The sequence below is a fragment of the Rhinatrema bivittatum genome, chromosome 1 (assembly GCF_901001135.1).
Source record: "Rhinatrema bivittatum chromosome 1, aRhiBiv1.1, whole genome shotgun sequence".
Taxonomy (NCBI): Eukaryota; Metazoa; Chordata; class Amphibia; order Gymnophiona; family Rhinatrematidae; genus Rhinatrema; species Rhinatrema bivittatum.
In genome coordinates, this window is record NC_042615.1 from 597288543 (window position 1) to 597432721 (window position 144179).

The window sequence follows — 144179 nt, forward strand, 5'->3', positions numbered from 1 at the left end:
GGTTTATCACCATGAATTCTTTTTGTTTACTGTTTAATTTGTTTCTTTGATTAAAAAAAAAAAAAAAAATCAAACATAAACAAACCCAAAATAACAAAAACAAAGAAATGGGTTCTCTTGTCCCCACTATCTATCCCTCGAACCTGGAAAAATGCTGGGGCCAGGATTTACCCAGTCCCCACTTATCCGATCCAGTGGGGATCCACTGGCAAAGCCTAGGTCCAGACTGAAGCCTTGGACTTGCATAGGTTGAGGCTGCAGTAGATCGCCAAGAACTTGGCCTATGCACTAGCAAGACTGAGGCTTGGAGTCCTGGTCCTGATGCCTAGGCTTAGGCCTGAGACCAGTGACTAAGCTGGGTACTGGGGCCTCAGCCACTGCAGATAGCAACTCCTGAGCCTCAGCCTAAGCCAAAGCCCAGGCCTTGGCCCGGGACCTGGTCAAGAAACCGGATCCCAACTCCTGGGCCTTGGCCTAGGTCCAGACCTGACACCAGGGCTTGACCCGGAGGCCAGGCCCCAATGCCTCAACCTCAGCCTATACCAGAACCCAGGCCCAGTCCCAACACTGGAGCCCAATATGGAGGCTGAGTCCTGCCACCTGGGCCTAGGCTTGACACCAAGGCTTGGACTGGAGGCTGTGTTCCAATGCCTGGACGGAGCCCTAAGCCGGCTGAGTCCTGATGCCAGGCCTGGTCCAGATACCCGGTCCAATCATAGGCCTTTGCCTAGGCACAGGCCTGACACCAGGGCCTGGCAGGTAGGCCAAGATCCCAATGCTTTGGCTTTGACCTAGACCAGAGCCTGGGCGCAAGCCCGATGCCAGGTCCCAGTAGAGAAGCCAGGTCCTGATGCCTGGGCTTCAATCTAGGCCAGAGCCCAGGCCCAGGCCTAACACTGGGTCCTGATGTTTGGGCCTCAGCCTAGGCTGGAGCCCAGGATCAGGCCTGATGCCGAGGTCCAGTCTGGGGGTTGGGTCCCAATGCCCAGACCTTGGCCCCGGCATGACGCTGCAGCCTAGTCTGGAGGCTGGGACCCAATGCTGGGGCTTCAGCCCAGGCCACAAGGCTGGAGCACTGACAATATAGGTCCTCTTCATGTCTTCTTTCTTCTGCAAATGATGGCATCAGCATCTGGGGCACACCAGAAAATTAGCTTTGGCACATACCTATCAACAGAGGTCACTATTTTACTTTACGGCACTATATGGAATTGCCATACAGCAAAATGGCACCCTCCAGAGTTAATTTACTCCAGTATGTCACCAGAAGATGCTGTCATTTGCAGAAGAAAAATGACAAGAAGAGGACCCATGTGGCCAGGACTCCAGCCTCAGGGCCTGTGCTTGACCCAGAGCCAAGGCCCTGATGTTATGATTCAGCCTCTGGGAAAAGCCCCAGTCCTTGGGATCCATCCTGCCTGTGGTGTAAGATACCTGATGCATCAGATAAGTGGGGGTTGGGAAATTTCCCAACCTTAGCAAACTTCTGGAGGAGAGGCCTTGGCATTTGCTCGCGTCTCTACCGAGGCCCCAGCATGGCCTGAGCCTAGGCCAAGACTTCGGCGTCGCACTCAATCCTAAGCCATGACCCCTGGTTTGGGCCTCAGTCTATGCTCTAGGCGAGGCTCCAACCTGAGGCCTAAGCCTAGACTCCATCAGAAGTTTTAACCAAATTAAAAAACAAGATTAGTTTAATTTGGGGGGGCCTCTAAATTAAACAAATTGGTTCTTATTCATTGTGTTTTGCAAATTTGATTAAAATGAATGCATATCCCTATCTCATAGAAACAGAAAATAGTGCACATGACATTTGATGGAGCAATAAATGTGCAGATGTGTACTGGGCATGTTCTCTGAAACCACTCTCCCATTAAATGGAATTCAGAAATCTAATAATAACAGAAGCACCACGGTAATTCTGAGGCAGCTAAAACTGAAAATGGAGAAAACAATTAATGAAATGTTGCAGAAAAAATGAAGCACCAGCTTCTCCTCCAGCAGCTAGGCACATCTAGGAAAGCAACATAGACACATCTAAATATAATGCAGAGCTGAATGCAGTTCTCCAACTGAAAGAAATCAGAGCAACCTCAACAGTACTAGTGGAAAAGTTGGAAAAACTTGAAGCAAAGTTAAAAAGCTACTAAAGATCTCAGAAGCAGAGGGCAGAACTGGAGAGGGAAAAGATGAATGTGAGATATACCAGAAAGAAATAAAAAAAAAAACAAGAAAAACTGTTGAATTCCTCATAGAAAAGTCAGAGGACAGGGACACAGAGACAGGTCAAACTCGAGAATAGTTGGCACATCAGAAGGACCTGAATTGCTGGATACAATAAACTTGGTTACTGACCTGTTTTTCCCTTGAATCTGACCTCTCAATATATGAGGCTGAAAGAGTTCACAGAGTGACAAGAACAAGATCATCTGAAAATGAAAAACCAAGAGCCATAATAGCAAACATGCTCTGATTTTAAGACAGAGAAAGAATAATCCAACTTGCAAGAAAATCCATCCATGTTTGGTACCAGAATTGGAAAGTTTTATTTTTTCCTGTCCTGAGTTCAGAAAATATTAGAAAAAGAAATGAATTACTAACATATTAAAGTGAGTTCAACCAAAAAGCCTGCACATCCAGTATCTGATACCTGGCAAAACTATCTTTTCTGGAAAAATGGAAAAAAGAAATTATTTGAAAACCCTACAGAAACAGTCTGAAAACTCTTCAAAACAATCACTCATGTATGATGCAAGGCCAGCCAAGAAAAAGCCCTTCAGAAAATCTTCCTTACAACCAAAGGTTCTCCGAGCATGGGAAACAACAAATAAAAAACACACATCAAAATATCCACAATGAAGAGAAGAAAATCGGAGCGAGAACACAACAGCATTTAGAAAAGGTGGTAAGGCAATTCTGTTCAAGGAAACATTTGGATAAAGTGAGGAGCCAGTTTCTAACTTTCTAATATTAGAATTGTGTTAAATATGTTTGAAATATATGTGATTTGTTATATGTGATTTTATTGTAGTAATGTTTTATGGTTTTATTAAGTGATCCGCTCTGAATGCCAAGTGCAAGGAACATGTGGAATATAAGATTTTAATAAATAAATAAGTAGAAGAGCCCACAGGAGACAAATCTACAGAGCCAAAATGAAATACAACAGACTGACATCCCCCAACAGACAAAAGAAAATAAAGACAACCCCAGACAATCCCGAAACTGATAGCAAACAGCAAAAGATGCAGAGGAAACAAAGATGAAGATTCTAGAATGAGCAGAGGGTGCAGACAATGAAGGGTACTGAGGTGCCAAGGGGAGGGATGAATTCATAAACCAGATACCCAGAAGAGGAAAGAAAGTAAGACATGCACTCCTGGTTTTATCTTTTATTATTTAGGTAGGGGGAGGCTTTTTTCTTTCCTCTCTATCTTTCCTTTCTCCATTCTCTCCCTTTCTTTTACCTCTCTTGTGTGCACTAACCCCAGCTACTGGACAAGATACTGTCGCCAAAGGAGAGGTAGTTAAGGAAGGAGAGATGTGGGAGTTGGATCCCTGAGTGATCAGAAGCCCTGGTGGTGTTACATGACTCGGATTTTAGTTCATTTATGTAATAAAATCCATGCAATAAGCAAACAAATAGGCGAAAGCCCAACCATCAAAGATGGATAGTCAGTATGAGGAGGAGAAACAGAAAGGTTCAAACGTGTCCTTGAAGTTCAAATACAAAACCCTTTTATTGTGTACAGGCAAGCATAGAGTTTAGTTATCAGCATCAAACCACATAAATTGTGTCATTAGACCATTAATTTAATGGCACTTCAAGGACGTTTGAACCTTTATGTTCCTCCTCCTTATATTGATTATGAAATCCATGCAAACATGGGAGTAACAATTGTATTTATCATGCATGTTAAAAACATGTGGCCCCCTATGACACAGTAAACTAATGATATGCAAATGGAGTAGGAGTAAAAAATCTGCGGTAAGTCCAAAAATAAACTAAAACCTGAGTTAAAACTGAAATGCAGTAAAAAAACAGCACAGAGTTTGAAAATGCTTAAGTGTTGCCTATTGGTTGATGAAAGTGACCCAAGCAGACCTGTAGTGTGATTGGTGGTAAATAAATGTCTGTCAGGTTTTTAGATACTCATCTTTTCAGAGAAATAAAAGGCAGCTTCTTCCAGGCTGTTTTGTCAGTGCTGGATAATGTTAGATAATCTTTGGACTAGGTGTTGGAGTTTTTCTTGGTTTTGGTGTGGTAGTGGTTGTTGATTGTTTTTTTGCAATTGATGATTAGTGTCTTTTTGTGCTACTTGTTTTTACCTTGCTGTTTCCCATCATTTTTGTTTTTTGTTTGTGTTCTTATGTGAATCTTTAGAGTGAATCTACTGAGTGACAGTGATTGTTGGTCTGTGATAGCCTGTCTTTGCTATTGTCTACTTTGTGTTTATGGTTTCCAGAAAGAGCAGAGTGGGTATTTGTAGCTGTGAAGGGAATAGATTGATAGAGGGAGCATGAGTGAAGGTGTGGATGAGAGTGTCAGGCAGGTGAATAGTGACAGAGGTCAGAAAGAATGTGATATGAGTGGTGTGTAGCCAGGGAGGGGAGATGAGATGGAAGGAAAGTGGCATGTATGAAGAGGAGAGTGGAGCAGAAAGGGAGCATGAGCTGGCCAGAAAGAGCAGGAGCTGGTGGGTGGACAGAGAGAGAAGTAGGCAGATCGTAGAGTTAGAGAGGAAAGAAAGAAGAAAAATGGAAGTGTCAGAGCAGGGGAAGGGGAGGGAACTAGGGAGTAGGAGTAATTTTATGGGAGGCAGGGACACATACAGTCATCTGGGAGTGATGAGTAGGCAGGATTCAGCAGACAATAGCTGGAGGAAAAGCAGTATCAACATGATGTGTATTTTCCCTTGGTTCCTGCTTCTGGGACAGCAAAGGAAGAATTTGTACCAGCTGATTCAGAATAAGAATCTTGTCTGCAATTATCTGAATCAGAAGATATTGAAGAACTAGTAACCAAAGAGAATTTGAGAAATGTAATCAGTAGTACATAAGAACATGCCATACTGGGTCAGACCAAGGGTCCATCAAGCCCAGAATCCTGTTTCCAACAGTGGCCAATCCAGGCCATAAGAACCTGGCAAGTACCCAAAACCTAAGTCCATCCCATGCTACTGATGCTAGTAATAGCAGAGGCTATTTTCTGAGTCAACTTAATTAATAGCAGGTAATGGACTTCTCCAAGAAAGTATCCAATCCTTTTTTAAACACAGCTATACTAACTGAACTAACCACATCCTCTGGCAAGAAATTCCAGAGTTTAATTGTGCATTGAGTGAAGAAGAACTTTCTCCAATTAGTTTTAAATGTGCCACATGCTAACTTCATGGAGTGCGCCCTAGTCTTTCTATTACCTGAAAAACTAAATAACCAATTCACATCTACCCATTCTAGACCTCTCATGATTTTAAACACCTCTATCATATCCCCACCTCAGCCGGCTCTTCTCCAAGCTGAAAAGTCCTAACCTCTTTAGTCTTTCCTCATAAGGGAGCTGATCCATTCCCCTTATCATTTTGGTCACCCTTCTCTGTACCTTCTCCATCGCAATTATATATTTTTTGAGATGCGGCGACCAGAATTATACACAGTATTCAAGGTGCTGTCTCACCATGGAGCGATACAGAGGCATTATGACATTTTCTGTTTTATTCACCATTCCCTTCCTAATAATTCCCAACATTCTCTTTGCTTTTTTGACTGCTGCAGCACACTGAACCGACGATTTCAATGTATTATCCACTATGATGCCTTGATCTCTTTCTTGGGTTGTAGCACCTAATATGGAACCTAACATTGTGTAACTATAGCATGGGTTATTTTTCCCTATATGCATCACCTTGCACTTATCCACATTAAATTTCATCTGCCATTTTGATGCCCAATTTTCCAGTCTCAGAAGGTCTTCCTGCAATTTATCACAATCTGCTTGTGATTTAACTACTCTGAACAATTTTGTATCATCTGCAAATTTGATTACCTCACTCGTCGTATTTCTTTCCAGATCATTTATAAATATATTGAAAAGTAAGGGTCCCAATACAGATCCCTGAGGCACTCCACAGCCCACTGCCTTCCACTGAGAAAATTGTCCATTTAATCCTACTCTTTGTTTCCTGTCTTTTAGCCAGTTTGTATTCCACGAAAGGACATCGCCACCTATACCATGACTTTTTACTTTTCCTAGAAGCCTCTCATGAGGAACTTTAGCAAACACCTTCTGAAAATCCTAGTACACTACATGTACCGGTTCACCTTTATCCACATGTTTATTAACTCCTTCAAAAAAGTGAAGCAGATTTGTGAGGCAAGACTTGCCTTGGGTAAAGCCATGCTGACTTTGTTCCATTAAACTACGTCTTTCTATATGTTCTGTGATTTTAATGCTTAGAACACTTTCCACTATTTTTCCTGGCACTGAAGTCAGGCTAACGGGTCTGTAGTTTCCCGGATCGCCCCTGGAGCCCTTTTTAAATATTGGGGTTACATTAGCTATCCTCCAGTCTTCAAGTACAATGGATGATTTTAATGATAGGTTACAAATGTTTACTAATAGGTCTGAAATTTCATTTTTTTAGTTCCTTTAGAACCCTGGGGTGTATACCATCCGGTCCAGGTGATTTACTACTCTTTAATTTATCAATCAGGCCTACCACATCTTCTAGGTTCACCGTGATTTGGTTCAGTCCTTCTGAATTATTACCCATGAAAATCATCTCCGGAACGGGTATCTCCCCAACATGTTCTTTAGTAAACACCAAAGAAAAGAAATCATTTAATCTTTTCCCCGATGGCTTTATCTTCTCTAAGTGCCCCTTTAACCCCTCGATCATCTAATGGTCCAACTGACTCCCTCAGAGGCTTTCTGCTTCGGATATATTTAAAAAACCCAATATATAATATAGTCATATATGGTTCTGGAGCCAATTGAAAGAAATATGTTTTTAATAGCTTTCTAAAGCTCTTGGAACAAGATACTAGCCAGAGATGGTCTGGTAAAGTGTTTCAGAATGTTGGACCTGCAACAATGTGCAATGGAGAATGCACATTCTTTTGTCTCTACTAGACACCCTTTTGTAACTGAAGGTACAGTTAGTAATCTGGTCTGAAAGGATCTTAATGCATATAATTGAAACATAGAACTTTACTAAAGCACTGATCCATGGTGGCTCTGGACTTTCAAGTAACTTGTGATTAATCAGGGTGACTTTGTATTTAATTCACCATGAGATATAAAGCCAGGGTATCGGTGAGGATGCCGGGTCCTGATGCCTGGGCCTTGACCAAGAGTTAGGCCCAGGCCTCGGTGTCCAGGCCTGGGAGCTCTGCAGTCTAGTGTCTTCCTTCTTCGGCTCTTCAATGCCAAATGACGGATATCTGCTTGGATCGTGCCAGAGTTAATTAACATCAGTGTATTCACCCAGCGAAGGTGCCATTTTGATGTACGGCAATGCTGTACTATGTGTACCTTAAAATGGCACAACTCCAGCGGATGCCCATCATTTGGCATTCTAGAGCCAAAGAAGGAAGACCATTATGACTGGTCACAGAATGACGGTATAGAAATACAATAAATAAAATAAATAAGATGACGGACCGTGCAGCTCCCAGGCCTAGACACCAAGACTTGGGCATGAACCTCGGATGAGTCCCAGGCATCAGGATCCGACCTCCTGGCTGAGGTCCCAGCATCAGGCCTGGGTCTGGGCCTAGGCCTCGGCTATAGGACCTGACCTCAGGGTCGAATTGCAGCATTGGGCATCAGTCCAGGCTGAGGCCCTGGCATCGGGACCTGGCCTCTGGGAAGATCATGGTGTCAGGCCTGGGCTCAGGCCCTGGCCTGGGCCAAGGCCCTGACATCAGGACCTGGCCTCCGGGTTGGTTCATGGGGTTTGGTCTGGTTGCAGGTCAAGGCCCTGGCATCAGGCCTGGGCTCCAGCCCTGGCCTGAGCCTAGGACTCAGCATCGGGACTCAGCCTTCAACAGATGCTAGATGGACCACTTAAATTTTGGGGTTTTTTGTTTTCAGGGTTCTTGGTCGAGGCTTCGGCATTGGTTTGTGCCTCCGCCAAGACCCCTGCATTGTACCTGAGCCACGGCCTATATCTGAACACGATTCTGGTGCCTTGGCCTAGGCTCCAAGTCGGATTTATCCTAGGGCATAAGCCGCTTTCACTCTTTTGGCCCCCGACCTATGCCCTTGGCAATGCCCCAACTTCAAGCCTAGACCTAGGCCCAATGCATTTGTTTAAAACAAAATGAATGAAAAATGTTTGTTTAATTCAGGGAGGCCCCGATTTGGTTTGTGGCCCCTTGAATAAAACAAATTAGCCTTATTCATCTCTACTGTACATTCCCTAATAGTCTTCCAGTGACCAACATGGAATAAAACCATATCTTCAATTTATTGTTCCTTCCCATGTTTATAGGCCTAAGATTAAAGACAAATTTCTTTCTTTCTTTCTTTCTTTCTTTTGCTAAATAATGTGTTTTTTGGGAGCTACTAGTTCTTTAGAAGAAGTTTAGGGGAATCCTCATTAACAAAGACATAGGAAAGAGGGAGTCAACCCAAACCAGATCCCATGGCCCATTCCCCATTTGATGATATAGGAAAACTATGTCAGGATGGTTACAGACACCCTGCAGAGATTTCTTTCGACTATGCCCTACCCACATTTCAGCAACTAGATGATTTGATTAGACTGTCACCTTTATACCTAAGCCCAAGAACTGATTTTTATATCAGGAGCACTATGGGTCTTCTCCAGAGATTTTTCTGGCTTCACCATGCTCAATGATAGTAAGTTTACTATCTTTCAGCTACTGGAAGATTTTATTAGTCTTTTACCTCTAAGCACAGACATGACAAATGATTTGCATGTCAGGACTGTTACAGACATTCTCTAGATTTTCCTGTGGCTTCAGTTCACTGTTTTTTGATGTTTTGTCCTCTCTCGGTCCTTTCGGGTGTTCATGCAGCTGCTGACGCTATGCTGTCCCTCTCAAACAGGCCGATCCAATACAGTGCGCTCAGCTAAGCACACTGTTTAACCTGTGGTTGGACACGGGTTTTGGATGAGCGTCCGCAACCCCCTTATTCTATAAGGGGATTAGCATGTTCAAAACCCACATCCAACCCTCTGCAAAAGTAACAGGGCTCATCACATGCAAATGCATGTTGATGAGGCTCTTAGCTATTCTTCCACAATCCAAAAAAAAAAAAAAAATGTGCGCCCAACCTGTACATTTTTATGCTCAGAAATTAACAACTGCCCAGAACAGGCGTTAATTTCTGAGCAGCCCAAAAAAAGCATACAGAAAAGCAGAAAATAATACTGCTTTTCTGCACTTCTTCTGACTTAATATTGTGCTCGTAAAACTGAGCATCCGGCCTTCTAACCTGCTGATAGCCGACCTCTCCTGGACAGCCGCTGCCGGGGAGGCACTAGGGGCACTCGTTTGTCCCTAGCAACCCCTCATTTAAATATTCGATTGTGCACCCGGTAGAGGTGACTGGGCATGCGTTGGGATAGTGGGTGCTCAACACACTGAGCGCACGTTTTCTGCGTTGTTTTATTGGATCGGTCTGAGAGTGCCTTGACATTTTCATTCCTCAGTTTACACTGCTTTGCCCCTCCCACAGTGCCTTTGGGTGTTCATGCTACTACTGATGCTGCTTTGTCCTGCTCGTAGTGCTTTAGTGTGTTTTTGCCACTATTGGTACTGTTTTGCCCCTCTCCTGGTGCCATTTGGCTGTTCATTATACTCTTTGTTCGCTTTCTCCTTTTACCAATGCCTTGGAGTGTTACTTCCATTCTTTTGTCCCTCTCATGGTGCCTTGGTGTTTTCCTGCCTCTGTTATTGCTGCTTTGACCCTCTTACATTACCTTGAAGTATTCATGCTTTGGTTTAGGCTGTTTTGTGCACTCACATTGACTTGAGGTGTTCATGGCTCTGTCTGGGATGATTTCCATCTCCCATGGTGCCTTGGGGTGTTCCTGCCACTGTTGTAGCTGCTCTTTGCCCCCTTTTTTTATTTTTTACCTGAGGCAGTTCATTCTGATTTGCCCCTTTCTTTGTGCCTTGGGGTGTTCCTGCTACTGTTGGTGCTGCTTTACCCCTTTCATGTTGCCTTGAAATGCATTTTCATTGCTAATTATTATTTTAATATCAGTTTCAATTACAGAAAATATATAACAGGTATTTTACTTTCCTTCTCCTTAAACTACATTCCTAGTAAGTGGAAGAATTGTTTTTACCTATACATTCATACTTAGTGGAATATAGTATGCTTGTCGTACATATCTGAAGTTGCTAAAGCAGAAAAATATATTAAGACATTTCAGAAGATATGGAACTGGAGGTCATTTTATATCCAAGGTACAGTAATTGCAGCCTTTTCATTAGATAATCTATTTTGTGCAATATGGAAGTTGTATCATCAACATCAACATCCTTGCTTTCTTTAGCTGCAGCCACCTCAGAGGATGCAGGTCAATAGTCCACACTGCAGTGCAACTAGGCTGGTCGCACTCAAACTAAAACAGGCTTAATTAAACAGATTTGAAATTATAGAAAACAATTTTGTGCGTGACCAATTAAAAAATATTAGTTTTAATAAAGAGGGTAATTTGCAAAGCCATTTATGCTTTAACAGTATGGCTTCTAAAATTACCCACCCACTATGCATGCAAATTTATTCATATACATGGCTTATGAGCTTAAATTTACACACACATCAGGAGGGCTGTTCTGGGAGTGGTGACCATGGCCTTGCTAGGTACTTAAAAAATCCAGGGCACTGGATCATAGGAGGGGTGGCCAGCCTTTCCATGGAGAGAAACCAGATACCCCACCAAACCCTGAGGACCAGGGGTGGAGAGGAAAGGTATCCTGTTACATCTGTTAAATTAACATTTCTTTTCTTCTTTTCCTTTCTATAAAAGCATTCCTAGGTACTTAAGATCCCCCTGCAATGAGATTTTGATAATTAAAAGGCATACTTTAAAATGTGCATGCATGTATCCATGTGTGCGTTGTTCCCGGCGCTCACATGGATGTGGCTTTTTATAACATGTGTGTGCCAACGACCATATGTTATAAAATAGGATTCCCATGCACACATGCATGTCAGATTTTAATATCTGTCTGCGCATGTGTGGGTGGGTGGTCTCCTCCATGCATAGTGGGTGGTGATTTTTAAAATTAGGTGTGGAGACGCGAGTAGGAGACGCGAGTAGGAGAAGGAACTTCCCTACTCCTAACCCTATCCTTCCTCCCTCATCCCCTCTCCTCCCCAACCCCTAAACTAACCCTACCTATCCACAATATTTTTACTTTTTACCTCATTGCTCCTTTGGAGCAGAAGCAACTTCCCTGTGCTGACTGGCTGCCCGGCACACACTTTCCCAGGACAGCGTCTAATGGTGCTGTCCCGGCCCACCCCCCACCATGCCCCTCCCTACCAAGACCCCAGCCCCCGGCCTGCCCCTTTTGTGAGGCCTGGCACTTTGGCGCATATCAGGAGTTACACGCATGGCTGAGCTGTTTGAAAAATGAGTGCGGCCCGTGCAGGGCCCAGCCACACACGTAATAATCGGAGGCAGTTAAACCTGTGAGACATATTGGGGGATACAGAAAAAAAAATTAGCAGTGGCCACCAATGAGATTCGGGGCACTGATCTTTGGACTCTGGGCTCTGGCTTCATGTACCTACTGCTAACAACACTGGCAGTGACTAAACAGAGTCAAAACTTATGTGCATATTTTCCTGCAAGTAGTAGGTGTAACACTGTGGGGTAGATTTTCAGAGCCCTGCTCGCCTAAATCCGCCCAAAACCGGGCGGATTTACGCGAGCAGGGCCCTGCGCGCCGGTGAGCCTATTTTACATAGGCTCACCGGCGCGCGCACAACCCCGGGACTCGCGTAAGTCCCGGGGTTTTCGGAGTGGGCGTGTCGGGAGGCGTGTCGGGGGCGGGGCCGGATTGCGCGGCGTTTCGGGGGCGTGCCGGCAGCGTTTTGGGGGCGGGTACGGGGGCGTGGCTACGCCCCGGGGCGGTCCGGGGGCGTGGCCTCGCCCTCCGTACCCGCCCCCAGGTCGCGGCCCGGCGCGCAGGGGTCCCGCTCGCGCGCGGGGATTTACGCCTCCCTCTGGGAGGCGTAAATCCCCCGACAAAGGTAGGATCGGGGTTTAGACAGGGCCGGGCGGGTGGGTTAGGTAGGGGAAGGGAGGGGAAGGTGAGGGGAGGGCAAAGGAAAGTTCCCTTCTAGGCCGCTCCGATTTCGGAGCGGCCTAGGAGGGAACGGGGGTAGGCTGCGCGGCTCGGCGCGCGCAGGCTATACGAAATCGATAGCCTTGCGCGCGCCGATCCAGGATTTTAGCCGATACGCGCGACTATGCGCGTATCTACTAAAATCCAGCGTACTTTTGTTTGCGCCTGGAGCACAAACAAAAGTAGGCTGTTCGCGCTCGTTTGAAAATCTACCCCTGTATGCATACGTTTCCCAGGATAATTTTCAAAGTAAAATTATGCACATAATGTTGCTTTCAAAATCTGGTATAAAAATTAAGCTTAGACTTTATCCTGATGTACATAGTTATAAAATTACTGCCAAAATATCATAATACATACTGAACACTTAATTATGATAACTGGCCATGTACATATAGTGATTGTTATTATTACCATACAAACAGAGGGGTAGACACAGGAATATTCTAGAAAGGGATAATTTTAGTTTTAGCAATTGTTTGATACAATTTGTTCACATCTTACTGAACTATAATTTATGTTAAACCATCTGAGTCTAGAAATGGTACTCTCTGGCTAGTTGCTGTACTTTTCTGGCTATTAATGTCCTAAAATTGCTACTGTAGAAATAATGACTTTAACAATAATGTATTACTCTCATTGTATGTGAACAGTGCTGAGGTAGAAAAAATAATTTTGGTAGCTGTCCAGCTGGAATCAGCAGTGAAATCATTTCTATTTCTATTTATTATTTCTTAAACATATAGGGGTAGATTTTCAGACGAGCGCGAACAGCCTACTTTTGTTTGCGCTCCAGGCGCAAACAAAAGTACGCTGGATTTTAGTAGATACGCGCGGAGCCGCGCGTATCCACTAAAATCCTGGATCGGCGCGCGCAAGGCTATCGATTTTGTATAGCCTGCGCGCGCCGAGCCGCGCTACCTCCCCCCGTTCCCTCCAAGGCCGCTCCGAAATCGGAGCGGCCTTGGAGGGAACTTTCCTTTGCCCTCCCCTCACCTTCCCCTCCCTTCCCCTACCTAACCCACCCGCCCGGCCCTGTCTACAAGCCCCCCTTACCTTTGTCGGGGGATTTACGCCTCCCGGAGGGAGACGTAAATCCCCGCGCGCCAGCGGGCCTGCTGCGCGCCGGGCCGCGACCTGGGGGCGGGTACGGAGGGTGCGGCCACGCCCCCGGGCCGTAGCCACGCCCCGTACCCGCCCCCAAAACGCTGCCGACACGCCCCCGGAACGCCGCGACGACCGGGCCCGCCCCCCGACACGCCCCCCCTCCGAGAACCCCGGGACTTACGCGAGTCCCGGGGCTCTGCGCGCGCCGGGAGGCCTATGTAAAATAGGCTTCCCGGCGCGCAGGGCCCTGCTCGCCTAAATCCGCCCGGTTTTGGGCGGATTTAGGCGAGCAGGGCTCTGAAAATCTACCCCATAACATCTTCATCCAAGGGACAGGGACAAAAACAAATAGCCACAAGATACTGTTTTTCCAAACTACAAATGAACACCCTGCCCTGGAAAAGATACAACTTGGGTGGGAAAAGTAATCCATACTTTGATTTGTATGATGTAAGAAGACCTGGGGCCTCATTTTCCAATATCGCATTAAGGGGCGTTTCCCATGCAAATGAGGCTTTTTTCATGCAGCGGGGAAACTTCGCGTGCCGCGATGTTTTCGCAAAGCACGATAAAACAACCAAAGAATCATTGCATGAAACAGCCTGTTGTGTGAGAGTGTGTGTGAGAGAGAGAGAGAGAGAGAGAGAGAGAGAGAGAGAGAGAGAGACTTGCTATAGTGCCTCCTCCCTAGACAGGTATTTGTATCCTTATGGGAGGCCCACCTAGTAACGCGAAGTGGGGATTAGGTATGAGTGTAGGGGGTTGGGGCCACTTTCACATTCAACATGAGACGTACGAACAGAACAGTGCTCTCTTGTGAAGATTTCATGACCTTCGGAGTGAGGAAACTCACCCAAAGATGAGATTTGTGCAATGTTCTCTCAACCTAGGTTGATGTTAAGCTAGGTTGAGAGAACATTGCACAAATCTCATCTTTGGGTGAGTTTCCTCACTCCGAAGGTCATCAAATCTTCACAAGAGAGCACTGTTCTATTCGTACGTCTCACTTTGAATGTCAAAGAGGCCCCTAACACCTACACTACTACCTAAACCTCACCTTGAGTGACTAAGTGGGCATCCCATAGAGATATAAATACCTATCTAGTAGGAGGGCATTATGGCTATGTTCTCTCTCTCTTTCTCTCCATAGGAGGGCCCTGATAGCTAGGCTTGCTCTCCAGGAGCTTAAAACTACTAAACATGGTCCCCCCCAGTGGTTGCATGTAGAAAATAGAAAAATTCTGGCACTTATCACAAAGTGCAAAAAAGTTATCACAATGTGCACTAAGATAGCACTTCACATAGCACAAATTGCAATAAACTGTAGAGATGTGCATCATTTTTTTGATGGCTGAAAATATCATACAATATTTTCTAATCCGTCAAGTATTGGGGGTCCCCAAAAATGATAGGAAACCCCACGAAATTTTCATGTGATTTTCTTATCATTTTTTTTTTGGGGTGGGAAGAAAGGCCACACAGAAAAAAAAAAACCCAAACTCACCCGACCCTTTAAATCTAATTATTTAGAATCCCCCTCCCTCCCAACCCTCCCAAAACTTTCCTAAAGTACCTGGTTGTCCAGCGGGGGTCCCGGGAGTGATCTCCCACTCTCGGGCCGTCGGCTGCCACTAATCAAAATGGCGCCAATGGCCCTTTGCCCTTACCATGTGAAAGGGGCTATCGGTGCCATTGGCAGGCCCCTATCACATGGTAGGAGCAATGGTTGGCCCACGCCATTTTAAGATGGCACCGGCCGTCCATTGCTCCTACCATGTGATGGGGCCTCTGTTATGCTCTCCTCCTCAAGAGGGGAGGAGTTACCAATCTGTTGTCGCTCACCCCACCAGGAAGGCGGAGTTAGCAAACTATTCTGCTTTTCTCCTGAAAGGGGGAGGAGTAGCAATCTGTCATGATATGCTCCTCCAGAGGGGAGGCGTTAGTTATCTGTAGTGCTGACCCCGCCAGGAGAGCAGAGTTAGAAATCTGTTAGTGAACTGCTGTTAGATGCTCCTGTAAGGAAAGGAGATAGCAATCTGTATGGATCAACTCCCAAGGGAAGAGGAGTTGGCAATCTGTTCTAAGACACTCTTCTGAGGAGAGGAGCTAACAATAGGTATATTGTACTTTGCTACTGAGATAGCAATCTATCATGCCTCCGCTACGGAGTAGCAATCTGTTATATATAGGCTGCTGGCAAGTCCCATAGAAAGAGAAGGTAGCTATCTATATAATATTTCCATAAGCGGTGGTAGTGCTCGGTAGTGGTTGGCTCCCACAGAGTGATAGTAGTGTAAGGAATGACCACGTGGAGGAAATGGTGAATCCCTGGGCCGATGGCAGATGACAGCGCCCTCAGGAGGAGATCCTGAGAGGAACCACCGGCTAGGCTAGAATATGAAGTAAACACAAATAGTTCTTTATTAAGCTGGAGCTGGATCACCAGTGGTGGCAGTAGTGAGTCGAGGTGTCCGGTAGAGCTGAAGTCCTTCTAATACTGGAATATAATCTCTGGGTCACTGAGCTGTAGAGGGAGACTAGAAGTAGTGAGTAGACAGGGTATATTGGATACAAGATGGTACACTCACAATAGTAGATGTCTGCAATGGTCTCTATGCCACAGAGAGTTTTCAGTATATTCAGGAACAGGAGCCGTAGGCGAGCACTGATTCCTCTAAACAGTCTGTAATAAGAACTCACAGTAGCTGTATATGAATTGGCTTCTAGAGTAGAAGTGAGTCTGTAAAGGATTCTAGGAACATGGGCCCTCGTGGAGCGAGTACCGGTTCCTATCTTCAATCTTGCCAATGTAACTCTCGATCTCCGTACCTGCGATAGCGTCTTGGACAGAAGAGAGTCTTCAGAGCTATAGGAATGTAGGCCCTCGTGGAGCGAGTACAGATTCCTATCTACAATAGAACTCACTGTGTTCACGTCTGCAATAGCTTCCAGGCAATGAGGAATCTTCTGAGTATTCCGGTAATCTGAAATCAAGAAGAGAGTGCGGAGCCCCCGTGGAGCGGGTACTCCTGGTAAGTTTGAAAAGGCCGAGCAGTGGAGAAAGATTCCCCTCGCTGACTCGGATCATTGTTGCAAGTATCGTGGACTGCCGAAGCAAGTCCTGTTGGAGTTCCTTACTAACTCGTTAGAGGTTAGCAAACAAAGACCTTTTAAAGTGCAAATGGATGATGTCACTACGGAGGGATGCCCCCGAGGTTCGCGCCCTTGCTGGTACAAAGTCTGGAGCACGTGTGCGCGCACCCTTACATCATCAGGAACATAGAGGATCCGTAGCGTCAAGCCAGCCCGGGGACACCGGGACCAAGAGGCAGGGAGAAGCCATGGCTGCATCTGTCCGTCAAAGCCAAAAGGAGTCGCTCCCAAGGTAGAGAGGGTAGAGCGAGGGGTGAGAAGAGGCACGGACGCAACAGCCTGCCAATGGCACTGATAGCCCCTTTCACATGGGAAGGGCAAAGGGCCATTGGCGCCATTTTGATTAGCAGCTGACAACCCGAGAGTGGGAGATCGCTCCCGGGACCCCCGCTGGACCACCATTTACTTTAGGAAAGTTTTGGGAAGGTTGGGAGGGTGGGGGATTCTAAATAATTAGATTTAAAGGGTGGGGGTGTTTTGGGTTTTTCTTCAGCTCGGGACAGCCGAAAACAAAAAATGTCCAGATCCACAGGAAATGGAATTTCCCGCGGGTCCATGATCCCGAAACCGGAACCAATTCTGGCACCCGATTCACATCTCTAATAAACTGCCTATTACCATAAAACACACCCCTTTTCCTATCACATGTGATATGTAGTGCATTTTGATAAATCCAGGCCTTTGATTGAACATGAAATACAATCAAAATAATTTTCTTTCACAGAACAAGTAAAGACAGCAATTTTCTAAATGATTCACCTGAGTAAGGTTGTTTTTATGCATGTAAAATAGGCTTCTCAACATTGCCAGGTCTCTGTGCAAGTTAAAGTGTAAGTACACATACTTCTGCCTGCTGAGAAAAGTGTGTGCTGTGTAGTAGTAAAAACATTTTCCACCACTAAGAAAAGAGATGTCCCTAGGAGCTAGGGATGGTTGGGGGAGGAACTGTATGCACACATAAATGGCGTTTTATATACCAGTCCTTTTTAGGCCGTTATGCAACCTGGCTGTGTACTCATGTATTGGATGGGTCTTCTGTTTCTCTGTCACCAAAAACAAAAAATCTTATTATGCTGCTTTTATGCATACACGGTTTAAATCACTATAGTTTCTTATCTGTCTAAGAATGGAATATTTTATTGCTGGCTGAAACTAATTAAGATTGGTTGAACTAGAATTCTGTGAGCATTGCCAATATATTATCATGGGAGTGTTTTCTGTAACAGGAAGCAATGGTGGTGGTGATTCTTCTAATGCTATCATATTGACATCTTCCGTCATCTCTTCCACTTCTTAAAAGAGCAAACCCACATTACACTATATCATTTCAATTTAGTTTAATTTAATTTCAAAGTTTTATATTCCCCCCTTAATAACTCAGGGTTAAACAAGGTGGATTACATCATTCCCACAAAATGTTAAAAGGGAGGCACAGGAAGCAGGGAAGAATCTGAATGTATCACCACACATCATATACTACCTATTGTTCAGTATATTAGACACCAGGGAGACAATGAGCAGTACTGGCACTGCCTAAGGAAGCACAGAGTGTTAAAGTAGTCACACAGGGGAAATAAACAGTCATCCTGACGCAGCAAGAGGAAACATCGGGCCAGATTTGTCAAATGCTTTATTTTTTCAAAGCCACAAAATGGAAAAAAATGCTCCATAAGCCAGACTCATAGAAACGAAGTGAGCGAATACTGGAGAAACACAGAATCAGAAAATGACAGCGATGAAACAAAACAGAAGGAGTAAGGCAAAGCACAGCAGAAAAGGTCTAAGAACAGAGGTGTCACAAACTCTCTCTCCCTTTGCATCCTTCTTCCTTCACACACACACACGCACATAACACACTCGCACATGCACGTGCGCATTCCACGAAATCTGGAGCATTATGAAGTATTATGAAGCACTGGGAAGTAGAAAACAAGATCTGAGAATATGTAGGGATGCATGAAGTAGAATTTAGGAGTCAATATGATAAATTGATTGAGCAGCTGGATTCCTTTCATGAATAAGACTTTGTCTTATGGAGCACTAAGGCCTTAAAACACTCATGGAGTGTTAACGTCAATGAAGAATCTGTACTTCAGCAAATACCCTGGATAGTGGTAAGTCAGGATTTCTATGAATGTCAGGAATAATCAGGAATCAGTTTCTCAAGGAATGGTAGATTAAGTCAGAAGTCAATGACTCAGGGAGCAACTATGCCAGTAGTATCTCAGGCAGTATGACAGTTCAACTTGATACAACATATCAAAAATATAAACAGACTAGATAAAAGCATCAGTGTTTGTCCATCTCTTGCCTTCCATTGACACAATTAAGTGCCTTTACCTTCCTGTTAAGATATGAAAAATGACAAATAATGTATACTAAATTAAAATAATAGTTAACTTAGAGGAGAGAAATTTTGTGTTGAATATGGATGGTGACACTGACAGTGGAATGTCACTTCATAAGACTTTTCTATATGTTAGAAATGCTTAACTAGTCTACCCTTATATAAGCTATTCTATCCTTGCAGATGATCTACATGTAACCATAAAACAATAGAAGTATTTGGCCACAGTATGAGTACTTTAATGCCTAGAAGACTTGATCAAAACTTTGCAAATAGTCAAATCCAAATAAATCCAACAGAGATATATGTTAATACAACGGAATGAGACATCTACAGCTCTGAAAACATCTACTGTAACAGATTTTTTAATTCATATTTTAATAATTTTCATAAGTCTTTGGCCAGGGCTGGTTTTAGGCAAAAGCACAATAGGCACATGCTTTGGATGCCAAGATCCAAGGGCACCCAAAAACTGGCACTTCCTCTGCTGCTGTCTGATTCCTGGGGAAAAAATCTCTGCCTATGGACATTATAATTTTAAATTCAGTGCTGCTATGGACACAGCTGAAATGTAATTGAGAAAACAGAAATTATCAACATTTGATAGAGATGAAGTGGATCACAAAAAGGGATTGATTTATCTATCCATGGTCTAATTCTGCTGAAATACATTGTAATCATCCTTTTTTAAAAAATAGTTACTTTTGACCAATCCTCAGGAGCTGAGTAAATTGTGAATGAATGAATTTTCTTCTAGCACCTCATGTTTTTTAGATCCCAGTACATGCCCCAAGAGATGGAGGATTCAATCTTACAACAAAAGCAATTATCTACCACTACAAGTTTGGATACATCTACAGAAAGGTCCAAACTAGTAGTTATCAGTCTTCCTGATGTTGCTCATGGGATAGGAGATGATGTTCTAATGTGGATTGAAACCTGGTTAAAAGATAGAAAACAGACAACAAGACTGCTTCCCAAATCTTGAAACATAATCTGCCACAAACTCTTCTGGACCCCACAACAAATCCACTCCCTCCCCTCAAAATTTGCTTGAATCCCCCTCCCCAATCATGCTCTCAGTTCCCTCCTTCTCCTGAATCCTGATTAAACTTCTAATTTTATTTCCCCAGATCAAGCTCCTGATCTCAATTTCTTTCAATCAAGCTCTCTGTCCCACTACCCTTTATTCTTCCCTTCTCCTCTAGAGTACCCATACCTCCCAAAACCACAAGTTGGCAACAAGAGGCAGTAATAATATGAAGAATATATTGCATTTTACCTTTATATTATATTAAAGCTATTGTGGTAGAATAAGAATTTAGGTGTTCCTATAGACAGAGAAACCCATAAAATCTGATGCTTCTACTTACTACTTCTAATGAAGCATTAATACATGGAACAATATGATATGATTGTTCCCTGTTAACATAAGTCAATGCACTTGAAATCAATCATTCTAATTATTGAATCCATGAACTTTCAGAAAGGAATTCCACTTATTGGATCTAGTGAATGGGAAAAGATTAAGGTAAATGTATTAGCTGAAAATGATCTATGGAAATACTAACATAGAAACATAATAATGATAGCAGAAAAGGACCAAATGGCCCATCCAGTATGCCCATTAAACTTATGGTAATATCTGCTGCACCTTGTAGGTTACCCCATGCTTATCAGTTTCCCACACTGTAAAAGTCAGGGCCCTTGTTGGTTGAGGTTGGAATCTAATTCTTCATTATGCCTAGCCAATGAAGCAGAAAGCAATATTTGAGTTGCATCAACAGTATCAAGACTTACTGGTTAAAGGGTAGTAACCATCACATCATCAAGCTACCCCCATACTTGTTTCCCCAGACTAAAAAAGGTGGGGCCCTCCTGGGTTGCACTATGAATCCAATTCCCCTTTCCCCCCTGCCACTGAAGCAGAGAGCAATGATGGAGTTGCATCAACAGTATCAAGTTTTATTGGTTAAAGGGTAGTAACCACCACACCAGCAAGTTACTCCATGCACTATTTCCTTCATTGCCATTCTTTAGCATAACATATCATAAGAGGGCCTGGGCCATCCTTCTTGCTAAATAACTGTCCAGCCAGGTTTTTTATTGTTTACTTTTAATTTTATGAATTTATTTACAACCTCTTGAATTCATTTAACAGTAACTTCTATGAAAACCAGATCATTCAGGCATGTTATAACCTTAACATCAATGAGCTTGCCCAGGACAGATATAAAGGGGAATGGTAAGAATAGGATTGAGAGATTGGTTAAAAGGAATAGGGATAGATAATTTTTGTTCAAGTATGGAAAATTATATACTCATCTACCTGAAGCAGGAGAAAACTGGAGATGTAAACAGCTGGACAGACTGGATGATCCAAATGGTCTTTATCTGCTTTCATTTACTATGCTACTATGTTACTATATGGACAATTTTTAAAATTAAATCATCTTAAGATAGACTTCAGATTAGTTTAAAATGATCTATCAAAATATTACATCACACTTTCACTATAACCCAACAAAAAAAAATTTAAATCACTAAATAAAAAAAAAATATTACAAAAATTTTAATTACAAAAGATATTAATTTAATCATGTAACTATATTAAGCAATATTTTTATACATCGTATAACCAATCCTTTATTGATTTAATAAAATACAATTTTCCAAAAAAATGCATACCTTCAAGTATATATCACAGCAAAAACTCATTCATACTAGATGTTACCCAAATACTCATAAATAACACTCATTCATATCCTACACCATACCTTTCATACAACAAGTTAACCCAACTTGTACACTGAGCAAACTAACCCAACTTATACTTTGAAACAGTGGTATGTATTAACAATTTATAAACTATATCATAATAGTGATGTTCATCATGTCTGTTGTTATATCACAATTTATAAACTATATCATAATAATGGTGTTCCTCATGACTGTTATGGTAATATCCCAACAAGGCCCTTGTTTCATCAAACTGGCTTCCTCAGGGGAAAAAAATGGACTGGATACCCCAAACCTTGCTGATTAATGCTATAAAGATAATTACAAAAGGAAAGAAAACATTAGACTAAGAAACTACCATAAAATTGCATACACAAAAAAACCAAAAAAATAATCACAAAAAAAGAACTATAAAAAAGAACTTAATTTCAGAAAATTTTTTAAATCTATTTCAAAAACTAAAATAAATGTAAAGAACTCCTTTATTACTCATGTCCATGAAAAACTGCAACATAACATGTTTGGAAATTGTTTAAAAATTGTATAATTACCTTAACACCCCCCCCCCCCCCCTCAATTACTATTGCAGGGAGAGTTTGAACTTCTAGCTAAGGTTTACAGGCATGTAAGAATCTTAATCGACTTGAAGCTGTGAATATAACAAGGAATAAAAAAACGTTATAAATATTATTCAAAAACCATCCTATAAAAGTTATTTTGAAAAATCTTTATATCTAAATTCACAAATAGGGAGAACCACCATGTTCTCCCGTGGACCTACTGCTTACAGTCAGCATGACCCGGCAACTACAAACAAATCCTTACAAGAAGAGTGAGAAAGACTAATTGAATTACTACTCTGTTCTATCTCCATATCCCTAACCACCTAAAAAACACTATATAAACATACCTTATGGAAAATTGATGCATACACTACTCAGGTTACCTGCTACTCGTTTATGCAATTACTCAGCATATCTTTCCCAAATTCCTGTCCTGATGCGAAAAACTGAGTGCTTTCTCTCCCGATGTATGCAGTATACTAAATATACAAGAAAAAAATCATCATATCAATGGGTTCCTGCAAATCTACTCTTAATTAACATTACAACAAACCCCCAAACTTTACCACCTTCGGTCACGAAATAATTCCTACCTCAACGGCACTACCATGCTCACCTTTAAACACCTTCTTCCCATGGATATTGATGTCATCTGAATCAAGATCAAGGCAAAATGCGTAAAGCTAGCCAATCTTAAACACAACCACTCGACTGAGTAAACTATTCAATGACAGGACTGTTTTAACAAATCAAAACCTCTCATTGGCTAAACAAAAGGGGCCAATATCATAAGCTGTTGGCCGTAAACTGCTCCTGGGCTATACTCCCTTCTCTCCCATCACAAAACCAATAACAATAACCAGACAATTCTACAACGTGAGGGCTTTACCTGCTATTCTGATACAAAACAGATATCAGAGTAAGTAACATTCCTTAGATATTAGGTAACATATTAAGAGCTACCACCCAGGAAAAAGATGTAGGCATCATAGTGGATAATACTTTAAAATTGTCGGCTCAGTGTGCTGCAGCAGTCAAAAAAGCAAACAGAATGTTATGAATTATTAGGAAGGGAATGGTTAAGGGCTGTTCAGCTTGGAGAAGAGACGGCTGAGGGGGATATGATCGAGGTCTTTAAGATCATGAGAGGTCTTGAACAAGTCGATGTGAATCGGTTATTTACACTTTCGAATAATAGAATGACTAGGGGGCATTCCATGAAGTTAGCAAGTAGCACATTTAAGGCTAATCGAAGAAAACATTTTTCACTCAATGCACAATAAAGCTCTGGAATTTGTTGCCAGAGGATGTGGTTAGTGCAGTTAGTGTAGCTGGGTTCAAAAAAGGTTTGGATAAGTTCTTGGAGGAGAAGTCTATTAACTACTATTAATCAAGTTTACTTAGGGAATAACCACTGCTATTAATTGCATCAGGAGCATGGGATCTTCTTGGTGTTTGGATAATTGCCAGGTTCTTGTGGCCTAGTTTGGCCTTTTTTGGAAACAGGATTTTGGGCTTGTTGGACCCTTGGTCTTACCAAGCATGGCAATTTCTTATGTTCTTATGTTTTGTATGTTCTTAATATCTAGGGAAGGAGAAAGTATAAGAAAAGGGATGAGAAATATGGTTGTGAAAACTAGAAAATCTAATATATTATTTGTGAATTCTAAAGAGAAAAGAAAAAGTAATAGTGTAATTAAAGATCTGAGAATATGAAGAAAAGAGGAGTAATTGAGTAGGTTGAAAAATCTAAAAATATAAGAAAATGAAAAAGCACTAAGAGATCAAGTGGTGGTTTTGAAAGATTAAAGAAAGGTAAGCATGAGAGGGGGGTATCAGAATCCATAAGACTGGAAACTTTGGTAGAAAAGGGGGGATGAAGGTCAGAAAAGAACATATCAAGAATTAGAAAAGTTGGAGAAGGGCTAATCAAATGACTCAGTGGTAGTCTGTAGGGATGTGAATCGGGCTTCGGACGATTGAAAATATCGTCGATATTTTCAAAATCGTCAGCAATCGGGGGCTCCCCCAAAACGATAGGAAAACCCTGCTGTGCCGGAGGATTTGGGACTGCCCCCGGACCACCCCCGGACCACCCCCACGCCCCCAGCCCCGCCCCCGTCCTGCCCATTTTTTAAAGCCCCGGGACATACGCTCGTCCCGGGGCATGCGTGCGCCGCCGAGCCTATGCAAAATAGGCTCGGTGCGCGCAGGGGCAGATTTTATTGGGTTACGCGCGTATCTTATGAGCATAGCCTTTGAAAATCTGTCCCATTTGTTTCTAATCTTAACTCTGTTGGTAGGTTATTCCAAATTGTTGGTCCAACCAGTGACAGAGCTCTTTCCCCTACAGATGTTAGCTTTGCTGATACCTATGATTGGATAGCTAGAAGCCCTTTATTGGCAGATCTTAAATTTCACTGCTGTGTGTGCAATCTTATTACAGCATTTAACCAGTCAACGTTTTCACTATGGATTGCTGTATGTAAAATGCATAGCGCTTTGTATTGGACTCTCTGCTCTATATTACTGTTTGGATGGCTAGAAATATGGAAGAGTATAGGGATGTGCATTTGTTTTAAACAAACGAGCTAATATTTGTTTCATCTGTGGAAACCTCCTCTCTCCACAAGAAAATAGGAGGGCTTCACAAATAAAACAAAATATAGTTGACTCAGTCATTTATGTTCCAATTCAAGTCTATGGCCCATTGAAGTCTATGGCTGTATACTGCTTAGAAAAGAAACAACTGATAACTATAACAACTAACTCTTGCCTGTGTGACTTTACAACCTTATCAGAGTTGAGGCAGGACAGAGTGGCAAAGAAACCATCTAGAGGACAAATCATGATGCAGTAATATTTTAAATAAACTATGGTTTATATCTGGATCAACTGATGCTGATACATTCCTACTGTAAAGTCTGAGCATGTGCAAGAAGCAGTCTGCATTTAACTGATGGAAAACAACATGTTTTTAGAAGCTCCCACAAAGATTAAAAAAAAAAAAAAAAAAAAGCTTAGAAACTTTTGGATTTGAAACTGATAATCTGATCATCTTTCTGCTCCAGAGGTCTTACTCACACTACCAGAAAAACAGGCATCCCACTGCTGCTGATTTTGAATTGTATCTTAACTGGGGGAGAATCAGGATAGGAGTCAGTGTAGAATTTGTTGAACTGATTTGATTTTTATGTCTCTGTAAAGTAAGGTGAGCACAGTACACTATGGGGAGTCAATCAATAGTTTACACAGCATAACACACATGCACTGTATGTGTGTGTGTGGGGGGGGGGAGGGGTACATGACAGACAGTTTTCCATACAGTGACTGATACTGTAAATAGGAGTACAGTTCATTTATAATATCCAAACCCAGTAAGCATGCAGTTCAACAAATTCCATTATGCCAGGAAATTGGAGAGGAGGAAATGGCAGGCTTGTTAGCTTTGGCAGGGGCAGAGGAGATGGTGCATATCCAGCCAAGTATATCTAGTAGCAGTGAAAAAGGCACTAGTGTTGCCCCAAAATTGAGTGGAGATTGTTTTAGCCATAGAATAGCAGAAGTGGCAAGCACTAATAGCTGAAGGCCGAAGCAATTGAAATTTGGAGAGCATGAGCAACTTCTGCCTATTCATATTCCTCTTGTTTTGGAATAGAGAGAAAAGGCAGGACAGCCATGCAAGGAAGACAGAAGCAGGACATTAGTATGGACTGGAGCAGCAGAAGTGCAACAAAGCTAACTGCATGCTTCTCTACACTGGTTACAGCTTCCGAGGCAATGGAGGCAGTATTTTCAACAACTGATTCTCAGGACGAATCTTGTCTGGGATTCCCTGAATCAGAACTTGAATAGCTATTAGATGAAGAACATTTGTGAGGATTAGTCAGTAGCATCTTAGCATTCAGATCAGAGATAGGAGAGATAAATGATGATGAAGAGAACAAACCCCAGCAAGAGCAGGCAGAGTAATAACAGAGCATAAGTGATGCCCTTGGCATTTTTCTCATATTCCACCTTCAACCTCAAGTCCAGTACCAGCATCAGCCCCTATAGATATAGAGAAGAGAAAGCAGAAGACATCCCTGATCGGGAGGCATTTTAAAGTGAGTGAAGATCCATATTTTGCTTAGTCTATTTACTGCTATAGAGATATCAGTTGAGGGAAGAAAGTGGGGAATCTGGTAAATGCTCATAGTCAGCATCACTTTGAGAAGCAGCACCTGCTAGCAATGACATAAGGAGAGGGTGGCAGTACTCACCTGGGGACCTCTTCTGCCAGTCAAAAGGTAAAAAAGGAAAAGGGTTGAAAAGGAGAACTATTTTCCAAGATAATCATACAGCCTCTTCCAGCAGTCATGTGAAAGGTCAGCAGCCCCATGTCATGCTTTTGAAGCACCACCCCACCGTGGAGGAAATGAGGCAGTGTTCCTTAACACAATGCTGAGCAAAAGGCAGGCAGAATCTAAAGTATTTATTTATTTATTTATTTATTTAAATTCTTTTAATATACCGATGCTCAAGACCAGGTCTTATCGTACCGGTTTACAATGAACTAGGGGGAAAAAACCAGTTAACAATGGAAGCAAGAAATTACATTATAACAGGGAATGTGGAACTTGGTTGTTAGAGAAAAGGATAGGTTAAACAATTTCTAACTGGAGAACAAAGCAAATAAGCAGAAACGTGAGTGTTTACATGGTAAGCATTATATACAAAATTACGTGGTAGTAACAAGTAGTAACAAGTAGTAACAAGGAGCATTGAGGAAATGATTGACCTGGATAACAAGCCTCTGTAGGTAGTGGATAACATAGGTTTTAAGCATCTGCTGCAGTATTAGCACACAATTACAAAGTCCCTGCATGACTACATTTAGTAGGGTGGTCGGGGTTGAATTGGTTAATAAAGGGGAAGAGTTATGGTGGGTTCTGGAAGCTTTTGTTTTTCAGGAAAAAAAAAAAAAGATATGGAGGTGGACCCAAAGTGGCCCACCACCAGAATGATATATAAAATACAACTGAAATTGTTTGGGGTGCCACCCCTAGTGTGCATTTCATCAGTGATATCAGGATCACCATGAATGCTACACATGCTTAACTCTTCCTGACAGCATACTGGTGGGACCTGGCTGAGGCAGAGGGCAGGCAGAAGTTCTAGTAGGGACATAGCATCAGGGTGTAGGTGAACTTTGTTGCATACCCAGTTGATGCATAGCCTCCATACCTCCTGAAATATAATATCAGCCATAAGAAAGATGCTGGAGGTTTGTCTGATTGACTGGAGAGGCAGAAGTCTTCAGGCAAGTTTCTTTGTAACCAAAAGAGGTTCAAAGATGATAAAGGCAACAGAAGGTGAGGGATCTCATGATATCCATTGCTTTGCACACTTTCTGCATCTGGCAGTGAGAGATGCACTGGGAATAGGACCCAAGGTCCATGGGAATATATTCCTGTAGGACTTGCTAGAGAGATGCAGCAAAACAGCATGGCATTTCCATTGAAACATGAAGACAGGACATCTTCTCTGTGGTTCAAGATGTTGGCACTCTCTGGAATGTCACCTATATGACATTGCAGAAGTTAATGGAGCAGCAGACACCCCTTCATGATCTGTCTCTGGAAACAGAGACAGGTGTGGATCACCCCTTGGGGCATCATGATTAGGCAGCAAGGAGTTAGCTAATAGAAATCCTGAAGACCTTCAAGGTTGCTATGAATGATCTGGGTTCCAGAAGTGCCACCCTGGCCAGATCATTCCTATAGTAAATATAAGATATAGGGCTTCCATGAGCAAAAGGGAATAGAAGCAGAGGTGTTGCACACTCTGGATTCATTGCAGCAGGTGCAAGAAAATCTGAAACCTCTAACTGAAAACAATACATACATGCTTGCTACACTTTGTGATCCATGGATGAAAGGGAATCTTGCCTTCAAGTCCCATGAGTTCACATTCATGAAGAAGATGCTGGAAGCTAGAGTGTGTAAACAAGAGCATCAAAATATGAGGCACAGTGGAAATGTTGCACATGAATTACCACTTCAAATAGTAGTACAAGATGGAGCAGTACCCTGTCAGCTACCACTTCCTCACCAACTTACTATACCAAAGTCATGTTGGCCACAAAGAACCATCTTTACTAACACAGGCAATAGTTAAAGCAGCTAGCAAGAGAAATGCTCAGCCCACACCAGCTAAGGTGACCCCAGCACTACATTTCTATGACTAGTTATTTCACAAAGCACATCAAGGACATGGACACAGAAGTGCTGACATATTGGGCAAACAGTTCTGCAATCTAACAAGACCTAGCCAAGGTGGATCATTGATATTAATCCTGTCCACTAACCAGCATGAACATTTTTTCTTACTGGCAGAGGACTTTGTGAGCCTTATCATACAAAGCTGGAGCCACAGTTGATGGAAAAGCTGGTCTTTTTGAAAATCCATCTGCCTTTTATTCGAGTCAACATTACTGAAAGCACCTTGAAGTCTTGTTGCCGCTATGCCTATTTGCCATACCCCTGATGTAACACGTTTTGCCACATGCTTTCCTGCCATGTTCCAGATATACCACCTTATGTGTCTTATTGCAGTTCTGCCTACCTGCCATTTCCATGATATACCACTTAAGGAGTCTCACTGCTTCTCTGACTACTTGAAATTCCTTATATAGCCCCTTAGGGGTGTACTGCTGCCCTGACTTCTTGTCATGCTCCAATGTAATACCTTAGTGATTTTTATGCCACACTGCCTAGTGCCGTGCTCCAGATATACCACTTTAGGGGTCTTACTTCTATTCTGCCTATCTGCCCTGCCCCTGATTTATATCAAATTGTAGGTCATGATGTTAATATGCCTACCTGCATGCCTATGATGTACCAGCATGGGTGTTTTTGTACCTTCATGTTATTTGCAGTTTGGATCTCAGCTTAGTTATCCCAGTCTGTGCATTTTCTGGTTATACTGGGGTGTTTTGTCCCAAGAATAAAATGTGAAAAAAGAAAAACATGCTTCTTCTCCCATGCTACCTCTTTTATGATCCTTCATTTTGTTCTATGCATGTACAATCCCAGCCTATTTTTTTCACCCTGTTTGTTTGTTGGTTATACTATCCCCAGAAAAATATGTGAAAAATGAAAAAAAAAATCCATCCTTTTATTCCACCTCTTTTATGATTTTCTATCTTGCTTTGAAGGCCTGTCTAGGACTTTGTGCTGATTTGCAATTCACCACACTCCACACTTATCTGGTTTGGGGACCTTTGTGCTAATTTGTGATTCACCACAATCTACAGCTTGGGGATTTCGACACCTTTGTGCTCTTTGTGATTCACCACATTCTACAGCTTTGAGATTTAGACACCTTTATGCTCTTTGTGATTCACCGCATGCCATACCTTGGTGTTTAGACATCTTTGTGCTATTTGTGATGGACTGTATTATACTCTTTGATGGTTTAAAACACCTTTGTGGTGTTTGCGATGGATTGCCCTCTGTGCCTTGGGCGTTTAGTACTTTTTGTGATTCCCCACATTATGTTTTGTGGATCAGCATTCCTCGGAATTTATTAGCTATAGAATCAATCAACACATTTATACAAGTAACATATGGAACCATAACTGATTTAAGTTTCACTGAACCAGCTATGTGCAAATAATATGTGAAAGACCTGATATTTATGGTTTAATAGAAGCATATTGTACACTAGACTATTGGTAGGATTAACCATATCTCTCCTATTGAGTCAGGATTCCCCCAATTGGCAGTCTTTAAGATTCTGTCTAAATCTTCTTCCTTTACAGTACTTGCCAAGTCTTGGTCTTGCCCTGGCCATCCACTGCTTTGCATGCCTGGTGCAACACTTTTAGGGACTTTCAAGTCAAACCAGGTACCACTCAAATTTAAAATTTTACAGAAGTATGCTAATAGTATCAACCACATCCCTCCTACTGAGACAGGCTTTCCCCACTCTGGCTGTCTTCGTTTTTGTCCATAACCCATTCCCTTACAGCAGTTGTTGACTCCTTTTCTTGCCCTGGTCATCCATTGCTTTGCATGCCTGTTGCACTACTTCTCAGGTTTTTACTACCATTATTCATCTACCTCAGCCCTGAAGGGACACTTTGAGGGTTTTATGGCTACTCTTCTTGCTATGTTGCTCTGCTCCTACCATTTCAGTTTTTAATAATCTCCAAAACTATTGCTGCTGTTGCTTCAAACCAGTCAATGTACCTTAGGTTTTTCCTCCATCATTCAGGCTAAGAGTTCCTTTCAGCTCTCATTCCCCTATAGTACTGGCTGATTATTGCTGTTGCCTTTGTGATCTGGTGCTTTGCATGCCAGTTGTATCACTCCTTGGACTTTTGCTACCATTCTTCCTTTACCTCAACCTTCAAGGTACATCATGAGGGTTTTTGGCTGCTCTTCTTGCTGCATTGCTCTGCTCCTACCATTTTAGTTATTAATTACCAGCACCACTGCTGCTTCCGCTGCTCCAAATCAGTCTTGGTACCTTAACGTGCTTCCTTTATTTTTCCGACAGGCTTCTTAGTGCTTTCCAAATCCCCTTCCCCTATGGTATTTGCCAACTCCTGGCCCTGCCCTGGCCATCTAATGCTTTTCACATGCCAGACCCACCCAGTTATTTTTAATGGTTTCATGTTTTACTCTTATATAACTGCACCAACATTTATCCATATGTGATAATTTTAGACGCTTACTCCACAATACTAATACATTTATCGCGGCATGACCATCATACTAGGCATCATCGTGTTAGCTTGCGCTTTTAAGACTCAGCCTTATTCTTAATCATAGGTTATTTGAATGGAAAGTCCCACGAAAATCTTTTTTTTGAAAATCTTTTTTTATGCTATTAAAAGTCTGGGTAATGAAATATTTAGCTTAATTAAGTCAGTCTTTCAATAAATTCTTTATGGTCCATCATCTCCCGACAGAAACTGGTAACCCATCACAGGACCGTGTTTCGGACTGCTGGTTCTTTGTTGCTAGTCCTTTTTCAAGGGTAGTATTCCTGCGTCAAAGAAACCTGTGAGTAATATTATTCAAACAAAATTACATATAATGTCATTGACCAACAGATCCAACCATATAACATCTTGATTTCACCTACTGACTTTAATAGTAGTTGGTTCATGTTTTACTCACCATTTTCTTCAAACTCCATTCCCTTACAGTTCTTGTAATTATTGGCCTCATCCAGAATTCATCCTTTAATGGATTATACCAAGCCAAAAGTCTGTAGAAGTATAGCATCCAGACCCAGGACTGTGCTCCTCTATGATTACTCCTTCTGAGGTAAAGGAGACAGTATTTGCATATATAGGCCCAGAAGAAGAATTATGTCCAAGATTCCCTTAATTACAGGATATTAAACAACTATTGGCTAAAGAGCATTTGGTGCCTCTAGGCATTAGCACCTTAGCTTCCAGTGAAGACCAACTCTAATTCCAAAAACAAGCTTCTTTAGAAATGAAATCAGCCTTCCTACAGCGATTTCCGCTGACTTCTCCCAACCAATGGATTTCTACGAATTTGGTTGGTGCCCTTTGCCCCTCATTTGAAGCCTTGGAGTGTTGTTTCCACTCTAGAAGGCTACTTTATGATTCTCATGATGCTTTGGGGGGTCCATGTCACTTTTTCAATTTCTCGCACCCTCTATCACTGTCTTGAGGGGTTTTCTGCCTCTATTGATGCCTTGTTCCCCCTTCATTTAATTATTTATTTATTTAAATTCTTTTGATATACCGATGCTCAAGACCAAGTCTTATCGTACCGGTTTACAATGAACTCGGGGTAAACCAATCATGAAGCCTTGAACTATTCATGCCATACTTGGTGCTGCTTTGCCCCCTCATATAACTTTGGAGATTCATGCTACTGTTGTTGATGCTCTTTGCCCTACTTTTGCACCCTTATGGTGATCTGGCTAATCTTGGTGCTCTGACAGTTCCTTGGAGAACGTCTGCCACTGCTGGTACTGTTTTGCACCATTGTGGATTCTTGAGATTCTTCATGCTTATTTTGGGTCCATATTGACATAGTTTTGTTTTGTTGGCATGCCTTCATCCTTCTGATGATATCTTGCCTCCGGTTTCATTAGAAATTATTAGAAAACCTCAATTTGGGAGCCTACAACAAGCTGCATTGCTTCCTTTTTTGACTATAATAGGAAATGAACGAACAAATAAAATAAACATGTTTTTGAATGGAGGTACCATACAAAACAAATGAATAAACTAGAACAAAAATGTTTTCTGAGCACATACATAAAAAGTGGACCAAGAAAAGATTAATGCATGCATAGTTGAACTTAGATTTTGTGAACAAGATTTAAAAATCTATTACATTTGCAAGTTTTTGCTTAGTAAAAATTGTGCATTAATTTAATATCAAACGTAATACGTACATTTGAATTTTACCTAATCTTGCAATGCTGTAAGTATTGAAGGGTGAAGTGAAAAAAAAAATATTTTCCAAGAACCTGAAATACCATGCCCAGTTTTCCCAGAGGATAAAATCTAATTCTGCTACCGTGTATCTAAATCAGACAAAAGCATTTTGCTGGCAGTTTCATCTTATGAATCACGAGAGGGTGACCTTTCTTTCTATGGTTGCTTTCCAGCAGAGTTGTATGCGCATGATTTGAAACAAAGGATACATTTCTACAATTTGCTTTAAGGCATTCTAAACTGTTTTCTTACGTTGAGATTTTGCTGTTATTATGAAGCTTCTTAACGCATTCTATTGCATGAAAGAGATGACCAGATAGTAGTACTTACCTCATGTTTTGCTACAGTACAGTATTTTGGATTTTCAAACAACCACAATGGTCATTACTCTCTTTTATTTAAAAATGCTAATATCCATTTAAATAGCAGTATTTCAGTAACTGCTTAGAATGCCTTCTCCTTTGCAGTTAACATTGAAAAGCTGGATTTCTATGGCAAGCAAATCAGGATTTTTCCTGATATTGCTAGAAGTACGCAACTTAGAAGGAAAAAATTTATATCAATGCGAGGAGAGGTATTAGAATGAGGGGCTAAGTTCTTGTTACGTTTTCCATGTCGATGTCTGATTATATATCAGGATTCAAAATATGTGTTTAATCAACCTGAGTAATTGCACTCTTACCTTGACTCTCATTCCTAGAACCCCTACTAAGCTGGTAAATTTATGTTTTTGGTGGAGTGAACACTAAAATTGATCTAAGAGTAATGTTTCTTTATAACTGCTCCTTTTATTTTGCCTTGATAACCCCCAAATGTTTCCAGTTTCCTATGATATAATGATTGATATTTACAAAAAGAAGTATTTGTTAACATTTGTTTAAATTGCATAATTAGTGAATTTTCACTTGCTTTCTGTTATATTGTATTCTTCAAAATGTATTAAATTCAATAAAAAAAAGAAAAAAGAAAAGCTGAGAACAGGAATGTTCATATTACATTAAGAATTAGTCCTAGCAATCATGGAAGTAACAGTTGTCTAGCTGCCATGTTTCTATTTCATGGTTTCCTTTTTTGTTCTTACTCATATTTTCCTTTCCTTTCTAGCCATCTATCTATTTATCAAATTGAGAAGGGGGAATAGTGAAGCCGGCGAAGTGTGAGATACAAACAAATGAACATCAACACACACCAATACAATCAATATGTGTGTGGCTGTATTTTTTATGCTTATTTTACTTTATCTTCTCGCCCATCACCATAAGATAAAGCGACACTTTTATTTAATTATTTATTTATTTATTTATTTATAACTTTTTTATACTGAAGTTCAGGTAACAGAGTTACTTATCACTCCGGTTTACATTCAACAGGTAGTAAAAAAAAAAAAAGAAAAGAAAAGAAAAGCTGAGAACAGGAATGTTCATATTACATTAAGAATTAGTCCTAGCAATCATGGAAGTAACAGTTGTCTAGCTGCCATGTTTCTATTTCATGGTTTCCTTTTTTGTTCTTACTCATATTTTCCTTTAAAGATAGCATTGTTTTCAAACCTGAGAGAAAATTCTGGACAGTATTGTATCACAAACCAATTATTTTGTTTAAAAATCTATGTACCAAATCGTTATGGCACCTGTGTAAATTAATATATTGCAGCATCGTTATTTTATGTGCCCTATTGTAAACCATTGTGACGGATCCCTCTTAATGACGATATAGAAAAGATTTAAATAATAATAATAATCTACCTATATAAACTCTTATTCTTTTTCTTTTTTCAAGAAAATGGATATCTATTTTATTATTGTCCTGCCTCCATTTAATAAAAACCCAACACCTAATTCCCTAAATCCACTTTGTAGCTGTCTATGCAGTAATCCTAGTTGGCAAATAACAATGTAAAGTCTGCATTCGGCTTTAATTAGAGATATATGTGAATTTAGTTGACTTTAATTTACTCTGCAAATTACCTGACCGCCCACACTTTTTTTTAACTTTTTTTTTTTTAATTAATCTTTCATTCCTCTGACTTAATATCACTGTGTTGCATCCGTTGGTCTCACATGGCTTTGACCCTTGTGCCTCACCTTTTTCTCAGCTCTCCTTGCTAGCCTTGGGAAGGTGGCTACCGCCGCGTCTGCAAGCCGTTCTCTCCGGCGTCCCTGGAATGGCTATAGCGTTGCCTCCTGTCATGTTCCTCCCAAGGGCCTCCTAGGGTGCGCTCGTGCTACCCATGTCTTTATTCCAGCTATGGTGCGAACCTCGGGGGCGTCCCCCTCGAGTGACGTCACAACATCCAGGTATTTAGCCTTCGCTTGTTTGCTAGCTCTTTGAGTTAGCAAGGATTGGATTTGTCCGGTCTACGCTACTCTGCCGCTTTCTGCTGCCACTGGAAGCTCTCTCTCTACTCTTCGGGGTATTCACTAACCTGGGTACCCGCTTCTCGGGTGCCCTCTGCTTTCCTTTCAGGTACCTTACTGGGATCAGGTACTCGCTCCTCGAGGGCCTGCTCTCCCTGCCTTGGTGCCTGTTACTATCTACTTCAGCCTGCTGGAATCGCCAGCCTTACAGCTACTATCTAGTGAGTAATCTCTATCTCAGTCTATCTCACCCACAACTTTGCCGTGCTGGGAAACCTACACCGGAATCTCCCTATACCAACTTGGTGATAAAACGGGCCCCTCTGCCGAGGGTCCCTGGACTAGGGATGTGAATCGTTTTTCAACGATTAAAATTATCGTCCGATAATGTTAATATCGTCTTAAATCATTATAGAACACAATACAATAGAAATTCTAACGATTTATCGTTAAAAATCGTTAAATCGTGTTAGTGCGCACTAACTCCCGTTAGTGCGCACTAACAGAAAATGATACAAATTGACACTTTCCAGGTCAGTAAAGGTCAGTTAGGAATGAATATGTGTTCCTATTGGCTGGCTGCCCTCTTATCTATTGATGTTACCAAGGTTCCCACTGAGGTGATGGTTGGGGGGATGGGAAATGGAACTGGAAACTCACGAACACCAACAGAAAATGAAACAAAGTGTTGACACTTCCCAGGTCAGTAAAGGTCACTTAGGAATGAATATGTATTCCTATTGGCTGGCTGTGCTCTTATCTATTGATGTTACCAAGGTTCCCACTGAGGTAATGGTTGGGGGGATGTGAAATGGAAACAGTTGGAAGCTTGACAAAAAAAGTAACGTGATGATCATCACTCATGTGACTAGAACTTGTTTGTTTATTATTTTTGTTATTTTTGTCAGGAAGCTCCCCCCTGTCTGTGAAGCCAGCCTCTCAATAGTAATGCAGGGAAGGAGCAGTCTCACCCTTCACCATCCTCCCCCCCCCCCCCCTCACCCACACACCATTCACTGGCTGGGACATGGGGAGGGGAGGAGTGAGGGTCAGGCAGCTCCCTCCTGTCTGTGAAGCCAGCCTCTCACTAGTAATGCAGGGAAGGAGCTGTCTCACCCTTCACCATCCTCCCCCCCCCCCTCACCCACACACCATTCACTGGCTGGGACATGGGGAGGGGAGGAGTGAGGGTCAGGCAGCTCCCCCCTGTCTGTGAAGCCAGCCTCTCACTAGTAATGCAGGGAAGGAGCTGTCTCACCCTTCACCATCCTCCCCCCCCTCACCCACACACCATTCACTGGCTGGGACATGGGGAGGGGAGGAGTGAGGGTCAGGCAGCTCCCCCCTGTCTGTGAAGCCAGCTTCTCACTAGTAATGCAGGAAAGGAGCTGTCTCACCCTTCACCATCCTCCCCCCCTCACCCACACACCATTCACTGGCTGGGACATGGGGAGGGGAGGTGTGAGGGTCAGGCAGCTCCCCCATGTCTGTGAAGCCAGCCTCTTACTAGTAATGCAGGGAAGGAGCTGTTTCAGCCTCACCATCCTCCCCCCCCCTCACCCACACACCATTCACTGGCTGGGACATGGGGAGGGGAGGAGTGAGGGTCAGGAAGCTCACCCCTGTCTGTGAAGCCGGCCTCTCACTAGTAATGCAGGGAAGGAGCTGTCTCACCCTTCACCATCCTCCCCCCCCCCCTCACCCACACACCATTCACTGGCTGGGACATGGGGAGGGGAGGAGTGAGGGTCAGGAAGCTCCCCCCTGTCTGTGAAGCCAGCCTCTCACTAGTAATGCAGGGAAGGAGCTGTCTCACCCTTCACCATCCTCCCCCCCCCCCCCTCACCCACACACCATTCACTGGCTGGATCATGGGGAGGGGAAGAGTGAGGGTCAGGAAGCTCCCCCCTGTCTGTGAAGCCAGCCTCTCACTAGTAATGCAGGTGGGATAGGGCACTGTGTGCAGGAAGATCACAACACCCCTGGTGTCAGGGTTAGGGCACTGTGTCCAGGAAGATCACAACACTCCTGGTATAGGATAGGGCACTGTGTGCAGGAAGATCATAACACCCCTGGTGTCAGGGTTAGGGCACTGTGTGCAGGAAGATCACAACACTCCTGGTATTAATAGGGATAGGGCACTGTGTGCAGGAAGATCACAACACCCCTGGTGTCAGGGTTAGGGCACTGTGTCCAGGAAGATCACAACACTCCTGGTATAGGATAGGGCACTGTGTGCAGGAAGATCACAACACCCCTGGTGTCAGGGTTAGGGCACTGTGTGAAGGAAGATCACAACACTCCTGGTATTAATAGGGATAGGGCACTGTGTGCATGAAGATCACAACACCCCTGGTAGTAATAGGGATAGGGCACTGTGTGTACATGAAGATCACAACACCCCTGGTGCCAGGGTTAGGGCACTGTGTGCAGGAAGATCACAACACCCCTGGTAGTAATAGGGATAGGGCACTGTGTGTACATGAAGATCACAACACCCCTGGTGCCAGGGTTAGGGCACTGTGTGCAGGAAGATCACAACACCCCTGGTGCCAGGGTTAGGGCACTGTGTGCAGGAAGATCACAACACTCCTGGTATTAATAGGGATAGGGCACTGTGTGCATGAAGATCACAACACCCCTGGTGCCAGGGTTAGGGCACTGTGTGCAGGAAGATCACAACACTCCTGGTTTTGATAGGGATAGGGCACTGTGTGTACATGAAGATCACAACACCCCTGGTGCCAGGGTTAGGGCACTGTGTGCAGGAAGATCACAACACTCCTGGTATTAATAGGGATAGGGCACTGTGTGCAAAAAGATCACAACACCCCTGGTGCCAGGGTTAGGGCACTGTGTGCAGGAAGATCACAACACTCCTGGTATTAATAGGGATAGGGCACTGTGTGCATGAAGATCACAACACCCCTGGTGCCAGGGTTAGGGCACTGTGTGCAGGAAGATCACAACACTCCTGGTTTTAATAGGGATAGGGCACTGTGTGTACATGAAGATCACAACACCCCTGGTACCAGGGTTAGGGCACTGTGTGCAGGAAGATCACAACACCCCTGGTATCAGGGTTAGGGCACTGTGTGCAGGAAGATCACAACACTCCTGGTATTAATAGGGATAGGGCACTGTGTGCAGGAAGATCACAACACCCCTGGTGCCAGGGTTAGCGCACTGTGTGCAGGAAGATCACAACACTCCTGGTATTAATAGGGATAGGGCACTGTGTGCATGAAGATCACAACACCCCTGGTGCCAGGGTTAGGGCACTGTGTGCAGGAAGATCACAACACCCCTGGTATCAGGGTTAGGGCACAAGTTCTAGTCACATTGACTGATCACATTACTTTTTTTGTCAAGCTACCAACTGTTTCCATTTCCCATCCCCCATATACTGTCAGTGGGAACCTTGGTAACATGAATAAATAAGAGGGCAGCCAATAGGAATACATATTCATTCCTAAACTGACCTTAACTGACCTGAAAAGTGTTAAATTGTATCAATTTCTGTTAGTGCGCACTAACTCCCGTTAGTGCGCACTAATCGGAAAAAATGATTTTTAACGATTTTTCAACGAAATAATCGTGTCTAACACGATTTTCTTCTCCTGCCACACGATTTCAATCGTTAAGACGATATGGCACACGATTCACATCCCTACCCTGGACTGCTACCTCTGGATCACCTCACTACTGCCACCTCTGGTGGGATACTACAAGCTGTGTAATAAAAGATCTAACTCTGTGTTTGTGTGTCCCAAGTCTAGCCCAGTACTGTGGCTCCCCATGGGGCTCTTCCCCGTGGGTGTGGTCATCTGCCACAGTACCCAGGAATCCACCCAAACACCCCTAAACCATAACACACTGATATTAAGTCAGAGGATCTACAGAAGGGAAGTATTTTCTGCTTTCTGTACAGCATTTTGGGATGCTCAGAAATTAACGCCTGCTCTGGGTAGGCATTCATTTCTGAGTGCAGAAATGTGCATATTGGACGCACTTGACGAGCATGTGATGAGCGCTATTAGTTTCCCGGCACATTGGACACGTGTTCTGGAGGCTCTAATCGCTTATTGCATAAGGGGCTGGGGATGCACATATAGAACGCACATCCAACTGCGAGTTAAACAGTGCCCTCAGCAGATCACACTGTACTTCACCAACACGTTTGTTTTTGTGCCTTTTCCACATTAATGATCCTAAGCTACACAAATGTATATATTTGATTCAACCAGTAAATATAACGAACAATTGTATCTGTGCTGTAAAACACTGATTTTCGTTACCCACAAAGCTCCCCTGAGTAGCTGGAAAATAAACACCTACATTTACAATTTATAAGCACCTCAGCTTAGAAGCTCTCTATATAACAATTTTCTTAATGGGCAAATGAGGAACATATAGGCAGCTGCTGGAAGGAGAATCCAATCCTTGCTAACTCAAAGAGCTAGCAAACAAGTGAAGGTGAAATACCTGGATGTTGTGACGTCACACGAGGGGATGCCCCCGAGGTTCAAAGACAACGACAAACCTTTTCCGTTGCAAAAAAATCAGCAGAACCAGGGGTCACTATTTAAAACTCCAGGGAGGAAGACTCAGAACCAATGTCAGGAAGTATTTCTTCACGGAGAGGGTGGTAGATACCTGGAACGCCCTTCCAGAGGAAGTGGTGAAGACCAAAACTGTGAAGGATTTCAAAGGGGCGTGGGATAAATACTGTGGATCCATAAAGTCTAGAGGATGTGAATGAAGAGAAGAGGCATGGGGGTGGCTTGAGGGAATGATGGCTTCTACCTGGAGATGAATATCCTTATTCAATAATGCGATTCCAACATTGTTCTATGCTTCAACGGCAAGAGGAAATGTGGGAAAAAAGGATTTGCAACCACATAAAAGCATGGAAGTAGCTTGCTTCTTACGGCAGTTACTATCCCAAACCAAAAAATACCGGATACTTCACTTTCAATGCAAATCCAGCATAGCTCTCTGCTTCAGGAGGGGGCTCTTGACCTCCCCAAGGCTTGCCAATAATCCCTGGGGGTCCAGCGGGGGTCCGAAAGCGATTTCGTTGTCGGCTGCCAGTAATCAAAATGGCGCCGATAGCCTTTGCCCATACTATGTCACAGAGGCTTTCGGCACCATTGGTCAGCTCCAGTCACATGACAGGAGCACAAGATGGCGCCGATGGCCATGTGACAGGGGCTGACCAATGGCGCCGGTAGCCCCTGTGACATAGTAGTTCAGAGGCTATTCGGCACCATTTTAAAGAGCACGGCTTGCAGTAGCACGGGCATGGAGGGCAAATGGAACCCGGGACCCCGCTGGATCACCAGGGATGTACTTAGTAAGTCTTGGGGAGGGATCGGGATGGGGGGGGTAGTTTGTAAACTTTGTATTTATGTAGAAAACTGATTTTAAATGCTTGGGGTAGGTTTTCTTTAAGCTTCCTTTGCCGTTTCGTTTTTTGGCCCGGTTTCGGGTTTCCTCGTTTCGTTTTTCAAAAAAACGAAACGAGAAAACCCGAAATTTACCACGAGGTATCCAAGTCAAAAAACGACCCGGCAGAAAAAAACGAAGCACATCTCTAATACCAGTTTATGAGTTTAACCTCTAGGAACTTATCCAAACCTTTTTTAAACCCAGTAACACTAACTGCTGAAACCAAGTCCCCTGGCAATGAATTTCAGAGTTTAACTATGCACTGAGTGAAAAAGAGTTTTCTTTGATTTTTTTGAAATGACTACTTGTTAACTTCATGGAATGCCCCATGGTCCTTATCTGAGAGAGTAAATAACCGGTTTACATTAACATGTTCAAGTGCTTTCATGATTTTGTAGTCTTCTATAATATCCCCCCTCAGTCTTCTCTTCTCCAAACTAAACAGCCCTAACTTCTTTAGCCTTTCCTCATAGTGCAGCTGTTCCATATCCCTTATTATTTTGGTCACCCGTCTCTGCACTTTCTCTGGTGCAGCTATATCCTTTTTGAGATGCAGTGACCAGAACTGCACACAGTATTCAAGGTGTGGTCTCACCATGGAGCGATACAGAGGCATTATGACATCATCCATTTTATTTTCCATTCTCTTCCTAATAATTCCTAACATTCTGTTTGCTTTTTTGATTGCCACAGCACACTGGGATGATGATTTCAAAGTATTATCCACTATGACGCCTAGATCTCTTTCCTGGATGGTAACTCCTAAGATGGAACCTAAGATTGTGTAACTACAGAAAGGGTTATTTTTCCCTATATGCATCACTTTGCCCTTGTCCATGTTAAACTTCATCTGTCATTTGGAAGCCCAATCATCTAGTCTCACAAGGTCTTCCTGCAATTCATCATAATCCGCTTGAGATTTAACTACTCTGCATAACTTTATGTCGTCCGCAAATTTGATCACCTCATTCATCATATCCCTTTCCAGATCATTTATAAATATATTAAAAAACACTGGTCTAAGTACAGATCACTGAGGCACTCCACTATTTACCTTTTTCCACTGTGAAAACTGACCATTTAATCCTACTCTCTGTTTCCTGTCTTTTAACCAACTTGCAATCCACAAACTTGCTATCCCATGACTTTTTAGTTTTCTTAGAAGCCTCTCATGTGGGACTTTGTCGAATGCCCTCTTGAAATCCAAATATGCCACATCTACTGGTTCACCTTGGTCCACATGTTTATTCACCCTTTCAAAACAATGTAGATTTGTGAGGCAAGACTTCCCTTGGGTAAATCCATGTTGGCTGTGTCCCATCAAGCCATGTCTATCTAAATGTTTTCATGATTTTTCCCTGCACTGAAGTCAGGTTCACTGGTCTATAGTTTTCCGCATCACTCTTGGATCCCTTTTTAAATATAGGGGTTATATTGGCCATCTTCCAATCTTCAAGTACATTTGATGATTTTAATGATAGTTTTCAAATTTTTACTAATAGTTCTGAAATTTCATTTTTTAGTTCTTTAAGAACCCTGGGGTGTATACCATCTGGTCCAGGTGATTTATTACTCTTCAGTTTGTCAGTCAGGCCTACCACATCTTACAGGTTCACCGTAATTTGGTTCAGTTGATCAGAATCATCACCCATGAAAACCTTCTCCAGAATGGGTATCTCTCAATCATCCTCTTCAGTAATCACTGAAGCAAATAAATTGTTTAATTTTTCCATGATGGCCTTATCTTCTCTAAGTGCTCCTTTAACACTTTGAACATCCAACGGTCCAACTGACTCCCTTGTAGGCTTTCTGCATCAGATACATTTTAAAAAAGTTTTAATTTTATGTTTTTGCCTCTATGGCCAACTTCTTTTCAAATTTTCTCTTAGCCTGTCTTATCAATATCTTACAATTAACTTGGCAATGATTATGCTTTATCCTATTTTCTTCTGAAGGATCCTTCTTCCAATTTTTGAATGAAGATACTGAAGGTGCTGATTCCAGAGGGAATGCAGAATGCCCTGCTTCAACTGCTTTGTGGTGCTCAGAGCTGGAAACCATGAGCCTGCTGTGGCAGAGCTACCACCACCTTTCATGACTGAAAGGAGCCAGAGGATGACAGTGAGGAGGAACTCCAGCTGCCAGACTTATTAGAGCAGTAGGGACTTCACACTTTCAACCATTGAAACAGCAACCTGATACTCACCACCCTCCACCCTAATGGTAACTAGGGATGTGCATTCATTTGCGATGAAATAGGAAATAGAGACAATATTTCCTATTTTGTCATGTTTCGGGGGGGGGGGGGGGGGGGGGAAATGATAAGAAAACCCATGAAATTTTGTGTGGTTTTCTTATTGTTTTTTGGGAGGGAGAAAGGGCACATTTAAAAAAAAATCCCAAACCCACCCCAACCCTTCAAATTTAATTAATTGCAACCTCCCACCCTCCCGACCTCCCAAGATTTGCCAGACATCCCCCTACCCCCCAAGACTTACTGAAGGTCCCTGGTGGTCCAGCGGGTTCCAGGGAGCGATCTCCCCCTCTCGGGCCATCAGCTGCCACTAATCAAAATGGCGCCAATGGCCCTGACCATGTGATAGGGGCTATCGGTGCCATTGGTCGGTCCCTGTCACATGGTAGGAGCAATGGATGGCCCACACCATTTTTTTAAGATGGCATCGGCCGATCATTGCTCCTACCATGTGACAGAAGCTGGCCAATGGCACTGATAGCCCCTGTCACACAGTAGGGGCAAAGGGCCATCAGTGCCATTTTGGTTACTGGTAGCAGATGGCCTGAGAGCAGGAGATCTCTCCTGGGACCCCCACTGGACCACCAGGGAATTTCAAGTTTTGGGGGGTTGGGGGGGTGCAATTAATTAAATTTGAAGGGTTGTTATATATATATATATATATTTTTTTTTTTACAACCCCTCGTTGTGATTAATTAAATTTGAAGGATTGGGGTGGGTTTCAGGTTTCGTTTCAGAGGGCTGCCGAAATAAAATTGGCCCAAACCGTGGGAAAACTAAATTTCCCACGGTGGGCCGATAATGAAGGCCGAACCGAAAGGTTCAGTCGAATCACATCTCTAAAGGCAACTACATTAGACACTTCCACCGAAGTCTGCATTGACAGGTCAGCTGGAGGATCTGAAACTGTATCCAAGGATGAGGTAGTCTCTAAGCCTGCTGATGCTCCTGACAATGGGGCCTGGGCTGGTTCAGGAGAGACCTCCATGCATGGTGCAGAAGCAACAAGGATTGGTGTGGGCTGCAGAGCAGAAGGACCACCAGAAAGCTGAAAAGTGGGTGCCATAGAGCTCATAGGGAGTTGAGGGGTGGGTGACCATGAGCTCTCAAACTGGGACTCATCCCATGAGGTCTGAGCAGCAGACCATGACCCAGGAGTGGGAATACCTCTGAAATGCCAGCTCTGCAATGGAAGGCTAGGGTAAAAACAAAGAGAGCCGGTGCATGCCCAGACTTGCCATCCGGGGGAGCATGGACTCAGCTGGCCTCCATGGTGGGGCATGACCAGATGGCACCAGGTAAAGGGAGGCTGGGTAGCTGCCCAATTGAGCTTCCCCAACGGGTATCACCCACTGCCTGATAGGGTGACCCTGCCAGGATGGATTGAGGCATAATTCCCAGGTGTCCAACCAGTTGGCTGGGGGGGCGGGGGCTGGCTGCTGGGGCCTAGGGTCACTGCCAACACCCACAGGATCCAATTCCCCACCGTCCCCCTCTCCCGCTTTCTCCCCAGTGGCCTCTGCGCTCATCTCGCCCCTCGCCCTTTCGGAGGGGAGCCGGGGGCTGTGCATTCCTTGACTCTGAAGCTGGTTGTGTGGCTTTAGTGGGCCCACCCCTTATCAAAAGGCACACTAAGTCTGTGACTAGGGGAGCAGAAACTTTTGGCGGGGCAGCAGGCTTGCTGAAGATTTTCTGCCTTCCAATAAAAATAATATAAATGATACCAATAAATATACTATAAAACTACTTTAGTTTCATAATGTAATATAAAAGATGGGAATGTTTGCCAACTTGTTTCAGAATTTTATATTTTTTGCACCAGGATCCACCCCTGAGCTGCCATAGGAAACTAGGGGGGATTGTGCCTTAGACTTCCGGCTCCTATTGTCCAACTTTCGGGGAGGAAGGGAAGAGGGATATGACAGGGGATGACAGCACTACAACACTATCAGTGCTTAGGGGTGCCAAACTCTGAAATCCGTAACTGTAGGCCTGAGCTACAGACCTGTGGCCTCAGTTCATGATTACAGTGCCTTATGTGTTAGCAGCTGGAGAAACTGGGATAGCAGCAAATTTGCCACAAACTTTGAGGGTTTTTTTGGAATGAACAATTAGGTGAGCCAGTTGAAGGCAATAATAATATGATGCCAGCAGCCCATGAGGAAATAACTCACTATACCGAAAGAGCAATAAACGGGACCAGCAGTTGCAGCGTGGGGATCAGGAGGAAAAAAAACAGTTTAGGATCAACATCCCCATGCGGTAGGATCCACCCCTCCACCTGTCCACATATTTGAAACCCCCAATGGGCTTCTAGGTGCCACCCCTCAACTGCCCTAGCCCTCCACAGGGCCTCCCTTGCACCACTCCGACCTTGACTGCCCCCTTTTGTGCCTCCCTCATTCTCCCGGCATTACAGTGCTGCTGCATGATGACATCACTGCTGCGACAGGTAGCATGCTACAACCATGTCGACTTCAACATCGACGCACTGTGATGTAATCACTGCAATGCTGGGAGCACAAGGGAGACCAGGATCCACAGCCCCAGTGCCCGGTGACCAGAGCCGTAGCCAGGCCATTTGGCACCTATGTCCTAACATGTACATTATATTTGCATGCAGAAAACTCTGCAAAAAGTATAAAAGAAAAAAGGCATTTGGAACCCTTATGGTATTACACCTATGGTAACACATATTTGGTGTAGGCTTGGCCCTCAGAAAGCCATGAATAAAGTGAATTACAATTACAATATAATAAACCTCCCATACCAAAACAGCACTACATGCCGGCACTCAAACAGCAAACTATGAAAAGGCAATGCTGTAAATATTACACCAGCCCCTAAAACACCAATACACCCAGGGGCAGATTGGATACTGGGGCTTCAGGCATGCCCCGGTGGGTGGGTTAGGGCAGTCACATGACACAGGTGTTGATTGCAGCGGCCCCATGCCCACAGAGTCGCTGCAATTAACATCTGGCCCACTGCAGCTGTTCTAACAGAGAAGGAGCTTCCAACAAGTCTCTCTGCTCATTTCTATTTTTGCTTTTTCTTCCTTTCCCTCGGCTGTAATGGTGGTTCCATGGACCTGCATTTTTTCTTTTTCATTCTTTCCCGCAGCGTCGCTGATCACTGTGGGATTGCTCCCTGCCCCTCCCCTCAACACTGCGGGGCCTTCCCTCACACCACCCCGTTGCTTTCTTTCCCTTGAAAGGCAGCCAGCAGACCTCCCGCTGCCTCACCAGAGCTAAAGGTCGCTGACTGATATCTCTGGATAGTCTCTCTAAAATAACCCACACTGCTGAATTTGGCCTTTCTGTCTACCTCTTCCCACAGCAGGGGCATCAGCTGGTATCCCTGCCTGAATCCCGCCTCCTGACCACCAGTGTAAGTATTTTTTTTTTTTTATATATTTTCAGAGATGGTGAGGAAAAGAGAGAGTGGGAGTGTGCGAGGGAGCATGCATGTGTGCATATGTATCAGAGGGTGCAAGGTAGCATGAGTATGTGTGTATGCATCAGCAGGTATAATTGAGCATGTGTGTGTATGTTTGTCTATTCGAGCCAGTGGGTATGTTTGACGTGTACGTGTGCCTATGTGTCAGCATCAGCAAAGGGAGCATGTGTATATATGTGTCATATGTGTCAGTAGGTATGAGGAAGCATGAGTGTATGTGCTAGTGGGCACAAGGGACTGTGTGTGTCAGTGGGTGCAAGGGAATGTGTGCATGTCTGGTGGGAGAGAGCATATGTATATGCATGTGTCGGAGGTATATGTATGTGTGTGTGAATCAGCATGTGTGTAAGGGAACAGAAAGACTGTATACTCCCTCACCCCCACTAATCCAGAATAATCCTACAGAGACTGGAACATATAAAAAGCAGAGGATTTTTAAAATTCTTATTGGTTTTAATTATTGGGTGTTATCTGATATTTGCTGTTTTAAAATAATTTATTCGTTTTTGGGAAATTCATAAGTGTTATATGATTTTAATTATTGGATGTTTGGCTATTTTATAATATTTCTTTTTATTTGCATGGCTTTACTATTGCTGATTTATATTTCTTGATTTAATTGTTTGATGTTTTATGAGAAATGGTGATGTTTCTCTTTTTTCTATTGTTGCACTGTATACAGGAGCTGGCTTGTTGCAGTTTCCAATTCAGTTTTTGTCTGAACATTTCTATTTATACTTTATGGTCTCTTTATTCTATATTTGGTAAGGGTCAATCTGTGTTCTGCATGTGTGACAGAGGTAAGGTATTCAGCTAGCATGTAGTTTCTGTGTATGGATTTATAATAGCTTAGCTTGTTCTGGTTTCTAAATAGGTGTTTTAGGACCTGGTGTAATATTTGTAACATTGCCTTTTCAAAGGTAGGGTTGTCACTATTTGAATGCTGGCTGTTATTGCTGTTTTGGTATTGGAGTTTTACTGTTTATTAATTGTAATTCAGTTTACCCAAGGCTTTCTGATAGTTGAGCCCACACCCATCATCTATTACAATAAGTTTAATGCAAGATGGGATCCAAATGTCTATTTTTTATTTTGCAGGGTTTTCTGATTTGCACCACAGCAGTGCATGCAAATATAATGTACATGCTGCAAGTGAGACTTTTACCTCTTTACCTCATAAGACTAGACTTTGAATGTCCTTTTTTAATGTAAAAACAGTTATAAATGCATCATTTTTAATTGAGTGTAGGGAGTGCGAGGCTGGGGGTACAAGGCTCTGAGGTTTACTTATGATGCCTAATACCCTTGCACAAGCCCTGGTTGTGCTGGATCAATGTGGGAAAGCAGGATTCTGGAGCTGGGTCCTGTGTCTCTCTCCAGTTTTGGCCAGGGTTTCATTTTTCTTTTTAAGCCCTGGAGGAACAGACATTCTTCTGATCTTCCCACCCCACCCCTGGAGTAGGTTTGCACTCCAGAGGCACATTCTGTAGCATTTAGTCAATGGGAATGCACTGTAATGGTGGCAGGGGCACGGAGAAGTGGAAGCAAGCTTCAGTTACAAAAAGGAATGAGCCAAGAGGAAGTGCATGTGCAATGTTGGGGAGGCTTCTGTAGGCTGGTCTTTCCTTCTGACAGGATTAGGTAGCTATGAAACCGGTGAGTGTCCTGGAGTAGGAATGCCAAGAAAGGTATGGGTGGGAATGATCTGCAAGCCCTAATGGTGGAGGCGGACTTGGACGTTGTTGCTGTCACGGAAACGTGGTTTACGGAATCTCATGACTGGGATACGGCAATACCGGGCTATAACTTGTTAAGGAAAGACAGAGAGGACAAGAAAGGGGGAGGAGTGGCTCTTTATGTCAGAAAAAATATCCAAGCATCGGAGCTGCAAGGAAGATGGGGCAATGAAGAAGCACTATGGGCCAACCTAAAAAAAGATGGGACATCCATTTTTATTGGAGTGGTTTACAGGCCTCCAAACCAAAAAGATGAGCTGGACAGAGATCTGGTTAATGACATCCACAGGATAGGAAAGAAGGGAGAAGTGGTGATCATTGGAGACTTTAATATGCCAGATGTAGACTGGAGAATCCCATCTGCAGAATCTAATAATAGTAGAGAAATAGTGGATGCCCTGCAAGTAGCTTTGTTCAAACAAATGGTTATGGAACCCACAAGAGAAGGAGCAATACTTGACTTAGTGCTCACTAATGTCTGATGTCCAGATGGGCGCCCACCTCAGCACCAGTGATCATCAAACGGTATGGTTTAATATCACAAAAAAGATATGGAAAAGAAGAACAAAAACCCGAGTTCTGCAGTTCAAAAACACAAACTTTGATGAAATGGGGAAGTACCTGGAGGAATAACTAAAAGGCTGGGAGAATGTGAGAGATGTGGATCAACAGTGGACCAATCTAAAAGGAGCAATTGCCAAATCAACTAATCTATATGTTAGAAAATTAAAGAAAAGCAAAAGAAAAATGAAACCTATCTGGTTCTCAAAGGAGGTGGCTGACAAAATAAAGGCTAAAAGAACAGCGTTCAAGAAATACAAAAGATCCCAAAGAGAGGAGCACAAAGAAGAATATCTGGTAGAACTGAGGGAGACGAAGAAATTAATCAAGAGAGCAAAAAGTCAAGCAGAAGAGAGGATTGCCAAGGAAGTAAAGAGAGGTGACAAAACATTTTTCAGATACATCAATGAAAAGAGAAAAGTTCAAAGTAGTATAGTGAAATTGAAAGGTGGAAAGGATCAATGTGTGGAGAGAGACGAAGAAATGGCAGAAATATTAAACGAATACTTCTGTTCTGTGTTCACTAAGGAGAACCCTGGAGAAGGACCGTCCCTAGTTAACAAGATACTGGAGGGGAGTGGAGTAGATGTAACTCCATTTACAGTAGAAAATGTATGGCAAGAGCTGGGGAAACTGAAAGTAGACAAAGCCATGGGACCTGATGAGGTTCATCCCAGGATACTGAGGGAGCTCAGAGATGTGCTGGCGGGTCCGCTGTGTGACCTGTTCAATAGATCCCTAGAAACGGGAGTGGTGCCGAGTGATTGGAGAAGAGCTGTGGTGGTTTCGCTTCACAAGAGTGGGAACAGAGAGGAGGCTGGTATCTACAGACCGGTTAGCCTCACTTCGGTGGTGGGAAAAGTAATGGAGTCACTGTTGAAAGAGAGAATAGTGAACTATCTACAGTCGGGAGAATTGCTGGACCAGAGGCAGCATGGATTCACCAGGGGAAGATCCTGTCAGACAAATCTGATTGACTTTTTTGACTGGGTAACCAAGGAACTGGATCAAGGAAGAGCGCTCAATGTCATCTACTTGGATTTCAGCAAAGCTTTTGATACGGTCCCACACAGGAGACTGGTGAATAAAATGAGAAGCTTAGGAGTGAGTGCCGAGGTGGTGACCTGGATTGCAAACTGGTTGACGGACAGAAGACAATGTGTGATGGTAAATGGAGCTCTCTCTGAAGAGAGGGAGGTTTTAAGTGGTGTACCACAAGGATTGGTGTTGGGACCGGTCCTGTTCAATATATTTGTGAGCGACATTGCGGACGGGATAGAAGGTAAGGTTTGTCTTTTTGCGGATGACACTAAGATCTGCAACAGAGTGGACACACCGGAAGGAGTGGAGAGAATGAGACCGGATTTAAGGAAGCTGGAAGAGTGGTCGAAGATATGGCAGCTGAGATTCAATGGCAAGAAGTGCAGAGTCATGCATATGGGGAGTGGAAATCCGAATGAACTGTATTCGATGGGGGGAGAAGGGCTGATGTGCACGGAGCAGGAGAGAGACCTTGGGGTGATAGTGTCTAACGATATGAAGTCTGCGAAACAATGCGACAAGGCGATAGCAAAAGCCAGAAGAATGCTGGGCTGCATAGAGAGAGGAATATCGAGTAAGAAAAGGGAAGTGATTATCCCCTTGTATAGGTCCTTGGTGAGGCCTCACCTGGAGTACTGTGTTCAGTCCTGGAGACCGTATCTACAAAGAGACAAGGACAAGATGGAAGCGGTACAGAGAAGGGCGACCAGGAATGTGGAGGGTCTTCATCGGATGACATACGAGGAGAGATTGAAGAATCTAAATATGTACTCCCTGGAGGAAAGGAGGAGCAGGGGTGATATGATTCAGACTTTCAGATACTTGAAAAACTTTAATGATCCAAAGACAACGACAAACATTTTCCGTCAGAAAAAAAAAAAAAAATCAGCAGAACCAGAGGTCACGAGCTGAGGCTCCAGGGAGGAAGACTAAGAACCAATGTCAGGAAGTATTTCTTCATGGAAAGGGTGGTGGATGCCTGGAATGCCCTTCCGGAGGAAGTGGTAAAGTCTAAAACTGTGAACGACTTCAAAGGGGCGTGGGATAAACACTTTGGATCCATCAAGTCTAGAAGGCGTGAATAAAGAGGAGGCAGCAAAACACTGCACGGAGCGGCAGTAGCCACAGAGGCATTCAAACACTGCATGGAGCGGCAGTAGCCACAGAGACATTCACGGAGCGGGATGCCAGTGGCCAGTAGTTGGTGTTCCACCTTCACGGAGCAGAAGGATGGAGGGCTGCTATCTCCAAAAAAAATAACAAAAACAAAAAATAAAAAAAAAAAAATAAAAAATAAAAACAGGGGTGGGTAAGAGTATGGGGTAAGGGTGTGGCCTGCTTGTTACAGCGGTTGCTACCCCTAATTGAGCTGGACGTTCACTTGGATGCAGATACAGCGCTGCTCTCTAAATTGGTGGTGGGGTGGAGGGGAATTAGGGCTGGAGGGTACTGGAAGCCAATAGTAACAGGTGGAAGAGAAAAAAAGGGGAAAAAAATGGTTAAAGTGTGTAGCTTGCTGGGCAGACTAGATGGGCCGTTTGGTCTTCTTCTGCCGTCATTTCTATGTATGTTTCTATGTTTCTATGAGAAAGGGAGAGGGGCTGCTGCAGCCTGGGGAAGATCTGGCACAAACAAAACCTTTTTACATAATGCGGGGGCACTCACTATGTGAGCATATGAGCAGTAGCACAATGATGAAATGAGAGTATCAGAGAGAGAAAGAGAGAGAGAGAAAGAGTGTGTGTATTTGTGTGTGTCTGTTTTTCTTCCTGACACAGAAAGATACCCTTAAATACACTTTCTTTATGACACACCCATACACAGAGTAAGAGTGTGAGTGTGGATGTCTTTGTGTCAGAGAGACAGACACAAAGTGGGTGTCTGAAAGAGTGTATGTGATATACAGTAGGTGTCTATGGTTTATTATTGATTTCAAAAAGACTGCTAAAGTATGAAGATTGGAAGATGGCGAATGTACGGTAACTCCAATATTTAAAAAAGGCTCCAGGGGTGATCCAGGAAATTATAGACCAGTGAGCCTGACTTAAGTGCTGGAAAAAATTGTGGAAAGTGTTATAAAGAATAAAATCACAAAACATTTAGGTAGACATGGTTTAATGGGACACAGCCAGCATGGATTTACCCAAGGGAAATCTTGCCTAACAAATCTATATTTTTTTGATGGGGTGAATAAACATGTGGACAAAGGTGAACCGGTAGATGTGGAGTATTTATATTTTCAAAAGGAGTACAACAACCTGCCACATGAGAGGCTTCTAAGAAAACTAAAAAGTCATGGGATAGGAGGCAATGTCCTTTCGTGGATTGCAAACTGGATAAAAGACAGGAAACAGAGAGTAGGATTAAATGTTCAGTTTTCACAGTGGAAAAAGGTAAACAGTAGAGTGCCTCAAGGATCTGTACTTGGATCAGTGCTTTTTAATATATTTCTAAATGATCTGGCACAACAAGTGAAGTTATCAAATTTGCGGATGACACAAAATTATGCAGAATAGTTAAATCTCAAGCGGATTGTGATAAATTTCAGGAGGACTGTGCGAGACTGGACGATTGGGCTTCCAAATGGCAGATGAAATTTAAAGTGGACAAGTGCAAAGTGATGCATATAGGGAAAAATAAGCCTTGCTGTAGTTATATAATGTAAGGCTCTATCTTATGAGTTACCACCCAGGAAAGAGATCTAGGTGTCATAGTAGATAATACATTGAAATCATTGTCTCAGTGTGCTGTGGCGATCAAAAAAAGAAACAGAATGTTAGGAATTATAAGGAAGGGAAAGACAAATATAATGATGGATGTCATAATGCCTCTGTATTACTCCATGGTGATACCGCAGTTTGAATACTGTATGCAATTCTGGTCACTGCATCTCAAAAAAGATATAGTTACTGTTATGTCGGCCGGCCACGGTACCCATGACCAGCCTTCCTCACCTTCCGTTGCCTTCCTGGGGACAGGCTCTGGTCCCTTTCTGGCGTGGGGGGAATGTCTCCAGTGCTGCCTCCCTTACGGCAGCCCTGTCTACTGTCAGCACCTTTGTGGTGCGGCAGAAATGCCGCCGCTGCTTCCTTGGCGGGCCTGGCTCCCTAGGCATGCGCACGCCTTGCTAGAATATTTAAAGGGCCCACAGCACGCTAAGGCTGCTGGCCCTTCTCTCAGTGATGTCATGGGGCCCGGTATATAAGGCCGGGCCTAGTCTTGGCTAGTTGCCTTCGCAATAGGTCTCCTTGCTACTTGATGCCTTGGGCTTCTCTATGCTCCTGATCTCCTGCCTCGTCTTCGTTGATTCCTGGATTTGACCTCTGCATTGCTTGACTACACCTCTGATCCTCTCCGAGCCATGACCTCTGCATTGCCTTACGATGCTTCTTCAGTCTATGTCCTGGACTTGGCCTACTCAGGCTTCGGCCTGTTCTTGCTTGGGCGCCTCCTGTCCGACTGTGCTCCTATTGGCGCCTGGGTCTCCGGGACTCCACCTTGTCCTGTGTAGACTCCTTCATTCCACTGTTGCTGCCTCAGGGCTGACCTACCTGATCTCTTCATCAGTGACATCAGATGGAGGCTCAACTAAGTCCAGCCGGCCCCGGCACCCAAAGGCTCAACCCACGAGGAATGAGGGCTAGTATTGGTGAAGCGACAGCTGGCCTCTGTACATCAGCCCACTCCGTCTGCCTACGGTGGGAACCCATAGGTCCCTACCTATGGGTTGCATCAACCCCAACTCGGCCCAAGGGTCCACCTCTGGCACAACAGGTTGCGAAGGCCATGGACTCAGCAGATCTGTCAGCTCTCCAGGCTATTATGGCCTTAGCCCAGAAGATCCAAGAGCAGCAATGTTTCCTGGAAGCACTGGCAGCCTTGACTGAGCACTTAAATGCCCGCTTGGATTCCCATCCGGTGGACCTAGCCCATTGAAGTCCATTCCTGGACTAGTCTTGAAGCTTCAGAGTCTCCAGTCAACCCTTGAATTGGTGGTGGCGGACGTGAATCATCTTGCTGCTTGTCAAGACTCCCTGACTCAGTTCAACGCACCACCACCATCTCTGGTGGCCTCCACGCCAACTTCTGACCCAGGATTTGTAGTTATTTCTTTGCCAGCACCGCCCCGTTATTCAGGAGACCACAAGCAATGTTGGGGGTTTCTAAATCAATGCCAGATGCATTTCACTCTACAGTCTGCACTTTTCCCAAATGACATAGTCAAGACAACTTTCATTCTATCCCTATTGAACGGCAAGGCCCTGGCCTGGGCCTCCCCATTGTGGGAACGTTCTGATCCCCTGCTTTCTAGTCTTCCACAGTTTATGTTTGCCTTTAAGCAAATTTTTGAGTAACCTGGCAGACTTCCCTCGATGGTCTCCAACTTGTTACAGCTGTTATTGCATAATCAGTCGCTCCTTGACTGATTTTGCAATCAAGTTTCGTATGTTGGCCACAGAGTTGAACTGGCAGAGGGACAGTCTACATGCCATTTTTCTGGAAGGACTGGCACCCAGGTTTAAAGATGAACTTGCTGCATGGGAGATTCCCACATCGCTCAAAGGTCTAATTGATTTAACTGGGAAAATAGATAGACGACTCCAGGAGTGGGCTCGAGAAAACCAGTCCATTTTAAGGAACTGCCCTAGGGTTCCACTTCCCTCCATCAGTAACCGTCCTCTGCTCTTGGAGAACTCCACAGAAGAACCTATGCAACTGGGCCATACCCACATCTCGAAGGAAGAAAAATGTCGCTGTCACCAACTTAGCCTTTGCCTCTATTGTGGGACCTAGGGTCATCATTGTCTTCAATGTCCCGAGAAAAAGGAACCTTTTCCATGCTGAGGGAACACAGATTTGATATCCCTTGGTCTTGCCACAGCATCACCTTTGCTCTTACTGCCAGCTTCCTTGGAGCAGCCCCTCACCTGCTTCGCCACTCAGGTCCTTGTGGACTCTGGTGCTGGGGGGAATTTTATCCAACAAGACCTCGTGGATCAACAACGAATTTCCATGTCCCTCTTGACTCCACCGTTGGCTCTTGCTTCTGTCCATGGGGACTTCCTCCCCGGATTGGTGACTCGGGTTACACATCCTTTGACACTAAGGGTGGGACCCGATCACACTGAGCTCATTACCTTCTACGTCCACCCCAAAGCTGTGAACCCAGTTATTTTTGGCCTATCATAGCTACAAAAACACCAGCCTCAGTTTGACTGGGCCTCGACTGATCTTATTCAGTGGGGTCCACAATGTTCAGAAACCTGTTTCGAACCGTTAGAGTCCCCACACTCTTTGATTGTGGCTACTACTCTGCCTAACCTTCCGCGTCCAAGTAAAAGTTCACAGGAGACTCAGACTAAGTCCAACTCCCTCCGAAAAAACATTATGAGGACCGTCTTTGTACAACTGAAGGAAAAGCTAACACACAAGATGGCCGAATACAAAGCCTTAAAAAAGGGAACACAAGCAAACCATGAAAGGATTTGTGTCCCTTCTATCCTTTAAAGAAGAAGAAATTCAGAGTCTACATGTCCTCCTGCAACAAAAGAAAGGGAGACAGCCTCTCGATACACCTGAAGGTGTGGACGCCCCGTGTCTCAGTCTACGGAATTCCCAGAAAGGGGGCCTTGAGGAGGGGGTACTGTTACATCGGCCGGCCACGGTACCCATGACCAGCCTTCCTTACCTTCCATTGCCTTCCCGGGGACAGGCTCCGGTCCCTTTCTGGCCTAGTGGGAGCGTCTCCAGCGCTGCCTCCCTTATGGGGGCCCTGTCTGCTGTCGGCACCTTTGCGGCTTGGCAGAAACACCGCCGTTGCTTCCTTGGCCAGCCTGGCTCCCTAGGTGTGCGCTCACACCATACTAGACTATTTAAAGGGCTCGCAGCACGCTAAGGCTGCCGGCCTGTCCCGCAGTGATGTCATGGGGCCCGGTATATAAGCCCAAACCTAGTCTTGGCTAGCTGCCTTGGCAACAGGTCTGCTTGCTACTTGTTGCCTTGGGCTTCTCCATGTTCCTGATCTCCTGCCTCGTCTTCGTTAATTCCTGGATTTGACCTTTGCATTGCTTGACTACACCTCTGATTCTCTCCGAGCCACAACCTCTGTATTGCCTGACTATGCCTCTGATTCTCTCCGAGCCACGATCTCTGCATTGCCTGACTATGCCTCTGATTCTCTCTGAGCCACAACCTCTGCATTACCTGACTACACCTCTGATCCTCTCTGAGCCACGACCTCTGCATTACCTGACTACGCCTCTGATTCTCTCCGAGCCACGATCTCTGCATTACCTGACTACGCCTCTGATTCTCTCTGAGACACGATCTCTGCATTGCCTGACGATGCCTCTTCAGTCTACGTCCTGGACTTGGCCTACTCAGGCTTTGGTCTATTCTTGCTCAGGCTCCTCCTGTCTGACTGTGCTCCTATTGGTGCCTGGGTCTCCTAGACTCTGCCTCATTCAGTGTAAACTCCTTCATTCCACCATTGCTGCCTCAGGGCTTACCTCCCTGATCTCTTCATCAATGATGTCAAAGGGAGGCCCACCTAAGTCCAGCCAGCCCCAGCACCCAAAGACTCAACCCGCGGGGAACAAGGGCTGGTATTGGTGAAGCACCAGCTGGCCTCCGAACATCAGCCCACTCTGCCTGCCGATGGTGGGGACCCGTAGGTCCCTACCTACGGGTTGCGTCAACCCCACCTCGGCCCAAGGGTCCACCTCCAGCACAACAGTTAATATGGAGAAAGTGCAGAGAAGGGAGACCAAAATGATATGAGGCTTGGAACAGCTGCCCTATGAAGAATGGCTAAGGAAGCTAGGGCTGTTCAGTTTGGAGAAGAGACGACTCAGGGGAGATATGATAGAGGTCTATAAAATCATGAAAGTACTTGAACAAGTTAATGTAAATTGATTATTTACTCTCTCAGGTAATAGAAGGACTAGGGGGCACTCCATGAAGATAGCAATTAGCTCATTTAAAACAAATTGAAGAAAATTAGTTTTTACCCAGTGCATAGTTAAGCTCTGGAATTCATTGCCAGAGGATTTGGTTACAGCAGTTAGTGAAATTGGGTTTAAAAAAAGTTTGGATAAGTTCCTAGAGGAAAAATCTATAAACTGCTATTAATTAATAAGCAATAGTTGCTTAGGATTTTTTTTATGTGGGTACTTGCCAGGTAGTTGTGGCATGGATTGGCCACTGTTGGAAACAGGATACTGGGCTTGATGGACCTTTGGTCTGACCCAGTATGGCTTATCTTATATTCTTATCTCCAAGCCAGCAACAGAGAAACAGATATGATTTAGTTGTTTCAGAAGCAAGCATACATTTCTGAAATATCAATGTTGGATGACGGATTATTGTGCATTTTAGGTGAACACAAGTTAAGTGCGCTATTTAAGCTATTTTGTTTGAAAAGGCATTGTGAAACATATTACCCAATAAAAGCAAAATAAATGAAATAGTTGGCAAATGATGATACTGGAGTACCATAGCACTGAATAATAGAAATGTGTGGTTCAGTTTTCCAATAATATTTCCAACAAAAAAATTGTTTTTAGATAGTTTGTTTTCAAGATGTATTTTGTAATTATAATTTCCCTCTTATTTATGTAGTATATTTTGATTACTAGTGGGGATTCATACTTCTTTTTTAGCTTATTTACTATTATAACTGCTTCATACATGGACTTAGGGAGAAATTCTATTTCTAAAAAATTTTGTAATAGTTTGGCTAGGAAAGGAGCTTCACAAACATTGTAATAAATAGGAGGTTGGAAGCTATAGGTCAGTTAGCCTTTCTTTAGTGGTGAGAAAATTAATGGAAATGCTGCTGAAGGAAAGAATAATGAACTATCTACAATCCAGTGGTGGCAAGATCCGAAGCAGCATGGTTTTACCAGAGGAAGGTTGTGTCAAACAAATCTGATTGATTCCTTTGATTGGGTGACTAGAGAATTAAATCAAGGAAGGTATTTGATGTGGTTTGCTTGGATTTCAGCAAAGCTTTTGATACAGTCCCACATAGGAGACTCATGAATAAAATAAAGCAACCTTGGAATGGGATTAGGAAATGGTTGACTGACAGACAACAGTGGGTAGTAGTAAATAGGAGCTACTCTGAGGAGAGAAGTGTAAAAAATCTCAGAGTTCAATTCTGTGGCTGGTTCTGTTCAATATCTTTGTGATATGATAGTGGAGGCGTTAGAAGGAAAGGTTTGTCTTTTTGCAGATGATACTAACATTTGCAACAGAATGAACACTCGTGAAGGAGTTGAGAGAATGAGCTCTAGAAAAGCTTGAGGAGTGGTTGAAGATTTGGCAGCTAGGATTCAATACAAATAAGTACAGAATCATGCATTTGGGGTACAGAAATCAAAAGGAGCTATATGTTATGGGGCTGAGAGAATGATGGGCATTGACTGGGAGAGAGTCCTCAGGTAATGATCTGAAGATAGTAAAGCAAAGTGATAAGATGATGATGAAGGCCAGAGGGATGCTGGGCTATATAGATAGAAACATTACTAGCAGAAAAACGTAGTCAATTATAAGGGTGAAAAGAGGAGACATTTTTGTTTTGTTTTTTGTTTTTTTCATTTTGTTTTTCGGGGCCTTTTTCCTATGAATTTCTTTTAGTGAAATGTCTATTTTGTTTCTTTAGCTAAACAAAATGCAAAATAACATTTAAAAAAACAAACATGGAAAAAACCAATGAAACAGGGCTTTCTAGGGTCTCCTGTGCCCACCACCCATCCCTCCCACCCAGAAAAATGCCGGGACCTGGATACTCCTCAGCCCATGTTTACTTGGTCTGGTGAGATCTAGTGTTGAGGCCTAGACCCCGGCCCAAGCCTGGGCCTTACATGGGGCCTAGGCCAAGGTCGTGGTGACCTATTTCAGCCTAAGCCTACACAAGACCAAGGCTTCAGCCTGGGCCTAATACATCATGGCCAGCTGAACCCAACACCTAGACCCAGGCTGAAGCCTTGGTCTTGCGTAGGCTTAGACTGAAGTAACATAAGAACATAAGAAAATGCCATACTGGGTCAGACCAAGGGTCCATCAAGCCGAGCATCTTGTCTCCAACAGTGGCCAATCCAGGCCATAAGAACCTGGCAAGTACCCAAAAACTAAGTCGATCCCATGTCACTGTTGCCAGCAATAGCAGTGGCTATTTTCTAAGTCAAATTAATTAATAGCAGGTAATGGACTTCTCCTCCAAGAACGTATCCAATCCTTTTTTAAAGCCAGCTACACTAACTGCACAACCTCAGCCTAGGCCCTACTCAAGGTCCAGGGTTGGAGGGCTGGACCCGCCACCTGGGCCTCGACCTAGGTCAGGGTACGGGCACAGACTCGATACCACGGCCCGGCCTTGATGATGACCCAGGATCCAGGCCAGAACCCAAGCCTGATGCCAGGGCCCAACACAGAGGCCAGATCCTCATGTCTGGGTCTTGGATTAGGAAAGGTCCCAGAACACATACCTGACACTGAAGCCTGGCATGGAGGCTGGGTTCCTATGCCTGGGCATCAGCCTAGGCCAGGGCTCACCAATGTCGTGGACTGGGTCCCAATGCCAGGGCCTCAACTCCGACCCAGACCCAAAGCCAGTGCCTGGCCTGGATGTCATGTCCTGATACCTGGGACTGGGCCGCAACCTAGCCCAGAGGCTGAGCCCTAACAGAAGGGCCTCAGCCCAGATCCATGCCAGATAACGGACCGCAGTTGCTATACAGCAAAATGGTGCCCTCCACTTGGGAGGATGCACCGGAGTTAATTAACTATGGTGCCTCCCAAGCATCTCTATACAGGTCATTAGTGAGGCCTCACTTAGAGCATTGTGTTCACTGGAGTCCGTATCTCAAAAAGGATACAAATAGGTTAGAACAGTCCAGAGAAAAGGTAAGCATAATGATGCTATAATATGTGATTGAGTACAGCCATGCATGCACTACAACCACAGTACCGAAATTAATCTACAAAGTGGCTGGCTGTACCTATGACAGTGATTTCCTGCTTTCTTTGTAGATGCACTGACTCTGGTGCACAGACCCAGAAAGACAGCATAGAAAAGCCTCTCTGTCTTGGGCACTGTGACACACCTAGCATAGCACTGTCTAGTGCTAGTTGCTTCCCTGGCACAGCTGCTGGTTCACTGCATCAGGTCCAAACTTAAATTAATCACTGCACTGCAGACAGAAAATGCAGCCTTCAGCCTTGCCTCGATACACAAACCTTCCTCTTCAGTGGCAGTGACAGTGAAATGTTACAGTAAATAAAAATTAAAAATTTGTGCAGATGAACACACACAGCAGCCAAAAGGATTGGAATAGAATGTTTCTGATGTTGAACAAGACCACACTGTTGATTTAAAATACTGTGGGGTATGGAACAAAATAGCTCACACAACAGCTAGCAAGGTTTCTTCCCCAAGAGAAAGACTCAAATGCATTTTCAGTCTGCACATATCATAAGAAGAATAGACAGAGCAGTGATTCCCTGATTTAGAAAAACGCTTCTCTCTGATACATTCCCTTACATTGGGGCCGATGCAATACTGTGCGCTCAGCCGAGCGCACTGTATAACCCGCAGTTGGACATGGGATAAATAGGCGCTAATCCACCCCCTAATGCAATAGGGGGATTAGTGACTATTTAACGCACGTCCGACGCAGAGTGAATGAGATAGAGCTCATCACATGCAAATGGATGTGAATGAGCCTATTACTCATTCACTCCCACTGCAAAAAGATAAATGTGCATCTCAGACGCACATTTATTGCTCAGCTATTAACGCCTGCCTGGAGCAGGCGTTAATAGCTGAGCATATTGAAAAGAAGTACAGAAAAGCAGAAAAAAATGCTTTTCTGTACTTCTTTTTTAAAGTTTAAAAAAAAAAAAAACTCGGCAGACCGCCGAGTTATGAAGACCAACGCTGGTAAACTCGGCCTCGGTTTTCATAATCGGCCATCTGCCAGTAATGAAAACGGCGGCCGATAAACTCGGTGGCTGTTTTCATTACTAGCAGACAGGCAGGTTATGAAAACCGAGGCCAAGTTTACTGGCGTCGGTCTTCATAACCAGCAGCCGCGGTGGGTCGCGTTAGCAAGGAGGAGCTAAGGTCATGCAAGCGACCCTAGCGCCTCCTTCCTAGCATGACCCCCTAATTTACGTATTGCATGGTGACCCCCTTGCGGGCGCCATGCGTGCATTAAGAAAGCAGGCGCTGCATTTCCACGAAGATTATTGCATCGGCCCCATTGTCAGTCTGGTTTCCTTGACAATAGATCCCAGTTTCTCTCTGACCTCACCCATGAGTCATAGGCACAAAAGCTAGGTACTATGGAAACTTCCATATGATTAGCCTCAGACAGTGTCAATTCTTTACAATGCACTTGAATGCAGCCAATGCTTTTGTATGGGAAAGATAAACAAATGAAATGAATTACATATGTTTCATTCATGGGAAAACCCCATTCTTATTTGTGGGCTCATGAATGAAATGAATTAAAGCCATTTGTCATGGATTGGGCATTCATTTTAAATGAATGCACATCCCTACTTGGAGGCAGTTCCAAGCTTCTGCCACCTTCTCTGTAAAAAAAAAACCTATTTCCTTCAGCCTACTCCCGTTCACCGTCAACCTATGACTCCACATTCCTTTCCATTCCACCTCCTGTGCACTGCACTGGCAAATCGAGGGGAGGCGAGGGGGCCAAGGCCCCCAGGCGCCAGACTGTAGGGGGCACCTGGGGGCCTTTTTTTGTCAGCAGAATTGGTAACCCATGGCTGCCGGGGGATCCCATCCCACCTGATGCCCCAAATGGAGGAGGTCCTTTGCTGCTGGGAGATTGCATCCTGCCCGGTGGCCAAAATGGAGGGGGCACTGCAGCTGCCAGGGGATCACACCCTGCCCATCTTTTAGACAGTGAGTATGTGTGTGTGTGTGTGTGTGTGTGTGTGTGTGTGTGAATAGGTATGTGTGCCTGAGAGAGAGGAAGTATATGTATAAGTGAATGTTTGTACACATAAGCATGTGTGCCTGAGAGAGAGGAAGCGTGTATATGAGTGTGTGTGTAAGCATGTGTGACTGACAGAAAGGGAGTATGTACGTGTATGTGTGTATTCCCTGTTCCTCCAATCCATGACAATCTCAGGGTGACTGAAAATCAAATCTTAACAGGTATGGAGAGGGAGAAATTTTGTATCCTTATTTATTGCATTGAAATATTTTATTGATTTTTTTAAGAACATAAGAGATTGCCATGCTGGGACAGACCAAGGGTCCATCAAGCCCAAATAGAACATTGTCTCGTATCTGTTTTAAAACCTGTGAAAGCCACATGCATATGGCTGTTACCTAATACCTACACATATTTATTTATTCTTTATAGGCAAATGCTGACTACATGAAAGGTCTGGGTAAACTCACTGGAAGGAGTGCAGGCTGAAGAACCAAGGGGGTCTTGATGACATAGAAATAGATTGAGCAATCTGGTGGACTAATTGGTTTAATTAGTAATTTCTTTCACGTGTACATGTTTTAAAATTTAATAATTTATATGCATAAAAGCTGAAAAGTGCTAAGGAAAATATGTGAGTTAAATTTCCTTGTGTAAATATTAAAATTAGTAGCACAAATATTTGTGAATAGTAGATGTCTGCCGGATACATTTTTTACTTATCTGGCTACCTGACAGCTTTGCTGCCATTAAATGGATAAATCTAAAAAGCACTACATAGTTGGATAAGTAAGATAGCTGGGTATGTCTTCAAAACACTAGTTATCCATCCATCTTCCTTATCTGCCTTTCTTTTACTTATCCATCTTTCTTATTTAGGCGGATAATTCGCCATACCACTATATAGCTGGATACTTGTCACCAATTAGCCAGATAAGTCAAACTTATGCAGTTATGTTTAAAATACATGGCACATATTTTTTGATAAGTGAACATATTGTTTGGCAGATTTACGAATATGTTAATGTTACAAACTGTGTGGACATTTGCGCACACAATATAAAATACAGGTGCATGTGTATGTGCGTCCACATAACTGCTTCTATGAGCATGCTTGTATATGTTTTAAAGTTATGCTCATAGTAATATAGTCTGCATGCACATTGAAAATGCACACTTTACTGAGTATATTCAAAGCAAACTTTCACATGTAAGTTCTCTTTGAAAATACTCGTGTAATTGACCAAGTACAATGCACACATTCACTCACATAAAGTTACACTCTCTCTTTGAAGGGCATAATTTACATCTGTACTTTTAGGTGCTTCCTGTTTAAAATCATCTCAACTCATCCCTCCAGAACGCCTCTGCTCAGTTCAAGTAAAAGTCTGTGCGTTATTGGATTACATGCATACTTTTGCATGCATTCAGGTCTGGGTATTTTAATACAACTATTTCTGTGCATGCAACTAGGTTTTATGTGCATAAATGGCTTTGAAAATTAATCAGAAATTATGATCACATTTTACTCAATTTAAATGTAACTTTGCTGAACATTTACCCCTCCCCCATTAATGTTGAGAATGTTGTACATTTTTAAAATGCTTTTGCTATATATATTCAGTAATTTTTTATTGCTCTTCCTCACTGCTCCTTACCCTAATGTGCTTCACTGATGTATTTTCTCTGACTTATTCATTTTGGTGCCCTTGTAATGTTCTCTGTGATGACTATTACGCCAATATTTACTTGAGATGTTAAGAAAGTAAACGTTGACCTGCTGAAACACGTTTTGAGCTCTTTTGTTGGAAGAGGTTAAGAAACAGCCGATGACAATGAGGATAACTGCTTTGAAAGTTTATCTTATGTTCACAAATATATTTCTTTCGTAAACAGCAATTTTTTTTATTCATTCCCATGGAGTTGTACATTCCAAACCGCTGCATTTATAAAGTTAGAAAAGGGTACCCTTAGTGCTGAAGTGTAGGCATTCATTCTGGGCTCAATGCCCTTCCTCGGTACTGACATCACAGTCTAAATATGCTGTATGCATTTCCTCCACCCTTAGTCCAGATGTGCATGAAGTCATCCAGAGAGAGAAAGCACATTGGAAAAGGAAGAATGAAGTTCAAGTACTTTGAAGCCATGCTGATAATGTATTGCACAGTTTGGAACAAGAAGGCCCCTTAAACGCTGTATGAAGGAGATGTACTTAGAGTAGACTTTCCAGGATACCCTTCTGAGCTGAGGTATTTTAAAGAACAGATGCAATCATTTTGGGGTAGGCTTTTCAGTGACTATGTTTCTGCCATTCATTTGTCTAAGTTCTGATTCTGGGTGAATTGAATCATTAATCATGAATGATTTAGGATGACCTGTCCCTCTTCATGCACCATTTTCCAGTGTCCAGTGGAAAGGAATACTTCACTTCATTCAATCTAAACTGAAAACTCATTTTCCATTCTGTGGAAATGTGCTCCATAAGTGTGTTAGACCTTTTTTTTTTTTTAAAGTACTATTTAGTTTCCTATAGTACCACTGATTTTATTTTGGGAGGTTGGGAGCATAAAAAAATCTGCATGATAAGAGTTATGTAAATATGTTCAGCCATTGTCTAATTGTCTCAAATAATTAAAGGCTTGATTCATGCACCTATTATACGCCTTCTTTTCTCACTGTTTTTCTATGGCAACATGACTGTGTGAACCAGGCATTAACCACCGATGAATAGACTCCAAAGAGCATACCTGCAAAAGTGAAAATAAAACCAAGAGACAAGCACAAAGAAAGCTGTAATATTTATGTCTTTTGTGTTCCAGAAGAGCAAGGATTAATTGCTCCACTTCTTACATTTCATGTGCTCTGGTTTACAAGCATTTTAGTGGCTTCTGCTTACTGAAACAAATCAATGACTCTTCTGGAGTTTGTGGACACTGCACAGCTGCTGAATACATTAATATATCAGGAAAGCATACACACATTTTCCCAACACTTTTACAGGGCATTGGACTACCCTGTGGTGACTTGAGGACTGAGTGTTCCAAATGGATGATGTTATTGAAGTGGAGAGAGCACCAGCAGCAGAAAGCAAAGCATCAGCTGAGCTTGAGGGAGAAGTAATCCCACGTATTACATGAGAAAATTACATTATTATCTGGTGGTGGATTGGTGTACCCAGAAAGTCTGTCCCTTGACAACCATCTTCACACTCAAGTGCACTTCATAGCTTGTTTACAATGCTGCATGATGTTTCTTGCTAACATTTATCTGATGTTAGCCAACTGAAAACATTTTCATTTAAATTAGCTCCCATAACCAATGAGCATATGTTTCACAAGATAAAGGAAGTGGAAATTTTGTTATTCAAAGTATATTGTCCAAGCTAAGTAAGCTGTGCAGATAGCAAGCAGAGTTTTCCTTTGCTGGAATATAAGATTATTTACAGAACATGACATATGTCAATGTATTGATAATGATACTGAGGCTTGGATTAGACTAATTTTGTTGTTAAAGAAAAATCTGGGGTTATTGCAGCATCTTAAACAAAATCAAACACATGTTTACACTGTTTTAGAAACAGATGTTTTTCAAATATGCCAGACAGGCTGATGCATGCAACATTTAACAAACAACCCTGCACTAAAGGGAAGTTTACAATGCAAATTGTTTCTTCCAGGAAAAGTCTTCCCAAACAACCAAAGGAAGTTTAATTGAAAATAACTGACATAATTGAAGTCTTGTTTTATTTAGCCAATATACAGAACTGTTATCGGTGCGTTGCGCCAAACTGATGCACTGTAGAACAACTATGTGATATTACATTACATTGTGTAAGGTGACTGTGCTCAAAATCACACAAGTTTCAGTGCTCTCCTTTAACACTCACTTTATGACAACATGGGTGGGAAGGGTGGGGGGAAGCGCTGGGGGGAGGGGGGATACTAGCACCTCTGGGGCGGATTTTAAAAGGGCTGCGCGCGCCGGTGCGCCTATTTTGCATAGGCCGCCGGCGCGCGTAAAGCCCCAGGATGCGCGTAAGTCCCGGGGCTTTCGAAAAGGGGCAGGAGGGGGCGTGTCCGGGGGCGTCCCCGAAACAACGCGGCGTTTCGGGGGCGTTTCGGGGGCGTGGTGCCGGCCCAGGGGCGTGGTTGAGGCCTCCGGACCAGCCCCCGGGACCGGAGGACGGAGCGGGGCTGCCGGCGACACGCGCAAAGTTAAGGGGGGGGTTAGATAGGGCCGGGGGGGGGGGTGGGTTAGGTAGGGGAAGGGAGGGGAAGGTGGGGGAGGGCAAAGAAAAGTTCCCTCCAAGGCCGCTCTGAAATCGGAGCGGCCTCGGAGGGAACAGGCAGCGCGCGCTGGGCTCGGCGCGCGCAGGTTGCACAAATGCGCACCCCCTTGCACGTGCTGACCCCGGATTTTATAAGATACGTGCGGCTACGTGCGTATCTTATAAAATCCAGCGTATTTTTGTTCGCGCCTGGTGCGCGAACAAAAGTACGCGCTCGCGTATCTTTTGAAGATCTACCTCTATGCTTGTATTTTGTGGGTCTTTTGCCTGGTGGGCACAGCAGAATCCCTGTGCTCATTGTAGAAATAGTACATGTGTTATCTGAAACCAATAAAAAACATTTCTATTAATTATAAGAGTTCACATTAGAGATACTTTTGTATTTGAAGTTCAATAGAGAGAGTAATTTTCAAAGGGACTTCTTTGAGTAAAACTGTTGAATGTTTATTAGTTAGAACTGAAGCTGTGTTTAATTTTGATATTATGTTGGTGTATCTGGTTTCATGGCATAATCACATAACGTTTATAGTTTTAGGGCAATTGATTGTGAGAATTAGGCTAGGTTTTAAGTATCTTCTTATTATGGGAGATTTTAATGTTCATTTCATCCCTATTAGTTCTTGCCTCTCTTTTTTTTTTTGTTTACAGGCTATACATTTTCTAATTCATTATCTCGGGAACATTTCTGAGTCATCGTTTGTTTCTGATGCAATGCAGCCTTTTTTATGTCTGAATAGTCTTCAGGTTAGCAAAATGGACTGCTCTAAATATAATTTGATATCCATTATTTTAAAAGATAGTCAACCAGAGTTAAAATGTAGTAAGTACATCTCATTTTACTTTTAGGAATAAATTGGACATGATGGCCCCTTGACTAGTATCTGTTCTTGAGGATCTTTATGATTTTTCAGAAATCTGTCAACAACATTCCAACTGATAGAATGGTGGAATGATCAGTTAATGCATACTTTTAATTCCTAAAACCTCCGTAAAAAAGCAGCAAAGCTTGAACAGAAACATTTCTCCCTGATATACTGATGATCTGCAGACAGTTAGATAGGCAGACAGCTAGAAACATCATGGTGTACTGGTCTATTGCTAGAGATCAAACTATAATATTGTAAACATCTAAAAATGTATGATGATAAGATTCAAAGAACTAAGAAGATTCTTTTTTGACAAGAGAACTGAACAAAAAGTTGTCCAAACATTCCGGTGGCTCTATTTAATAACTTGAGATTATCTTTCAATAATTTCATTTCCTCTATCTCTATGCATTCTTTTAGTCTTAAGGAATTTCCAATTCACTTTTCACCAGAAATTGAAAGAGATCGCACCTTGAATACTGTGTACAATTCTGGTCGCTGCATCTCAAAAAAGATATAGTTGCGATGGAGAAGGTACAGAGAAGGGCGACCAAAATGATAAAGGGAATGGAACAGCTCCCCTATGAGGAAAAGACTAAAGAGGTTAGGACTTTTCAGCTTGGAGAAGAGACGGCTGAGGGGGTATATGATAGAGGTGCTTAAAATCATGAGAGGTCTAGAATGGGTAAATGTGAATCAGTTATTTACTCTTTTGGATAATAGAAAGACTAGGGGGCACTCCATGAAGTTAGCTTGGGGCACATTTAAAACTAATCAGAGAAAGTTCTTTTTTACTCAACGCACAATTAAACTCTGGAATTTGTTGCCAGAGGATGTGGTTAGTGCAGTTAGTATAGCGGTGTTTAAAAAAGGATTGGATGAGTTCTTGGAGGAGAAGTCCATTACCTGCTATTAAGTTCACTTAGAGAATAGCCACTGCCATTAGCAATGGCAACATGGAATAGACTTAGTTTTTGGGTACTTGCCAGGTTCTTATGGCCTGGATTGGCCACTGTTGGAAACAGGATGCTGGCCTTGATGGACCCTTGGTCTGACCCAGTATGGCATTTTCTTATGTTCTTAAGTGGATTCTGTTACACATTGACCCAAACACAGGACAAGTGAGTAAAAAAAAGACAGAGAGGAGAGCAGCTGGAAACACTCTGCTGGGCTTTCTTCCATGGAAGGGGAAGGGACAGTTGAGGCCTAACTGGCAAAGTAGCATTGCATGATACTTTGCCGAAGCTGGCTGCCAGTCAGTGTGGTGTCCTCAGCTTGTGCAGGTGGACATGGAGGGTACTCAAGTATATCTGGAAGTATATCTGTTGGGATACCATGGCATACAGTGATATTATGGAATATAGAGCAGAGCGTCACTATCTCTGTAACTCTGGGTGGGGCATACATTAACACGCTCCCTGTTTTGTCCAAAAATCAAAATCTACTTTTGATAACTTTGAATGTGCATTCCATAACACAGTGGATAGAACATAAGGTCTCATACCTCATCTCCACCAGCGTATTGGGAATAGCAATGGGGTTGAGAAGCCAGGTCCTGCAATTGTATCCCAAATCTTCTGTGGCAAAGAGAACGGCAGCATCACTTACACCACCGTGACTTTGTGATATTTCTGCCAACCCACAGCATGCTATAAGACAGTAGAAGTTAAGCTGTAGTTTAGCATGAGCCTTAAAAGGCTCTTTCCCAATCCAAAGTCCATGTCGCCTTTTTCTGTGACACTATATGAATACTATAGTACTTGCTTATGCTGTGTCAGATCTTCCAGAATGGGAAACTACATCTGTGATTCCTAACAAATGAGTGCATGTCATTCACAAACAAACTCTTACTGCCCGTTTCTAGGACTGCTTTAACACTGAAGCAATACCTCACAACTGCCACACATGTCATAGCAGAAAAACATGAACCTAATGGTTTGATTGTGCATGTCCCTGCTGTTCTGTAGTATGTCCGCAAGTATGTTTGACCTGACACAGTGAATATGGTAGGGCCAAAATGCACAGGCTCCAACTTCAGTTTTACCTGTGTGATGGTGAAGGCAATCTGTGGCTGACATTCTGGCTGACCAATCACTAACAGGGCACACCTGACCTGGGAGCTCCTGCAAAGTGGACACTAAAAGGTTGTGAATAACAAATGAAATTTCAACTGTTCCAAATGGGAGCATTTGAAAAGGTAATTGTTTAAAGTGAACCCATAGAAAGTGTGTAGTGACTGGTCACACCCAAAGCTTTGTGGCAAGTGCATTGCTTGGGCACACAACATTAGCATGCCTCTCCAGGATGGAGAAAGAAAGACAGGCCCTGGCTCGACGGCTTGTAACCATAACTGTTCAAGCCTGTTGTAATGTAATCTATGCTGTCATATCCGCGGCAGTCCCCCCGTGACAATGTCATTGGATGCAAACACATAGCCGGAGAGGGACTAGAGAAAAAAGCTTTGCTCTTATCTACAAGCCAACCGTCACCGTAAAGGCTATCTTCAAAATTGTCAGACAGGGCTGATTGCCTAAGTATAAAGAAATCATGCGTGGCTCCCGGTACCTGGCCACTACATCGAGGATACACATTTGAGCATCACAGACCACTTGCACATTGATAGAGTGGAAGAGCTTTCTGTTGCGGTAGATCTCCTCCCTGTGACGGAGTAGGATGATGGCTATGTGAGTGCAGTTGATAGCTCCCAGAGCATTGGGAAAGTTGTCAATGGCATAAAACATTCGCTTCAATTCCGTCAAGTTCTGTCTTTCTCAAGAGAATGTTATGTAGCGATTAATGCAGCCTTGAACAGTTGTTATGACCTGGCCAAGACAGTGGGAAAAAGAGGTTTTAGACATTCCTCCGATGACCCCTACTGTCATTTGGAAGGAGCCAGATGCCATGAAATGCAGGGTGGGCAATAGTTTGGTGAGGCCTGATATAGCACGGGACTTTGCCATGACCAGATCCAGATTCCCTCTGAGTTTCTTCATATATTCCATGATAGCATGAGAGCTGAGGCAATACACACTAACCAAGTGTTCCTCCAGCACACCCAGCAATGTGGTTTCTGGAGGAAAGATGTGCTCCCTGTATCTTCACCATGCCCTCCTGTGTTTCAAGCACTGCCATGGGCCACGATGCTCTCCTGGCAGGGCAGGTAGCTGTGGCTCTGGTGCAGAGACCACCCGAGGAGTAATTTGAACATCTCTTGCCTGTTGTCTTTGTTGTTGCTGTCGGCAATGAGCATCCTGAAGCAGTCAGTATTCCACTACAAGTAAACTTCTCCCTATCATTGTAGTTTTAGGAAGACAGGTCAGGTAAGAAAAGATGTTTTTATAGGCCTAGCAGGGTTTGGTAAGTGTATCTGCTGGAAGGCCTCAGTTTATAGCATGTGATAATAGCTGGGGTAATAGCCATGATCCACGATAATGGCCACTGTTGCGTGATACAAACTTTTTTCCCCTCTAACGTAAAAAAAAAAGTGTTCCTATTTCTGATGATAAATCTTCCGTTATTGTATATTAAATCACCGCAAAATGCGTTAGGAGAACCTAATTTGCATTAACTCCTCCAATTTGCATACTCATAATAAAATCTACATACTTGCATGCAACGCAATTATTTATAGTACATGGAACACATGTTAGGGCCTCTATGCAATTTGAAAAATTATCCTGTTGGTGATTAATATTAGTGAATGACCAGGGCTAATTGAATGTTGTTTTAGTGACTAGTTGATTTATTTTGAAGTGCTTGCAAAGGCATTGTCTATGTATGATGTCACATACAAGTTGTTTGAAACATTTTTCATAAGGAGGCAAACTCTTCCTTATGTTGATTTACAGATGGCAATAATGATTACATGGTGCATATCTATTTTAGTGAAACAGTTCTGGGAAGCAGATCAGTGGGCAGAGTTGATTATTGGAGCATCTATGGTAGACCATCATCCAGCACATGCTGGCTATCTTTTATATGGCCTTGCATGATATACATTTTTCTTTTTTGCCCATTAATGTTTAATTATCTATCTATCTATCTATCTATCTATAGATATAGATATAGATATAGATTATGCAGTATTCACCACCACCTGTCCATATTTATTTTATGAGAATCAAAACCCCACAGCACAGCTGTTCAGCTGTAAGTGGTTAACAAATGCTTTAAAATAAAATACAACCTAAACAATGATATTTCTCTGTTTCATGGAGTCATTGTTTTTCCTATGCATATTGATTCTGAAGCAGCATTATACATCCAAGCAATTTTAGAAAAAAATGTACATGGAAGTACTTCTGTTGACAACTAAAAATGAGTTATTTAACCAGCAAGAAAAACAGCAATGAAATTTAGTAAGCCATTATATCTTATTCTCTTTAGCTAAAGGATGCCGTGCTGCTAATACTGAATGTATCTCTTGATCCAAAAAGTGAAAAAAAGTGAAAAAAGTGAAGAATGGATACACCCTTTCATTGCAAAATCCCTAACTATAAATTACCAACTGTATTAGGTAGTAAAAGAAGCATAAAGAGTTAATTTAATCCCATATGAGAGAGAAAATACAGTTCTCTCACAGCCCCCCCATATGAATTAGTTAAGATGGTGGAAATTGAAAAGGAGGATATTAAGGAATGTACAAGTTAGACTTTATTATTATGTACAAGGTCAGTGTGCAACTTGTAGGGAAGATAACACACCCAGTATTGCTTGAAGAAATTACAGGCTTGTGGATTGTTAGGTAGCCCCCTGAGCCTGCCAGGAATACCTCACTGTCTATAGTTCCCAACCTCCCTCCCCCACTACCCCTCCCTTTTTCCTAACTTGAAGTCTGCAAGCTTCAAGGTTACAAGCAGATAGACAAAATGGAAACAGGACTTAATTAACAGTATTAAACCATCACTTACTATAAACCAGCTAGCAGATTAAGAGTTAAATCTTGACTTTGAAGCAGAGCACAAGTAGTTTCAGCAAAAGCTGGGAGCTGAAACACTTGGCATATACCCAGATTATTTTTTGTAAAAGTAATCTGTTAAGAAGTAGATTGTAGACAGATCCTTTTTATAGTGATTTAACTGCAGTGATTACTTGTTACCTGAAACATAACATTAGTGAAACATATGCTAAGTTTTTGGTTATTAATTTGGGGCGTTTTATAGAATGTGTTAGGTTAGGTTTAGAGAAAGTGCAGAGCTAGTGGTCACACACATGTGAGAAAGAATGTCTGGACAATATGGTGATTAGAAGCAGTGGAGAAAGACAAAAAGTCTACCATTTTCAGAGAACATACACAGTAACATTTACTTATCAGTAACTTGGCAGTATTTTAGGAAAGCAGATAAACAAAGAGGACTGTTCTGAGCATGCGCCAACAAGGACATAATATACAGATGCAAAGTGGAATGGGCGGGACTGCTGACCAGTGCTGAACAGAGAGAGAAAAGACTCAGACTCTCTGGTATTGTATATCTGTTTGTTTGTTATTTGTTCCCAAATATTCTCATAAGCATTTCATTTTGTGCATATATGATACAGAAAATAAAGGTTTCCATAGTTCACACATAGTTATTTTTCTTAGTTTGTTTTGCGTGACTACAAGCACCCCTTCGTGCAACCCTTTGTGCTTCATTTAAAATTCTTTAATTTATTTTTTCTGTTAATTAACTTTTTTCCAAGTTCTTACCTTATGGCTTGTTAACAATTTTTTATAAATGTTCATTGTATTTGACTATGGAAATATATTTCCTGCTTTTTCTGTTTTATGTAAACCGGTATGATTTGCATTTGATGTACGAATGCTGGTATATAAAAATAATAAATAAATAAATAAATAAATAAGCAAATACCTCATTCCAAAACCCATTACACCAACAAAACAGGGTTTTTTCTTAAATCAAATGCAGATATAAATACACATCAGTAAAGGCATGGTGCTGCGGTTTATGCAGGTACCACCGATGATCTGGTGCTGCACCTGGAGAACTGTGGTGGGGGGATGGGGGCACAGCCTCTCCTGGTGCACCAGGTGTCATCGCCAGACATGCAGTATCAGTGTGGGTTGATGACGCTGTCAGCACCTACTTTTCCCCACTGCCAGTGCGAACATGTGTGGCTCAACGCCAAGAGGCCCACCAGCTAAGGGCGGGGGGAAGCAGGGAAGGCCCTGATGGAAGCACCCAGTTGGAGGCATGTCCAGGCACATGGGATGGCTCATTGGAAGCCCTGGGCCGTCCTGAGTGGTGGGGCGCAGTCCGAATGGGGAAAACACCCGGCTGGCATGCCTTGCCTCCAGCCATTTTGTTCCCTGCTCCCTGCGTGGCTGCCTCACTGGGGAAATGCTGGGTACAGCAGCAAGCTGGGAGTGCTCTTCGTGATCCCAGGCCAGATAGCTCTGTACTAGAGGACCAAACTCACTTGGTCGTGAGCTGCTGTGGCGATCTAGCCAGTCCTTCTTCCAGATTCTCTTCAAGGGGGGATAGTGAGCTGAGGGGTCCATATATATGGCTCTCCTTGAGCATCTAGAAAGGTCCTTTCTCCCTTCATTGAGCCATGCCACGTGGTTGTAGTCGCTAGACCTTTAATTCACCATCCAGGCCCATTGGGGGGTCCAGAGAGCGCAGAACCACCTGGAGAGGAATTACTGGGTGCTCTGTGGTCAGTAACCCCCAGGGGATTCAGGGTAAAGAGGCTACAAGGCATCCCAGGGTAGAGTCAGAAGGAGACCTCAGTTCCCTCCAGGGGACCAGACAGCCAACCTCAGTGAACTTGCAAGCAGCAGTGCAGCACAGGGGACAGGAACTGGGCAGCCTTGAGATAGTTTTCCTGCAAGGGATTGCTGCACTCCCCAGCCCTCTGCACTGCCCCCCCCCCCCCCCCCCCGCCAAAGGGGGGGGGGAACGAGACAAGCAGCCAGTCACCTAGGTGCTTTCACCCCATCGGGAGCAGCATGGTTGACAGCTGGGGAAGTCCAGCTATGCAGCTTCCCTGCTTTCCTGTATGGTACACAGGTGCCAGGCTGGATAACAGCAGAGACGGTTCCCTTTGTCTTGGCCCACCTGGCCATACCCAGGGCCTCCGAGTTTCTATTAGGGGGCCCAACTGAATTGGCAACCAGGTATTCCTCTGGGTAATACAAAATGGAAGTCCAGATATGCTACATTCCCACAGCTCATGAGCACCAGCATACTGGAGCCACAAGAGCACGTAATGTCATTTCCCTGTCTCCCTGCTCTGTCCTGCACTGCACTCAAGAGTGCTGGTGCTCTGAATTGCCTGGACCTGCAGAATGCCACAGAAACGAGTCCGGATCAGGCCCCCAGTGTACAATCAGCAGCACTGGTGACTGCTGAAGGTGAGTCCAATAGGGTCACTTTGGTGCCAGATGCTGGGGAATCCTCCAATCAACCACCAGGGGTAGAAGGGGTGGCCCAATCACCTACCGAGGGCATAAAGACTGAAAGGAGGCATAAGAGGAAGATTAGGAGGCACTCTCACAGCTCCAACTTCTCGGGCAGCAGGCTTTCGTCATCAGCATCTTTCTCTGGTTCCCAGGGTCATTGGTGGTAGAGGGTTCGCGAGCACCATTGCCACTAATGATCTGAACACAATGAAGCAGTTGTGGCAGGATGTCCCACATTCACTCCAGGATTGCATATGCTATCACCAGTACATTGATATCTTTAGTCTGATGGAAGGACGTAGAAAGTGGAAGGGTCATGTAAGGATCAGAAGTGGCATGAAGCTCCTTCGTGTCCCAAACAGGTCTCGAGGAAAATGAATAACTGGGTGCGATCCTTTGTGCGTCTGGTGTCAATAGTCAGCCAAACTGACTTAAACACCATCATCAGTGCTCACTCCACCTATGAGGGATTTGCCTAGTTGAATTATGATGAGTGGTTCAGGGAAAGGATGGCGGACATCCCATCCATGTCCTGGAGTACACAAGATGTGGTTGACAGACATGACAGCATGCAGTTTGAAAGTGCAAGTGAACAATCACTCCTTTTATACTCAGGGAGGCTCCCAAGGGTGGGGGTGGGCAGCCGACTCCATGGCTGAAGCCTGTTGGTGGTATAACAAAGGAAGTTGCATGATGCAGGATTGCAAATACAAGCACATTTTCTACTCCTGCGCCACCAGTCACCCCGCTACCAAGTGTAAAAAGAAATCCCCTGGTGGTAAGGGCAAGTAGCCCTTATGGAAGAGTCCTGACCCCAATTAGATAGGAACAACTGGTGCTGGGTCTCAGACTTTATCCCAATAGGTGCCCAACAGGTATTTTACATGAGGGATTTAAGGAGGGTTTCAGAATCCCTTACGAGGGTCCTCTGAACCCCGCCACCTACACAAATGCCTTCTCTGCAACCAGGTTTGCTGATGTAGTAAGAGAAAAGCTGTCTGTGGAAATCGGTCTAGGCAGGATAGCAGGCCCCTTCCCCCTCCCTCCTTTCAACAGGATGGTCTTGTCACCTTTAGCAGTGGTGCCCAAGAAAATGCAGGGTAAATTCAGGCTGATACACAATCTTTCCTACTTAGTAGGCCGAGCTGTGAATGACTTCATCCCACAGGAAGCCTGATAGTCCAATACACTTCCTTTGGCAGTGCACTTCAACTCCTCAGGGACAGAGGGTCTCTCATGGTGAAGGTTGACATAGAGTCCTCATTCCGGCTCTTGCCTGTGCATCCGGGCAACTTCCCTTTGCTAGGGTTCTACTTTGAGGGCGCCTATTACTTTGATAGGTGCATGCTCATGGGGTGCTCAGTTTCATGTGCACACTTTGAGACATTCAGCACCTTACCACATTGGGAGTTGTCCTGATGCACTGGCTTTACAGGAATTGTCCACTATTTGGACAATTTTCTATTTGTGGGACCTCATGGCTCAGATGCATGCTGTGATATGTTCAATGGCTTCCAAAGCATGGCCAGAGAATTTGGCATCCTACCAGCAGCGGACAAGTTGGAACCGCCATCCGAGGTACTTATGTTCCACAGCATTGAGCTGTACACCATTCAAATGATGTCTATGCTCTTAACCAAGAAAATATAAACCTGTTTGAATTGATCAGAGGCACTCATCTTGCCTAACAAGGTGACCTTGGCCACTGTGCAATCACTAATAGGGAGCCTGACCATCACTTGCTGGGTCATCCCAATGGAGAGGGCATTCCTACGCTGATTGATTAATGCTTCCTTGACAGTAACAAAGAAGTACCACCGCTGGCAAGTCACCCATATGATATGTGGGGATCTCACATTATGGGAGAAATTCATGGCTGAATTCAATGGCTCAGTGGTGTGGCTACCCTCACCTGTATCCAGTTCTGATTTGCAGCTATTCTCTGATGCCTCAGGGGACATTGGCTTCAGCCTTTACTTTCAAGGGAGCTGGTGCACTGAGGCATGGCCTATCAATTGGGTGGACTCAAGGATCACGGCTAATATCACCTTCCTGGAATACTTCCCAATAGTGGTATTTTATTTTATTTATTTAAAAGTGTTTGTATACCGTCTTTACAAACAGTGTTTAATCAAAACGGTTTACATAACTAAATAAAAAACAAATGTAAATAAAGATTTAAATTTAAAAGAACATAAAGATTATCAAATTATAATGGTAGCACTCCATCTTTGGGATGAGTGGCTAACGAACAAAAAGGTGATATTTTGGTGTGACAACCAAACAGTTGTACACGTAATCAATCAGCAGGCTGCTAGGTGGTGCGACTGGGAGGTGCAACCCAGTCGCGGAACTACTTAGGCTTATGGTTTTGAGGTGCTTGCAGTTAAACATGTTGGCATGGGTGAGACACATTGCTGGCCTTTGCAACGAGATTGCTGACTGTCTTTCTCGTTCTAAGTGGGAAGACCTCTGGAGACTTGCTCCAGATGCCAAGGAACAGGCGACTCTGATTCGTGTACACCTCTGGACACTGGAGCCAGAATTCATTTGACCTGCTGCGTCAGTCGATCGCACCATCTCCCTTTCGAGCAATTCTGAGGGTATACAATGATGTTGTGGAATTCCTAGAAACCTCATCCCTGCCTGAAAACTTCTGTCTTTTGCACAAATTGGTGGAATACATTGCAAAGACCAACCAGCGCGACACGTTCCGAGGAACAGTTCAAACCAATTTGGCGGGTTATGCCTTTTTTGTTAAGGCTCAAAGTTTGCTCAACCCAGCAAAGGACTTTGCCATTAGGTGCGTTCTCATGGTCTGGGCCAAATGCAATCCGTGAGTCCCAGATGCACGCCACCCTATATTCCACGATCATTTGCTTGATCTAGGGCACTGTTTACCTTCAGTCGTTATGGACACTTCGAATTGGTCTTGTTTTGAGCCACCTTTTGCATTGCATTCTTCACTGCATGTCACGTGAATGAGCTGGTTGCTGTGGCCAGTCTTCTACTCTGTGATGCTTCCATTACAGAGGATATGGAGATCTAAGACTGCTCAGCATGGCCAGGGGCATTTGGTCACATTAGCCCAAGTACTGGGCCTGCCTACATACCCGGTAGCCAACGCTGAGCATTATAAGGTAGTCAGGCCCTCTGGGAGGAGGCAATTTCTTATGCATGCTAACTCACTCCCACTGAGCAAGTACCAATTTAATGCCATCCTCAAGTGCACCATGGATGTGGCTGGTCTGAAGTCGGCGCAGTTTTGGACTCACTCATTTCAAATCAGGGTGGCCTCCAGCACAGTGACATCTGGTTTGCCGGGCACCACCATCCAGTTATTGAAAGATGGTGCTCCCCAGCGTACCTATTCTATATTAGCAGGTGAATGAATTCCCGCATTCCATTGCACTGTAGACATTAGCAGTGACCTATGGGATCACACCACTGGTATTTCCCTTTACCCCCTGCGACAATACTGTCATCCATTGTACCTGAAGACTGGAGGGTGGTCAATGTAACCCCAATATTTAAAAAAGGCTCCAAGGGCGATCCGGGTAACTATAGACCAGCGAGCCTGACTTCAGTGCTGGGAAAAATAGTAGAAACTATTCTCAAGATCAAAATCATAGAGCATATAGAAAGACATGGTTTACTGGAACACAGTCAACATGGATTTACCCAAGGGAAGTCTTGCCTAACAAATCTGCTTCATTTTTTTGAAGGTGTTAATAAACATGTGGATAAAGGTGAACCAGTAGATGTAGTGTATTTGGATTTTCAGAAGGCATTTGACAAAGTCCCTCATGAGATATAGGTGAATCAGTAGATGTAGTGTATTTGGATTTTCAGAAGGCATTTGACAAAGTCCCTCATGAGAGGCTTCTATGAAAACTAAAAAGTCATGGGCTAGGAGGCGATTTCCTTTCATGGATTACAAACTGGTTAAAAGACAGGAACCAGAGAATAGTATTAAATGGTCAATTTTCTCAGTGGAAAAGGGTAAACAGTGGAGTGCCTCAGGGATCTGTACTTGGACCGGTGCTTTTCAATATATATATAAATGATCTGGAAAGGAATACGATGAGTGAGGTTATCAAATTTGCAGATGATACAAAATTATTCAGAGTACTTAAATCACAAGCGGATTGTGATACATTACAGGAGGACCTTGCAAGATTGGAAGATTGGGCATCCAAATGGCAGATGAAATTTAATGTGGACAAGTGCAAGGTGTTGTCTATAGGGAAAAATAACCCTTGCTGTAGTTACACGATGTTAGGTTCCATATTAGGAGCTACCACCCAGGAAAAAGGTCTAGGCATCATAGTGGATAATAATTTAAAATCGTCAGCTCAGTGTGATGCAGCAGTCAAAAAAGCAAACAGAATGTTAGGAATTATTAGGAAGGGAATGGTTAATAAAACGGAAAATGTCCTAATGCCTCTATATCTTCCATGGTGAGACCGCACCTGGAATACTGTGTACAATTCTGGTCGCCACATCTCAAAAAAGATATAGTTGCGATGGAGAAGGTACAGAAGGGCAACCAAAATGATAAAGGGGATGGAACAGCTCCCCTATGAGGAAAGGCTGAAGAGGTTAGGGCTGTTCAGCTTGGAGAAGAGACGGCTGAGAGGGGATGTGATAGACGTCTTTAAATTTATGAGAGGTCTTGAACGAGTAGATGAGAATCAGTTATTTACCCTTTCGAATAATAGAAGGAATAGGGGGCATTCCATGAAGTTAGCAAGTAGCACATTTAAGACTAATCGGAGAAAATTCTTTTTCACTCAATGCACAATAAAGTTCTGGAATTTGTTGCCAGAGGATGTAGTTAATGCAGTTAGTGTAAATGGGTTCAAAAAAGGTTTGGATAAGTTCTTGGAGGAAAAGTCCATTAACGGCTATTAATCAAGTTTACTTAGGGAATAGCCACTGCTATTAATTGCATCAGTGGCATGGGATCTTCTTAGTGTTTGGGTAATTGCCAGGTTCTTGTGGCCTGGTTTGGCCTCTGTTGAAAACAGGATGCTGGGCTTGATGGACCATTGGTCTGACCCAGTATGACATGTTCTTATGTTCTTATGTTCTTAGGATCTCGCTGGCAGCATTAAGTGATATGGATCATGGGACACTCTTGTATTTTGGACAGAGCAGCGTGCAAAGAGAAATAATTTTGGCTGACAGATGGGCATTACGCCGAGGGACAACATAGTGCGATGGCTGGATCAGAAGGGCATTTGTTGGGATCAGCTGGTCCCCCTGATAAGGCAACAATAGACTCAATTCACCCCTCCAGTGGTATTAATCATACACCTCAGAAGCAATAATCTGAGAATCACGCCCAGATGCCTGCTCCTAGATAATATGAGGAACAACATTGCAGTCATCTTGTCCTTCATGCCTAGCACCAGGCTCATCTAGTCAGAGATCATCCCTTGCCACCATTTCCTAAACTTTCCACTCTGGAGGCATTGGATGAAAAAATTAAACAAGCAAATTGGTACTTTTTTCAAGTACTGGGGTGGTGTACACATAAGACACCACATCTGGATGTCCATGGATTGCTCGGTACTGTAACGACAGGGTGCATCTGGCAGATATGGAACAGGACCTGTTATTGAGCAATTTGAAATGGGCTATACACAGAGTCCTGATGGTTTCCTAGTCCAGGGCCTGAAGGGTCCCTAGTCATTGGCCGCAGCTGGCTGGCTATACGAGCCCTATGGCGGGAGTACCTGAGCTGGGAGCGGGGTTGCCAGTTGGAGACAGTGCTCAGCACGTGGTATAGACGACTTCAATGTGAGGGGGCTGTCTGTTGCCAGGGCCCGCTGGCCCCAATATAGTGGCAGACCGGAAACCCACAAACTACGATGGGGCAGTCACCTTGCGTGGTCGCGGCAGGTGACCAGATCACCCTGTGATTACCTCACAGAAGGAAGGGCCTTGCTTGGTTGCAGCAGGCCTGGGACCAGAGGTGACGTGCTGCCTGCACAGAAGAGGACGCTTGGAGAGCTTACCTGTGTTATGGCTTGGGCACGAAGTTTGTTGTTTACTGTTTTTATTGTAATAAAGCTGTGGCCAATTTATTCTGCACCTGGTCTCCACAGTATTTTTCATACATGGGTGCGTATTACTGTGTCCCCTTCCCCCCATTCCTGCAACAGACAGTCGCGGCTGACTGGGTCAATAGCACTTGAAAATAGTTGTATTTTTCTTACTTTTCTTGTTTTTTAAATTTTTTTAATATCTATACTGTGCCATAATTATACGCAATTTGTGCTTCTTATGTCAGGACCTTCATAACATCTGCTATAGGTTACTTGATGATTTTTCCCCTTCTTGCACTTATGGTTCCTATTTAATCATCTGTCCTCAATTGTCCAACTTTTCTTTTTTTGATTTTTTTAAACATTTGCATACAAAATGATGGAAGAATTAATACTAAAAAAAACTTTCCTGTATTATTGTAGGAAGACTGCTCGACCTGATATCATGTTTTGTACGCGCTGCTTCAGGGGCTTAGAATATAATTCCACTGTCAATCTCCTTGAGTTCTGTTGAGATGACAAACCGACAGGGTCATTCATCAAAATGCGTTAGGTTTTATTCATGCAAAATGTATTGCATTTTGATGAATCTAGGCCCAAGTTTTGTGGCACAGCATTTCTTAACTCTCACATAGCATTCTGAAAAACATGTGAAAACTTAAATACAACTAACCAGATAATGTGGATATACAACAATCAACGAATTTAGGTAGCATGTAAATCCATGTTTTAAATCCACACATATGCCCAAGGCTGGGTGTATTTATTGTTGTTGACATTTCAATTTACATACGTCACATCCCTGGCAGATTACACCCTCTTGTTCTTGGATCTGAACGAGATCTTTGTCAGATCTAACGAGGAATGTGTGACTTGTTCTTTAACAGTGAACAAAAAGGAACAAAAGTGGATTTCTCAAATGGATTCTATACATACAAATGGAATGAATGCAGAAATAGAATGGCATTTAAATTTGTGTTGCATCTTATTAGCTGATGGGTGGGTTAGACCCAAGCCACAAGTACAAATGGAATAATATAGGCACAGGTATATTGTTCACTGTCCAGAAAAGTTATGCTGTTCACAAGTGGCATTTATTCAACAGAATAATAAAGAGAAACAAATACAGCAAGGGACTACACTTTATTGGTAGAACCAAATGAATGAATTGTAGGGATGTGAATTGTTTTTTGACGATTTAAAATATCGTCCGATATATTTTAAATCGTCAAAAATCATTAGGGCCACGATACAATACCAATTCCCCCGATTTATCATCAAAAAATCGTAAATCGGGGGAAGGGGGAGGGCAGGAAAACCGGCACACTAAAACCCCCTAAAACCCACCCCCGACCCTTTAAATTAAATCCCCCACCCTCCCGCACCCCCCCCCCCAAATGCCTTAAATTACCTGGGGGTCCAGCGGCACACTAAAACACCCTAAAACCCACCCCGACCCTTTAAATTAAATCCCCCACCCCAAATGCCTTAAATTACCTGGGGGTCTGTAGCGGCGGTCCGTAGCTTAAATTACCCCCGGGTCTGTAGCTAAATCGGGGGAAGGGGGAGAGCAGGAAATCCGGCACACTAAATCGTGGTGTCTTCAGCTGGCGCCATTTTGCAAAATGGCCGTCGCAAAATGGCGGCGGCCATAGACCAATACGATTCGACGCAGGAGGTCGTTCTGGACCCCCGCTGGACTTTTGGCAAGTCTTGTGGGGGTCAGGAGGCCCCCCCAAGCTGGCCAAAAGTTCCTGGGGGTCCAGTGGGGGCCCTGGAGTGATCTCCTGCCGTGAATCTTTCCGTACGGAAAATGGCGCCGGCAGGAGATCGACTGCAGGAAGTCGTTCAGCGGGGGTCTGGAACCCTCGCTCGTTCAGCGGGGGTCTGGAACCCTCGCGGGGGTCTGGAACCCTCGCTGAATGACCTCCTGCAGTCGATCTCCTGCCGGCGCCATTTTCCGTACGGAAACGATTCGCGGCAGGAGATCGCTCCAGGGCCCCCGCTGGACCCCCAGGAACTTTTGGCCAGCTTGGGGGGGCCTCCTGACCCCCACAACTTGCCAAAAGTCCAGCGGGGGTCCGGAACGACCTCCTGCGTCGAATCGTATTGGTCTATGGCCGCCGCCATTTTGCGGCGGCCATTTTGCAAAATGGCGCCGGCTGAAGACACCACGATTTAGTGTGCCGGATTTCCTGCTCTCCCCCTTCCCCCGATTTAGCTACGGACCCGGGGGTAATTTAAGCTACGGACCGCCGCTACGGACCCCCAGGTAATTTAAGGCATTTGGGGTGGGGGATTTAATTTAAAGGGTCGGGGTGAGTTTTAGTGTGCCGGGGGGTGGGTTTTAGGGGGTTTTAGTGTGCCGCTGGACCCCCAGGTAATTTAAGGCATTTGGGGAGGGTGGGGGATTTAATTTAAAGGGTCGGGGGTGGGTTTTAGGGGGTTTTAGTGTGCCGGTTCATGATGTTAACGATTTTAACGATACTCTAAACACCCAAACGGCGACGATACGATTCCCTCCCCCTCCCAGCCGAAATCGATCGTTAAGACGATCGAGGACACGATTCACATCTCTAATGAATCGAACAAGACTGCGTTCGCCTCTCTGCGGTGAACACAGGAAGCAGCGATCGGGGACCAGCAAGGCCTGTGCGATCGGCGCCAGAGATCCGCCGGGGTAAGGCCAGATAAATCCTCACTCACCCTCAGCTGCTCCAGCGCCGACCACGAGGCAACTCGGTCCAGGAAGTCGGGCACTCCTCCTCTTCGCTCCTGATCCTATCAGGAGAGCCTCTGATGTGCAGCCAATCGGGAGAAAGCCCGACTGGACTTTTAAATTTCAGCGCGGCAGCCGGAAAGCCCTCTCTCCGCGGCGAACGCAGGAAGCAGCGATCGGGGACCAGCAAGGCCTATGCGATCGGCGCCGGAGACCCACCGGGGTAAGGCCAGATAAATCCTCACTCACCCCCAGCTGCTCCAGTGCCGACCACGAGGCAACTCGGTCCAGGAAGTCGGGCCCTCCTCCTCTTCACTCCTGATCCTATCAGGAGAGCCTCTGACGTGCAGCCAATCGGGGGACAGCCCGGACTGGACTTTTAAATTTCAGCGCGACAGCTTGGCGCCGTGCGCCAAGCGTCACGTGCCGAAGGAGCGTGACAAATGCTATATGTCCTTCTTTAGCCCCAATTCCCAAGGCCCTTTGCCAATACCATGGTCTTAGGCTAACCATTCTCTACCAGCCATGTATCATAGCTCGATATATATATATATATATATATATATATACCCTGGTTTGTTTCAACAGTTTCATGATCCTAGTTCTGTATTCCTCTGTTTTATGTACTTGCACTATTTGAGGCACTGTTATTGTTATTATGTAAACCGTTTTGATTTGTAATCCTGTTACAAGAAATTTGGTATATAAAACTGTTAAATAAATAAATAACTTCCGCCCGATCGCCAACCTTCCCTTCATAGCAAAGATTATAGAAAAATTAGTGAACACTCAACTATTGGACTACATAGAAGATAACAAACTCCTATTCCCCTCCCAATATGGGTTCCGCAAAGCTTTAAGCACAGAATCATTTCTCATTTCCCTGACAGACTACCTCATCATGGGCCTCGACAAAGGTCAATCTTTCTTACTGATTCTACTGGACCTCTCGGCAGCTTTTGACACTGTCAATCACTCTATCCTCATAAACCAGTTAGCTTCCATAGGAATTACCAGCACCGCACTTACTTGGTTTAAAATTTTTCTCAACAATAGAGGCTACAAGGTTAAAATCCAAAACAAAGAATCATCACGCTATGACTCAACCGTAGGAGTCCCACAGGTTTCCTCCTTGTCTCCTACGCTCTTTAACATCTATCTTTTACCGCTATGCCAGCTCCTCACCAACCTCAATCTAAAACATTTTATATACGCAGATGATATTCAGATCTTGATCCCCATTAAAGACACCTACTCGAAAGCACTAGATCTTTGGGAAAACTGCCACCAAGAAATCAAACGCCTCCTCACCAGTCTAAACCTAGTATTAAATTCCACCAAGACCGAATTCCTGCTCATCTCTCCAGAGAACAGTAACATCACCTCTCATCATCCAGGCAACCCACCAACCACTCAAATGAGAGACCTAGGAGTGATAATTGACAATCGGATGAACTTGAAAACTTCTATTAACAGAACTACCAAAGACTGTTTCCACAAACTCCAAGTGCTGAAAAGGATAAGACCTCTCTTCCACTCTCAGGATTTCAGAACAATCCTACAGGCAATTGTTTTCTCAAAGATTATTGTAATTCTATCTTACTGGGTCTCCCTTCCTCCTATACCAAACCACTTCAGATGGTACAAAATGCGGCAGCACGAATATTGACAAACACCAGGAGGAGAGACCACATCTCTCCAATCCTAAACAGCCTACATTGGCTGCCAATTCACTTCAGAATCATCTACAAGTCCATTTCCTTTATTTACAAAATCATCCATCAACATGCAACAATTGACCTGCAAATACCTCTCCACTTACACAACTCCTCAAGACCTACCAGAGACGCATACAGAGGATCACTCCAGGTACCTCCAACCAAAGCCACTAGACATATTACCTTAAGAGACAAGGCCCTCTCTACAGCTGGTCCACCATTATGGAACTCCCCCCCCCCCCCCCCCCGATCTCAGACAGGAGCCCTGCCTCCCAACCTTCAGGAAGAGACTTAAAACTTGGCTGTTTAAACAAGCATTCCCGGACTCCAACTAATGTCTCACAACATCAACATTTATAACACAGCCAGCTCAATTTCAGCTCTTTGTAAATATTTTTAGCTGTAGTTAACCTTTTCTTTTATTTCTCTCCTCTCCTAGTTTAATCATCCTTGTTATTTGTAACTGCTTTCTTCCGCACTATGGGGCGGATTTTAAATGCCCTGCGCACGTAAATCCTGCCGGATTTACGCGCGCAGGGCCCTCGCTCACCGGCGCGCCTATTTTGCATAGGCCGCCGGCGCGCGCAGAGCCCCGGGACGCGCGTAAGTCCCGGGGCTTTGTAAAGGGGGCGTGTCAGGGGCGTGCCCGGAGTGACGCGGCGTTTTGGGGGCGTGTCGCACGTGATGCGGCATTTCAGGGGCGGCAACATGGGCGTGGTTTCGGCCGGGGGGTGTTCCGGGGGCGTGGCCACGGCCTCCGGACCAGCCCCCGGGACCAGAACACGGAGCGGTGCTGCTGGCTGGTGCGTGCAAAGTTAGGGGGGGTTTAGATATGGCTGGGTGGGTGGGTTAGGTAGGGGAAGGGAAGGGAAGGTGCGGGGGGGTGGAAGGAAAGTTCCTTCCGAGGCCGCTCCGATTTCGGAGCGGCCTCGGAGGGAACGGAGACAGGCTGCGCGGCTCGGCGCGCGCAAGGCTGCCGATTTTGGGCAGCCTTGAGCGCGCCGACCCTGGATTTTAATGGATACGCGCAGCTATGCGCGTATCTATTAAAATCCCACATACTCTTGTTCGCGCCTGGTGCGCGAACAAAAGTACGCATTCACGCACATTTATAAAATCCGGCCCTGTAGTTCTTGTCTGAAGTTTATTATGTACCCCTGTTTAACTGTAAACCAGCATGATGTGATTATATCATGAAAGCCGGTATATAAAAACCTTAAATAAATAAATAAATAAAGACTGATTGAACACAAAAGTTGCCTCAAAATGGGAAAACAAGAAGCTCCTTTGGTTAAGCATTTTATGGAAAAAGGACATTTGTTTCAACACATCATATGGACAATTGTGGATCATGTGCACTCTCATTGGTGAGGGAGGGATAGGGTGTGTATATTAAACAAAACAGAACAAGAGTGGATTTTTTTGAATGGATTCTGTCTATCCAAATGGACTTAATGCAGAAATAGAATGGCATCTAGCATTTTAGAATGACCGTAGTCATTTCAGCCAAGCTTATTGAGCCAAGTTAGCTTTAGAAGAACTTATTGTCAAGCCAAGCTGGGATTTCCTGGTAAACCTCTACATGCACATCTTTTGACAATTCACTGCTTCGTTCATGTCACTAATAAAACAGCTGTTTGCCAATGACCAAATTTAATATGGTGACGGTGGAGATGGAAGCTGATGAGCACAACTCCACTTTATTGAAATGTGTATTGGTTCTGTAAAAATAAGTGTATGTAAAAATAACTTATGTACATGATTGAGTATATGGATTGTTGTATATCCGCAGTATCTACATAGGTCTGGATAGTTGCATTTAAAGTGCCCCTTGTTTTTCAGAATGCTACACAAGAGCTGAAGAAATACTGCTGCAAAACTTGATTTGTCATCTCAACAGAACTCAAGGAGATTCTAAGCCCTTGAACAGCATATATGAATCACACACACACACATATATATATATATATATACACACACTAATACAAATACATACTTTGCCCCACACTTACAAAGTTATCCTTCTACACTGCCATCCCCAGCACCCATTCACCTACACCAAGATACTCCCCTGCACACACACACACACACACACACACACACATGCACGTGCGCGCACACACACACACACACACACACACACACAATCTCCCTCATACACATGTTGCTGCAAGCGGGAAAACCATACTAAGACATATAATGGACTCAATATGAAATACAAGAATGCCACTATCTCTTCCTGTAAAACTTTGCTGAAAGCCATTCCTCAGTTTGTTCCTATTTGTTTTGTTTTTAAATAAATGTATCCATGTGTGTGTGTGTGTGTGCATAGATATTATAATGTAGATATATACTATAGATTAATACATGTATGTGTTTGTACTTATATAGAAGGATATAGATATATATTTATATGAATTTAACCATAACATGTTAACCATTTATCCAATCCACAGAATTGCAGCATCATTTATTAAATATTTATATAAAACAGAAATGTAAAGCGTGCCAGGGGAAAAAAAAGAATGTATGAAAATACGCCTGTGCATTAAGCACTGAAAATTCTGCTTTGGTTCCCCAAACTAATGTTGCCTCCACTAATTCCCCCAGTGATTGGCAGGCAGTCATGTTGCTCAGTGACCAGCGGTTACAGATCATTAGGCAACTTCCTTCTACCAACGCTCTTCAAGGAAAGAAAAAGTCAGTCCTCAATCACTATGGAGATGTTTGTTCACCTTGTTGTTCATTCACTGTGACTGTGAAAAATAAGTCTTCTGGAGAGCACACAGCAGTGTAATTGACTCAATGGAGCAGCTGTCAGAGGAGCTTTGCTATAAAAAATCATATTATCCTTCCTTTTAAACGTACCTGAAGTAATAAGTCATCCCTGACGTTCAGGAGCCATACAGCAAAATGTCTCAATAACGTAGGGGGTGGAGGGGGAATAAATCAAGGAACAATGCAACAACCCTCAGAATAATTGGCAACAAATTTGTAAATAGCAAAAATAGCAGTGCAATTCTAGTGTCTGATTTAATAATGTATATGCTTGAAAGACAGGTCCTGTAGACCTGTTAGCAGAATGATGTATGTACTTTTTGGTTCACATTTCTCAGACTAAGGACACTACTTTGCAAAGATTTCTTTTCACATAGATACAAAACCAGAAAACAATTATTATAACATCTAAACTATAGCAATTTCAGGAATCAGTTCCTTTTTCCTTCAATAATACAGTCAATACAGGATTCTGAGCTCAGTAATATAGTGTGTTTTACTTATAAACAGTATTAGGCTGACTATTGATGCTATAGAATAGAAAGACCTCAACTTGCTTTTAAATGCACTTGTCCTTGGAGCTATGAAAAACAAATGTCTACACTGAAAGTGAAACAGATTTCTTGCCAAAACAAAAGCGAATTCTACTGACTTTTTACTTTGTGTCTGTGTATTTAGCAAAGCAACTGTATTTTACCTGCAATGAAAAACATCACAGTTTAGCAATACACATTCATTTTATGGGGCATGTAGGTAGTTGTTATTTCTACAAGCAGCTTGAAATGGCAATTGATGCTACACTCCTGTAAAAAAATATATATATATATATATATATTTGCAAAATCAAAACAATTTTTTTTTCTCTCTCTCTGTCTAGCTATTTAAAGAGAGAGAAAATGTTTGTTGCTGTATTATTATATCAGATTAATATTCCCTCACAATTATTGTCCTTAGAGCAATCCAGTCTTAGTTGATTTGACACCTTGAATTTGAAATACTGCATCAAGAGACCCCAATAAATGTTCAACAATCCTCTGCTCATTTTCAGAAATTGTTAGCACCCTATTTTTGAAGATTTTTCTTCCAGTTTGTTTCTGCTGTAAAATCTTTTTTTTTTTTTAAGAGAACATAATACTACAGAGTATATTGTAGCTATTTATCATTTTGTAAGACCTACTGTATGTGAGCTGGAAGACTGCTCCTGTAACCTTCACATTATTGCTTGATGGCTTTTTCAAAAAAGAAATTACCAATGCATTAAATATGAATTAACTCTGAGAAATCATGCAGATGTATGCACAGCACATTATAACAGCACTGTCTCCTAGGCATGGCAGGACTGCTTTGATGCAGTTTTAACAAATCACTTGAGCAGGCCATAAATTGTACATATGATGAAGCTGAGCCAGCAGCTTCACTCAAGAAATATGAAAATGTAAACCAGTCCAAAATTACCAGCATTGTGAGTTTTCTATTAGAGCCATAAGATCAGAACTCAGCTGCTGAGTAGACTGGTCACATTGTCCCACAAGATAGTACAGTGCTGGCACACACACCACAGAAGTGTCACTCAGGCTAATGATTATGAATTATGCAGCATGCCGCGTCTTCCTAGTTACTTGTCATTTCCACAGTTTACCTCCAGACTTCATTAACAATGTTTTCTTGTTTCCTGCTAGAATATGATGGGAAATGGACTTGTACTTGAATGTCATTGTTGCAATGACATTCAAGTTAAGAGTGCCCCATAAATGCTGATATAACAATAATAGATAACATGTATATGTGCAAGTACTTTTCATAACAGCATTTTAAAGATTTATATGTATGTGTTTATAATATATAGTATCACTATTGTAGGAACCCAAAAAATGTTTTTATTATCTTTTCTTTTTATTATATATAACACAATATTCAAACATAATAAGAACACTTATCATTCCTTGTGTTCATATATATATATATATATATATATATATATATATATATATATATATATATAATATATATATATATATACATATAGGGCCGGATTTTAAAAGCTCTATGTGTTGCAGTTGGACACTGCTGGAGAGATAGTGGACCCTTGGGCCGGCCTACCTAGGGAGGCAGGGTAGGCAAGGAGGCAGAGCCACAAGCTGGAGGAGTTCACCCAGGAACCAGGGACCCCCCGGGAGGAGCTCATAGGGTCCCGGGTCCTCAGGACTCGGAACTGAGACAGAAAGTCCAGAGGCTGAGATAGGTGTAGACTGGGACCAGAGCCAGCAGAAAGGAAAGGAAGTCCAAGGTACCCGGAAGGCAGGGAACCGGCTGCATAGGGCCAAGGGCCGGCTGAAGGCAGGGCAGCGGGTGGCTGCGGAGTCTGTAGCAAACCGGAGTCAGAAGCAGGCAGCAGGCTGAAGCGGAGTCAAAGGCAAACCGGAGTCAGAAGCAGGCAACGTGGAGATCACCAGGAACGCAACTAAGAACAACACGGGGTTGTGAACCTCGTTGCAAGGCGATGAGAGAGAGTTTGAGCACCGGTTATATCGGGGCTTGGGCGTGACATCAGCAGCACGAGCGGGGCCAGGCTTCCGGGAGCTGAGCGCTCAAGACGGACGTCCTCGCGCGCGCGCGAGACTGAAGGGAAGCAGGCACATAATGGCGGCCGCCACGTGGAGTGAGAGAAGCCCCCGGGGTCCGGAGCGGGTGGAATGCAGTGATCCCTGAAGTGGAGGTAGGCGGGCTTGAGCCCTAACAGAAGGGAAGCGGTCGGGACCGCAACAGTATGCACATAAATACAGTGGATTTACGTGCGTAGAGTGCCTTTCGTGCACTGGGCCTATTTTATAAAGGCCCAGCGACAAGCGTAAAGCCCCGGGACACATCTAAGTCCTGGGGCTTGCAAAAAGGGGCGGTCCAAGGGCGGGGCGGGGGCAGGGCCAGAGGCCTCCGACAAAGTGGTCATTTGCTGCTGTGTCGGAGCATCACGTGCCAGCAGGCTGCTGGCGCGTGCATCCTGTGCCTGCACTTGTTTCTATGCTTTGACTGTTTTTGTGAAAAAACTCACATAATTGCCCTCTCTCAAGTAGAAAATGTTCATGCATAGTTCACTAGGTGCAAAAGTTTGCTAAAAATTATAAGTTACAAAAGCCCTTGCTATTTTTGAATGTCCCAACAGAGCAACGGAGCTCTCCACCCTCAGAGGCTAACTGTTCCCAAGGTCATAACCCTCGGAGGACAGATGATGAGGCTAACCCAGACTCACACTTAAACCTAGGCAGCAAGGGACCTGGCCCTGGCCCTGGCCCCATCCGCCCTCCTCAGAAAATCCTCAAAAGAATATATTTATTTATTTTTTAATTTAATTTAATAGGATTTTATTTTATTATTTATTTAGCTTGCATCTTTTCATTGGTAGCTGAAAGCAAGATGACTTTTGGTATTATTAACTATACGTTTAACAAACAGAGAAGTAAACCTGGGTGAGGCTATGGATGGAGAAAATTTTGCAGTTAATTAATTTACTTTTCTAAATATTAGGCATAATATTTATGTTCAATGTTGTTTCTGATGTATTTTAAGAGATTAAATATATCAAATCAACTGCCTGATTCACTAAGGCTTTTCTCCCATTCTGTGACTATGGGAAAATACCTTGATGAATCAAAATATATACAGACTGAGTGCTTGTAAAGAAATAATCACACACTTCAAGAAAGATACTTTGTGAATTACAATTGAGTCACATGGAAGATACTTTCATTAAAAAGAGAATACAGCTGAATCACAGTCCACAAGAAAGGATTCTTTGTAATTGTTTCACAGGACTGTTGTTCTAATGATGTTTCTGTAGTCTCTGTTCTGCTTCTGCTATATCCTGTATTCTCTCTGTCCCTACAAAGGCCTCTGTTTCGCTGTCCAGGCTTCCTCATGGGAAAATATTGTTCATAGCTATTCTTGCATTATCATGGACTGTATTTAGTGAAAAGATCTCAATCTCTTATTGTTGATTATTTACATGTCGATTTGCCAACTCAGGGGGTCATTTTCAAAAGAGATTGCACGCAAAAAGTCCCTTTTCTCATGTGATCACTAAATGGGGGCAGAGTCGGGACAGAGTCTGCCCCAGAAGAGGAGGAGTCGGGGCGGCACCGGAGCCGACGCTGCGGTGAGATCACTGGCAGTGAAAGGTAAGGACCCTTATCGCCACCAGTTTCGCGCCGAATAACTACACCTTTTATGGTGTAGTTATTCGGTGTAGCCACCGCAGTGATACGATGGCTGCCGGTTTTTGCAGGCCCGCCCCCCCCACGCTTTGCCCCCCTGTCCCCCATTGCTGCCGGATTTTCTAAGGTCTGTGACCTTAGAAAATCCAGCCCTCAGTGTCTCAAGACTTCAACTGTTATAATTATTTTGATAATGTTTTATGTCAATATCTATACATGTTATAAATGCATAACACTGCAGAGAGTGTAGAAGCAGTGTGAATGAGGAATGATTGACTAGGGCAATTGAGAAATATATGTGTGTATTATTGTGCCAATTTTATTTTTTGAATTATTTTTGGCATAGTTTTGATATTCTTTACCATTGTGTAATAATGCTTGCAACATTAAGCATCTTTCAAACCATTTAAAACTAGTGGTGGTACTTACCCTTTTTTAGGGTTCTCTGATGGATATATAGACAGGCGGAAGTGGAGGTGAGAGGAAGTGCCGCTTGGGAGAAAGATTGCCTTGATTTATTTCTTCGTGGCGTAAGGAGTTTTTCCTGGCCCGTAAAGAGATACTTTGAAAGACTTCCAAGTTTGTCGACATCATCAGGCTGGGACACCAGAGAAGTATAAAAACCAGACCCCTTCCGGCACTCCAATGAGGTGGAGGTGAGAGGAAGTGCTGCTTGGGAGAAAGATTGCCTTGATTTATTTCTTCGTGGGGTAAGGAGTCTTTCCTGGCCCTTAAAGAGATACTTTGAAAGACTTCCATGTTTGTCGACGTCATCAGCCGGGACACTGGAGAAGTATAAAAACCAGACCCCTTCCAGCACTCCAGCGAGGTGGAGGTGAGGGGAAGTGCCGCTTGGGAGAAAGATTGCCTTGATTTATTTCTTCATGGGGTATGGAGTCTTTCCTGGCCCATAAAGAGATACTTTGAAAGACTTCCGTGTTTGTCGACATCATCAGGCTGGGACACCGGAGAAGTATAAAGACCAGACCCCTTCCACTGCATCGACGTCGCCAGCGTGTTGCCGAAACCGCACACACCAAAGGGGCACGCGGCTTTGCTGGAACTTTGCTGGAACTCTGTTGGAATTAAAACTTTCCTAAAACTTTGCATCAGTGAGAAGGATTTCAATGTCTGAAAAGTGAGTACTTTAAATAATAATCTTTGACTCTCTACCTGAAGCCTCCATTTACTCATGAAGGTAGTATAAGAATTGAATTGAGAAACGGGGTTGCGAAAGCAATACTGGTGGCCAATTACACCTATTCTATTTCATTAAACATGCCTCATACAAAACAGAAGGCAAAAGTCAGGGAGATGGATGCATCCTCCCCTGTACAGCAAGCTTCCCAGCCTCGGATTCCTGCCTTTTTCACCCCCACAACAGGATTGAAACTGGAGGACTTGGCAGCAGTAAGTTCTGGTGGGGAGCAAGCTCCAGCCTTAATGGCCAAAATATCTCTGAGCCCCGGAGCCCTGAGTACTCCTCCACCTCTTCAAATTTCCTCTGATTTTTTAAAAATACAGCCAGCAATACAAGAAATGAGAGAAGGAGTTCCAGCTATAATGGGGGAATTGGAATCGAGATATACAGGGAGCTTATATTCAGTTTTGAATAAGCCAACAGAAATAACAGTGGACACTATTTGGGATGCTATAAAATCTCTGGAGACAGCAGTAATGAACTTAACGAAAATAACAGTGGACTCAAATTATCGATTCAAGAATATCGAAGCTTCAATATCTAATTCAGATGCTAAATTGGAGCAAGTAGAGAAGAGAATAGATAAGATGGAAAAATGCCAGCAAAGATATGCTAGAGTAGAGATAATTTATGATAAGAAGTTTGAAACAATAGAAAATACACTGAAATACCTAAAGCTTAGAGTATTAAATTCCCCAAAGCATGACTTAATCTCCCCATACAATATGTTTAAAGAGTACCTAGTAGAGATTTTAAAATTACTACAACAAGCTATTCCTACTGTCTCAAAGATTTATTATGTATCACCAAGAGGAAATCCTCCAGATAGAAATAATTTGGGAGAAACTCCTTTAAATTTAACACGAGTAATTGAATCTAATCCAAATACTATTATAACAAATAGATCAGTGTTGCATGTCTCCTTTTCTTTCGCAATAGATAGAGAAGCAGTTTTTAGATCATATATGCGAAATCGAATGGCTACATTTCACGGAGACAGAATTTGGATCTACCCAGATTTTTCTAAATTAACCCAAGATAGAAGGAGAAAATTTCTAGATTTAAGATCAGAGATAGAAGCAAAGGGAGGAAAGATGTTGTTGAAATTTCCATGTAAATGCGAGGTAGTTCTCCAACAGCAGAAATATTTGTTTTTTGAAGTATCACAGCTTCGCGTGTTTCTTGATTCAATCCCCCAAGAGATTGTAGCTGTAGAATCAGTGGCAGTAATTAATGATACCAGTTGTAACTCAATAATTTCAATTGTTTAATGGGGGAAGTTATCCTCCTTTTATTATTGCTCAGTTTCATCTACCTTCTTGAGTTATTATGTTTTATATTATATTTCTGCTTTGAATACTAGATATTATCTGTTAGAGGTAAACTATTGTATTTCCTTTTTTTTTCCTGATATCTATATTCATTGAAAGCTGTTATGTATAAATGGAAAATGCATAAATAAAAAATAAAAAAAAAATAAAATAGACAAAGAGGTAGATCTTCAAAACATACGCGTGCACGTACTTATATGTAGCCACGTGTATCTTATAAAATCCGGGGTCAGCGCGCGCAAGGCTGCACAAAATCGACAGCCTGCATGCGCCGAGCCGTGCAGCCTGCCTCCGTTCTCTTCGCGTCCCTCCACCTTCCCCTCCCTTCCCCTCCCTTCCCCACCCCCCAGCCCTACCTAAATCCCCCCCCTACCTTTGTTGGGCAAGTTACGCCTGCTTGCGCGCACTGCCCCGGCATCCCCCGGCACAGGCCGCAGTGCCGGAGGACTCTGGACCGCCCTCCCAGCCCGCCCCCGAACCGTCGCCACGCCCTCGGACCCGCCCTGGGCCACCCCCTGCCCCGGACACGCCCCTCAGGCACGACCCTCCCGCCCCCTTTACGAAGCCCCGGGACTTACGCGCATCCCGGGGCTTTGCGCACGCCGGCGGCCTATACAAAATAGGTGTGCCGGCGTGCGAGTGCCCTGCGCGCGTAAATCCGGGAGGATTTACGTGCACAGGGGTTTTAAAATCTACCCCAAAGTGCCGAAAAGCAGAATATAAATAAATAAATATACAGCCACCCAAAAAGTTATCCCATGAACATAAACAAAGTCTCAAAAATCAAAAGAAAAATCCACAAAATGTTAAAAAAATTCTATAAATATCCAGAGGAAGAGAGGAACAAAATCCAATATCTTCATCTTTACAAAATAAAAAGGTTCTTTGGAGATTCAATAACTGCACTAAGCTGTCAGTCCACAGAGTTGATCTTAGCTTAACTTGAAAAAACTTGGCAAGGTCTTATAACAATCCAGATTAAACATATTTAACAGGATATGGTAAACCACAAGTCAAACTTCATCATCGCAACTGGAAGAACAAACAACTTCAAAGGTATTGGTAAGCCTCATCAATGCCTGACATGTTTCACCAATGGCTTCATCAGGCGTAATACTGTACAGCTATCTGATAGACTAATAACCTCTTATTAATTACCCTCATCAACGTCAACATTAAAAACAAAATAAAACATACTAAATGACGTATAATACAGCCACAAAACCCTCTTATTCTCACTTTCACATAGCATACAAATGCTCTCACTATTCAAAATGCTGCCATCATTTTAGAAAATCAAACTTTCAAATGTATCCATTCACAGTCATTTATAAAGCACATTTTATACTCAGGGGAGGTTTTGTTTTGATTTTTGGGATTTTTTTATGTTCATGGAATAGTTTTTTTGGGTGGCTGCATATGTTTTATTTAACTTTATTTTTTTTTTTTCAGAATAATACAAAAAAATCTGCTTTGCAAAGAAAACATATAAGATTCAATAAATGTAACAAATCACACATTAACAGCACAGAATAGAAACTTAATCTCAGATATAGACTACAAGTAATAAAGAGAGAAGACATTAAGGGCCTCATTTTCTAAAGTATTGCAGGCCTGCGATACTTTAGAAAATCAAGCTAATGGGGGGTAGGGGGTCAAAACGGGGGGGGGGGGGTGTCCTGGTGCCCAATAGCACCACCGTGAAAGGTGGTGCTATTGGGTGCCAAATAGGACGCAAAAAGGCTCTTTACCTTTTCGCCGTCTGTGCCTTCTTTGCAGAGTCAGCCCCAGTGACGCCCCAATTCCTCCTCTTCTGGGGCCGACTCCGCCCCCATATTGCTAGCGCATGCTTGCGCTGATAATGCAAGACTGCGCTGCTAGTGCAAGCATGTGCTAGTGTTGGAAAATGAGGCCCTAAAAGAGATAACAAAATTATATATATAACAGGGTACCATAAAAATAGGGTGAGAGAACATAGTACAAAATGTCATCTTTGTGAGACTTTCCTCACTCTAAATGACATCAATTCTTCACCAAGGTATACTGTGCTATTCATATATCTCGCTCTACATGAGAAACTGGCCCCTAAACCCTAAACCTCCACCATCACCTCATGTCAACCTGGCCCTCCTATAGAGATATAAATAGTTGTACACTGATAGGGACCTCCCCAGAGGTTTTCTCTCTCTCTATCTCTCTTTCACCACACAGCCTAGTGTCAGGAAGAAAGGTATAGTTAAAACCATTTGATAGTGCTTCTCCCTAATTCCACCCCTTCCAAGCATTTGTGCCATACACTAGTGTTAAAGCCATAACATATTTTGATGAATGAACCTGTTGATTTGCTATATTTAATTTCAATATTTGTAAGTAGTATGGCTTTTGAATTTAATTTTTGATACATGTTAAGGGACCAATACAGGAATTAAAGACAGGCACATAGCAACATACTAGTAATGATAACAGAAAAAGAGCAAATAATCTATATAGTCTGCCCAGCAATTTTCTTATGGTAGTAACTGCTGCTCTTTGCAGGCTACGACCATGTCTCTGCTAAGGGTAGCAACTGCTCCATGCAGCTTAGTTCGTGTATTTAGCTCATGTATTTTCATTATAGTCAAGGTGAATTACACCCAGTTAGAGTAGGTTATTCCCTGTCCTCAGAGGGTTCACAATCTGGGGCCTGGATTTATCAAAATGCACTAAATATTGCATGTGATAGAAAAAGGGGTGTGTTTATGGTAATAGGCAGTGTATCACAATTTGTGCAAATGCCTATGTGAAGTACTAAAATACTGCAAATTGTGATAACTTTTTCATACTTTGAGATAAGTGCCAGAATTGTGGTATTTCCTACATACAACCACTGTGGGGGGAGAGAGAGGGAGATGTATGAACAGAACAGTGCTCTCTTGTGAAGATTTGATGACCCTCGGAGTGAGGAAACTCACCCAAAGTTGATATTTGTGCAGTGTTCTCTCAACCTAGCTTGATGTTACCCAGGTAGAGAGTCTGGCTGTCTGTCTGTCTATCTCTCTCTCTCACTCCCTCCCTCCCCCCAGATAGCTAGGCTGGTGCACCAGGAGCTTCAAACCTACTAAAACAGGCATTTGAGAACACATCACAAAATGCAATAAAGCCTCAATGCAACTTAACACTACTGAAAAAGGTGTAGCTAAAATCAGTGTTAAAGCCATGCGATAGGGCTTCATGGTGCTATCATATGCATTAAAGGTGCAAAAACATCTTATAGCATTTTGATAAATGACCCCTATGAGATTGTACCTGAGGCAATAGAGAGTGAAGTGACTTGCCTAAGGTCACAAGGAGCAGCAGTGGAATTTGAACTCTTGCTCTCCTGGGTATTAGCTCATTGTTCTAACCACTAGATTACTCCTCGAAGTCTTATGTTAGAGGTAGCAATATTTATTTACAATCCAAACCAAGTAACTGTCAACCCCATTACAAAATTATTACTAGCAACATTTTTACAAGGAGAGCAGCCTTCATCTTAATTCAGACAATGCTGCTTGAACGTGTTTTGCATTTGGACTTGACCGCAGAAGCAATTCTGGGCTTTGTCCCTTATGTCTGCATATCAGTATCTCAGACCATAAAATGCAGGGCTCAGCATTGGCTATCATCTGAATCAAATTCCCCTTTTTCCCTCTGCCATCAAAGCAGAGAGTGATGCATTTGTGTCACAAGCATCAAGATTAATTAGTTAAAGATAGTAATGCCCGTGCCTTCTGATAAGAATAATAACTGCCACTCCTTGCAGGTTACCCCCATGTACCCTTTTCTTTATTTCCAACTTCTGGTCTTTAGGGATCCACAATCTTTATCCCATGCCCTTTTGAATTTGTTTACTGTTTTCATTCTCACCACCTCTTCCAGAAGGGAACTCCAGGCATCCACCATCCTCTCTGTGAAGAAGTTGTTATGGTTTGTGAAATGTGGATCCAAAGTAACTCCCAGTCTTACCTTAGCCAATGGAGCAAGGAAGTCGTAGCCAGCGATAGGGTATCCCCGAGCCCAGCTGCAGGAGCAACCAACACAGTACCGAGTCAGGGCAGATGGCAGGCAGAGAAATCCAGACTCCAAACCAAGTCAGGGCACGCAGCAGTCAGAGAAGTCCAGAATCCAATCCAAGTCAGGGCAGGCAGAGAAGTCCAGAATCCAATCCAATGAAGAAAGAACACACCATGGAGCACCAGCACAGCAAGCCTGTAGCTGAGGCAATGCTGTGCTGGTCTCAGGCTCTTTAAATAACTAAATTTTCCTGCGCAAACGTGAGGGACTTCCGGGTGGAAGTCTGATGCGTTCTGATGGGCGGAGCTTGCGCGCGGCTCACATCAGCCCGCGCTGCCACCAGAAGTCATTGACCAGCATTGGAGTTGGCCCCCCAATGCCAGAGAACGCCGCGAAGTAACAGAAGTATTTCCTGATACTGGTTCTGAGTCATCCCCCTGGAGTTTCATTTCATGATCCCCAGTTCTACAGTTTCCTTTCCAATTGAAAAGGTTCAAATATCATGGATCATTTAAAACATTTCAGGTATCTGAAGGTCTACATTATATCTCCCCTGCACCTCCTCTCATCCAGGGTATACATATTTAGATCATTCAGCCTCTGCTTATAAGTCTTCCAATATAGACCCCCACAGCATTTTGGTCACCCTTCTCTGAACCATCTCCATCTTGTACTTATCTTTTTTGAGATACGGGCTCCAGAACACAGTACTCCAGGTAAGGCCTCACCAGGAATCGGTACAAGGGCATTATCACTTCCTTTTTCCTGCTAGTTATTCTTCTCTCTATACTCCCAGCATTTTTATCACTTTAGCTATTAGCTTGTCACATTGCTTTGCTGCCTTCAGATTTCCAGAACTATTACTCCAAGGTCTCTTTCCCAGACTAGATACATTAGACGTTCACCTCCCCTCACATAAAGCTCTTTTGGATTATCACATCCCGATGCTTGACTCTGCATTTCTTGGCATTGAATCCCAGTTTCCAAATCCTTTGACCCACTCTTTAAACTTTCTTAAATCACTTTGCATCTCTCTACTCCTTCAGGTATGTCTCTCTGTTGCAGATCTTCGTATCATCTGCAAACAGACAAACCTTACCTTCCTAACCCGTCCACAATGTTCTCACAAAGATATTGTATAGAACCGGCTCCAAAACCCAATCCCTGGGGCACTCCATTTAACAGTATTCTCTTTTCAGAGTAGGTTCCATTTACCATGCATGCTGTCTCCTGTCAAACAACCAGTTTCTAATCCACTCCACCACCTTGGCACCCTCTCCAAACTTCTCATTTTATTCATGAGCTTCCTATGTGGAACTGTTTCAAAAGCATTGCTGAATCTAAGTAAATCACATTCAGGCCAATACAGAATGGTGTGCTCGGCTGAGCACACCGTTTAGTCCATGTTTGCCCGCTCGTTTTTGACGCGCTATTATTACCCCTTATACTGTAAGGGGTAATAGCACATGGAAAATGCACGGCCAACCCCCCATGAAACTAATAGCGCTCATCACATGCAAATGCATGTTGATGAGCCTATTAGTTTAGTCACCCTAAATACAGAAAGTAAAATGTGTGGCCAAGCCGCACATTTTACTCTCAGAAATTAGTGCCTGCTTTTCTGTACACCCTTTGACTTAATATCATAGCGATATTAAGTCGGAGGCCCCACAAATAAAAAAAAAACTTCTTTAGAAACAAACGAATCTGCCCATGGTCCACGGATTTGAAAATGGATGCTCAATTTGCCGGCGTCCATTTTCTAAACCCGTGGCTGTCAGTGAGTTCAACAACCAACGCCGGTAAAATTTAAGCGTCGGCTGTCAGACCGCTGACAGCTGCTGCTTCCTCCAATAAGGAGGTGCTGGGGATGTGCTAGTGTCCCTAGCGCCTCATTAGCATGGGCCCTAATTTAAATAAAGAATCACACAACCAGGAGAGGTGCTTGGGCGCCCGTCAAGAGAGCGGGCGCTCACCTCAGAGTGCAGGCTCTCCCGCGGATTTTATTGAATCGGCCTGATTGAGTGCTCTCCTTGATTCAATTCTCTAGTCACCTGATCAAAAAAATCAATCAGATTTTCTGACAGGAACTTCCCATGCTGAATCCATGCTGCCTTAGGTCCAGCATCCCACCAGATTGTAGATAGCTCGCTATCCTTTTCTTCAGCAGAGTCTCTATTAATTTCCCCACCACCAAGGTGAGGCTAACTGCCTGTAGTTTCCCACTCTCCTCTCTACTTACCACTCTTGTGAGAGAGTGCATACACATGCAAAATAGCACAAATATGCACATATGTGATGGATCCATGCACAATGGGTCAGTTTCACAGTATATGCCCCTTTGTGAATAAATGTATATGCAAATAAATGGGGTCTTTTTAGGGACTTTTAGGGCATGGTTTTCCTATACATGTGTATTTAGACATGTTTACAGTGACATGTAAAAGCGTCATCAAACTTACATGAGTACATTTAATATTGCTCATTTATGCACTCAATTTCAAACTTTCATTTTTGTTTTGCAACTTGGTTTTTGGTGGGCTGACTTCTCCAGTTGAGTGGACATGGCTGCAGGCTAGAAGGTGGTAATTACAGGGCAGCAATTGGGCAGCCCCTGTCACAAGGTAGGGTCAAAGGGCAGCCAGTGCCATTTTGAATGAGGGCAACCACCGGCCCAGGAGCTGGAAATCGGTTCCCGGGCCTCCTGCTAGACCACTGGGTGTTTGTGCTGAGTCCTGGGGAGAGGGTGGGGTGGGGTTGGGGGGGGGGGGGGGGTTGTCCACTGGTGGAGGTGGCTCTGTTTTTGTATAAATGTTTTATTGATTTTTTTTTTATGAACAGTGTAACAAATTAAAAAAAAAAAAAAAAAAGATCCAGGGGTGGATCCAAAATGGCCCACCCCAGAACAAAAGCAAAAGTGCAATGAAATTTTTCAAGCCTCCCATCCCTATTGCCAGAATATATCAAGGGTACCTACCACCCTGACATTTTTGGTCACTGACAGCTTCCAGTGTCCTATAAGAGTCCACAGCTGGAACAAGCCAATCTTCCCTATCTGCTTTTATAGAGCAATTCCTGGTTGCATTTCTCAGGAGACAACTTACCAGTACATATCTTTTCCTTAGAGAAGACAACCAACATCAACAAACTGACTAAGTTCTACACAAATCGCATGCTTCCCCTCTGTCTTGGGGGCTATCGATTGCACTCACGTCCCTAAAATGGCACCAGTGTGAGATGAGGCCACCTACCGCAACCTAAAGGTCTTCTACTCCCTCGATATGTAGATGGTTTGCAATTGCCAACGGCATCATCTTGGACATTGTGCTTCAGTTTCCAGGATCCACTCATGATGCCTACATCCTCTCACTGTCAGGAATTCATGACCATTTCCAGGAAGGGCACATCAAAAGTAGACTGACTTCTAAGTAGGAATGCACTTACCCCTATCACCACACTGCAAATAACCTCTTCTTTTGATGTCCCTCATATCCAGGTGGACTTAAAACATTGGCCAGGAGGACCACTCCAACTGGGACCAGGGAATACCCACCTGTCCAACATAAAATGATATCTACTCTGCTCTTCTCCATGTTTATCCACTCAAGGTGATAGAGTATATCCACACAAAACTTGGCTCATGATCCCAGTAGCTAACTCTTACCAGGGCAGAGAGTCTCTACAACAGGGCCCACCACCACACTAGGGAAGTCATTGAGAGAATCTTCGGCCTAGTCCAAATGCATTTCTGCTGTCTGAACAGATGCAACTTCTACATCCTCACTAAGGTCTGTAAGATCTTTTTAGTCTGCTGCATGCTGGCCAAAACTAGAGGTCTACCTCCTCCAGAGGGATTAGAAGATCATCTAGATGAAGAGGAGGAGGAGGAGACACCCATCCTGAGTCAGGAGGAATTGCAATAGATACATCATCAGACTCAACAACAGGCTATACAAGAAAAGAACACTTTTGATACAAAGACATTTTAGATGGTGAAGATGTATTTATTTACAAGGTGAGCAAAGATTATTTAGAAGGTAAAGAAGTGCTCAATTATTTCTGGGCTTCTTTGTCTGGCCTCATTTCGGGGTAAGGAAAGCTCTGGTGCCTTGTTCTGGCCCAATCTGCTGCTGCTCCTCCACAGTGGTATCCGATGACAGCATACACTTGCCTTCAGAGTGCCTGGGATCTAGAAGCATTGGCACATTGGGATAACCGCTGAAGGGGACTGGAGGGCTGGGAGGCAACTGAGAAGATAGGTTGGCATCAATTGTAGGTCTATCCTCATCAGTCACCTGTACCGTTGGAAAGAGGGGAAGCATTTCTTTCTCTCTGGTGGTGCTGCTGGTGGTGATGCAATGGGCTACATCACCGCAGGTGATGGTGGCAGAAGAGAAAGTTGAACCACTATGGGTGATCATGGAGGAATAGGTGGAGTGGACCACAGGGCAGGTGGGACTCTGGCCTGGGGTGGTGCTATCCAGAGTAGTGATGCTTCCAAGGATGATGGGAACTGCATCCATTGAGGCATCATGTAGTACAGAGCTGGTGGGGGCTGCAACTATCAGGAGGCAGTCTCTGCAGCATCTCTCTCCACACTACAATCTGGGCATGCATTTATTCCTTGATGCCCCACAGCTCCTGTCACATACACTCTACATCTTCTGTCGCATACCCTGCATCTCTTCTTGGACCACATGCCTCAGGCCTTGCATGTAAAGCCTGAGGCCACTGATCTCAACCACCACTCACAGATTCAGGTCTATTATTCACTTGTCTGCTGGAGTAGTCTATACTTCCTAATCCCTCTGAGAGCCAAGGTCCTCTTCAGTAAGGCTGCCCTCCTTTGGGCCAGCTGCATGCCACCAGAGCTCTGTCAAACATGACAGAGTCAATGTATGCTGGGTCTCTGTCTGCTCCTCCTCCTCCAAGTATCCTCAGTCTGTACCTGGGTGCTCCTCTGCTAGTCTATCATCCTAGGCTTGCTCCTGGTGGCCAGTCTGTGTCACCAGGTGTTCCTATGCTGTTCCCTCCTCCTCCTCAGTGCCCTTTTCTGGGCAAGCAGGCAGCACCCAAGAGCACCACTTTGCCCATGGATGGCCACTGGGTCCTGAAGCATCAGGGGTAATCATAAGTCTGCTGCTCTGTAAAAGGAAAAGTACATATTTTAATATACATGCTATGTGACTTAATCTCTTCACACTCACTACACCATTCTGTCTGCCTAACTGAACAGCTCCTTGGGCCCTACCCTAGCACTTCCAGCTATACAACACACTATATAGAAAGCATTACCATGATACCTAAATCTTACCTTGATTCACTTGCAAAAACACCAGAGCACAAAGACAAAGAGATGACTTACTAATTGGTGGAACTCATGGTTAGGGTTGCCAACTGGCTCTAGAGATTCAGTACAGGTTTATGTAGTCCTTGATATATCTAATAGTAATATGGAGGTTATAGTTTGGTCTTCCCTATTGCATCCTCTTAAGAAAAGCTATAACGCTAGTCTCTGCATGCAGTATGACAAAAACCAGGATTGGATCAACCTGTTCTGAAATTATTGAGCCACTTGCCTAACCTGATCTTCAGTGAATGCATTATGTGACCTGTGCACCATTAAATTTCTATAACCATTAATATATCAGGAATGGGGGAGGGGACATTTTGTGGCCCTTAAAATGTGTTTGATTCCCTTACTTTTATGCTATATATTAATTGTGTGGGTTAGAGTTCCCACAGTATGACATAAATATCGCTAGACCTGGCCTGTCAGATATCAGCTTGCTTTTATTTATTTATTTATTTATTTATTTATTTATTTAACACTTTTCTATACCGACCTTCATGAATAAATTCATATCAAATTGGTTTACATGTAACAAGGAGTATAACTTGATCAACCATTTAACAAGAGGCGAAAGTTACAAAAAACAAGGAAGCAGAACTTGGGGTGGCTAAGGTAGCTGGAGGCAAAGGACAGCATAACTGAATAAACTAAATAAAGAGGAAACAAAGAAACGAAGGCATAAATATAACATCTAAGCTAGGCGGGGTGCCTAGTCAGGTAAGCGGAGTCCAGTCTGGTAGAGTATTGATGGTTTTGAAAGTTAAGGGAAGGCTTGGAGGAAAAGCCAGGTCTTAAGTTTTTTTCGAAAGGTTAGAGGGCAGGGTTCTAGCCTGAGGTCTGTGGGCATGTTATTCCAAATGGCCGGGCCCGCTGTAGAGAATGCTCGTTCTTTGGTGGTTGATAGACACGTGGATTTCATTGGGGGGACTTGCAGGCTACCTTTATACGCTTCTCTGATGGGTCTTGAGGATGAGTATGATTTGAGTGGGATCTGGAGGTCTAGTTGTTGCTGATTGTGAATGGTTTTGTGGATTGTGGTGAGGGCCTTGTGTAAAATTCTGTATTTTATTGGCAGCCAATGAAGGTTCCAGAGTATGGGAGTGATGTGTGTTCCCCGGTTGGTGTTGGTTAGGATTCTAGCCACTGCATTTTGGAGCATCTGTAATGGTTTGATGGAAGAGATGGGGAGCCTGAGGAGGAGAGCGTTGCAGTAGTCTGTGTTGGAGAAGAGCGTGGCTTGGAGGACAGTCCTAAAATCCTGGAAGTGGAGGAGGGGTTTGAGCCTTTTCATAACTTGTAGTTTATAAAAACAATCCTTGATAGTGTTGTTGATGGATTTCTTTAGATTCAGATGGTTATCGAGGACTACTCCTAGGTCCCTTATTTGCGTGATCTGGGTGTTGGGAGATGTCGGATGGGCTAGGACTGTGTGGTTGGAGGAAATGAGAAAGAGTTCTGTCTTGGCCGCATTGAGAACCAGGTTCAAGCTGGTGAGGAGGCGGGTTAATAGATTGGAGGCAGTTTTCCCAGTAGTTGATTTGTTTTAGGAAGGGATTCTGTTATGGGGGGATCAGAAACTGTATGTCATCTGCATAGAGGTAGTGTATTAATTTTAGGTTTGTGAGCAACTGACAGAGGGACAGGAGGTATATATTGAAGAGGGTTGGGGGACAGGGAGGAGCCTTGGGGTACGCCTAATGTTGATTTGATGTCTGGAGATTCTTTATTATTCATTTTTACTTTGAAGTTTCTGTTGCTGAGGAAGGAGTTGAACCATCTGTGGGCAGATCCTGATAATCCGATGTCAGAAAGCGATTTAGTAGGATGGTGTGGTTCACGGTGTCAAGCGACAGAGATGTCTAGAGGACTAGGAGGAAAGAGAGCCCTTGTCAAGGCCCATGAGGATGTGGTCTGAGAGGGAGATAAGGAGGGTATTCGTGCTGAATGATTTACGAAAGCCGTATTGGGATGGATAGAGGATTTTGTGCTCTTCCAAGTAATCTGTGAGTTCTGTATTTACCAATTTCTCCCTGATTTTAGCAAGAAAAGGGAGGTAGGAGATGGGGCAGAAAATTGGAGGGTTCTCTTGTGTCCAGGTTGGGTTTCTTCAGAAGGGTTTGAGAGAAGCAGTTTCTAGCCTGTCAGGGTAGATTCCTTGGGAAAGTGAGCAGTTATGATGTTGGCCAAAGGTCTAGAGATAGAGTTCAGGATGAGAAGGCAGAAGTTTTGTTGGAATGTGGTCTGATAGGTGGCTGGATGGTTTTCAGCCTCTTGAGTATGGACTCAATCTCCGGGGGGGGGGGGGGGGGGGGGTGTTGTAGGTTTGAAGGAGTTGAGGTTGGCTCCAGAGAGAGGTGGGATATTAGAGTTTAAAGGGGGAGGGGGTTGTAGTGTGGTTGGGGAGGCACGCTTGAGTGTCTGCAATATTTTTCTGAAAGAAGAGTGCTAGTTCATTTGCTTTGGATTGAGCCTGGTCGACTGGTATAGCAGGGGTAGAGGATTTGTGGAGTTGGGAAACATAGGAGAAAAGGGCCCTAGCATCAAATTGTAGATCATGAATTCTGCTAGCATAGAAGTCTCTTTTTGTCTATAAGATGGAGTTCTTGTAGAGATGGAGGATGTGTTTGTAGTATGACAAAGTCGTGTGTTGGGGGCCTTACGCCACTCACTTTCCTTGTGTCTGAGGTCTTGTTTCATCTGTTTAAGTTCTGGGGAGAACCAGGGTTGTTTCTTTTTTGAGTTGAGTTGATTATTTTCTCCGTTTTGGGGCATAATTTATTTGCAATTGACTCTGTGATATTGTGCCAGGATAGAAGGGCTGTGTTGGGGTTGGTGGTATTTAGGTTGGGGAGTTCATTGGATAGGTGTTGACTGAGAGTGTCTGAAGCACAAGTTTTCCTGAAGTGGATGGTAGATTGGGGCTGAGGGGGCTTAGGTTTTCCTTGAGTCGTGAGGGTGATTGATATCAATGAGTGGTCTGACCAGGGAACGGGGATGCAGTCCGGAATGTTATTGTATGATATGCTGGAATTAATGAAGATGAGGTCAAGGGTGTGTCCTGCTTTATGGGTAGGTTTATTGACGATTTGTTCAAAGCCCATAGCCTCCGAGTGTGGTGAGAAGAGCTTCACAGTTGGGGGTGGGAGGGGAGGCGTCGACATGGAGGTTGAAGTCCCCCAGAATCATGGCTGGTGAGTCCGTGTTGATGTGTTTGGCTATTGCTTCTATGAGGGGAGAGGCATCGGAGTCTAGCAGTCCTGGTAGAGCATTTACTAGTAGAATTTGCAGATGTTTAGACTTGAAAAGACCTAGTTCGAGTTAGGTGGAGGTCTTGACTGGTTGTGGATTGAGTTTGAATTCTTTTTTGGTGGCCAGGAGAAGACCGCCTCCTTGTTTTTTTTGTCTGGGAATTGAGAAAATGTCATAAAGGTGTATCGATAGTTGATTTATCAGGGCTAAGTCAGAGCTTTTGGCCAGGTTTCCCTGATGGCACAGATGTCTGGCTATGAGTCCAAGAGGTAGTCATTAAGGATATGAGTTTTCTTCGACAGTGACTGTGCGTTGAACAGTGTTAGAGAGAACATCGTGAGTCCTAGCAACTGCGTGAGGGGGGGAGTCATGATTGGGATAAGGGATCTGGTTCTATGTCTAGGGGGTTATTGTGAAGACTTCGTGTGAAGAAAGTGGTGATGATATATGATAGGGATAGGGAAGGTTTGCATGGTGCCTTCTCAATGAGTGGAAAGGGAGAGGCTTAGCTTATGCCTGATCGAGGAGCGACTAAAGATAGTCTATGAGCAGGAGTGAGGGGTGGCAGATGAATAGTGGTGTAGGCCCTGGATGATGGGGGGCTGTAGATTAGAGTAGGGTGGTAAAGTTTTTATTTGGTGAGTTGGCCCGGATCATAGCAAGGCTTGGATAATGGCCAGGGTCTCTCAGAGGGGGTGGAATCTTAAAGAGAGATCTGGTATTGGAGAGCTGGGTGAGTGCTGAGAGATCAACCATCTGCAAGGGAGTGTTGGATGAGACTACGTCGCTGGAGAGCTGGTTGATTGAGAGTGATGAGAGCTGGTTGAGAATGTTGAGAGCTGATTGAGCGTGTTGGGAGCAGCTGGAGAGTGTTGAGCACTGCTTGAGGGTGTTGAGCGCTGTTAGAGAGAGTGGAGTGGGTGTCCGTCTGCTGGAGAGCTGGTTGATTGAGAGCTGAGAGCTGCTTGAGAATGTTGCGTGGGTGTCCATCTGCTGGAGAGCTGGTTGATTGAGAGCTGAGAGCTGCTTGAGAGTGTTGCGTGGGTGTCCATCTGCTGGAGAGCTGGTTGATTGAGAGCTGAGAGCTGCTTGAGAGTGTTGCGTGGGTGTCCATCTGCTGGAGAGCTGGTTGATTGAGAGTGTTGAGGGCTGGTAGAGAGTGTTGAGTGCACATCTGTCTGTCTGCTGAAGAGCTAGGTCGTGATTCGAGTCTGAGAGAGAGGCTGCGTGCTGGAGGGCTGGGAGCTGGATGATTGATGGGTGCGCGTCTGTCTGCAGGGGAACTAGGGAGGGCTGGAGTCCAAGAGTGGGTCCGTTTGCTGGTGAGTTGGTAGAGGTGGGATGCTTGATAAACCGCACTTCAGAGCACACTAAGGGGCACACAAAGGGGCAGGCCCCTTTGTACGCCCTGTTGCTCGACGCCAGGCGTGCGATGGCTAGCGCCTTCACATGCCCTATATAGGCTCTGGGGCGCCCAAAGTGATGTCAGGCTACACAGGGCGGGCTTAACCGCTGCTTGGTTTTTTATTTTGTTTTGGTTTGGAGTTCCCTTTTCATTCCATTCTCCCTTTGGCTTAGGGGGAGGGCTCCGGCCAGGTCTGAGGGTGGGCCGTCCGCCTCACCAGCCTCGCGGGAGGACAGCTTCAGGGCCCCCGCCCCTGACCCCGACGGGTCCACGCCGAGAGCGCAGGGAGGGCCGGCCAGGTGGGTGATCGGAGGGAGCAAAGAGGGCGCCTACTGCCGTTGCATGCCCTATATAGGGCTCTGGGGTGCCCGAAGTGATGTCGGGCTACACAGGGCAGGCTTACCACTGCTTGGTTTTTGATTTTGTTTTTGGTTTGGAGTTCCCTTCCGTTCCGTTCTCCCTTTGGCTTAGGGGGAGGGCTCCGGCCGGGTCTGAGGGTGGGCCGTCCGCCTCACCAGCCTCACAGGAGGACAGCTTCAGGACCCCCTCCCTTGACCCCGACGGGTCCACGCCGAGAGCGCAGGGAGGGCCGGCCAGGTGGGTGAGCGGGAGGGAGCAAAGAGTATACAATGGAGGTATACAATGGAGGTGCACCATTCCCTTCTGGGTGGGTTACTTCACTGAGTGCCAGCATTAGGGACGATATTTTCACAGAAAGAAATACGTAGGAGAAGATTTCTAGGAAATCACTTCTGGGAAATGTAAAAGACATAAGAAAGAAAGAGGCTCCACAAGCTGTGGGCTAGTTCACAGGGAGGTGTAGCAGGTAGGGCATCCTGCCTGCGAACATTCACCAGAATCTGACTCAGAGTTCAGTAAAAGCTGCCCTAGATATAAGGAGAGTGAACATCAACTAGGAGTAAAAGATTGAAGCTAAATCTCATCTACTAGGGGATGGAGCCATGGTGGAATTCGTAACTGTCCCAAAGACCTGGTAGTGACAAGAAAGTGGTTTCTAGTGGTTTCTCTGTGAAAACAGAAATAGTTTTAACAATATACAGACGAGGTTCCTGATTAAATGTTAATTTCTCAGCCATCACACAAAAAATATTTTCATTTTCTACCATTGCACAAGTGTGCTGAATATTTTAATAGAGAGATCACCTTCTGAGAAAGAAAAGTCTATGAGATGACAATGCATAATGGAAAATAAATTAATCTGGTTTTCCTTCCAATGCAGAAACCCCAGGAGGTAATAAGGCCTTAGGTAGTCCAATGTGTGCCCACATGCCCAGGACTTTCAACGGACAAGTAATTCTTATATAAAAGTATGATATTATAAATAGTAATAGGCAATATATACAAGAACTTTATATAATTTTCTGGTACAAAAAGCTGACCAGGATGGCCTTCAGCTTGCAAGGTGTCCAAAGGTTCCACATTCCCCATATCTGCATCCAAAATGGTGCTAAACACCTGCAAAGAAGGTGATTTGGATGGCAGGCTCTTCAACTCAATTCCTGGTCTGCTTCCGCTGCATGAGACGTTGGAGATCCCGCCACTTTTGGGTCTTTTACATTGCAGTTGTTGTAAAAGACCGGACTGAGCCATGGCATTTTAGGTTGACTCTGGTGTTGGTGCGGGGTCTCCAGTGCCAAAAGCAGCCTATGGGATGTCTCCAGGGCCCTGCAAACCTTCTTTGCCCAGTAATGGGTTGGCAAGGTCAGGACCAACATCTTGAGCCTCCTTACTATTCATTTATTTAAAAGATTTTATATACCGCAAATTGGGCAGTGACCTGACCGGCTAAGCGGTTTACAAGTAAAAACATACATAATTAAAATAACAATACAAACAATACAATGTACATCATTGAGTTACAAAGGGGGAGGAGGCCCAACAGGGAAGAGGAGGGGGATGTCTAGCTTTTCTGGTATGAGAGCTCTCATTGGGTTTTGGGGAAGGGGATGGCTGGTCTGGCACTGCTGAGTCCACTGTAGTGGTGGTTATAGTTGCTGGTCTCCAGCAGCTAGCATAGGTGCAGATGCATCAGGAGAAGCCGACTGCTCTGGTACCTCCACCTTTTCTTTCCCCTCTTTCTCTTCCTCTTCCTCTTCCAATGAGGAGCATGACAAGCTGGTATTATATGTGAAAAGAGCCAAAACTGTGTGTGATTACATTTCATATGTTCCAGGGAGTGTTGTACATAATCTACTAGTAATCAGAAGGCATTGAATTAGTGGAAGAGGTGGAGGTGATGGTAAGTACTCCTAGCGGTGGGACATCTTTGTCCTGTAAGGGGTGGCAAGGTCATAGATAGGTTCCCAGTGATACGGAAGCTTCTGTAAAGATGTCTTGTAAAAGATGATGGCTAGGTAGTATTGAGTGCTTGCTGGAAGGCTGAGTGTCTGAATGGTTTATGTTTTGTGTACACAAGATAGCAAGATGTCATGGGCTGGGATGCTGCCATTACTATATAGGTGTTTGCAGAATGGTAGAAGCTCGGGCAGGGGTTCTTAAATATGGATTTGGTGTTGAGGATGGAAGGTTTAGGGGACATTAAAAGTTGAGGGTGGGATTGTGGATGTTGGTATGGAGGAGCCTTTGAGGGCAAATCAGGGGTGGAAGGTGTAAGAGGTGGAAGGGGTATTGGGAGGATTGGTGGGGATAGACTAAGGGTTGGGGCAGTAGTGAGGTTGGAGATGGGTAGAGGTGTGTCAGCGTGCAATTGGGGAAAATGGTTGGGTTGACATGAGGAAAGTGGAGGGCCAAAATACAGAAAGATTAGTTTAGTATTCCTATTTTTCTGTAAAGAATGAGGACCTCAAAAAGAAGGCCCAGAAGCTCTGAAATAAAGAATGAGAGTGGCTGATCCATGCGCATGCCTGGGAGTAGCTGCAAAGGTTAAGTGTACAACAGGCTTGGACATTGTTTGAAAATACCAACTTAGAAGCACAGTCCAGATGTATTCCATGCATTAAGAAAGGTAGAAGGAAGACAAAATGATTATTGGCATGATTAAAAGGTGCGATGAAAGAGGCTATTTTAGCCAAAAAAAATCATGCAAAAATTAGAAGAAGAATCTATCTGAAGAAAAAGCATACACATTGCCAAGTTAAGTTTAAAACATTGTTAAGACAAGCTAAGAGAGAATTTGAAACAAAGCTGGCCGTGAGGCAAAATCTTATAATAAAACTTTTTATAATATATCCGAAGCAAGAAACCCGCGAGGGAGTCGATTGACCGTTAGATGATCGAGGGGTTAAAAGGGACTTTTAGGGAAGATAAGTCCATTGCAGAAAGACTAAATTAATTCTTTGCTTCTGTGTTTACTAATGAGAATATTGGGGAGTTACCTGTTCTGGAGATGATTTTTAGGGTGATGAGTCAGATGAACTGAACCAAATCACTGTGAACCTGGAAGATGTAGTAGGCCAGATTGACTAATCACCTGGACCAGATGGTATGCACCCCAGAGTACTGGAAGGAACTAAAAAATAAAATTTTAGATCTATTAGTTAAAATTTGTAACCTATCATTAAAATCATTAAATCAATTGTAGCTGAAGACTGGAGGGTGGCCAGTGTAACCTCAATATCTAAAAAGGGCTCCGGGGGATGATCAGGGAAACTATAGACTGGTGAGTCTAACTTCAGTACTGGGAAAAATAGTGGAAAATATTCTAAAGATCAAAATAACAGAGCATATAGAAAGATATGGTTTAATGGAACACAGTTAGTATGCATTTACCCAAGGGAAGTCTTGCCTAACAAATCTGCTTCATATTTTGAAGGGGTTAATAAGAATGTAGATAAAGGTGAACCAATAGATGTAGTGTATTTCTATTTTCAGAAGGTGTTTGACAAAGTCCATCATGAGAGGCTTCTAAGGAAACTAAAAAGTCATGCGATAGGAGGTGATGTCCTTTTGTGGATTGCAAACTGGTTAAAACACAAGAAACAGAGAGTAGGATTAAATGTTCAATTTTCACAGTGGAAAAGGTAAACAGTGGAGTGCCTCAGGGATTTGTGTTTGGACCGGAGCTTTTCATTATATTTATAAAAGATATGGAAATGAATATGACAAGTGAGGTAATCAAACTTGCAGATGATGCAAAATTATCCAGAGTAGTTATATCAAAAGCGGATTATGATAAATTGCAGGAGTAACTTGCATGATTGGGCATTGAAATGGAAGTTAAAATTTAATGAGGACAGTGCAAGCTGATGCATATAGGATAAATAACCCAGGCTGTAGTTAAATGATGTTGTTTCAAATTAGCAGCTACCATCCAGGAAAATGATCTAGGCGTCATAGTGGATAATAGGGATGTGCAATAGATTTTCCTGAATTAGGCAATGTCAACGAAAATGCCTAATTCAGAATGGTTCGGGAGAAAAATGATTGAATTTTTTTCTGAAATTTTGGAAAAAATTCATTTTTGAGTTAGTGCGCGCTAACTCCCATTAGTGTGCGCTAACTCCCAATAGTGCGCACTAACTCTACCAGGTTAGTGCACACTATCGGGAGATTGTGCACACTATCGGGAGGTAGCGTGCACTAACTCCCGAAAGTGCGCACTAACCCGAAAATCGGGGCACCCAAAAAAAAACCCCCGAACCACGGAAAATTCCCACGGGGGGGGGATCAAAGCCTGACACTAAATTTTACTCGAAGCACATCTCTAGTGGATAATACATTGAAATTGTCAGCTCAGTGTGCTACAGCAGTAGTCAAAAAAACAGAATGTTAGGAATTATTAGGAAGGAAATGGTGAATAAAGCAGAAAATGTCTTAATGACTCTGTATTGCTCTATGGTGAGACAATACATTGAGTATTGTGTACAGTTCTGGTCACCACATCTCAAAAAAGATATTGTTGCACTATAGAAGGTACAGAGAAGGGCAAACAAAATGATAAAAGGGATGGATCAGCTCCCCTATGAGGAAAGGCTAAAGAGGTTAGAGCTATTCAGCTTGGAGAAGAAACGGCTTAGGGGGAATATGATAGAGATCTATAAAACCATGAGAGGTCTAGAACAGGTAAATGTGAATTGGTTAATTACTCTTTTGGATAATAGAAGGACTAGGGGCACTTTCCATGAATTTATCAAGTAGCACATTTAAAATTAATCAGAGAAAATTATTTTTCACTAACACACAATTAAGCTCTGGAATGTGTTGCCAAAGGATGTGGTTAGGGCAGTTAGTGTAGCTGGGTTTAAAAAGGTTTGGGCAAATTCCTGAAGAAGTCCATAAAATGCTATTAATCAAGCTGACATAGGGAATAGCCACTTCTTATTACTGGCATTAGTAGCATGGGATCTATTTAATGTTTGGATACTTGCTAGGTACTTGTAACTAGAGATGTGAATCGGAACCGGAATCTGATCTTAAAATTTTTATCACCCAGCCCGATTTGAGTTTTGATTATTGGCTGCGTCCGATCCGATAATCAAAAAACCCTCCCCCACCCTCCCAAACCCCCCAAAAGATTTTAAAATTACCTGGTGGTCCAGCAGGAGCACGGGGAGCGATCTCCCGCTCTCAGGCCATCTGCTGCATTAATAAAAATAGCGCCGATGGCCCTCTGCCCTTACCATGTGACAGGGCAAAGGTAGCACCGGCGCCATTTTGAATACTGGCAATACGGCCTGAGTGCAGGAGATCGCTCCTGGACCCCCTCTGGACTCCCAGGGACTTTTTGGCCAGCTTGGGGGGCCTCCTGACCCCCACAAGACTTGCCAAAAGTCCTGTGCGGGTCCAGGAGCGACCTCCTGCACTCAGACCGTATTGCCGATATTCAAAATGACGCCGACGGTCGGCCCCTGTGACATTGTGAGGGCAAAGGTAGCGCCGGCGCCATTTTGAGTACCGGCAATACGGCCGGAGTGCAGGAGGTCGCTCCCGGACCCCCACTGGACTTTTGGCAAGTCTTGTGGGGGTCAGGAGGCCCCCCCAAGCTGGCCAAAAGTCCACGGGGGTCCGGGAGCGATCTCCTGCATGCGGGCCGTATTGTCAATATTCAAAATGGCGCCGGTGCTACCTTTGCCCTATCACATGGTAAGGGCAAAGGGCCATCGGCGCCATTTTCTTTAGCGCAGCTGATAGCATGGGAATGGGAGATCGCTGCCCGCCCCCCCCCCCCCCCGGACCACCAGGTATGTGTAAAAAGTTTTTGGGGGGTGTCGGGAGAGTGGGGGAGGCTAAGGGGGTAATTTTAAAGGGTCGGGTGGGGGTTTTTTTTATAGGGCCATCGGCGCCATTTATATTAGTGGCAGTCAAAATGGCGCCGATGGCACGAGAGTGGGAGATCGCGCCGGGACCCCCCCCCACTGGACCACCAGTAATTTAAAACATGTTGGGGGGGGGGTTCGGGAGGGTGGGGGATTTGTTTTAAAGGGTCGGGGTGGGTTTTAGGGTTGTTTTGGTGTGCCGGTTTTCCCGCCCTCCCCCTCCCCCGATTTACGATTTTTCACGATAAATCGGGGGAATTTCTAATGTATCGCGACTCTAAAGATTTTTGATGATTTAAAATATATCTGACGATTTTTTTAAATCGTCAAAAAACGATTCACATCCCTACTCTTTTGTGCTTATCCCAGGCTTTCTTGAATTCTGTTTCTATTTTTGCTTCTACCAACCTCCCAAGAAGACCACCATTCTATGCATGCATCATCCTTTCTGTGAAGAATTATTTTCTGGAGTTACTCCAGTCTACTGCTTGGTGCTTCTTTTTTTTTTTTTTTTAATTTTTTATTGCTCAGCTTTTACAAAAATATACAATAAATCATTGTATCGGAAATACAGAAATTATAAAGTTAGTAGTGGGCCATTCCTGCCCTTAACATTAGAAACAAAATCAAAGATTTCTTATTCGCAAACATCGTTTTCTTGTTACATAGGAAATACAGGGGGGAAAGGAAACTATACGAGGAGTAACAAAAAGAAACAATTACAAATTACTAGCCCTGTAACTACCACCTTACATATAGACCTCATTACAACTCCTCAGGTGGTCTCCTACCAGATAAAAAATCCTTCAGTTGGGGCCGGTAAAAAGAAAACATATGTGTTACTGGCCAGTTGTATTATGCATTTACAGGGGTAGCGTAATTTAAAACTACCCCCAGCTGCTATGGTCTCAGATCTCATAAGTAGAAATTCTTTTCTACGCTGCTGCGTAGACTTAGCTAAGTCAGGATATACTCGAACAAGGCCTCCACAGAAAGAAACATTTATATTTTAAAATAATTCTTCATTATCAAGGATACAGCTGCTTCTTCAAAAAAGGTCACAAAGAGCACTGCACGGTCAATGATTTCAACATTAGAGTTTTCTAAGTAATCAGTCAGATTATGAAATTCTGACTCTTGAGGGGGAAAAGTGATCGGCGTGCTACTTCTCTTTGGAAGAAAAAAGAGCTTTTTTGTAGCTGGTATCTCACTCTGAGGAATCTTCAGAACCTTCATTACAAATTTTTTGAAAAGTTAACAAGGGTATTTCCCCTGCAATTATAGGAAAATTCAACAGTCTCAAATTAGATGTCTCATATAGTCTCTATCAATTCAATTCTTCTTAAAGATGAAATCCTTTCTGAGACCATTGTAACATTGATACTTTGGAGGTTTTTTTATATCTTGATTTATTTTCTTTATAGAATTATCTTGCATCAAAAACTTTTGATTAGTGTCCTGTTCAAGTACACCAACCTTAACTGCTATCTCGTCCAGTTTCAGGGTTTAATTATCTAGTTTGGAAGACATTTTCACCATTAGTTCCCAGATGTTATCCAGGGTAATAACCGCCGGTTTATTCAATTGCTGGGAGAGGGTTCTTACCCCGGTTCTATCGAGACCGCTCACTTCTCCCGTTGTCCTGGGTCCTTCCGCAGCCTGCTCCATTCCCCTGCTCGGTTCCTCGGGCCCTCGGGGTTCCAGGATTTCTCCTGCCTCTCCAGCCGTTCAGTCGGCGTCTGAACCACCCAGCTGAGCATGCCCGATGACTTCATCAGCCTGCGACTCAGCTCCTCTGCCGACGGGCGGGGGCAAGGCTCTAACCGGCGTCCTGAGGTCTGGAGGGCTCAATGATAGCTCCCCTGGTGAGTACGGCTCTCCTCCCGCCTGCTCTCCAACGGGGATTGCAACCCTCATTTGCGGCGTTTGGAGGGAGAATTCGGTTATTAATCGCTGACCGGCAGCATTATCAGGGTCGGGTGGGAAGACCCGAATCTTGCCTTTCCGCTTATGAGGCATCAAAACTCGAGGAAATAGCGTTATTAGCTTAAATTTTTAAATCGTGGGTCCGGAGCGATTCGAATACACTCCCTCTCAGGGCGCCATCTTGGATTCCCCCCTGGTGCTTCTTAACTGTGTTCCTGTTCTAGAACATCCTGTCCACTGACAAAGGTTTGTGCCTTTTATTTTATTCATATATTAGAGATATTTGGATATCTGTATCATATTCCCCCTGTCCATTTAGGAAATACCAAACAACACAGAAAAACAATAAGCAGACTAGAAGTAACAAAACAGATTTCGAATGCAAAGGTATAGCACCACTAATTATATCAGAACTAGATCAAAATATATGAATAAAAAAGTAAAAAATAAATTAAAAAAAGTATAAAAAGATATTTTTAAGATGTAAGAAAAAAGGGCATTCATATGAATGTAATCATTTTCAAAATAATTTTTATTGGGAAGAAACATCGACAGATATTTAGTCCCGCTTAGCAGCAGGAGCAAACCTGCCACCGGCTCCGTCCTTGGGCCGCCCCTGGGGCTCTGCTGTAGTTCCTGATGCTCCATGTTGGGCCTCTTCGCGTGGCCCGTGGAGAGATGCTGTCCCAACCAACACCGTGCCCCTCCCTGGGTGCACATGCACAGCTGATCCTTTAATAGGGCCCGCAGTGGGAACCTGGCCACAGCACCACCGGATAATGACATCGGCTGAGCTCTGGTATAGAAGGCTGGACTCCGCTCTCTCAAATTGCCTTTGCAACAGGTCCCCTTGCCAGTCGAGTGCTCATTGCTTCTTCTGTTCCTGGTTCCTGATCCTAATTGCCTCCGTTCCTGTTTCCTTGTTCCTGAGTTCCTGTTCCTTCGCCGCTCCTTCGGATTGCTAACCTGGTTTGCATTGCCTGACTACTCGATTGCCTCTCTCCAGCCCCGGACCTCTGCATTGCCTGACTACTCCGTTGCCTCTCTCCAACCCCGGACCTCGGCATTGCCTGACCATGCCGTTTAGGGATGTGAATCGTTTTAGGACGATTAAAATTATCGTCCGATAATTTTAATATCGTCTTAAACCGTTATGGAACACAATACAATAGAGATTCTAACGATTTATCGTTATAAATCGTTAGAATCGTGAGCCGGCACACTAAAACCCCCCTAAAACCCCCCCCCGACCCTTTAAATTAAATCCCCCACCCTCCCGAACCCCCCCCCCCAATGACTTAAATAACCTGCGGGTCCAGCGGCGGTCCAGAACGGCAGCGGTCCAGAACGGGCTCCTGCTACTGAATCTTGTTGTCTTCAGCCGGCGCCATTTTCCAAAATGGTGCCGAAAAATGGCGGCGGCCATAGACGAACACGATTGGACGGCAGGAGGTCCTTCCGGGCCCCCGCTGGACTTTGGCAAGTCTTGTGGGGGTCAGGAGGGCCCCCCCCAAGCTGGCCAAAAGTTCCTGGAGGTCCAGCGGGGGTCAGGGAGCGATTTCCCGCCGCAAATCGTTTTCGTACGGAAAATGGCGCCGGCAGGAGATCGACTGCAGGAGGTCGTTCAGCGAGGGTTCCGGCGCCTCGCTGAACGACCTCCTGCAGTCGATCTCCTGCCGGCGCCATTTTCCGTACGAAAACGATTCGCGGCGGGAAATCGCTCCCTGACCCCCGCTGGACCTCCAGGAACTTTTGGCCAGCTTGGGGGGGGGCCTCCTGACCCCCACAAGACTTGCCAAAAGTCCAGCGGGGGTCCGGAAGGACCTCCTGCCGTCCAATCGTGTTCGTCTATGGCCGCCGCCATTTTTCGGCGCCATTTTGGAAAATGGCGCCGGCTGAAGACAACAAGATTCAGTAGCAGGAGCCCGTTCCGGACCGCTGCCGTTCTGGACCGCCGCTGGACCCGCAGGTTATTTAAGTCATTTGGGGGGGGGGGGTTCGGGGGGGGTGGGGGATTTAATTTAAAGGGTCGGGGGTGGGTTTTAGGGGGTTTTAATGTGCCGGTTTTGCGATTTTACGTTTTTTTTATTTTTCACGATTTTTCACGATATTTTACCCCCCCAAACGGCAACAATACGATTCCCTCCCCCTCCCAGCCGAAATCGATCGTTAAGACGATCGAGGACACGATTCACATCCCTAATGCCGTTGCTTCTCTCCAGCCCTGGACTTCTGCTTCATCTGACCATCCTTTGACTCTCCTCATCCAGACCTCAGCCTTGCTTGCCACTGCTTCCAGCCTGCTGCCAACCCAGCTTGCTTAAATACGGCTCTTCAGCCTTTGTCCTGGACGTAGTCCATTCAGGCTTCAGCCTGCTCTTGCTCGGGTGCCCTCTGTCAGACTGTGTTCCTATTGGCGCCCAGGTTTCCGGGACTCCGCCTCATCCAGTACAGACTGTTACCTACACTGGTTGCTGCCTCTGGGCTGACCTCGATCTACCCATCGACGACCACTGACGGAGGCCACCTAAGTCCAGCTGGCCCTGGCACCCAAAGGCTCAACCCAAGGGGAACGAGGGCTTCTATTGGTGAAGCGCCAGCTGGCCTACATCCATTAGCCCTCTCTGCCTGCTGACAGTGGGGACCCAAAGGATCCCTCCTGCAGGTTGCATCAACCCAACCTCGGCCCAAGGGCCACCTCCGGCGCAAACAGATTGCAAAGGCCATGGACGCGGTAGAGCCGCGTACCCTCCAGGCTATTCCTCACCTGGCCCTAAAGGTACCAGAACAGCAACAGTTTCTCGAGTCTCTGGCCTCTTCCCTCAAGCATCTGCATACACGGCTAGATGCCATGTCCAGCACTCAGTTCCAGTGATGGCTTCCTCTTCTCCACAATCGTCTACTTCCTCCTCCTCTAGAGCCCTACTAGCCCTGCCAGCCCCACCTCTTTCAACGGTGACTGCAAGCTGGGTAGAGGGTTCATTAACCAATAGGGATGTGAATCGTTTTTTTGACGATTTAAAATATCGTCCGATATATTTTAAATCGTCAAAAAATCGTTAGGGCCATGATACAATACCAATTCCCCCGATTTATCGTTAAAAAATCGTAAATCGGGGGAAGGGGGAGGGCAGGAAAACCGGCACAACACTAAAACCCCCTAAAACCCACCCCCGACCCTTTAAATTTAATCCCCCACCCTCCCGAACCCCCCCCTAATGCTTTAAATTACCTGGGGATCCGGCGGTGGTCCAGAACGGCGGCGGTCCGGAACGGCCCCCTCAATAGAATCGTGTTGTCTTCAGCCGGCGCCATTTTTCAAAATGGCCGCCGCAAAATGGCGGCAGCCATAGACAAAAACGATTCGACGCAGGAGGTCGTTCCGGACCCCCGCTGGACTTTTGGCAAGTCTTGTGGGGGTCAGGAGGCCCCCCCAAGCTGGCCAAAATTTTCCTGGGAGTCCAGCGGGGTTCCGGGAGCGATTTATTGCCCGCGAATCGTTTTCGTACGGAAAATGGCGCCGGCAGGAGATCGACTGCAGGAGGTCGTTCAGCGGCGGTCCGGAACCCCCGCTGAATGACCTCCTGCAGTCGATCTCCTGCCGGCGCCATTTTCCGTACGAAAACGATTCGCGGCAAGAAAATTGCTCCCGGAACCCCGCTGGACTCCCAGGAAAATTTTGGCCAGCTTGGGGGGGCCTCCTGACCCCCACAAGACTTGCCAAAAGTCCAGCGGGGGTCCGGAATGACCTCCTGCGTCGAATCGTTTTTGTCTATGGCCGCCGCCATTTTGCGGCGGCCATTTTGAAAAAATGGCGCCGGCTGAAGACAACACGATTCTATTGAGGGGGCCGTTCCGGACCGCCGCCGTTCTGGACCACCGCCGGATCCCCAGGTAATTTAAAGCATTGGGGGGGGGGAGTCCGGGAGGGTGGGGATTTAATTTAAAGGGTCGGGGTGGGTTTTAGGGGGGTTTAGTGTGCCGGCTCACGATTTTAATGATTTTTCACGATAGTTTACACACCCAAACGGCAACAATACGATTCCCTCCCCCTCCCAGCCGAAATCGATCGTTAAGACGATCGAGGACACGATTCACATCTCTATTAACCAATGCTATATGCAGTTTTCTCTTCAACCCTCCATCTTTCAAGATGAATTAACCAAGGTCACCTTCATCTCTCTCTCTCCTAGTAGGGAAGGTACTGGCATGGGTTTCTCCCTCGTGGGAGCAATCGGACTCACTCCTATGGGAACTGTCTCAGTTCGACACCGTGTTTCAGCAAACCTTTGATGATCCTGGGCGGCATGCCGTGACAAGTAATAGTCTACTACACCTGTGACAAGGCCAAAGAAGCCTTTTTGACTAACCATTGTATTTTGGACTTTAGCATCTGAACTCGCTTTGCAGGAAGACTGTCTGTGAGCTATCTACCTGGACGGGCTCTCCCCACAATTATAGGAGGAGTTGGAAGCTTGGGAGCTCCCTTCCTCTCTTGAGGATCTTATTGATCTAACAGGCCGAATTGACCACCATCTCCAAGAGCTTCACCGGGAGAATCGGATGCCCCAGAAACCCTCTCGGGTCCGTTCCCACTCGCCACCTGCTACCAACCCTACTACTGGTAAGAATTCTGCTGAAACTGATGAACCCATGCAGTTGAGTCATGGGCACCTGTCCCCAGAAGAGCACCTGCAGTGGAGACAAACAGGCCTGTGTCTGTATTGTGGAGCACCCGGCCATCATCTACAGACTTGCCCAGTCTGTCTGGGAAACTTCCCGGCATAAGTTCAGTTGGGGTCCTGAACTTGGGCGCAATATCCCCGGCCCCTCAACCATCTGTGCCGGTTACTATTGTCTGGGACACTCGATCATTTCCTGTCCTTGCTCTGGTGGACTTCAGAGCAGGTGGTAATTTTATCCTTAGAGACCTGGTCCAAATCTTGGGTATCAAAACTCATCCTCTCGAGACTTCCTTGTCCATTGCTTCAATCTATGAAGAACCGTTACCCGGTCCAGTCTCCTTAACCAAAGAGCCAGTTCGACTTCTTACTGGTGCTCTCCACTCCGAAGAAATTGAACTGTTGGTTCTAGAGAAGTCCATTCACCCAGTAGTGCTGGGACTACCTTGGCTCCAACGTCACTCTCCCCAATTCAATTGGGGGTCTCTCCAGCTGACAGAATGGGGCTCCGCCTGTCATCAGTCTTGCTTCAGAAAGTGGCACCACCACAAGTGGTTTTTCTACTGACCACTTCCTCAGGCATACCTGCTCCCTATGCAGACTCTAAAGACGTGTTCTTGAAGCAGAAGGTGGACCTCCTACCTCCTCTTCAGAAATTTGACTGTCCCATCAATCTTCTGCCTGGAACCACACCCCCCCCCCCCCCCCCCAGGGCGTACCTATCCACTGTCACTTCCCGAGACCAAGGCCATGATGGAGTACATCTGGGAGAATCTTGCAAAGGGGTAATTCGCCCCTCTACCTCCCCTGCTGGCGCAGGGTTCTTTTTCGTTACGAAGAAGAATGGATCTTTAAGACCATGTATCGACTACCGTGGTCTGAATGCGATCACTCTGAAGGACAAAGTACTCTCTGCCCTTGATATCTGAATTGTTTGATCGGCTACACGGACCCTCTATCTTCACCAAGTTAGGACTTACATGGAGCCTATAACTTGGTGCGTATCCACCCTCATGACATCTGGAAGACGGTTTTCAACACCAGAGATGGACATTATGAATATTTAGAGATGCCCTTCGGCCTTTGTAATGCACCTGCAGTTTTCCAGTGAATGATTACAGAAATCTTCAGGGATCTCTTGTACATCGAAGTTGTGGTGTACATGGATGACATTCTTATCTTCTCCAAGGACCTGGCCACACACTGTACCGATGTTTGTAATGTCAACGTCTTCAGGAGAACCATCTGTTCACGAAATTGGACAAGTGCCTGTTTTAAAAATCTAGCTTGCCCTTTCTGGGGTACATAATCTCCCAAGAAGGGTTCTCGATGGATCCTGTAAAACTAAAGGGAATCCAAAACTGGCCGCAACCCATGGGCCTGAAGGCACTTCAATGTTTTCTAGGATTTATGAATTACTACAGCCACTTTATATTGCACTACTCTACGTTGGCAGCTCCTCTTTGAGCTCTAACCCGTAAGGGTCAGGACACCCATAACTGGACCCCGGAGGCTATTTCTGCCTTTCATCACCTCAAAGAGGCTTTCCTAACTGGATCCTGCCTCTATCATCCGGAACCAAATCATCCTTTCCTGGTTGAGTAGATGCCTCCACGATTGGGATGGGGGCGGTCCTGAGCCAATGCTCTGCTTCCGGATCCATGGTCCCGTTTCCTTCTACTCACGCAAATTCTCTGCTGCAGAACAAAACTACAGCATTGGAGACTGCAAGTTACTCGCCATCAAGATGGCTTTGGAGGGAATGTTGCCCTTGGCTAGAGGGTGCCCAACATAAATTACAGTGTTCACAGATCATAAAAACCTGGAACACTTGAGCCAAGCCCAATGTCTCAATGCCCGTTAAGCCTGATAGGCTTTGTTCTTTTCCAGATTTAACTTTGAGCTTCGCTACCCGCCTGGCAGAGAAAAATCTCCGGGCAGATGCCGTCTCGCTCGTTTGAACCTGAAGACAAAGCTGATGAACCCGGTCATATTATTGGCCCAGCCTGCATTTGTCTTTCAGCTACTCATCCTGTTCCTACGGGGAAAATGGTGGTGCTCCATCGACTCCATGAAAGACTCCTCCAGTGGGCACATGACTCTAAGTTTGCCGGTCACCCAAGATGAGCGCAAACCTTAGTGCTGCTTCAGCGGTTCTTCTGGTGGCCCACTATGGTCTCTGACATTAAAGCATACGTCAATTCCTGCAGCACCTGTGCTCAACAGAATCCCCTGGTCAGGCGACCATGGGGTTTACTCCAGCCACTCCCAGCTCCCGAAGAACCATGGACACATCTTTCCACGGATTTCATCATGGACTTACCACCATCTAAAGGCCACAGGGTCATATGGGTTGCAATTGACAGATTCTCCAAAATGGCCCATTTAGTTTCACTGCCAGGGCTACCATCTGCACCCGAATTGACACGCCTGTTCTTTCAACACATCTTCCGACTACATGGCTTACCCAAGGACATTGTTTCTAACAGAGGCCCACAATTCATCGCCAGATATTGGCGCGCCCTTTGTAAAATGTTTGGCATTAACATCAGTTTAACAACAACATACCATCCTCAAGCCAATGGACAAGCTGAGCTTGCAAACCATTTCTTGAAGTCCTTCCTCCGCACATATATGAAAAATCGTCAGGACAATTGGTCGGAGCTTCTTTCTTTTGCGGAGTTCTCCCACAACTCCCACATCACCACTGTCACAGATACATCGCCCTTTTCCATCATTTACGGGAAACAACCGTGACCACCACTACCCATAGCAATCTCAGTGCCTTCTCCTACTGCCCAAGCCACTGCCGATGCCCTCAAGGCACTCTGGAAACAGACAAATCTTTGCTTATGCCAGGCCACTTTCCGGGCCAAGAGATCTGCTGACAGCCATCACGCTCGGCTCCTGAGTTTCTTCCTGGCCAGAAAGTCTAGTTAAGCACCCGTTATATTCGACTCCAGATACCTTCTCAGAGGTTTGCACCAAGGTATATAGGACCTTTTCCCAATCATTCATCATGTCAGACTGGTAACCTACCAACTCCGGCTGCTGCCTACATTGGGAATCCACAATATGTTTCACGTATCACACCTAAAACTAGTGGTCCTATCCTGGCCTTCACGAAAGGATCCTGCACCTCCTCCGCTGGTCGCAGGAACCTGGCCGCAGCCCCGGATGATTGACGTCAGCTGAGCTTCGGTATATAAGGCCGAGCTCCACTCTCTCAAATTGCCTTTGCAAAGTTCCTCTCGCTAGTCGAGTGTTTGTTGCTTCTTCTGTTCCTGGTTCCTGATCCTGATCGCCTACGTTCCTGTTTCCTTGTTCCTGAGTTCCTGTTCCTTCGCCTCTCCTTTGGATTGCTAATCTGGTTTGACCTCTGCATCACCTGACTACTCCGTTGCCTCTCTCTATCCCGGACCCTCTGCATTGCCTGACTACTCCATTGCCTCTCCAACCCCAGACATCTGCATTGCCTGACTACTCCATTTCCTGTCTCCAACCCCGGACCTCTGCATTGCCTGACTACTCCATTGCCTCTCTCCAGCCCCGGACCTCTGCATCGCCTGACCACACCGTTGATTCTCTCTAGCCCTGGACTTCTGCTTCATCTGACCATCCTTTGACTCTCTCCTCGTCCAGACCTCAGCCTTGCTTGCCACTGCTTCCAGCCTGCCACCAGCCCTGAACCCAGTTTGCTTAAAGACGCCTCTTCAGCCTTTGTCCTGGTCATGGTCCATTCAGTCTTCGGCCTGCTCTTGCTCAGGCATCCTCTGTCAGACTGTGTTCCTATTGGCGCCTGGGTCTCCAGGACTCCGCCTCGTCCAGTATAGATTGTTACCTACACTGTTTGCACCTTCTGGGCTGACCTCGATCCACCCATTGACGACCACTGATGGAGGCCACTTACGTCCATCCAGCCCCAGTACCCAAAGGCTGAACCCATGGGGAACGAGGGCTGGTATTGGTGAAGCACCAGCCAGCCTCCGTCTGTCAGCCCTATCTGCCTGCCGATGGTGGGGACCCATAGGATCCCTCCTACGGGTTGCAACAACCCAACCTCAGCCCAAGGGTCCATCTCCGGTGCAACACTTCTACTACTACTTATCACTTGTATAATGCTTCTCAGTGCATTCAGAGCTGTACAAATACACATAAGAGACAATCTCTTCTCAGTAGAGCTTACAATTTAATCAAGACAAGCATACAGGAAAAAAGAGACCTTAGGAATTTCTTTTATTATGAAAATGTTTGCAAATTAATAAAGCTGTAATGATAATATGGTGTTACGATTTGAAAGCAAACCTCAAAACGTTGGGGTTTTAGACTGGATTTAAATAAGACAGGAGAGGGATCTTGATGCATCAATTCAGAAAGTCTATTCCAAGCATATGGTGCAGCCAGGTGGAAAGCATGGAATTGGATAGAGGAGAAGGGCTTAGATAGATGTGACTTGCCTGATAAGCAAAGTTCATGAGAAGAGATGTAGAGAGCAATAAGAAAGGAGATAGTGAGGAGCGGCAAAGTAAAGTTTTTGTAGGTGAAGAGCTTGCATTGTATGTGGAAATGGACAGGGAACCAATGTCATGACTTGAGAAGAGGGCTTACATGAGTGTAGCAACTTTGACAACCAGATAAGGCATGCAGCTGAATATTGGATAGATTCTAGTGGAGAGAGAGTACATTAGGAGACCAGTGAGAAGCAGATTGCAGTAGTTTAGTAGGATTGATGATAGCATGATAAAGGCTCTGGTAATGTTTTCAGAAAAAAAAGGGATGGATGCTGGTGATGTTATAGAGAAAGAAATAACATATTTTAGCAGTATTTGGATATATGTAGAGAATGAGATATAGGATTTGAAAGATGACCCCAATGTTACAAGCTGAGATGACTGGGAAGATGACAGTGTTTTTACACAGAAGTAGAGAAAGGGAGAAAAGAGGAAGTGGGTTGAGGTGGAAGAGAAAAGAGTTCTGTCTTGATCATTTTGAGTTTAAAGGTGATAGTGGGACATCCAAGCAGCAATGTCAGTCAAGTAGGCTGAGAATAGGCCACTGATTGTGTTATGATCATCGGCTGCGGCTGCCCGCGGCAGGTTCAACTTACTCCTACCCAGGTACTCTCGCGGCGGTGGCCAGCCGCTGCCGCCGCATTCCTTCTGGCTCCCTGCACTCCACATGGTGGCTGAGATGCCGCCGACCAGCGTTCCGATCCTGGGCCTCTCTAAGCGCGCACAGCGTGCCATCTGTCCACCCTTTAAAGGGCCAATGGAGGGAACCCCAGGCTCAACCCAGGCTGATAACATCACTGGCCTGGAGTACTTAAGCTTCACCTCTAGCCTCCACTAACCAACTTGGCAATGAGTTCCTTGATTCCTTCTAGGTGCCAGTTCCTGTTCCACGGACCAATTGTTCCTGCCTTCGGACCTCGGTGCTTCTCCTTCCGGGTTTCTGCCTTTGCGCTTCCTGCTCCATGGGTCCTGGCTCAGCGCTATTTCACCTGGACTTTCTCTCAGCATTTCCCACTCCTTGGGGCCAGGCTCAGCGCAACTCTACCCGGGCTCTGTTTCAGCACTTCCTGCTGCACGGGCCCTGGTTCTGCACTACCTTACCTGGACTCTCTCTAGCACTTCTCACTCCTCAGTGCCAGGCAAAGTTGCATCTTAATTGTGAGCCCCTTCCGCAGTGCCCTCTGCTCCTTGGGACACCCACGGCACTTCTCCTTGTGGATTACTACAGTGCCAGTTCTCTTCAAGATTAGACTCAGCACAGTAATCCATCAGACTGTGTCTCGGCGTCCCGTTCCTCGGGCCACCCCCCGTGCTGCTACTTTCTGGACATCAGCTTCAGCGGGTTCCCCGCTCTAGTCCTTACGTAGCATACTACAGTTCATGTCTCTGCACCTGCACCTGCTCTTCCAGAGGCCACTCTCACGTGGTCCTGCTCTACTCCCTTCAGAGCTGCAGTGGCCTTGCACTCCCTGAGACTCTTTCTCCTCCTCCCTCTGAGAGTGCTCCTGTCTTGAACTGTGCCTAACCTTTCTGACACTCTCTGCACCCACTCGCCTACCCTCTCCGGGGACCGGCCACACAGAGGTGCTCCTAAGTCCCTGCCGGCCTTGGAATCCAAGGGCTCAACCTGTGGGGAACGAGGGTTGGTACAGGTGAAGTCCCAGCCTTGCCTCCCGACGGTGGGGACCTGTGGGGCCCAACCCTTCAGGTAGCAACAACCCCACCTCAGACCAAGGGTGCACAATTCATAACAGATTGTTGAAGAAATTTCTGATGTATAGAGGTAAATCTTGAAATCATCAGCATAAAGATGGTTTTAGAAAGCTATGGGAGGAGATTAGAGCATCACGGGAATTAATATAGAAAAAAGAGAAGAGCGCCCAAGACAGATCCCTAAGGCACACCAATTAATAGTGGGATAGCAGTAGAGGAGGATCCACTAGATGGTATAATATTACCTTCTCCTTTCCCTCAACTTCATCTACATGATGCCACCACTTGTTCTTCTTCAGGAGTGATATGTGATGTGGTGTACTTACTCTCTGAAATATGTGAGGAAAACTATACGTATCTTATGAGTCCATATACAATACCAACAAAGTTGCATTTGACACTAATGGTTAGAAGCGCCTTTCATTGAACATTGTATGGTTGCCTGTCATTCATTTGAAGATTTTAAGTTTGCTACAAATGAAAAGCCATATTGCAGCTGTCAAATTGGTGATTTTTGATAGAATTTTAATCTGAGAACAATGGTGGATTTATTCTTTAAACACTGTTGTTCCTTTGGGGCTCAACAGAGAGATTGATTGGTTGATTTTTAAATATATTTTTTAATCCCCTTAAATTTTTGCTCATTCTGCAAATGGGTGGGAACATTGTTTACTTCCTGTTTGTGAAATGCTGAGGAGACATATTTGTCCATTTGAAAATTGTATTGTTAGTGATTTCAGCTACTGGCACACATCTTCAATATTTATTTATTAAGCTACTTTTACTTTGTTATTCACAGTAGATACTAATTTCATCTGCTCCTGGACATTTCCCCTGATAAAGACAGGTGCTGCCGAAATGTTAATGTCAGGATTTCTCCTGGACAGAGCATTGTTTGTTGCACTTTTGAGCTAACACAGATAAGTATCTGATGATTGAGGACTGTTTAATTTTTGTGACTTGTTATGATTTTTTGGCACAATGCATTTTTTTCTACTGTGAAGGAAGCTTAGCATCACACTTTTGGAGTTTACATTTTTTTTTTTTATTGTGAAGTGAGTTTGGGACATTTATTTAATAAGACAGAAAATCATGCTACTGGTGGTAGATGATTAAACCATTTGAACTTGATGCCCATTGAGTACAGCTGAGTTAGTTGCATGTTTCTCCTACAATGATACCATCAGTAGGTCACATGCAAATTCATTACTATAAAACATTTTCGTTCAAAATTTTGTATTCATTCTGGTGAAATCATCTTTTGACAATTGGCTTTTCAAATAGTTGATTTTCAGAATTGCCTCCAGCAGCTTTCTATGACAGATGAATGTATAGACTTTTGTAGAGTCATATTTAGCTTCTTTTTCTTTTTGTAATATTCAAGGTAGGCAAAAATCTTCATCACTGCTACAAAAAAGAAAGTGAAGTTGTGTAACAGGAGGAAAAACCATGACTACTCCATTATTACTCTCTTTTCTTTCCACGGACTTATACCCTCTATTTTCTATCCAAAGCCCTCAACACTGAATATATTTACTCTGCCTTAGGACAAAAGTCAGCCCTGAACCTGCCAAAGCTACATAGTTCCCATTATGATCTATGGGAAAAAATTCAACAGAATCATTTTCTTTTCCTCCTATCAAGACTCACTGGGGATGGGTTTTGCCACTTTCTGTCCTTTTACTGTTTTTTATGCTAGTCATGTGGAATATACAAGAAATATCAAGATAAATACCAAAAAGTCCCATTTCCAAAGTCTTTCTTGATTTTGAATAGAGTCCCTCTCTCTCTTTCTTTGCTCTGCAAGAATTTACAACATTCATCTTTATATATGTATTTTGCCACATTCTATATACTAAACAGCCAACTTAATACTCTCTCTTACTACACATGCCCTTCCCTTTTAAGCTAACCTTTCCTTCATATCTTCTTTCACATACAAAAACACTGAGTTCGATTTCTTGCTTGTGCAAGATTGCCTACATGCGGACATGTGGGCCATGCGTAAGTAATGCGGAATTTTAAAAAGCAGCACATTATGCATTTATGTACCTCTATGCACATGAGAAATAAGGGGGCAGAGAAGAAGGGTGGAGAATGGGATGGGCATTCTGGGGGTGGGGCCAACACTTAGGTGCATAACTCTATATTTTACAACCGAAAACTGCAGCGCGTGTATGATAGATATCTGCATAACTTTACTGCTGCTCCTGATGAGGAGCAAGTCTGTAGATCTAGAATTTTAGGTCTTATAGGCCAGTGCGAGGGGTCTGGGTCAACTGGGCAGCGTGCAGGATGAAGAACTCGCTGTATTGCAAATGGCGCCAGCCGTATGGCCATTTTGCAATACGGCAATACGATTCGCGTGCAGGAGGTCGCTCCCGGACCCCCGCTGGACTTTTGGCAAGTCTTGTGGGGGTCAGGAGGCCCCCCCCCAAGCTGGCCAAAAGTCTCTGGGGGTCCAGCGGGGGTCCGGGAGCAATCTCCTGCGCTTGTGACGTCGGGGGACAGGAAACAAAATGGAGCCGGCGCCATTTCTATTAACACACCCGTGGCCCGAGAGTGGAAGATTACACCGGGACCCCCCCACTGGACCCCAGGTAATTTAAGACATTTGGGGGGGGGTTCGGGAGGGTGGGGGATTTATTTTAAAGGGTCGGGGTGGGTTTTAGGGTTGTTTTAGTGTGCCGGTTTTCCCACCTCCCCCGATTTACGATTTACACGATTTTAAAAAAAACAAAACCGCGACGATCCGATTCCCTACCCCCCCAGCCAAAATCGATCGTTAAGACGATCGATCACACGAGTCACATCTCTATTAACCATACACATGTGTTCATATACTTGTACTCATTCCCATCATATATTAGAGATGAGCTTCGTTTTTCTGGCTTGGTTCGGGTTTTGGTTCGGGCGCTTCGTAGGAAAACTCGTTTTCCCCCGGATCGTTTATTTGCCAAAAATGAAACTGAAACCCGAACCCGAAATCATAAAAACGAATAATAAAAAAAAAACAACCCACGAATCAGGAAAAAAAAATGCAAATCGGGAAAAAAAAACACCCCAACCCTTAAATTTTACTTTCTTACACCCCCCCCACCATCCCGATCCCTCCCCAAGACTTACTAAAAGTCCCTGGTGGTCAGCGGGGGTCCCGCAAGCGATCTCTCCCTCCATGCCATCGGGCTGTCGGGCCTGCTATGACTCAAAATGGCGCCAATAGCCTTGCCCTTAGGATGTCACAGGGGCTACCAGTGCCATTGGTCAGCCCCTGTCACATGGTAGGAGCATGTGACAGGGACTGTTGGCAAGTCTTGGGGATGTCAGGAGTCCCCCCCAAGACTTGCCAAAAGTCCCTGGAGGTCCAGCGGAGGTCTGGAGCGATCTCCTGCACTCGGGCCGTCGGCTGCCAGTATTCAAAATGGCGCTAATAGCCTTGCCCTTACGATGTCACAGGAGCTACCGTTGCCATTGGTCAGCCCCTGTCACATGCTCCTACCATGTGACAGGGGCTGACCAATGGCACTGGTAGTCCCTGTGACATCGTAAGGGCAAGGCTATTGGCGCCATTTTGAGTCATAGCAGGCCCGACAGCATGGAGGGACAGATCTCTCACGGGACCCCGCTGGACCACCAGGGACTTTTAATAAGTCTTGGGGAGGGATCGGGATGGTGGGGGGGGGGGGGGGGTAAGAAATTAAAATTTAAGGGTTGGGGTGGTGGGGTGGTTTTTATTGTTTTTTTTAAATAAATGTGCCCCTCCCCCCACACTAACCCGAAAAATGAATTTTCCCTGAAGCTCGGGGAAAATCCGTTTTGTGGTTCAGGGTCCCCCCGAACCTCAACGAATTAGGCAATTTTGTTGAAATTACCTACTTCGTAATAAACAAATGCACATCTCTATCATATATATGCTCACACATAGACCTATCTAAAAGAAAGGGTACACCACACAATATTTTATGCCATAAAATAAAAATGTACTAAAAAAATGTTAAAAAGTAGCATTATTTTCATTTAAACAGCCTCCTCTGGACCTTTGGATCCATCTTGGCAGTTTCTGGATACCTGTCTGAATTCTTGGGATGTAGGAAGCCTGCTTTTTCTCCTTGAGGATCAGTGGTTCCTTCCCTGGCTAGTCCAGGTATCTGTGGACCTCCTGGCTATTGTTACTTTCATGTCAGACTATGAGCACAAGAACATGATCCATGCAGTTCTATACCATTCAGTGCTGTTAATGCTAGTGCATTGCATCAAAATCATTTAAAGGAACCATGCCTTTCTGTGCTTGACATGGATAAAGGCATATGTGCTTTTTATGTTTTTATACATGTGTTTACTTATGCAAAGCATTTTGAAAATTATCCTCTTAATGAGCAGGACAGTTGTAATTCAATGTAGGAGAAAAGAGTTTGGCTATATATTAGAAAAATGTTTTAAGTTTCAATAACATTTAATTATATGATGGACATTGATAGCCTATTGTCTTGTTTACTCAATATTTTCTGTACAGCAGGACCATGCATGAGTTTCAGAGGATATTTAAAGCAATAAGCCAACAGAAATGTTGACAAACACATTGGATTTCTTGCCCATACTTTGCACTGACATTATGCCTTGAGCATGCTCCTGTGGCATTCAGTCACCCAGTTCCAGATATTGCTGATGTCAAGGAGATCACTTTGGATGTCTGAAAAGTGTTATGCTTACTTTTATGTAGTTGTTTGCCACAGAGCAGGAGAAGGCCTAAAATTCCAGGATTTATTCATTTTTTTTCTGGCTGCATGGAGCTAGTCTTGTGGGTTATGATTATATTTTACTCACTCAAGCCAGCAAATAACTTTTTGTCAGAAATTGTTCTATGTCTCAAATGGGAGTGAATGGAAACCTACTTGTTTAGAAAGGGATTCAGTTATAGGGACTCAAATTCATGAAATATCATCTAAAACATTCCAACATCAATGGGGGTAAATTAGTGGAATATAAAGGCCGGAGACTATCTTAAGAAATATATTCTCATTTCAAAATCTTAGCATGTCAATTAGACGTATTTTAAATTACTGGATCCATTTCAAATTAATTATTTCAAGTCATCATTTTCATTCTATCTGATTCTAAAACTTGTTTACTCTGGTGATAAATCCAGATCTGGGTTTGAGAAGTTTAATGTGTGCCTGAGAAAATTAAATCTAGTCCATCCTGCTGCTGAGTTGGAGTTCAAGGGTAGTTTGAATCAGCCTAGTGACATGCAAGCCCCCTGACCCTGACCTTTAGTGATTCATACTACATCCAAACTCTTGTAATTCATTTCACCAATAACAAGGTCATGACACTGCTTGGCTCCAAATACTATGTTTGCCCTATTTACTTATTGTATTCTCTGAAACTGCTTGTAAGGCATTTGTATTTGTGTTGGTAGGAGCACAGATCTGTCTGCAGACAACCAGAGGGGAGCCTCCTGAACTGCAGATAAATGTAAAGTAATTATAACCTTTCATTAAAATTCAGCTCCGAATTCAATCTAACTATTGATTCAGCTAAAAGGACCTCAATCTATAACAAGTCTAGGTGATGTTCATTAGAATCTGAAACAGAAACAGCTGTTCTGTCCATATGTATTTCATATGACCTAGATGGCTTAAAAATCCTTTCCTTTAAAAGGGAGAAAACGAGAATACAATATATAATCTAGTGTTGCTAATTCCACTTTGCTTGCAAAATATTATTTTTTCACAATTGTATAAATTAAAGAAGATGCAAATCATATGTTAAGTAGAAATCAACCTGGAATATCCCTTCATTAGTTACATTAACGTGCTTGAGGTTTATATAGCCTGAAATCAAAATTAATCCATATCTGGTTAATGTAACGTGTTGTTTCTTGTAAAGGAAAAATCTTGAGCACATTCATTTGTATTTGGTTGCAATAAGAACAATGTCATAATAAAATATCTGAAAATATAGTAGTACAACTAAATTAAAGCCAAATATAAGGGGAAACTTGAATAGTCCACATTGTTCCAAGATATGCATGCACTTTAATAAACATAGGTGAATTTTGAAAGGAGTAATGCATGTAAATATAACATACTATTGTAGCAATATTCAAAATCTCTTTACCCGTGTTAAGTGCATTTAATGCGCATAAAACCTATTGACAATGCAATGGAATATATTGTAGCAATTTTCAAAAGCCCACTTACACTGTTTCCTCTAAGTTGGGTGTGTTTGAATCCATACACGCACACATCGGCGTGTGAGTGATGATATGCTGGAAATTGTAATTGTGCGCACACTTGTGCTTCTATGTTTTAAAATGCACCAACCAAGCTCCTAATTTTAAAGGTTACTTGAACACAGCTAGCATGCATCTATCTTTCATAGGACCTTATTGGCTTTTACGCACGTATGTCAGAGAATTTTAAAACATGCTCACGTGAGGCATATTCCCAGTTTTGCAATTGGTCCACCAGTTTGTCCAGTTAATAGTGAGGTCTTTCTGACCTGTCTAGTTCTTCATCCTATATGACCTGAACACCTCACCCTGTTCTATAAGCCACAAAACTCGAGATCTACAGACTTGCTTCTCATCAAGAGTAGCAGTAAAATTACATGGCTATCTAGTGGATGTGCGCTGTGGTTTTCGGTTTTAAAATTCGGAGTTACGCACATAAGTCTTGGCCCCACCTCAGAATGGCCATGCCTCACCACTTTTCCACCCTCTTATTCCATATATGTGCATGGGTACATACACATGTATTCTGCAGCTTTATAAAATTTGTGCTGCTCATGCATGGCCCACATATGTGCTCATGCATGGCCCACATATGCTCATGCATATGCATGATCCACATATGCTCATGCATGGCCCACATATGAGCAAGCTTTCCCTTAATTCATTCGATCCTTCCGGATCCAGACCTCCTCCACTAATAGATATGCTCTCAGTTCTCCTCCACTCCACTCTTCAGAAGATTAGTTCCATGTCAGGTACCCTATGTACAAGACACTTTCAGTTTTTCAGGTTTCCCTAGATACAAGACTCTTTTCAGTTTTTTAAGTACCCTAGGTACAGTCAATTTGTTCAGCTCTTTATCCTCCTGCTCTCGGGAAGAGCCCTTCATCTATTCACCCGGTTATCCCAGTTAATGTATCCCTTTGTTGTGATGTAATGCATTCTTACATGCCAGTTCACGTTCTAATGTAAACCGAAGTGATGTGTAATTTTTTACATGAATATCGGTATATAAAAATGATAAATAAACAAATAAATAAATATGTGAGCATTTTGTGCAAACAATGCTTTTAAAATCAATCTGATAGTGCACACAAAGAAATCCTGATATTATTTGCATTATACTGGCTTGTAGCGTGCAAATCTTAACTCAGTTTATAAAAGTTGCACAAAAGAAAATTTTGTCACACGTGGCCTTTAAAAATAAGAGGGAACATTGCCCACTTACATGGATAAAGTGCATTGCCACATGTAAAACCCAGTTTGGAGAGTGTAAATGCTTTGGAAAATCAGACCTGTTCTATTTAGCAAAGTTTAAAGGCAAATTATCAATCATGTCTCTGAAAATTGTCTGCTGGGTATGCTTGCATATATTTACACCCTGATATTTGTGCGATTGGAATAGAACAGCAGAAGGCATACATTTGAAAGTCTTTCTCACACATACATACATACATCACCTCTCTGGCCAGTCTCTCTCAATCAAACAATGCTCTCGCTCTCTCTTACTACACACAGGCTTTCAATCACACACAGGCTCTCTCTGTTTCACTTACACACAAGCTCTCAATCACACACATGTTCTATCTCACTTACAAACAGGCTCAATCACACACATGCCCTCTCTCACAGCCTCAAGCCAGCCAAAAAACATGCTCCATCTCTCTCTCGCACACACTCATTGACACACACAAGCACCCTCCCTGACTCACATATACACCACACACATGGATAAGCACCCTCCCTGTCTCACATACATGAAGCACCTTCCCTGTCTCACACACAGAAGCACCATTCCTTTCTCACATACACACCACATACACACACACACAGAAGCACCCTCCCTATCTCACATACATGAAGCACCTCCCCTGTCTCACGCACAGAAGCACCATTCCTTTCTCACATACAAACCACATATACACACACAGAAGCACCCTCCCTATCTCACATACATATGAAACACCTTCCCTGTCTCACACGCAGAAGCACCATTCCTTTTTCACATACACACCACAAACACACACACAGAAGCACCCTCCCTATCTCACATACATGAAGCACCTTCCCTGTCTCACACACAGAAGCACCATTCCTTTCTCACATACACACACATACACATACACACAGAAGCACCATTCCTTTCTCATATACACATCCACAGAAGCATCCTTCCAATATCAAATACATATACACACAAAGGCCCCCAGCTGAACATCTCGTCTCCAGTGGCGGCTGGCAGCAGCCATCTTCTTTTCTTCGGCCTACTCTTGGGCTGTGCCAATCTTGTTTTCTTCAGCCCCGCTGTCCTGCTCTCCATCGGCGGCTGACCACTCCGGTCTTCATTTCTCCGGCAGTGGCTGGCAGCGGCCATCTTTTCTTCAGCCCCGCCAGCCTGGTCTCTTCATTTCTTCAGCCCAGCGCCCTCAATGGCCCAGAGCAGAGGAGGCCACGTGATTTGTCTGGCCCACCAGGGTAAGCCCGATCCCCCGATAGGCCAATCCCCCCCTACTTTATCAATAGGCCTTCTATTTCTCAAACACCGCAGCGTGAACCAAAAGAATGGAAACGTGTGATATTGTTGCATTTGTGGGGGATCGCGATACATTTCGCGGACCTATGAATGCAACGAATAGTGACCTATATGTTGCGGATTGCACATTCGTTCAAAATGAATGCACATCTGTACCCTCTGGGGGAGTAATTTTGTAGCTGCCTGCACTAGTATGAAGTCTGTGGCTGATTTTTTACCCAACAGACCCTTACACCAATTTTCAAAGTATCTGCACAAGTCCACACGATATGGTTGCACAAAATTGGACCTGTTATATGTGCGAAATTTTGGGGAAAATTTACATGCAAGCTTTTGAAAATTAAAAAGTATGGAGTACATTTTCAAAGGACGGTCCCGCTCACATGGACGCCTTGTATATGCATATGTTTTGCATATGTGCATAGAAGCAATTTTATAAACAAGCAGAGTATGTGCAAACACATGTGTTTGCATGGGAAAGTACCTGCATATAAAGTGGCCGTGTTTGGGGTGTGTTGAGACATGGTATAGATGTTCCTACGTATTTTGCTATTTTTTTTTTAAATGTATACACGTAGGAGATCGCAAATGTATGAATGCTTTTACAGTTGCTGTTAACTTGTCAAATTCAAATTTTCATTGTCTTTTTGACTTGGTGTTGGGGTATTGCTTCTTATGGTGAGTGGAAAGGACAGCTTGCTAGTAGAGGAAATCTTGACCTTGTCCTTTAGTTTGTTTAATGTCTCATTTTTATTATTATTGTTTTTGTTACTCTGTACTGTCTGATCCAAGCTTTGCTTCCAATCTTTGGGAGACCCATTCAGTGGATGGCATTGTATTTCTGAGAGAGAGAGAGAGAGAGAGAGTAAGAGTGTGTGTGTGTGTGTGTGTGTGTGTGTTTGTGCATGCGTGCCCCCAGTCTACAACAATCTTAGAATGACAGATATGGAGAGAGGGAGATTTTTAAAATCCTTATTAGTTTTAATTTTTGGGTGTTATTTATTTTTTTTATTATTTATTGAATTATACATAACTTTAGACAGGAATCAAGCCAATCTAGAATGGGTCATTAACATATTGTAGACAAAGAAAATATAGGCTAGGATAAACACAATATCCACCTAATTACTAGGTAATTATTTATTTTTAACCCTGTATAAAGAAATTTGGGAGATCCAAGGGTTACAGAGAACACACTTTTAACCATTAGGATAAAGAGAAAAAGAAAATAAAGGGAGACAAAGAATATTATATATATTAATATCACGACAGAATTAGGAAGCACTGCCAGTATTCTGTGTGAATCAAGAAAAAACGCAATTGAGATGGCTCAAAGAAAACATATAGAACATTATTCAACCTCAATACACATTTACAGGGATATCTAATGGTAATCTGAGCACCTAACTCCTAGCCTTTTGGCACATTCCTCTAAACTTTTTCCTGCATATTTGGGTGGTTCTAGTGATATCGGGATATATCCATATCTTCTGACCGTAGTATAATTTATCCCTATTGCGGAGAAAAAGCCTTAATATAGAGTCCCGATCAGTAGAGAAAACAAAGGTGACAAGCAATCCACGGAAATCCACTAGATCTTCCCCCGATGTGTCCAATAAAGCTGAAAGATCAACATCTCCAGGGTTCTGTGACTGGGTGGCTGGAGTATCAACATTTTCTTTCTTCTCAGTTGAAGAAAAAAAAGTATCCGCCCCAGGTGTCAAATACTCTAGGTATGCCTCTGCTCATAGGGGTGGAGATCCTAGAAGATTATCCAAGATCTTGCACAGTCTCATCAACATTTAGGAAGAGAAAAGTCTTGGATAATCAGGAACCAGGCTATCCAAGCCCTGGATCCTCATGAGGACGGGTGTATCAACAAAAACCTCCCCACTAAACAATACCGGAATACTTGGCATGCCACAAAAAATCTCTGAATGACTGCTGCTATACTGTCACTGGTGCTTGCCCCATCTAGGGAGTAGATTAGGGCTCACGGGTCTTCAGCCCTTATCCTTTGTGTCCAGAGAAGCCTTCTCTAAAGGGTGCAAGGCTTAAACAACAGTATCCTCTAAAAATAGGATACATTTTAGCCATAAAAAATCTCACACTGTTGGTTACTGTCACTGGTATTTGCCTCATCTAGGGAGTAGAATAGGCTCACAGTTCTTCTGCCCCTTGACGGGAGTCCCCAAAAGAAATCTGGCACAGTTTATCTCGCTGCAAAAAATATGAGGGCGTGCACAGTGGGGAAAATCCTACACATTAAATTTCCTGATGAGGCAGGGAGGCCTCACCAAGGACAGGAAAATACAGCATCCTTACTCCTCTGAGGCTAACTGAAAATGACCACACTGAATATTAAACTAGCTTCTAAATAGACTGAGGCAACCAACCCCAGCCCTCCAGCCTGGGAGGGACTGAAAAGGATGGGAAGATCACAGAGATGATGACTTTCTAAGGAGGGATCTAGGGCCATCTACTGGCTGACCTAAGGGAGCACCACATTTTTAAACACTGACTTGGCAGGGCAGGAGAGCAAGGGGATGACATCTGCCCATTTGGACTTACGGATTCCACATATATATTTAAGATGGGCCAGGGGTTGGGAGAAGACCTGAGGGGGCTTCAATTTTTACATTTTGAGCCACTGACTTTAGGCTTTTTTTTTTTTGGGTAAGAGGGGACCTCAGCCCCTACATTTAATTTTGAAGGGATTTTTGTTCACAGGCTTTTTCCTCTTTTTTAGCTTTTGTTTCAAATAAACAAAATGAAATAAAATAAAGCCCCCAAAAAACTCCACAAAGATGGATAGGGCATGGTTTCAGCTGAATTTTATTTCATTGGAGTTGAGTTTTTCAATTTTTTTTTCATGTTTTGTTCATTGCAGGAAATAGAGTGTGCTGTTTCTGAATAGTCCACACTGTTTTCCAGAAGGAATAGCCTGAAATCTTTTGGGGGAAGGGGTTACACTACCAGAGATTTGGGGTTTTTTTTCCATTGAGCCAAACCCAAAAAGAGCTAGATGAGTTTGGATTCCTTATTTGTTTTAAATTAATGCACACTTCTAGCATCAACTCAAATGAAACTGATGTGGAAACAGCCATTGCTAATAATGTGTGCCGTTTTTCAGCCTGGTTTTGGTTAGCAGGTGAAGATGTTTCATAACAGGCAATTACATCTCTGTCTTCTCATTCTGTCTGCCTGCTTAATCAGAGGAAGAGAGCTGAATGGCTCCTGGTGCAAGGGCCAAGCCCAGTGCATTCAGACTGGGTTTGTTATCTGCTAGATTGAACAGGCTGCCTGTCAGGGACAGCTGTTTAGTGCAGTGATTAGAATGTAAAGCATAGAGAAAGGCTGAAGGGGATGGAAGCCAATGTGCTTTCTCTATATTTACTACAGATCCTTCCTGGCAGATAAACATCTTTTGAAGGAACATTCTCTTGACAGAAAGGGACCTTAGACAATGGAAGGGGGAAAATAAAAAACAGTTAAAAAAAAAAAAAAAAGCAAAACTAAACAAGAACACAATAACAACAAAGCACTCTGAGTACAGAGCTGTGGCATAGATACAGAAATATGTTTAAAATAATCTGTTCTGTTCTATGAAATATCACAGCCAGTCCAAGTTCAGTTAATTATTTTATTCTATAAAACAATAGTAGTAATATGCATTGAAGTACTAAATTAAATCTAAAGCGCATCAGTTTTTAACACAGAAAGCAAATGACAGAGAGTTCGAAAAATAGCAAACCCAACCATTCAGAGCCTGCTCTTTTCATGATATGTAATGCACAGATACATTTTTTATAACTTTCCCTTTAATTAAATGATGCCATTTTCCCTATTTATTATAAAAAACATCTTTTCATGTCAGTTACACAAGTTTCAATCCACATCAGACTATATTTAAACATGTTTCTTAATTGCATAGGTATTAATTTACTACTTACCATTTCCAGGAAAATGCTGTTACCTTTACAACTGAAAAGAATATCAAACTACCTAAATTGAAATTTTATACAGTGTGATTTCTAGAGACGTAGGTCTTAATGTTTCCTGATGTGCCTGAAGGCATGGCTAGTACACTCTGTTTCCTTCAGAGTTGTATTAGGGGGGAAATAAAACAGACTTTTTTATGTCACAAGTATTAATTGTGCATTCTATATGATAATGTATTTCTTAAATGTAATCTTGCAGAGGGAGTTTAGAACCACAATTCATAACAGACAGATTAGGGAAGGTGATGTTTAATGCGTAACTGATTGCAATTCAAGGTAACTGGGAAAAAATATATTAGTATTGTCTTTAGATATCACGTACTGCTTGCATTTCTTTGAAGTACTCTGGCTTAAATGGAAATATCAGAAGCTCTGAAGCATAGGTGGTTTATATCACGGCACCGAAGGTGATATTGAGTCTGACCTATTTCCATAATCCATTTCCTTCAGCATTGCATTGTATGATTTATCTTGAAGTGAACCAAAAATTTCAGTGTAGTTGTCCAATAATACATAAATATTATTGCAACTCTGGAGCTGTCCCTTTTTTATTATTATCAATATTATTATTGCTTCTCTTCTTTTTCCGACAAGCATGCAGTGAATGCACTGTAAACTTGAAGCATTCTTACTACCAATCTCTGCATATCTTCCCCTGACAATTGCTGCTGTTCCTTAGCCTTGAAGCTTTTAAAGCTGTGTGTAACATTAGCCTATCTAACCTAGTGAAAATGTCTTCACAGATTAGTGAAATGTTAATACAACTGGCTCCCTGCTTTTGACCTGAAGTGGAATATATTGCTCTGCTGAAACAGATGGCACCAGCGCTTCATTGGGACCCAGAGATTGGTTGGCTGGCTGCCACAAAATGCTCTCAGCTAGAGACTGTACAAATGCCAGTTATGAAAAGCAGCCACATTTTTTTTTCTGTAGTTTCCTACATACAATAAATAAGTAAGTAAATAAATAAATAAATAAATAAATAATAATAAATGGTCACATAGGTTTGTATTGACTGAAAGTATTTTCTAAGGCTGTTCATCTGTAAACATTTACACAGCATTCTAGAAGTAATTGAATCTTCCTGTGTAAAACTGGAGAGGTCTTTTCCATTCTGCTGAAAGAATCAAGACAAAAGCAAGACAGAGAGAAAGGAACCAAGCTGAACTCTAGTTAACCTTCCCATTAGAAACAGGCGCAGATCTTTAAAATAAATTAATAGCTGGCAGGGCCGGTGGGAGCACTAGGCATACTAGGCGATCGTCCAGGGCACCGGAAGTGGGAAGGGTGTGGTAGCTGAACGAGAGGGCAGCGTTTTCGAATATTATGAATGAGTGCTGAGATACGGCTCAGGTTGGGGACATCAGCGGTTTGTGAATTTTGGCGCTGGAGTGAGAGAGAGAGAGGGAGAGATGTTGTTATGTGATCACCACCTGGAGCGGCAGTAGACCCTTGCTCTGGCACTGATAGCTGGAATAGATTTATTATATTAAAACTAAGGATTATTATTTTTTTTTCTTTTTAGCCATATTATCCTATCAGTTCGTTTTTTATTGTTTTTATGCATCTACTCTGTTCAACCAAACTAGATGGATGGCATTGTTATTAGATGCAATGTAGCTACTAACATGCATTTATTTCTCAAAAGGGGTAGTGGCAGAACATACACGGTGCTTTTAGCCATGGTAAGGTTTGCCACCTGCCAACTGAACCTGTGTAACCCACCTTTTTTGTGCAGATCATTTTTATTTATTTCCAAATTCATAGTCCTGCTACAAACACAGATTAATTCTTTGCATCTCAAGGATATTGTACAGGCAGCAATTTAACTTTCTAACAAAGCTGGATATTAATGGGTGAAAAATGTGAAAGGATTGCAAAATATAGCAGTAATTGTAGACAAAGATGTCTCTATTCAAAGGTTTGCCCAGATAACTGAGCAGTCACCCAGACAAAACCCTGTAAATGATCATTTGCTCTTCTCACTGGCTGAAATAAATTTTATCCAGGTTACATTTTACCCGGGTAAAGTTCCGGCTGGTAAAAAGAGAGAGGGCAGGGCATTCCTGGGGTGAGGCTTAAGTTTATCCAGGTAGCACTGATATTCAGCGCTACCTGGCTAACCTTTATGTTGGTAAATCAGGTCAGAGAAAGCACTGGCTTAAAGTTACCTGGGTCATGAGCCTTCCAGAACTTGCTAAGTGAATTTTTGTTTCTGATTGTATTTATATGTTAGTGGCTGTCATGGAAGTGGTGCATAATTGTAAGATTGTGTGCCTGGTTTTTAGGAGGGAGCAAATTATTAACTAAATCTAAAAGGGTGCCTGCTTATCTGGAGCACAGATTAAAAAAAATAAAAAATAAAAGAGAAGGCCTGTATGTCTAGCAAACGGAAACCCTTCAACAGCATCAAATGTCAAAAAAGAAAGCTGCTTCTGCTAGGAGACTCAATCATCAGAGGAACCAATTTGAGAACACATTTTGATGGTGACACAACAGTTAAATGCCTTCCAGGATCCTCAGCTAGTAGAAATACAAACCAGATAGCCCAAGTCATTGAAGAAGAAAGTAGAAACTTTGATATTAGTGTTATCAGCTATCTGGGAATCAATGACTTCAACAGAAATGGCATCCACGAAGTACAGCTCACTGTTTTTAAAGTTGCTCAAGTATTTTACATGGCTAAATCTCACCATTCTTAAAGCTATCTGGGTATATTACACAGCTACATCTCGCCATTCTTAAAGTTACCTGGGTATATTACACAGCCAGGTCTTACCATTTAAAAGTTACCTGGATATATTACACAGCTATGTCTCGATATTTTTAAAGTTGCCCGAGTATATTACACAGCTGTGGCTTGCTGTTTTTAAAGTTACCCGGGCATATTACACAGCTGTGGCTTGCTGATTTTAAAGTTGCCCGGGTATATTTCACAGCTACCTCATGCTGTATGTAAAATTATCCATGTATATTATATAGGTATGTCATGCTGAGTTTAAAGTTGTCTGGGTATACTACACAGCTACGTCATGTTGTATTTAAAGTTATCCAGGTATATTATATAGGTATGTCATGCTGTATTTAATGTTTTCTGGGTATATTACACAGCTATGTCATGCTGTATTTAAAGTTATCCAGGTATATTATATATAGGTATGTCATGCTGTATTTAAAGTTATCCAGGTATATTATATAGGTACGTCATGCTGAGTTTAAAGTTGTCCGGGTATATTACACAGCTATGTCATGTTGTATTTAAAGTTATCCAGGTATATTATATAGGTATGTCATGCTGTGTTTAATGTTGTCTGGGTATATTACACAGCTATTTCATGCTGTATTTAAAGTTATCTAGGTATATTATATAGGTATGTCATGTTGTATTTAATGTTTTCTGGGTATATATATTACACAGCTATGTCATGCTGTATTTAAAGTTATCCAGGTATATTATATAGGTACGTCATGCTGTGTTTAATGTTGTCTGGGTATATTACACAGCTGCAGCTCACTATTTTTAAAGTTACCCAGGTATATTACAGGGCTACATCTTGCTGTTTTAAAAGTTACTAGGGTATGTTATACAGCCAATCACATTGTGTTTAAAGTTTTCTGGGTATGTTATACAGCTACGTCACGCTGTATTTAAAGTTATCCAGGTATATTATATAGGTACGTCATGCTGTGTTTAATGTTGTCTGGGTATATTACACAGCTGCAGCTCACTATTTTTGCCACATAAAGTTACCCAAGTGAATTACCACACTGCTGAATATGGATCTCAAAAGAGATTAGTTCTGACGTGCTATGGTATGCATATATGTATGCCAGTAGCACTAATGTGACCTTTCAATTTCTCATAGTTTGTAACAACTTCTAGCAGCTAATTCTTGGGAATAAATGAAACATCTTTGACAAGGAAAGTCTTTTGTTATATTCCACAAGATGAAACTTTTATCTTTAGTGTACCAGTTCACAAAAGTTATGTAGTACATGTCTGAGAGCAGAAACAGAGGCAGAACATAGATATTTGACTTACTGTGACCTTTATTCTAGTAGAAGAAGAAGTGAAACACACAAGGAGCCTAGGTTTGTTGCTGTCTAGAGACTGATAAGCTGTAATAAACGTGCACTCAGTTGCAATTCATCTAAGGCTCCTATTGCTATCATCTTCTTTTTTATTTTTGTT